This window comes from Schistocerca serialis, chromosome 2 (genome assembly GCF_023864345.2).
Source record: "Schistocerca serialis cubense isolate TAMUIC-IGC-003099 chromosome 2, iqSchSeri2.2, whole genome shotgun sequence".
Lineage (NCBI taxonomy): Eukaryota > Metazoa > Arthropoda > Insecta > Orthoptera > Acrididae > Schistocerca > Schistocerca serialis.
In genome coordinates, this window is record NC_064639.1 from 126,287,236 (window position 1) to 126,414,451 (window position 127,216).

A 127,216-nucleotide genomic window follows, 5' to 3' on the forward strand; every position below is an offset into this window, starting at 1 on the left:
GAGGGTAGAACTCAGTGCAGAGGTACTTGGCTCTGTGTGGTGTTAGTGTGTGCGTATGTGTCTTTACTGTAGAAAGGAAACAGACACCACTAATGACAGTGCGTATTGTGAACATAAACCACGATTGCAAGAAGGTCACACGGTAAACAGTTATGAGATGGAAAAGCAAAAATTTGTGAGTACAAGAAAATGGAACTCTCTAATTGTCAGATCGCCAAGAAGTTGAACCGTTGAAGTACAGCGATCGATAATATCGTTAGATCAGGGGCACGGTATGGACAGCACGTAAAATATCGGCAAAGTGGAAATTTATCTGAGGCATCGAAACGGTTCCTCTTGCGCAACTCGTTTCTGACTTAAAGTTTTCGCTAACGCGAACGACAAATTTTACCAAATGAAAACATCTCCCATTCAAGAGACTGCAGAAACCTGTTCTAACATCCAAACATAAACAGGCTGTACTTCAGAATGGGATAAAGTGATCTTCAGTGATGACAAGAAGTTTAATTTACATGGGCGGGATGGATTTCAGTATTACTGGCATGAACTGAGAACAGCTCAGCAGGTAAGAGTGATCAGAAATTTTTGGTGGCAGAAGTGTTACGATTTGAGCGGCCTTCTGAGCTAAAGATAAATCACTCACTGCTTGACTGAGCAGAACAGTGAACTCTTGAATGAACAGTTGGATTATAGAGACAGAATTGATTAGAATGTATGAGAACGTGGGGAATGAAATTGTAACGTTTCCGCAAGATAATGCATCTGTGCATGTTTCTGCTACATCTAAAAGTGCTTTGAAGATAAAGATTTTGATGTCTTGCCGTGGCTGCGTGTAGCCTGGATATGCATACTATATAAAACCGTTCCGGAATACATGAAAGGTGTATTTATCGCAATTGGAAGGCAATGTGAGGCCGTATGTGAACTGAAAAGTTCAATACGAGAAGAGTGAGCGACAAATTCACTACAAGAACTACAAGAATTTTCGAGTAATTAGGAAGAACAGAAGTTGGACAAAGTAGTAACAAAGGAATAACACAACAGGCAAGTGAGTGTCTTTTTACCAGTTTCCACCCAGGAAATGCAAAGGACTTATTTTGCTAGTCATGTATGAAAGAAACTATATAATTGCGTAATGCCTGTTTATGTCTTATTTTATCTACTACTTTCGTAATAAATTCAATACAGTATGCTACAAACATCGGCTATTACTTTCACAGGAACTCCCCCTTTATACTGATTTCCACTACCGCATGTCCCTAACTGTTCGTGGGAACATAGTGGCGAATCATTTTAATAACTCCACTCCTAATGCGATAGAATTACCGTCTCGGAGTACTCACATCCACTCTTCAAAACAATTGAACGAGCCTAATCCTTGCGAAAAGTCAGATTATTTTTAGCAACGGGGCTCAAGGAGTTAAAAAAATGGATGGTACAAATGGCTTTGAGAACTATTCGACTTAACAGCTGAGGACATCAGTCCCCTAGAACTTAGAACTACTTAAACCTAACTAACCTAAGGACATCACACACATCCATGCCGAGGCAGGTTTCGAACCTGCGACCGTAGTGGTCGCGCGGTCCCAGACTGAAGTGCCTAGAACCGCTCGGCCACACCGGCCGGCTCAAGGAGTCATAAATCAGACTGTGTCTGTAGTGTTGAAGAGGAAGGATGGGACATTTGAAAAAGTGTCCCCTTTTTACGAGTAACAGAACGAGACTAACAGGATGAAGCAGCTGGAACTTCTTAGGAAGTCACAAAAACTGAGTTACTATAGCAAGGGGAAGCATCTTTGACTGGTAATTTAAACGTTCCTGTTCTCGGGTTCGACCCTTGCTACTGCATACATTTTAAATAAAATCATCAGCAATGGCTACTGATAACTTCCGGCATAAGAGGCATAATGTGTGCCCACATGATACGTGGTCTGTAATTCGAAAAGTGTCGCAACGATCTCTCCGCTGGCAAAAGATCCCGTACTAGGCTTTCACTCAGATCTCTGAGTGGAAACAGCCAAGGGAGATGTGATCATGAGAAAAACATTGAATTACCAGCAAAACGGTAACGTTGTGCCAGTCGGAGTGTGGAATATCAGAAAATATGAAAGGCAAATGCTAAAGTTTAATGTAGATATAGGAGGGGTCAGTGAAGTGAAATGGAATAGACAAGGAGTTATGGTCAAAAAAGAATAGGGTAATATCGATAGCAGCAGAAAATGGTGTAAAGGGAGTAGGAAACATTGTGAGTAGGAAGGTAGGAGAGACAGAGAGTGCGTCACTGTGAATAGTTCAGTAATAGCGTTGTTTTCATCAGAGTCGACAGCGAACCAATCCGACAACAACAGTTTAGATATACACGCCGATGTCGCAGGCAGAAGATGAAGATATAGAGGAAGTGTGTCAGTATATTGAAAGGGTAATGCAATACGTAAAGGGGGATCATAATTTGATAGTCATTGGCGACTGTAATGCAGTTCTATGGGAAGAAGTAGAAGAAAGGGTTACGGTAAAATATGGTCGTTGTAACAGGAATGAGAGGAGAGAGAGAGACGAAGTGAGTTTTGCAATACATTTCAGCTAGTAATAGCGAATACTCTGTTCAAGAATTACAAGAGGAGGAGGTACACTTGAAAGGGCCGGGAGGTACGGCAAAATTTCAGTTATATTAATCACGATCAGACAGAGATTCCGGAATCAGTTATTGGATTGTAAGGCATACCAAGGCGCCGATACAGATTCAGGTCACAATTTGGTAATGATGATGAGTAGGCTGAAGTTCAAGAGACTAGTCAGGAAGAGTTAGTGTGCAAAGAAGTGAGATATGGAAGTACTAAGGAATGAAAAATACGCTTCAAGTTCTCTGAGCCAATAGATACTGCGATAATGAAAAACGTAGTAGGTAGTTCAGCTGAAGAGGGATGATATCTTTAAAAAGAGAAATCACAGAAGGTGGAAATAAAACCATAGGTAGGAGCAAGACAACTGCGAGGAAACCATTGGTAATAGAAGAAATACTTCAGCTGATAGACGAAAGCCGGCCGGGGTGGCCGAGCGGTTCTATACGCTGCAGTCTGGAACCGCGCGACTACTACGGTCACAAGTTCGAATCCTGCCTCGGGCATGGATGTGTGTGATGTCCTTAGGTTCGTTAGGTTTAAGTAGTTCTAAGTTCTAGGGGACTTATGACCTCAGAAGTTAAGTCCCATAGTGGTCAGAGCCATTTGAACCATTTGATAGACGAAAGAAGGAAATTCAGGAATACCGAAATATGAGAATACAGAAATACAACTCACTTAGGAATGAAATAAATAGGAAGCTCGTGGAAGCTATGGCGAAATGGGTGCATGAAAAATGTGAAGAAATCGAAAAATAAATGATGGTCAGAAGGACTGACTCAGTATGTAGAAAAGCGAAACCATCTTTCGATAAAATTAAAAGCAGGATGGTAACGTTAAGGATACAGGGTATTTTTCTGTCTCAATATTATGTAAAAATCACCTATACCATTGAGGCACTGTTTATAATGTATATGTTTTACAAATTTTTTGTTGATATAATTTAATTCAGCACATTTTCTAAACAAATTAGAATTTTTTTGAATATTTTTGAACCTGCTTAAGGTTATAAAAAAATTACAAAGAAATTGATGCCATTTTTTTCCAAAATGCTTCCTCAAATTGAGGTACCATTTAATCCATGTTATACACTTGAAGGAGACAAACTTTTTACGAGATATGCATGACATGATGGCAGAGGTACTAGATATATTTAAACCCACCTATGATGTATATTAGAAGGATAAAAGTATCACATCTTATATTTTAATTTTTATAATTTTTCCGAATAAAAATGTTATTTTTTTCTGTAATTTAGTAGATTTTGCAGTAAAGCTTTAGGTCTACTACTAAAATATTGACTATTTCAATTCATAGAAAACAAATTAGAGTAATGCTTTAGAACATGAGCTGTTTCAAATGGCAGTGATTTGGCCTCACAACACTGAGATGTGGAGGTGAAGCAGCTTGCAGAAAATGTGAAAAGGTACCCAGTTTCTGACACTGACTGATTATCTCCAGCAATTTGCATGAACTGCTGTGGGAGTCACCCTGTCTGGAGCCAAGAAAGGCAGATTTTCACTCAGAAACGAAAAATTCATGAAATGAAGGTGATCAGGCACATCTCTTATGCTGAAGCCAAAAAATAATATAAAGCAACGAAACCTCCACTCTTTTGCTCTCCTTCAGTTTACTTAGTGAAGAAACTTACCTGCAACGTAGACACTTTGACACAGATGGAGTCGAGTGAACCATAATTTGCTGCCAGCACCTATACTTGCACCTGTACATACCAAAGTAAATATTGCCAGTGTTACACAAAACTGCCTCACACAGTACATATTACAGCAAAAAATATAATAGATTGCCCCATACATTGCCATTTTATAGCAAAGTTGTAACAAATTGCTCCATGCATCACGATGTTACAGTGAAACTGTAAGAAATTGCCCCATAAGCCAGTAAGTTGTAGCAAAATGGTAACAAATTATATCATATATAACTGTGTTACAGCAAAATTATAACAAAATGGCCTGCTATACCGTTCTGTTACAACAAATTGTAACAAAGTGCCTGACACATCGCTATGTTACAGCAAAACTGTAACAAATTGCCCCTTACAGACCAGTGTTAATTAAGTCATAATATATTGCTACTTACATTGCGGATGTATGGTATATACAACTGTTCAATGGTGGTCAGTGTAATCCTGACAACAGTGACTACATTTCACTGAATGCTTAGTGGATGCAATTCTGGTGGCATGATGGTTAGTTGATATAGTGACTGCCATTAACCTAGATGCAACTGGAACAACTACGTTCAGTTGATACAGTGAGTCCCATTATCGCAGACACCATGGTCAGTTAAGATAATTACAACTGCTAAGCCACTGACTGTGACTACCATTATCAAAAATACATTATGATGTGTACCATAACCTGACAATGTATGTCAGCTACTGGATTTCAGTCAAACAAAATTATAACAAATTATGCTATACAGCACCTGAGACCTTGATGGTTATTCACGTATACACATCCTAGTGCAGAATCACCTCTTACAAAATCATGACGTCATTTCCAGATATACCTCCTAAATTCAGAACACATCTCGACTTGTGTGAGAGCAGGCTAGCTAATTATACTCCCATGTCAATTAGTAGTTTTTTCTGTATCATTGTTACAAATTTACTACAAAGTCCTTATGGAGAGGGTGTTTCTCCCACACAGTCATTTTTTTGTCTATATGATTGTGTTCGTATGCACTAGATTTTATACGGTAGGTGCACCACACACATACACACACACACACACACACACACACACACGCACACACACACACACACACACACACACACACATGACTTCTGTGTTTCTTATTATTTACAAAGTATTACATGTTGCAGTATATATGATTCATAGTGTAAGAAATTACACATCACTTAACAGTACTTAATGATTTCTTTTTTTATATGAAGTGTTACATGTTGCAAGATATATAAATAAGCTTAAGCATGATTGCAGTTCAAGACCCACATTTGGTGTGCCGAATTCATGCATATAGGCATGCATTGACACACAGCATTTTTCAAAATAACCTGTTGTGTGTTCAGATGTAGAGTGTATAGTTTGATGTGTAAGTGTCATCCACTTGGTTCATATAGTTTCATAAAAACTAGACCTGTATGGCTGCCAGCTTTAGCCTTTTGTCTGTAGGTCTTGTTATAGGGTAGCAAGTATACATTAAACTCTCATTTTTGCAGATATGTGGACTCTGTTTCACTTAAGTTTTTCACCATGTGTAAGAAATAGCTAGTGCAAATTGTATGTTGATATAATTCCCCCAAGGAGACTACTGTATTTCTGTTAAATAGTAGCACTGAATTATGATGTAGTCGCTTCCATTTACTGACAAATTGTGTCACCATATCAACTGACCTTCAGTGCCCCAATCAATAGTATCTAGTGTAATGGTTGTAACCGTTTCAACTAAGAATAATTGAACCAACTCTTAGAATCCTGATTTATGGCAAGCACATCTATTAACTGACCTTAACTGCCCCATCCACTAGTATGCCAGTCACCATATCAACTGATAAACATTGCCCCAAATCTGCATTTAGATTAATGTCAGTCACTGTACAATGACCATTACAGATCCCACAATTGTATTCACCATGCATTTGGGTTAATTCGTGTCACTTCTATTGTGATAATGGTGTCCATCATTGCACCAGTTGTGTCCAGTATGTGTTTGTAATGTGCATGACAAATCTTAAGAATTGGTGTAGCAATGGTGATGAATGAGGTACAGTATTCTATAGGGCGATTAAATAAAATTTTGCTGCAGCATGACTATGTATGTGACACTTTGTTTCAATTTATTTTTATGTTCATCTGTAGTCAAATATAAAATGGATCAATTTTTCTGTAACAGGGTGTTGTTTTGGTCAATTTGCTTCAGATTCTCTGTGACATAGTGATGAACATGCACAAACTGTCTTGCAGTTTATATTGTGCATTATCAGCAGAAGCTGAAGAATATCTCTTAGTATAAGATAAAGATAATACCATAACATGGAGATCAATACAATGCTTTACTGAATTTGATAAACTTTTTAACTAAACAAAAAGATACATTTTTGACTAACAACATACACAATTTACACATGGGAATAATATTGTTACTTTTTGTACAAATAGAACATTATTCTGGTCAATAAGTTCACTTTAAGCTGTGTGTTATTTAGCAGAAGTGTAATATTTTTTTGTATTGTCAATGAACAACTATATATGTATTTTGATAGTTAAGACAGATAAGTTAATTTCGGGGCAAGGACGAATTTTCAGTCATGATTATGAATCTGTAATTAGTCTTCCATATTACGATAACCAACCATCATTTTTTCTGCACTTGAAATCTTCAGGTATTATGATAGATTATTTTATTTTTATGCAAAGCTAATGCATTTTATACATCGAATTTCCTCTCAGTATGTGGAAGCTTGTTCGATATTTCCCTCTGGCCAGATTATATTTTGACTGCATTCTGTATTTTTTGCAATATGAGAGTTATACTTTTGTACTATGAGAATGCATAGTTTAAGTGATATAACAAATTAAGGGCTTTGTGAAAATACATCAGTTTTAATACAGTCTCTTGTGATAAAGTGTTGGGAAACGTGACGTCAGTGTACTGAACAGCAGATATGTCCAAGTGAAAACAATCATTAAAAATCTAAATTAGCCAATCTACAATATTGGTTATATTTTTCTAGTGTAAAACATGACGCATTTTTTTCTTACCTCTTAAATGTGCTTGATGAGGTGAAGCATTATTTAAAACTTTTAACAACGGAAGATGACCAAAATTCCTTCTGTTTATCTTCATTTACATAGCACCACGTGTACCTGAGATTGAATGCCAACACTCTTTACATATTTTGACACATACTTTAGGCATGAAAGTAAAAAAAATGGTTCAAATGGCTCTGAGCACTATGGGACTCAACTGCTTAGGTCATAAGTCCCCTAGAACTTAGAACTACTTAAATCTATCTAACCTAAGGACATAACACACATCCATGCTCGAGGCAGGATTCGAACCTGCGACTGTAGTGGTCGCGCGGTTCCAGACTGCAGCGCCCAGAACCGCTCCGCCACTCTGGCCGGCGCATGATAGTAACGTTGTGATACTCAACATAAAACAGTGTGTGGGTTGCTGACAATTTTTGATATACATATAAGTGTTGTGAGCTACTCCCTTGATGTATTTTGATCAACATTTTAAAACTGAAGATAACTATCTGTTACTTGACATAAACAATGAGTGCGTTTTTATCTTATTCCTCCTAAAAAGGTACTCGATCAGGTTCGTACTCACTAAGAGTCCGATTTTGGGCCACCATGAAGTGTCAGCTGCCTGAGTAGCATGGTACTTTAGCAAAGTACTTCCGTTTTGTGTAGTTACCACACAATTTACATTCCATACATACCTTGGCAGATAGTTTAGAAGCAAAATAACGTTGTGACACTCGACTTAAACATTGTGTTGCTAATATGTTTTCAGATACATTGCAGAAGTGCTATTATTGGAAGCGACACCATGTAGATATGTGGAAATAACATTATGGAAAATAAAAAAACTTTCTGTATGTGTATGCACCTAATGCATCTTTTACATAGATTAGATATAGATGTAACCAGTGTGTGTGTGTGTGTGTGTGTGTGTGTGTGTGTGTGTGTGTGTGTGTGTGTACACACATATGGCTACGAAATGTTGATAAATAGCGCAGACTGTCTGGCTGTAGATGTATTTAACTTGTGGGATCCATTGTGCTTTACACCAAATATGATACAAAGATCCAACAACCTCTTTGACAACTGCTACTTACTTTGCCAAGCTACACCTGTATTGGCTATATCCTTATACTTTTTTCATAATTAATCGATTAATTTTAAACATGATGCATTATTCATATTGGTTGGATATGCCTCAAGGTGGACGCTCAACAGCTCAACAGCTACATTGTGATTAGCTATTTCTTTTAAATTGGCAGTAAAGTACTGTGATGTCATTGGCTACTTCATGTAATTGACCACCATTGTTCCAAGAAAGAGGTGTGAGTTCTTCGATTGTGACAATATAGAAAGGGGGGATAGCTTGTGACATCATTGATATGGCAATGAGCTGTTCACATGGCTGTATGTAAATAGGCAAAGTGCTGCAGCATTCCAAATCAATCCTACTTAGAGTCACTGCTTGTTTGCTGGGTATGTTACAGTTTCACCAGAGCTCCCATTTGCTGCCACTCTTCAAGGTTCCTCTGAGCTTTCATAGCAGCAGTAGGTCATGGACGCCAACTGTCCACGACTAGAACGAGAAGTTGGACTTTGGAAGGCATATGTGATTAAAAGGTGCGGGGTTTGATCGTGAATAAAACATATACAACGTCTAAAAAGTATTGGCTTATGTACTGGCTCGTTAATCGACATCAGATTTTCTATTCTTGTTAATGAGACAAATCGCGAACCAATAGGAGAACAGTGTCCTCGTATGGATACATTAATTCATACCTGGATCCATAATTTAGATCAGTGTAATGTCACTGACAGCAACAATAGCAGACACAGACAATGTCGTATTGAGGAGGAGCATAGACAAATTGATTGAGGGAAATCAATGACATTCTTTGATTTAGTTTAGTGTTCACTAGATTGCATTACACATGTGAATGCTGTGGCGATATGTTAGAGGAAACTTGTACAAACACCAGAACGCAGTTCTAGAAGTCCAAGGACGTGAAAAGGGCAGTAACTGAGAGTTAGATAGCTTTGAAAAGGTAACTAGGAGAAATGAAGGCAGTTAAAATTCAAAGAGAAGTAATAGAAGTTTAATGGAAGTGTAATTCGGTTGGAGACGGTAAAGCACTTGGAGAATGAGTTAAACTGAATGGATAGTGTCTTCAAAAAAATTATATGGCAAAAAGAACCGAAAGTAAAACATAGTTAAGTGAGTGTACTCAAATTAAGTAAAACGATGCACAGGGATAAAACTAAAAGTAGTGGACAGATTTTGATCTCTGGCCTTCAAATACCTGGTGATGGCAGGGAAACTAAGTTCTCTTCAAAAAGAGAAATATTTTCCCATGAAGACAGAAATTTGGGCCATAGGAAGCTTTTTATAAAGGTATAAGTTTGGAGTGTAGCCTTGTATGTACGATAAACGTACAAATAAATGGTGATGATTGATGGTGTTAGTTATCAAGCGATACTGAATCGAATTTTGGAGAAAAGAGGTTATTGGCATCATTTGACTGAAAGAAAGAATAGATTTATAAGAAGTATCCTGAAGTATTAACGAATTAGTAATTTAGTATTTGGACAGAGTTTAGAACTGTCAAGTCTGCAGAGGAATCGGAGGCCTAAATAGTGTAAGCAGGTTCAAGAGGATGTCCAATTTAGGTTCAGCAAGTATCCTGCTATGAAGATACTTATACAAGGTAGATTAACGTGGAGAACTTCATCAATCAGTCTTCACGTTGATGAGTACAACAACATCTGATATGTAACAGTGAAATATCGAGCCGATGACTTTTCATTTGAGAAATGTTCTAGTTGCCGGTACAGACTGCTCAAGAGTAAAGTTTTGGAGTGCAGCTTTTCTCCTGATCAGGCCGTCGACTACGACGTCCGAGTCCTGCAACTATCTGTTCTATTTTCCAGCATCTCAGGACATGTACCGCCGCACATTGCTGGATCGGCGATGTATACTGCCAGCAAGCACGCAGTGAAAGTCTTGCTGGAAGGGCTGAGGAAAGATCTCATCGCCAGGAGTAGCCAGATACGAGTTGGGGTAAGTCATCTAATATGGTCTGGTCACAACAATACAGCAGATGCGTACAAACCCTGCTTCTGCACTGAGTGAACCTAAATAACGCTAGGGCAGTCTGAAGAAAGTGTCATTTTAATATTCGTTCATCTTGCTATGATGAAACGGCACTGCTCATACAGCTTAACTGACAGCACGCTAGCTTGTAAGACAGGGAGGTGAACTGCGGCTCTACGGATCTGGTGGGAACAGTTATTCATTCTTTTCGTAATTTTTTTTCCTAAACGATGCAGTGAATCCAGGAATGCTGCGCCTAATAAGAAATTTGAACGTAAACAATAATGTAGTTTCTTCAAGATAGATATTGCCAAAAATCTGATGAGCAACGCCACTGCAAGAGGAAACACCCTCAATATGAAACCCAGAAACTGAGGAAGAGGAAGGTCATGAACGAAAGAGCAAACGAAAGAGACAAGCAATTCAGCCACTGCTACCACTTTCCAAGAAATAAAAATGTGCTCTGCATGTTTCAAAAAGTGGCAACCGGGAAAAAGCAACAGATCATAGTGGAGAGGATGGTATTTTCAAACTTGGCAGTGTGAGATGTTTTGATTGTAAGAGACTCTTTTTGCCTTACTTCAGAAAATAATTCTTTGAAATGGTGTCATATTTACGAAATACAGTAATTTGTCTTAACTTGTAACGTAACTATTGCCACTTTCACATTTATCTATGTTTGTCAACAATTTCATCTCTGTAAAGAATAGTAAACAACAGTATCACAAATTTAACTATTTTGTACACTTTACAGCCTAAAAAAGGTTTATACAGCGTTAGTTAAGTAAACTGAAATATTATTCGTTAAATCCGCTAGCAAACACATATGATAGATGACCTACAAAAGTGTGTAGCGAAAACAAGCAAAATACTAGTATCATCACATGTAGTACCTGCCAAAACGTTAAAGACTTTTCAACTAAACACACTTTACAAATTTGGTTTCAGGTCTCAATCACAAAATGAAATAAACAATTAGCCAACTATTAAGTGAAATCACATATCTTGCCAGTTTCCGTGGGAGTCAATTAGGTTTTACAAAAATGTGCTCTCCAAAAATCAGCAAATTCTAAAATAAATTACAAAGACAAGAATATCTTTATATAACAACAGTGGCAGTTAAAAGTATTAGTCAAATAAAAGTAGCTTTAAGTAACAGTTTTACTATAATGTGAATAGATTCTGTATTTCGACGTAACTGGCATCGAGGAGTGTGACTGAATGATATTTAAAATGTTTGACACCACAAACGGTCGTCAAGCCACAGTCACTAAAACAATCAAATTCTTAAAAGGTTACATAATTAGTTTCGTTGCACTGAGTCATCATTTTCAAATGTAATCACGAACCTAGAAAACTGCCTTAATAATTGCAAGCACACTTCTCTGAAATATTATGAAGATTACATTAAAACTACTAAACCTATGCAAAAACAGCAGAAACGGGACACGAGACGTCATGACAATTTTTAACAGATCAGTCATTTCACACCTTAATGCAGTGTAGATGAAACAGCATCTGGACGAAAGATATTATATGAGTAGCCCCAATGCAAAAGCTGCTAATGCATTTTTTGTTGATTTTGAGTTGAGCACACTATAATAAAGATTTTTTCTGCGCCGAATCGATGGAACAGGTTTCACGGTATTAAACCTGCTATATACCTTCGGAATTGGAATCTTGTTAGATTGCAAAAGCCTCTAACTGCTCGTTGTCTTCGGGTGCAAAGTCCGCTAAAAGTTCAATAGGCATGGAAGTTGCGTGCCATGTCCGGACGCAAGGAACGCCAACTGACATCTGACATCAGACTTACCAATCTAGACATTCAAAGCTAGCTTTCAGTTTGTTACGATTTTGAGCGATATTTTTCTTACTCGGAGTTAGGTCGGCTACGCTGTAACGAACGCGTACTCAACAATGAAGCTATCGCAGCCCATGCATTGTTGAAATGTGCGCCGGTAAGCACAGTTCAGCTGGTCACTAGGATGTTTTTTGATGTATTTGCTTGGGTGCTTTGAAGAAAACAAGTTATTTTGCGTACAGTTTAAATGCAGAAGACGGTACAAACAAAGTGGGAGTAATTGAAACAATAAGAATTTTTCAAGGAGTCTAACCTACCGTAGCAGTTGCAGATGACCAGATAGAGGACGACAGCCCCTCATGGAAAAGGAAGAGGCATCCTGATCAGTGAGACAGAAACGTTTCCAGAACAGAAAGTTAAGAACATGAAAAGTATTATTAAAGCAGTGTGATGCAATAAACATAGTGTTTACACTAATTGTTATGACGTACGTGGAAGGATTAGGGAAAGTAGCTGGAATTTCCAGATTCAGAAAGTCAAAAAAATTGTGTTCACCAAAAGCATAAACAAGACGATTTGTCTAGTTCGTGGAGAGCCCTTCCACAGCTTTGAAGATGGGGCATCCTGAAAAGGGGAAAATTTTCAGCAAAGGAAACAGTGCAGCACCAATCACAGCTGTGTAAAACTTTAAGAAGCCACACTCGGAAACACCAAAAAGCTGTTATAGCTCCACTTTGGTGAAAACTGGGGGACCAACAACAAACTCGCTGCTGCCGCTGGCAGTCATCTGAAGATGCGGGAAGCGATTTTGAGCTGATGGGTAGTGTTGGGGTCGATGTCACTTGAAAGCAATTTCCAGCTAATTTCATTTTGTAGAACTTTTTGGTGCTATTTGAACTAAGATGCAACTTTCCGCCACTTTTATTATTTTCCAAAATTATTTCCGTGTTTTACTAAGATGCAGTTACAAGCTTATTTTATTTTCTAGTATATCTTTTGGTGTCAACAACTGGATGGTGTACTTTTTTTCTAAAAAAACACAATTTTGAGCATTCATATCTGTTCTCTTTTTTACGTTGAATAAGTCAGTTTTTCCCGGTAAAATAATGTCCCCTTCTTATTTTTATAAGCCAATTTTGTAGGATTTTCAGATTTCTCTTTGAAATAAAACGTATTCCTTTTATATTCGCAATAATTAAATTCCACCTTCAGGTTATTCCTAACATAGCAACGAATAGCGGATTTTTGCAACCGAATGTTTGTTTTGTAATTGGATCGATACATTTGCAAAATCCCCTAAATGTATAAATCTGGTGCAAAGAGAGCTAAGTCAGTATTTCACTTAAGATTTTAACGTATAAAACATAATCACAGATTTCAGCCTCTAATATGGTGTAATTAATTATTTTTTTACTTATTTTTTGAAAAGAAATGGAGTCTTTAACTTTAATAGTTTGGGCGGGATGAGTTTTCCTGTATTATCTCAGTTTCACTTATCATACAGTTAGCGGCTTTCGCATCTGGGTTACTCTTAGAATTTTGTATTATGTCCTGCAGTGATTCAACTATCATTTTTGTGCTAGCGCAAGTGGGAGTGCATCGTCATTGTAATAATTCACTATCAACACACAGTACGACTGCGTGCTGTGTTGTAGGTTTGGGCTTGCTGCATGTTATAGGAGTGGGACGTGTGATCCTACCTTTGCAAAATGATCGTTGTATCGCTGCAGGACGTAATGCAAGAGTATATAATATCTTTCATCGCGATGGAGCTTTCATGTACACTGCACTAAGGTGTGAAATGATTGATCAACCAGAAATTGTCATGACTTCATGCGACCCGTTTCTGCTACCTTTGCTTCTGTTTACAGGTTTTAGTGAATTTTCCGTAATATTCGAAAGATGTGTGGTTACAATTTTTAATGCGTATTTCTAAGTTTGTGATAACATTTGAAAATGACGACTGAGTGCATCGAAACTGGTTACGCAACCTTTTAAAAATTTCGTTGTTTTGGTGATTCTGGCTTGATGAACTTTGAGATGTCGAATAAACGTTTTAAATGTGAGTAGATGTGTTTAAGTGCCCGTAATGGTAGATCTGAAATTTATAGCTGACGCTCTTCTATCGATATACGTACACAAATAAAATTAACGTCTTCAAAAAAATTAACGTGCGACATGAATATTTTTTATACTCTGGACAAAAGATTGTTATAACCAATTGCACATTGTAATGAAGAGAGATGCCAACAGAAAATTAAAATGATAAATGTGGGTCAAGGTTTCACGTAGAGCGATTAGATGGACCCTTGGAAGGGTAACGTTGCACATGTGATATTTTTGTTACATAAAGAAATTATCCGTTGTATCTCCTCTAAAAACTCAAAAACTTTACATATTTAGTTTTTTTACACCTGTATGTTTGCACTCACTTTTATTGCGTAAAACTGCATCATTCTTCAGCTTCGTGTTATAACCGAAATCGTATTCCATCGATTTCCGTTGAAAGAACAAATATTACTACACAGCTATGCTAGTTGTAACTAAGTAATAAATATTTCATTTCAGCAAATTTCCCCTGGACTGGTGGATACCGAAGGAGTGCGGAAAGCGTTGCCACAGCTCGACTTGCCCGAAGAAGTAAAAGAGTCGCCTTTCTTACATCCAGAGGACATTGCTGACGCTGTTGTTTACATGCTGTCGCGGCATCCGCGTGTGCAGGTCAGTAGTGCTGTTTTCCGCGACCTGCAATCCTGGTATCACACTCCGAGTAACTATGTGGGAACACATGACATTGCGACAGTTGGACATCGCATTATGCGGCTACCCAACACTTGTATTGAATGGTGACTAACCCCCTGTTAATTTCTTCCCCTTCACAGTTAACGAACGTGACTCCATTTACCATTTATTGCTACGACACTGCTAATTTGGGATCGAACATGAGCAGGATTTTTTTGATTGAATCTGAAGCCAGTTTTACAGATGATACATTCTGAATTTAGCATGTATTTAAAAAATTTACTCCGTGTGCCAATAACCATCGTCATTCCGTTTCATACTCAGCCCTAGCGCTTCCGCGGACGGACTCGTGCTGTACTGACGCTACACCCCGCTCGCCTTCCGCGACCATCAGTGTCACCCTCGCTCCGTAATTGTTAGCCAAAAGTCTGCCAGATATTACGGAAGATGCTTTTTTCATTCTAAGCTTGCTGGGAAGCGACATCAAAATGACGTATACTCGTCCAGCACATTTGTCAACAACTGTCGAGTTTCCTCGTCACATCGAGTTTTCTGGAAGTCGTCATTTTGACGTCACTTCTCAATAAGCTTTGAGAGCTCCTAGTAGATATGGCACTTCACTCACCAGACCTAAAAATAAAATAAAAAAGATGTCAAAACCCTCATATCTCGAGGTGTAAAGACATCCCTATAATGCAGCTTGTTTAGGATCGCATCAGTGGCCGTTGGTTTAGCGACACTAGAGCAAACCGCAACCTGGAGTGCGGATTTAAAATTTCGAATGTTGTCGCCTAGGCGTCAAGCTATGGAATACTACAAAAAACTGAAACCGATCACCACACATCGAATGTACTGACAACGTCAGTAGGAAAGTTGCCTACTGTTTATCGACGAACGAATTTGTTATTGGCTTCAAGACTGTGCTGTGTTGAAATGACATTTGATGATGCAATATCACCAGACCAGGCGCTCCTATTTGAAACATGTCTCTACATGACGCCGGAGAGTATCGTATAATAAATTCACATACACTACACCAACACCTTGTTTGTTGCGATGGCCAACACACGAAATGAATAGTGCTTAAAAATTTATCAATTTTTTGGGTTTTCACCAAATTAATCTTTGACTTAAACCTGACGCTGTGCCCGAGATGTTCTAACGTTTTGACGACTTAAAGTGTGAGTGTGGTCTGGGTTATACTGATTTATTTCCCCAGACCACATTCCCCTACTTTACGAAATGACTTACTTGGGGTTTGCAGCCACTCTCCTTTACTGGATAGCTGGCTGCTGGAAACTCTCTCAACTTGTTCTCCGTCGAATAACGCTAGGTACAGGAACTTTCAAGCCTCTTTCTACTATTGAAATAAGTAGCCATACAATTTTACGTTTCGTCAATCAACGATGCATTTGACTTTCAAGCACAAAAAAAGTTATCACTTTCAACATAATATGTAACTTCAGTAAGTGTCTCGTATAGTCGTACGTTAGAAACAAATTGATTTACATTCGAAAGAAAGTCTGTTTAGACACCATGACTTTTAGAAAAGGAGATTGAAAAAACATCTTGCCTCTAACAATGCTGAGTCAAGAGTCTATATGAGTACCTTTTCAACTGTTCTTGTTTCGCATAACAATAGTCAGTGACACAATAAGCACAAAGCTGCATATAGATTCCATGGTTCTTCCATACACACACACTAACACATCCTTGGATTGCCCGACAGGTACCCGTCGGTGCCGTCTTCCCATGACTGATTTTAAACCTGCAAACACAAACATGTGAAGCGTAGTAGGTAGGATTTTACCATCCCACACATGTATCTAGAATATCGTGTGTTCGAGACGGTAGAAGGCCGAGTGGTTCTACAATTTACACAGAAATTCTGGAATCATTACATATACCCCCCCCCCCAGGCGGATATTTTATACATAATTATTATTTACATGCTGTTGTTGTTGTTGTGGTCTTCAGTCCTGAGACTGGTTTGATGCAGCTCTCCATGCTACTCTATCCTGTGCAAGCCTCTTCATCTCCCAGTACCTACTGCAACCTACATCCTTCTGAATCTGCGTACTGTATTCATCTCTTGGTCTCCCTCTACGACTTTTACCCTCCATGCTGCCCTCCAATACTAAATTGGTGATCCCTTCATGCCTCAAAACATGTGCTACCAACCGATCTCTTCTTGTGGTCAAGTCGCACCACAAAGTTCTCTTCTCCCCAATCCTATTCAATACGTCCGCATTAGTTGTGTGATCCATCCATCTAATCTTCAGCATTCCTCTGTAGCACCACATTTCGAAAGCATCTATTCTCTTCTTGTCCAAACTATTTATCGTCCATGTTTCACTTCCATACATGGCTACACTCCATACAAATACTTTCAGAAATGACTTCCTGATACTTAAAGCTGCACTCGATGTTAACAAATTTCTCTTCTTCAGAAACGCTTTCCTTGCCATTGCCAGTCTACATTTTATATCCTCTCTACTTCGACCATCATCAGTTATTTTGCTCCCCAAATAGCAAAACTCCTTTACTACTTTAAGTGTCTCATTTCCTAATCTAATTCCCTCAGCACCACCCGACTTAATTCAAAGGCCAGACTCAACGCAAAAAAAGACACAAACCCTCAGATCGAGCGATAAAATCCCACTTCACGAATAAAACTCAAAACTAAGCCTGCCATTGTAGCGTCATCTGTTAAAAGTGCAGGGAGCGTATCAGGCAGCGCAAACTGCTGCCTGAGCCCAGTTAAAAGCGGACAGTCCAACAAAGTGTGAACCACCGTCAACGCTGATCCACAGCGACACAGAGATGGGTCCTCACAGCACAATAAATGCCTGTGCGTCGCCAGGTATCTCCAGTGTATAGCTGCCAGAGAACAACTGAGTCCTTGCGAGAGGCTCGCATGGAGGAGTGCCACACACCTTTAGTTTCCTTGATAACCCGCAGTTTGTTGGCTGAAGGCATGGTGCGCCATTCATCACTCCAGGTACCAAGGACCTTCTGCCACAAAACTGGAGATCACACTCCGAAAGGCCAATCCCCAGGGCCGGTGCATCGACAGCCTGTTTGGCCAGCACGTCAAACCATTACCTGGCATGCCAACATGACCCGTGTGCACACAAAGACAACGGGGAGGCTGCAATGGGCAAGAGTATGGAGGGACTCCTGGATGGCGATCACCAGACGAGACCGAGGAAAACACGGGTTGGTAGCTCATAAGCTGCTGAGGGAGTCACTAAGGATAACAAAGGACTCACCCGAGCAGGAGCGGATATACTGTAGGGCGCGAGAGATGGCAACAAGCTCTACAGTGAAAGCACTCCAGGCATCCAGCAATGAGCGTTGTTCAGATTGTTGCCCAAGAGTAAAAGCATACCCAACTCGACCAGCAACCATCGAGCCATCTGTGTAGACTGTGGTAGAGCCAGAAAATGCGGCAAGGATGGAAAGAAAGCGTCAGCGGAGGGCCTCAGGAGGGGCTGAGTCTTTCAGGACTTGTGCCAAATCCAGGCGTGGGTGGGACACACACCACGGGGGTAGACGTAGATGGGCCCAGAAAAGAGGTAGGAGAGGGAAAAACTCAAGCCCAGAGAGAAGAGCCTGGACACGAACCGCGATTGTACACACTGACCGGGGCTGCCTTTCTAGAAGATGGACGACCGAGTTGAGGAATAGGTGATGGTAATTTTGAAGCCCAGGCAAGCTACAAACATGTGCAGCATAAGCGGCCACTGGTCGTTGGCGGCGGATCCGCAATGGAGGAACACCAGCCTCCATAAGTCTGAAGGTTACAGGGCTTGTGCGGAAAACTCCAGTTGCGAGTCTGATCCCGCAGTGAAGTATGGGGTCAAGCAACTGCAACGCCGAATTCGATGCCGAACCGTAAGCGAGGCTCCCATAATCAACAGAGGACTGAATCAACACGTGATACAGTTGTAGAAGGGTAGACCGATCGGCACCGATGCTGGTGTGACAACGAAGAGCGTTAAGATGGCGCCAGTAGGTTTGTATACGCTGCCGCACATGAGGGACCCAAGTCAACCAGGCATCAAAAAGCAAGCCCAAAACCCGATGCGTCTCCACCACGGCAAGAGGTTTTCCATCAAGATAAAGCCACGGCTCAGACTGAACAGTGCAACGCCAGCAGAAATCCATGACGCAACTCTTGATGGCCAAGAAACTGGAAGCAACGCGATACGGTCCAAGACTGCACCTTGCGGATAGCACCCTGCAGCTGCTGCTCAGCAACGACAATGCCAGTGGAGCTACAGTACAGGCAAAAGTCATCAGCATACAAAGAAGCTGAGACGGATGTTCCCATAGCTGCAGCGAGCCCATTGAGCAGCTAAAAAGAGGCAGACACTCAAGAAAGAGCCTTGCGGGACCCCATTCTCCTGGACTCGGTAGGATCTATGGGAGGGACCAACTTGCATGCAGAAGGAACGAACCAACAGAAAATTTTGAATAAAAATCAGGAGCGGGCCACGAAGACCCCACCCACGAAGTGTGGTGAGGATGTCATGTCCCCATTTTGTATCGTATGCCTTTCGCACTTCAAAAAAGGCGGCAACCAGATGCTGTTAGTGGGCAAATGCCGTACAGATGGCAGACTGGAGGCAGATCAGATAATTGGTGGCAGAGCAGCCCTTACAAAACCCACCCTGGGACAGAGCCAGAAGGATCCGAGACTCAAGTAGCCAACTCAGCCTCCAGCTCACCATGCGTTCGAGAAACTTACACAGAACATTGGTGCGGCTAATGGGCCGGTAGCTGCCCACCTCCAGTGGGTTCTTGCCAGGTTTCAACACGGGGATGACGATGCTTTCTCGCCATTGTGACGGAAACTCACCCTCAACCCAGATACAGTTGACAAGGTCTAGGAGGCGTCGCTGGAAGTTCGCCGAGAGGTACTTGAGCATCAGGTAGAGGATGCGATCTGGCCCAGGAGCCGTATCAGGGCAAGTGGCTAAGGCACTTTGGAATTCCCACTCACTAAATGTACGATTCAGAGTGGTGTGTATGGAATGAAAGTCTCCGATGTTCCAACCGCTCTTTCAGGGAGAGGAAGGCCAGCGGGTAATTCGTAGAAGCGCAACTCCGAACATAATGCACCGCTAAGAGTTCTGCAATCGTGTCGGAGTCAGTACAGACTGCTCCATTCAGGGAAAGCCCAGGTATGCCGACAGGGGTCTGATAGCCATAGATTGGCCTAATCTTGGCCCAAAGCTGCCTTGGAGCTTTAGAAAGAACACAGAAAATGTTGTGGCGAAGGCGAAACAGACTGCGTTTTATTGGCAGAAGATTCAGAACATGCAGCAGATCTACTAAAGAGACTGCCTACGCTACGCTTGTCCATTCTCTTTTGGAGTACTGCTGCCCGGTCTGGGATCCGTGCCAGATAGGATTAACGGAATACATCAGGGAAGTTCAGAGAAAAGCAGCACGTTTTGTGTAAGTATTATCGCGAAATGGGGAAGAGATAGTCGCTGACATGATATAGGATTTGGGTAGACATGATTAAAACAAAGGCTTTAATCGTTGCGGCGGAACATTCTCAGGAAATTTCAATCAGTAACATCCGTAGCGCAGGAGTAGCATTACTGCCTACCACGCAAGGGGGCCCGGGTTCGATTCCGGGTAAGGTTGGTTCAAATGGCTCTGAGCACTATGCGACTTAACTTCTGAGGTCATCAGTCGCCTAGAACTTAAAACTAATTAAACCTAACTAACCTAAGGACATCACAAACATCCATGCCCGAGGCAGGATTCGAACCTGCGACCGTAGCGGTTGCTCCATTCCAGACTGTAGCGCCTAGAAGCGCTCGGCCACTCCGGCCGGCTCCCGGTAAGGGACTTGGTGTTGTGGGTCCTTCATAATCATTTTCATCACCACTGACACGCAAGTCACCGAAGCGACGTCAACTACAACGACTTGCAATACGGTGGCCGAACTCTGAAGGGGATATCCCGGCCAGTAAATGCCATACGATCATTTCATTTCATCTTCGAATGCGATGCAGTGTAGGCTATAACAATGGCGTCGGGCGGGGGTGGGGGGGTGGGGGTGGGGGGGAGGGGTGGGGGGGAGTATGGCGAAGAGGGTAACATTTCAGTCGTTATCGTAATGCGGAAAGGGAACGATTTATCTGACTTCCAGAAGGGCGTGATCATTGGCTTTCGAGCAGGAGTAGAAGCATTTCCGAAATGGCTAAGATTGCAACATTTTCGCTCACCGCTTTGGTGAAAATACACCACGCATGGGAAAATGGTGCTATGAAAAACCGATGATGAGGCAACTGTGATACACCACCAGCCAGAGGTGGCAGGGGGGAACGAACGATACGGATAGAAGTGCAACTGTTGAGCAACTGACCGCCCTCGTGGGCCAAGGGAACACCTACAGTGTCTCCTTCACGACCGTTCAGCGAACGTTGCTGCGTATGGGTCTCCGCAGCAGGCGCCTGGTTCGTGCACCCACGCTGACAGCTGTTCATCGGCGAAGGAGGCTGTAATTTGGATATACATACAGGAACTGAATGGCGAAAGATGGGCTTTTCAGATAAATCACACGTTACGCTCCAGTGAATAACTGGCCGTCGGCGCGTACGCCCTGGAACAGGTATCGGAAGGGTCCAGGCCGGAGAAGCAAGCTTTAAGGTCTCGGAAATGTTTTCGTGGCATTGGTTGAGTGATTTCGTCGTTCTTGAAGGCACAATGCGTCTCTCCCTGGATACCCCTATAAGCAGTTTGTTTTTCCTCAGCTCGATGGCATCCACCACCACGACAATGCAGCATGTCACACAGCTCACAGTCTAGGTGCATGCGTCGAAGGGCACCAGCATGATTATACTGTACTTGCATGGCCACAAAATTCCCAGGATTTAAACCAAACTGAGAACTGTGGGACCACCTCGATCGGGCTGATCGCTCTATGGATCCTCATCGGGGAGGCTTAGCGCAGCTGCCCACGACGCTGGAGTGGACATGGCTCCACGCCCTTGTCAGTACCTTCCAGAACCTCACTGACTCTCTTCTTGCAGGACTCGCAGTGATCCGCGCTGCAAAATTTGGTTATTCAGGTCTTCGACAGGTTGGTCACATTAATGTGAATGCACACTGTAGTAGGGACGCCAGAGTTTGTGCGCAATTCAGCCATCGAGAACACATGTTTATATAGATGGCACAATTGTAGAGAAAAAAATATATAAATGCATATTTAGAGAACTGAAAGGTCGAGACGTCAAAAAAATGTTCTACCCCAATAAAGTTTTAACAAATAGCATGACAACTAAGCTAGACTTTTGATGTTGTTAATCCACATTACTTCTTAAAGTTAATGATAAGCAATACAGATAAAAGAAGGTATGAATACTATTAAAATCTACTAATTTTTTCCCTAACTCGCTTCTTAAAGGCGAATGTTCTTAGTAACAGATTCGGAATTAACTGGGGGAGGAGCTAAACAGTAATCATCCAAATCTTCAAAACTTCCGATCGTTCATTGCCAAATATTGAACATGAAAACAAGATGTAGTTCCCATTACCTTCTGACTGAGGATCGTAGTCAGTTGCAGGCGAATCAGAAACATTTATTCTGTACGGTTGTGCAGGAAAAAAGGCATGATCAAGGAGAAGTCTAATGCCGCTGGAAATCGTAGACCGGTCCAGATACACCCCCGCAAACCACGGCCTTGCTGTAATTTGACGTTGCATTGCCGTATGATACCCACCTTTCGTTTGTTGGGACACATTCCGCATCTGTTGCCATTGCTGTTTTCCGTGGCCCTTGATTTCAAGCAAGTAGTATGCATACGGTAGTTTTGAATCGAGAACAGTTCCTGTAGATGCAGCTTGCTTTGCTAAGACATCAACTTACTCATTATATGTTACCATAGCAGACTCATTGTCTGCCCTCTCCGTTTACGGCGAATATATTCCAACTCCACATCCAAAATATAGCGGTTAGTAGCTTTATTTCATCTTCGGTGTTGAATATTTTGAATAACACTCTGGGTGTCGGATATGATTAATATCTTTAAGAAGGTAGTTGAAGATGCAAAAAATCATTCCTTCCGAAATTGTCAGTCTCCGCCGTAAAAACTAAAGCATTTTGAAGAAGATGAAGCCTTTATTGGCCACGATATGAGGACGCAGAATTTCTTATCCAGTATAATCCCCTTGTGTTATTTTGGAGCCATCGGCGTATGTACAGATATAAACAGGCCATCGATTTCAACGAGACCATTAAATCTGCACTTACATAAACTCCCACAAAGCTTGGTGTATTATAATAATGAACTGGAATCTGGCAGCAGATTGTGTCAATATTATATTCAAGCAAAGGCAAATGGGAAGAAAATGACATAGAATATACGATAGGAGACCGGGAGTTAAATTTGGTACAGACGGCCGAAAATTGAGTTCTTTCCTTGGAGCCAATCCGTACTTCGTAAATGCGCTTTCTACTATTATTGACAGGACTATCCCTGAACGCCACATATGAATGAAAAATTTGTCTGACAGCATCTGACGTCTAATTCTTAATGGCATCTCTCCTGCCTCCAATAAAACGGGTTCTCTAGGCGTCGAACGCATGCCTGCTAAACAGTTGCGAATGGCTTTTTCCCAAAGAGTAATTTGATAAGTCTTAAGCGTACTGTGATACAGTGTGCACCCATAGTCTAATCTAGATGGAATAATCCCTCGGTACGTTATGAGCAGAATACATTGATGTGCTCTCACGACACACGAAGTGAGAGAGCAAATTACATTTAATCGTTTTTCGCACACATCAACAATAGATTTCATGCAAGGCGCCCAGCTGAGCCGAGAGTGTAATAGTATTTCGAGGAATCGTGCATTAGATTTTGCGTATCAGGAGAGTATACTTTCTGCATATCGCACGACCAACAACGCGAGTAGCGTTCCGTTTATAAAAAAGGTACGACAACCGATTTTTCAGCTGAAATGTCCACTACAGTGTTACACAACTAGTCATCAATATGATATATAGTTGTAATTCCGTTTGTGTGTGTGTGTGTGTGAGAGAGAGAGAGAGAGATATTACTAATAATTAATGAACAAAAATATTTTAATAGTAAGTAGCTATGAATATACTCAGTAATTAACGGGCCTAATCGCAAAACATTAATCTGCTACACTCAGATGATAGCGGTCACATGTCTTTCAGGTTTAGCTCCAGTAATCACGTATACAGAAATGCACGATAATATTTACTGGGAGAGTAAATGTGCGTCCTGCAATATTTGATGAAATGGAGGGGAAAAAATGCAAAGTTATGTCCTAGTCGTTATGAGGAAAGTGTCACATATGTTGTACTTTTCCGGAGAAAGGATACAGGTGACCCATAAAACTCAATCACTTCTATAATCGTGTTTGTATTGTATTGAACATATTACTTTAGAGATTACTTTGGTGTTAATCGTTAGCAACATTTTAACATATTTTATTTTATTGGCAGGTGTATGACATGGTGGTCATCCCAACTGCAAATGCACTATAAAACTGACTGGCCTGCTCAGCACCTTGTCCACAATACGTTTATCAACAAGAAGATATGGTAAAACTGATGTGATAATTATGTGGTATTTGCTTCGTGAAAAAAAATAAGAAAGTGGGAGCAAAATATTGCACGTGTTTTCCCTGTTACTAAATGTAACATGTCTAAGACAGTTTTCATCTTGCACTGTGCACGCAATGAAACATTTGTAATAAAAGTGTCTTATGAAGAGATGTTCAGCTGTTCTTTCCAGCTGTATCAAGTTCTCAAATAAAGACGACATGTCGAATTCTCCTGTCTACATTTTAAAAATTTAATAAACCATACTAAAGATGGGACAGCTATGAGATGTAAACACGTTCTTGTACTTATGTTGTCTTTGTAGACCTTCATTACTAACCACCGAATAACGGGTGTGAGTATATATTAATTATTGTTGAGAATATTATAGATCAAAAGATCCTCTATGTGTATGTCGAACCTTGTGTTTAATATCATCTGCTAAGTAGTAACATGATTCCCATGTAAAGAATACCCACAAAAGTTACTGTTACAGCAAAAGATTACGGAGGCGGTTTCTTAGATCAAAAATCATAAGAACTATACTCTTATGAATACAAATATTTGCCATATCTGTTATACATTTGCGTTGTAGCATCACCAACTGCAAACGATATCGCAGTCTCAAGTCTGCCAAACATCAACAGATTGATTAAATGATAATTTTTTATTGTAGTTGGAGCCACAGTCATGGTAAATTTTTTAACGGTCCTGCCGCCATTAGGTTGAAATAATTTTTATTTTTTGTTATGCGATTCAGATTTCGGTCTTAGGCCATTTTCAAGTACAAAAATCGATATTCACCTCGGGTATCAGTGGCAAGAGCAGTTCCGTTTTCGTTTCCGTGTTTCTGCGTAATGCTACACTTTTCAGCGCAGACGGCAGTTAATTCAGAGTCCATGGCTCTTCAGAAGTACTGTGCTCCTTGACCAAAGGCTGCAGCATTCCCTTCTTTGCTGTCTGGATAAATCACCAAATTTATCCCTGGCAGCAGTGTACGAAATATGAGTCTGCTCGTATAGCTTAATCCAAGTTTCGCCTCAGTGGTCTTAGAGGTCGTCCACACGGTTGTTTGTGTGCGCCGCATCTAGAACTTAGCAGTTACGCATTATTCGTAACGTCTCACGTAGCTTATTACACAACTGCGTTACGTGATACGTACTTACGATTACAGTTCCTTAAGTGTGTAAAAAGTATAAACAATGGCAACATACCCTCAGAAATAGGCAGTGAACTGGAATTCGACAAGGACAACGAGCGGCCAATAGTTCTCGAAAGTTATAGGTGAGTTACTACTTTCATGAGACTAGAAAACATTGGCAGTTTCAGATTTGTACGCTTGGGGTGCTGATGCAAACTCGTATACGATAAGTGTGTCGTGCAGTACCGGCTTAAGAAGAGGTCAGCTGGAAGTGTGCAAATTAATACTGACAAGTCAACCTAATATTTCAATCTCCGCACTACATTTATGTAAGAGATAGTAATCTGTAACGTAACTTTAGCAACAGACTCTGTCTCAAACTTTACATTTAGTCTAATAGAAGGCAACTTGACGAAGATGCGGGTTTTTAACATTCTCATGGAAGTTGTAAGTGAAGGAATAAAACTCAGGTTGCTCACCTATGGAAAAGCTCATGCAATTCGAAACTGATCTTTGGTAGACTGTTTACTCGTCCCCCTGTCCGAAATGCAATAAGAGCTATAAAAATGTAAGTTAAAGAAACAGATCCCACCACTAATGAGCATTGGGTGCTATCAACCCCACGTTACATAGTGCGGTAACTACCAAAATGCTTCACTTACTGTGGAAGCAGTCGAGATAAGGTCACGGCAGTGAGCAACGGGAGTCGGGGGAGTGTGACCCGGAAGACAACTACGACAGTGCGAGACAATTACAACAAGTAAAACCGAGCTATTCATCTCCCGCACTACGATTTTATAATCAAAATTGAGTAGCGTTACAAGTCGGATCTAATCCAAGAACAGACGTCCGGTCTATTTGGGAATTAAAACAACTATTTCGACCTTAGATGTTATCGTATCTCCTACCAGAGGCCAAAACCGAACATAAAATTCTATGGGAGGCCCATCCAAATACGGCGATTTGCAGGAAGCGGAGTGAACTACGGTGTCAGACACCTTAGCGCGGTTAAAAGCTGCCAAAATTCCTCGTGGAGAGGTGGTGTAACAACACCATCAAGGAGGGAAGTAAAAGCAGGTTGTGGTGATAACTCACGTCATTCAATAGAACGAATGGCACTGACACACGTCCTTTGAGATTGCGTTCGAAGCTGAATTAGATGATACAGAGACGCCAACTCACCGGGGAGAACCGAACGTGGCTGGGATCGCAAACGAAGACCCTTTAATTTTAATCTTTTAATGTCGTTGTAGGTGGCAGATAAGCTGAAAAGCTGGTTCCCTTCTTTTACACCAAAAGCTGTCTATCCCCGTTTTTTGTGCCATTGTGGGGCATTTTTTACTCTGTTTCCCATCTTTTACTCTACCATAATTTTGACATTAGATCGCGAACGATGTAGATTTGTATTTACTTGGGCGACGACTGACCTTGTATCTGTTTACTGTATTGTCCTTGGATCTATTTTGTTTATATCGTGGCAATGGATAAAACTTTCACAAGGGAACAAGGCGACCATTAATTACATGTATTTTCCTATCTTACTACAAATTTTTAACCGATTTGCACATATCTGAAAAATGTAAGTGGCGCGCACATAAAAACTCACAAAAAAGTGTTTATTGCAGGCAACATCCGAGCGAAGCTGAATTTTTGAGCAACTTTTCCATTTTACGGTAAGAATGCATTTTAAACTGTTTCCGCGTAATCAGTCCAAATTAGAATGGTTTCTTTACGTTACATTTAGCTCGACTTTTTAGCATAGTATCTCCGCAACCGATAAAGATTGCTGGATACGAAGAATATTGGATTAAAAAATTTTCGTTTTGGGCTTATCTATTTATCTACCTACAAAGTTTGACCCGATTCGTACAAGTTTAAAGTATAGAACTAGCGCGCTTCAAAAACCACCCAGAAGATGGTTCTTTCACGTAAAATCCAAACGGAGGAAGATTTTTTTTTCAAACTGTGAAACCTTATATTCGGCCGAGATCCGATGCGTTGGTGGACCAAATTTGAGCCATCAGTCTCGCTCTAGTCCGGACATATATAAGGCTGACTGTTTTCACACGTAAAATCCGAACGGCGCACATACAAGTAGTGCCATTAACTGAGCATTAATTTCAACCCAATTAACATCTTTTCCAAAAGCGCACAGTTTGCCTAGACCCCAGCTCCGCTTCCTCGTCCAACGGAACGGTCGCGGTGTAGTAGTGACGGAAACGCGGCGGCCCGCGGACAACAACATAACGGGAGAGGACGGACACGACCAATCAAGGACCTTACAACACAACAAGAACAGACAACAGAGTAACGAACCAAACAAGACAACCACGTCCATTGGAATAGCAACACGAAAGTAAATACGCTGAGGCGATATGTCATGAGACGCACGCGATGTTAGACTGCTGGCTGGGCTCGAGGCAGGCGCCTAAGTATGTTATCGGGGGCGCCGCTATTGGCCGCTGGGACCACGTGTTCCACTGTGCCGCCGTCACAAAGCGGGCCAGGAGACGCGCGCCGCCACAGCTTATGGCGCGATGGTGCAGAGACCTCTATGGGTCTTCGATGTCCATGACGCCTGGCGCGGATTCAAATTCCGCGGCGCGCAGTACCAGAGTTAGTACGCTGGACTCGCAAGCAGGGGGACGACGGTTCAAACCCGTCTCCTGCCATCATGATTTAGGTTTTCCATGATCTCCCTAAATCGCTTCAGGTACATGCCCAGATGATTCTTACTCCGATGGCACCGACGACCTCGCTGTTGGGTTCCCTCCTTCAAATCAACCAACGAACCAAGACAGCTGTTCGAATGGCGACACAACAGGGCGCTTGTCCGGGCCAAATCAAAAACATATTACCCCATGTTCGTAGTTCAAACAGGAATCGAGCACCAAGGTCCTCCCCTCCACCACCACCGCCCCTCACCCCTGCAAAACCACGATTCTGTGTGTGGTCTTCTCAAACGTACTTGTGACAGTCTTCAAGTCCCGCCAGTGACACAAACTGTGATTGCTATCTGTTTCGAAAATAATGCTGAGACTCACATGTCTCTAGCAAAATGTAATTCCATTAGATATCAAATGCGTTGTGCCAAAAAAATGTTTAAAATATAACATAGTAAATACACTAATGGCCATTAAAATTGCTATACCAAGAAGAAATGCGGATGATAAACGGGTACTCATTGGACAAATATATTATACTAGAACTGACATGTGATTTCATTTTCACGCAATTCGGGTGTGTAGATCCTAACAAAAATCAGTACCCAGAACAACCACCTCTGGCCGTAATAACGGCCTTGATACTCCTGGGCATTGTGTCAAACAGAGCTTGGGTGGCGTGTACAGATACAGCTGCCCATGCAGCTTCAACACGATACCACAGTTCATCAAGAATGGTAACTGGCTTATTGTGACGAGCCAGTTGCTCCGCCACCAATGACCAGACGTTTTCTATTGGTGAGAGATCTGGAGAATGTGCTGACCAGGGCAGCAGTCGAACATTTTCTGTATCCAGAAAGGCCCGTACAGGACCTGCAACATACGTTCGTGCATTATCCTGTTGAAATGTAGTGTTCCGCAGGGATCGAATGAAGGGTAGAGCCACGGGTCGTAACACATCTGAAATGTAACGTGCACTGTTCAAATTGCCGTCAATGCAAACAAGAGGTGACCGAGACGTGTAACCAATGGCACCCCATACCATTATGCGTGTGATACGCCAGTATGGCGATGACGAATACATGCTTCCAATGTGCGTTCACAGCGATGTCGTCAAACACGGATGCGACCATCATGATGCTGTAAACAGAACCTGCATTCATCCGAAAAAATGACGTTTTTCCATTCGTGCACCCAGGATCGTCGTCGGGTACACCATCGCAGGCGCTCTTGTCTGTGATGCAGCGTCGAGGGTAACCGCAGCCATGGTCTCCTAGCTGATAGTCCATGCTGCTGCAAACGTCATCGACCTGTTCGTGCAGGTAGTTGTTGTCTTGCAAACGTCCCCATCCGTTGACTCAGGGATCTTGACGTGGCTGCACGATCCGTTACAGCCATGCAGATAAGATGTCTGTCATCTCGACTGCTAGTGATACGAGGCCGTTGGGATCCAGCACGTCGTTCCGTATTGCCCTCGTGAACCCATCGATTTCATATTCTGCTAACAGTCGTTGGAACTCTACCAACGCAAGCAGCAATGTCGCGATACGATAAACTGCAATCGCGATAGGCTACCTTTATCAAAGCCGGAAACGTGATAGTGCGCATTTCTCCTCCTTACGCGAGGTATCGCAACAACGTTTCACCAGGCAACGCCGGTCAACTGCTGTTTGTGTATGAGAAATCGGTCGGAAACCTTCCTCACGTCAGCACGTTGTAGGTGTCGCAACCGGCGCCAACCTTGTGTGAATGCTCTGAAAAGCTAATCATTTGCATATCACAGCATCTTCTTTCTGTCGATTAAATTTCGCGTCTGTAGCACGTCATCTTCGTGGTGTATCAATTTTAATCACCAGTAGTGTAAAACATATTACCACTTGTACCTGTTTTACTCTAAAAACTTTTAAAAGGTGTATAAGTATTTTAATACGAGGTTTGTTCAAAAAATTTCTGAACTTTTTCCGCCAAATTTATCTACAGTTACTTTCTACTTCCTTTGCGTGATCTCCTTCGAATTCTCTCCTCCACAACTGACTCTTCGCTCCCATCACCTCTCCCAGTCTTGGCACGGCTCTTGCTGGATTGCGCGATGTGCCGTCTGCGAATTTTATCTCGTCTATCGTTCCAAATCTTCGTGCTTTCAACGGGGATTTCAACTTTGGAAAGCAATAAAATTCCGCAGGGCCAGGTCTGGAGAGTATGGAGGATGAGGCAGGTTGGTGATTTCGTTTCTTGTACAATAGAGCGGCACCAAAAGGGAAGAATGTAAGTATGTCTTGCCACGATCCAGGATCCATGAATTATCTCACCATATTTCGGGCCCTTTCCTTCTCACATTTTCTCGCAAGCATCGCAACACATCCTCATACTACCGTCGATTAACAGTTTGTCGCTGTGGCACGAATTCATGGTAATCTAATCATTCAAAGTCACAGAAAACTGTCAGCATGGCTCTGACATTTGACCTGATGAGCTTTTTTTGGTCTTGGAGAACCTTTCCCGCACCATTGCGAAGATTAAATCTTGGTCTCATCATCATAACTGTAGACCCACGTCAGTTCATCAGGTTTGATGCAGCTCTCCATGCTACTCTCTCCTGTGCAAGCTTCTTGATCTCCCAGTACCTACTGCAACCCACATCCTTCTGCATCAGTTTAGTGTACTCATCCCTTGGTCTCCCTCTACGGTTTTTACACTCCATGCTGCCCTCCAATACTAAATTGGTGATCCATTGACGCCTCAGAATATGCCCTACCAACCGATCCCTTCTTCTATTCAAGTTGTGCTATAAATTTCTCTTCTCTCCAATTCTATTTGAGGAACATAGCGTTCTCACTTGCGCGATCCAAAAGCTCTTCACTGACTGCGGGGCGGAGGTCTTTCTGATCTTGACTCTTGTGGGACGAACTTGGCAGCAACACGATGTATTCCAAGATGCTGTGTCAGGATTTCATGATATGATCCAACTGAATTGTTACATTCTTCTGAAATCTCTCGGACAGTCAGTCTTCGATTGGCACGCACAATTTCGTCGGAGTTCCTGACATGCGCGTCGCCAGCGGACGTCGAAGGGCGTCCTATACGTCATCTTTAGCTTCCGTCCGACCATTTTTAAACTGTGCGGACGATTCGTAACACCGAATATGTCTTAAGTACTCGTCACTCTAGGCTTCCTACATCATTTGGTGTGTCTCTGTCAAGATTTTCTTGAGTTTCACGCAAAATGTAATGCAAACGCGTTGCTTTCTATCTCGGGCGTCTCGAATTTCGTAAATTGTGCGACGCAGCTTTCTACGCAATTCAGCACTGACTAGCAGAAGTACGACAATTAAACTCCGGGAGTCACACGTTAAACACAGGCGGATGCAGGGGTGCGAATCAAATTTCGCTCCAACTCGCCATTGGCACGAAATTACGAATGTTCCGGAATTTCTTGAACACATCTCTTATATTATAAAAAATAATGCCGGCTCACTACAATCTCTAACTATATGTAGAACTATGGACAGATTAACTGACCATTAGAAAAAATATGTTTCTATAGTAAGTCATACATTTATAACTAGCCATTTAACTTTGACAGTCATTACTGAGTTTGCTTCGTCAAGCACTTGTATCATTTGCACTCTCAGCCCCTCAGTTATCTTTTACACCCTGTATTATAGCCTTTTAATATATTGCTACTCTATACTGATGCCCTCATGGTTCAAATGGGTCTGAGCACTATGAGACTTAATTCTGAGGTCATCAGTCCCCTAGAACTTAGAACTACTTAAACCTAACTAACGTAAGGACATCACACACATCCATGCCCGAGGCAGGATTCGAACCTGCGACCATAGCGGTCGCGCGGTTCCAGAATGTAGCGCCTAGGACCACTCGGCCACCCGGGCCGGCGATACACTCATGACTTAGTTATGCCACGCGGAGTGGCCGCACGGTTTGAGGCGCCATGTCACGGACTGCGCGGCTCTCCCTCCGGAGGTTCGAGTCCTCCATCGGGCATGGGTGTGTCTGTTGTACATAGCGTAAGTTAGTGTCTGCCCCTCGTATCTGAGTGCTTAGCGCGACGGAATGTCATGGCTAACGGCCCGGGTTCGATTCCCGGCTGGGTTGGAGATTTTCTCCGCTCAGACACCGGGTCTTGTGTTATCCTTATCATCGTCATTTCATCCCCATCGACACGCAAGTTGCCGGACTGGCGTCAACTGGAAAGACTTGCACCAGACGAACGGTCTACCCGACGGGAGGCCCTAGCCACACAGCGTTTCCATTTTAGCGTAAGTTAGTTTAAGTAGTGTGTAAGTCTAGGGACCGATGACCTCGGCAGTTTGGTCCCTTAGGAATTCACACACATTTGAACTTAGCTATGATACCTAGTATGTAATTCAACTGTACAGCAGGATAGTAAGTGTGGCTCACACATCATCTTGTGATCTAGATTGTATGTCAGTTAGCCGCAAAGCGGGAAAGAACTTGTGGTGGTAATTTTAGATTACGCAACTGTTTCGCCATGTGACGCACCGTGAATTACCACGGTGAGTCAGCAGTAATGCCCGGAACATAGCTGTAGAGACTGTAGATAGCGTATCAATGATCTGATGGGTCACCTCTCACGTCTAATCGGCCGCAGGAACACAGTGGAAGGAAGCCGTCACAAATGCGTTAACGGTACTCATTTTCTTCTTGTCACCGATATCCATATTTATGCTCTGTAAATGTCGTACGTCGCAGAGTGTGCGCTTCGTCATACCTACACCAAATTTCTTTCTGTACGTATTGATGGATGGAAGCTGAAGAGAATCATTCCGTATACTATATCACCACAAAAGAAATTCAGTTAACTCATTGGACTAGGAGACTACTTTGCAATATGTGGTGCGTGGCTTTATTTCCACTTCGATATGCGTCGTTATGCTGTAATACGTTTCATCAAAAACTGATCTATTAAGTGACAGCGGACGAACAGACTGCTACATGTTCCTATAATTTTCCGGAAAATGTGTGACATACACACAGACGACAAAAGCACTGAAAGGATTCATGCTGCAAATCTGATGTTAGTCGTGTTCCGTCGTAACGGCAAGCGCCCGGACGAAGGTTAAGAACGTAACCACAGAGAAGGCTGCGAGACGACGCCAGTCAATATCACGCTGGCTAGGACGTCACCACGACAGGAGCGGCCTCTACAAGAAGACAATATAAGCGCCGCTGCTGCTAACCTCGGCAGGACAGTAGTAGGCCGGGACTAGCAAAAAAATGTTCAAATGTGTGTGAAATCTTATGGGACTTAACTGCTAAGGTCATCAGTCCCTAAGCTTACACACTACTGAACCTAAATTATCCTAAGGACAAACACACACGTATGCCCGATGATGCACTCGAACCTCAACCGGGCCCAGCTGCACAGTCCATGACTGTAGCGCCTTAGACCGCTCGGCTAATCCCGCGCGGCCCGGGACTAGCAGATCCGGACTAGAAACCACACAGTAGAACAGTCGTCATCCTAACTGTTATACTGAGACAAGTGCCTTATATTAATTGCTTGCATGGACATTGTCTATAGCGAAGCACATTGATTATTTGCATGTCGCCCATAGCTTGCGACAACTCGTTGTAGCCGGCCGCTGTGACCGAGCGGCTTTAGGCGCTTCAGTCTGGAACCGCGCTGTTGCTACGGTCTCAGGTTCGAATCCTGCCTCGGGCATGGATGTATGTGACGTCCTTAGGTTAGTTAGGTTTAAGTAGTTCTAAGTCTAGGGGACTGAAGACCTCAGACGTCAAGTCCCATAGTGCTCAGAGCCATTTGAACCAACTCGTTGTAAACCAAAGTTAAGCATTGTCAATCTACTTTATTGTAATAAAAACCATTAGAGTGATTTGCTTGAATTGTTGTATAGCTATCCGAGAAAGCAGCATCCTTTAGGCATCCTTTAAAAGGCGAATGGGCATTCACTGTGGGCCCTATTTGATTCACAAACTGCAGTGTTCGTTCTTTCCGCTCCTCGGAATATTCCTGCGTTAATCCAGAGGTTGATCACGAGTTCTGGTGCGTTTGCCTTTCGTCGGCAGTAAACTAATCGTCAACTTGCAAGAACCGCCCACTCATAGTATACCTCCTGAAATGTCTCAGTTTAGCCGGTGAGTCTGTAGATGGTGATATAAGGGGCGCACAGTATGACCGGCCACGCTTTCCCACACTTTCCTGCGATAATTAAGCCAGTCTGTCCTTGAATTGACTTTGTGAGCAGCCGCGCAGGAATTCTTCTTTCCTGTTATGTGGAGGTGCTCTCGTAGTTTTATGACTCCTTGCAGAGGCGTAGCAGCACCGTCGGATTCAGAAAGGACAACGCTACTGTGTATGTTGTTACGGCGAAGTCAAGCGCCGGCACGCGAGTAGGGAACAAAGAGAAGAGAAGGCTGTGAGGTGAAGTCAGCCAATCGCACGCTGACCGACCTACCTTCCAGGACGACAACGCGACACCAGCGGCCCCTACGTGAAGAGGACATAAGCCCAGCGCCCGACTGGTGGCGGCCCACTTGGATAGCAGCGTCAGTGTTAGGACTTCGGTAGCAGTTCAGGACAGACATATGTGAGTTAGAGATCAGCAGTCACTGCAGTTCAGTTTCTTTTGTATGTCGCCCTTTGCTTGCGACTCATTTATCAAAGTTAAGTATTGTATTTGTTCTGATTGTAATACTATGACAAGGTAGAAACAATGAATTGATTGTTGGTTTTAATAACGATCATCCTCCTTTACCTCCTCTGCAATGCTGCAGATGACGTTTCACTGAGCACATTTGTTCTGTGCATGCAGTACACAAGAGGTGCCTAGTTGTTTCCACTGCACTGTGTGGAATACGAAGGTTCTGTTATGGTTCACTAACCTGCTGTCTTCAAGTTGATGTCCCCAGCGCAGAAAACAGCACGCAGGTCGTAGGTTCTGTATCGTGAGGCTGAAACTGACTTCTGGCGAGATTCTGTTCTGAAATAACGTATCACTTCTTTGGGATGCCACTCGCGTATTTTAATATAGCCACACGAGAAGACTACACGATCCTAATACAAGACCTTCCGATACAGTAAAGTACATGGTCAAACACAATGTTTACGAAAATGTATCTTTACACTATTTGTGGCACGTGTCTTTGCCTCATGACTACCGGAGTGAATCTTTTAATACTGAATACTGGCAAACACATCCTGCCACAGACAACATGACTGTACATCTCGACTGTCTAATCCAGAGTGACGAACAGGAACTTAAATAAAAATTGGAAACACATCCTACGACAGACAACATGTCTGTTCTTCTCGACCGCCTAATTCAGAGTGACGAACAGCCCGAAACACTTCGCGCGCCATGCCAGAAAAGGCGTGACCCGAATGCTTCCGAAGTTCTTCGTCTGTAATTTCGTCAGTGTTTTGTTTTTGATTTAAATTGTTTTTAATAATTCTAAAATGGCCGATTGATAGTCAGCTGTTGAGAGTTATTTATATTAAAAAGTGAAGTCTTTCCAGTGAGTAGTTGAACTAATAATAATAACTATACTTTAACGTTTTGGCGCCCTTGCTCCGAACACAGCAGCCAATCACAGAGCAGTAGCATTATGCAGGCGGCCTTGTCACGGGAATGGTACCGAATCTAACATCTGTCACAAGTACCTCACACCACATTTCGTCATCTATATACTTCTTGCGTCTCCACTGCTCTGGGAACAGCTTCTTGGAGCCGATTATGATGGCTGACTAAGCCAGAGATATTACAATACGAATTGTTTCATTGTTTGTCTAGCAAACGAATAGGCAGGATTCCTAGACACAATATATGTTTTACATAATGAAGCGAGAATGAGTCTGTTTGTCCAAAATATTTTTTTAGACGGGATGCTGTTACGGTGCGTTTATTTAAGAAACACCATAAAATGAACTTGTTCACTCTGATTATAAGCTAAATATTAACGGTACGAAAGAATGGTCTACTGCAGGACTAGACCGAAAGGTATCTTAACGGCGAACTCGGCGACTACCGACTATGGCGCACAGTCTGTAACTCGAGCATATAGTCGGTATAGTTCGTATAAGATCGTACAACTTCGGTTATGCCAAAGCTATTCGTTAAATATCGACGTTTCCTGGAATTGTAAAGTTTGTTTTTATCACTCTTCCTAATGCCTGAGTGACAAAAGGCAACATTTGTTAGCAAATATTTATTAATAACAATTACTTGATTCGCTCCAGAATAAATGTACTTTTCCTACGCATTTCTTAGCTGACATCACGAGCGATTTCTGCATCGGCTCCTCATCCCACTGGCTCTGAGAGCGCCAGATGGCCAACGGCTGCTAGCCTGTGCGGGAAACTACCGCTCGCTCCTCACTCCACACGTATTAGATTCACTTCACATACATCAAACAGCAAAATGGGAAATAAAGGAAAATGCTCTCCTATTTGCAAATAAGGAGTACCTTACATACCGTCACTGGTTTGAACGATTCTGAAGAAAAGTCTTGCAACGTACAGGTACAGTCTTGTAACTGTTATATTTGAAACGTCCCCTTTTGAAAAATTATACATGACTGTGCTTAAACTGACACACAATATTTTTAGCGAAACGCAATCTGACTTTCAATAATCCCCACAAAAGAATGGCCCTGACTAACATTAACCTATACCTTTCACAAATCACTTACCTGCTGTTAACATCCAGCTGCCCAACACTACAATGGCAGACAACAATGCTAACTAACCACAGACTGCACACAGCACAGCCATTGATTTTCATACAGAGCGCTACGTAACGTTGCCAATAAGAAAATATAAACAGCCTACTTACATATTTTACTTTGTCCGTCTTGTATGTTGATGTTGTACTCTGATCTCCTGTTCTTAGCTTTCATGTATGGCTGTGTTGAACGTCAACCTGAACAACTGAAATGGCGTGCCTACGCAAACGATATGTGTTAAAAGGGCAGCCAGAGCCATCTGAAACTGTACAACTGTATTACAATTAACCTTTAGAAAATGTAAAACTGAACCCTAAAGGAGTTGTCCTGTGCAGTTCTGTACTGCACAGTGCAATGAACAGTGGTACAACGTGTGACGTCACAGTACGCGACTTGCGGTTGTGACACACAAAATCAACAGAATATAAATTGTACAGAAAATAGGAATAGAATTCTAAAAGAATAAATGTCCAAAATGCTTTTATAATAATTTCACAAATAAAATTCCCGAAATTAAATAACGCTCCCACTAGCGTAACTCTGCACTGTAACAACAAGACTGTCTGACAGAGAGGACGAGATCTGGAGTGAACTTTACCTAAGCTGACCGCAGCCCCGGATCAACGATATTTGGGCACCGGAGCAAGAACTCGACAGTGGCGCCTCCCCTCCCTTCCCCTCGTACGTTTGAGATAGGACGTAAAAATTCATAAAATCGATTTTTCAAAAATGTTGATTTTGTAGCGCACATCTTTCTGAACAGTTTGATATGCGAAACATGTATGTTCGAGGAAATGTAAAGATGTTATACTGTCCTACGTGTGCTAAAGTGCAGTGCCATGTCTCTTCACATAGAATTCTTCTATCACACGTCACTGTATTTTGGTCTGTGGAATTCAAATGTGTACATTTTGTAATGGAAGCTATCAAACATATATTCAGGACAGTGGAAATTAAAATGTCTTGTGGTGCCTGTCCTGCGCCGATTTTATATCCTAATATCCTTAAAAAAAACATAATTAGTAGTGGGTCGGATTATCTTTGACCGAGGGAATAAGAACTCTTCAATAAATTTCCACTCTTCATTGCGTATTAGCTAATAACTTTCCCTTTTGTGAGTTATAAAATTAAACATAGTAAATATAAAACGAGTAAAGACAAGAGACAAGCAAGACAGTACACATTTATTCAACCTTTAGGTCAAAGAATTTTTTTTCTCTAATCTTGCCACAGCTTTGCACGGCGTGCTTTCCTTTCTGCGAAAGAATCTATTACCTCATCTAAGTTGGTCATACGTTTTGCTACATGAAAAATCAAAATGCCGTTGTCTAATACTGAAAAAGCTGTTAATACGAATAGTACCCAAGACTGGTGTGGTTTCTCGATTTCATTACGTCTATTTTGTCACTGTTAAATAAAACTAAATAGACCGTTCTAATATTGCACACCAAATAAGCAAGACTGTTTTGGCACAAGTCGTTATTTTTATGTACCTCATTTGAATAAATGACACGACAGAACGTAATTCACCAACTACCGACATCAAATGGCTCTACTAGGCTTACTACAAGGAAAAACGTTTTACTTTAGGAAATGGTTTCACATTTCATTCATATGCTCAAGCATGAGATCGAAAAATAGTAGTAAGAAATTTTTATATAAATTTGCAATCGTCATATTCTTCCATATAACTTGTGTGATGTCCTCGTTTCTTCCCCATCCTCGTTCTAACAAACAATCTTGTCATCACTAATTCTGTAACTATTCCTGCCATTGTCAAAACTTTTTCTCCGGTTAACTTCACTAACCCTGCCAGAATCAGTAGTTCAGTTATCCCGCATTCATTCTTCGGTTAGGCGTTATTACGTGCTCATACAACGCGTTTTCCGCGCTGTTCTGACACAAGTACTTAAGCACCTGCTAACCGAGGACTGTACAACTGGTAGGTGTAGGTGTATACGCCAGCTTTGTGGTATTTCTAAAGCCTGGAATTTCTGTACGAACATTCTATACCACGAAATAGCGTGGCAACACCATTATCGTCATCCACGCCATCATTCAAGCACAGTTGTTTTCAGGCTTGAATATTTAGTTGACACCGACTTTTTCCCAGTGTTAGATATTCTGAAAACCACTTTTAAGTGCATGGGAATATTTTCGGGTTAATTTTGTCATTATATTCGAATTTCTGACTATTTGTAGCCATTTGAAATAAATGTCTGCTATGCTGTGTACCGTTACTTTGCTATTCTACCAGTAACATGATGGTTAAATAGTGCGTGAATTTGCGTAGTAGCATCACACGTAACGTCTATAGGGCGGTTAAAACAAGCCACCAGTTTTGACAGTTGAGTATGGAATGAGTGGAAGGAAGCGTAGTTAGTGAAGTTAAAATCTTCTGGAGTGTTAGGCCACGTCGTATTTTCTCTAAAATAAACGACGTTTCGACCCCTCTGCCTGGATCTTCTTCAGGATCTTCCGATGTTGACTATTGCTAGAACACAGATCTTCCAATGTCCACTATTGCTATAACACCGATCTTCCAGTGTCCACGATTGCTAGAACACAGATCCTCCAGTGTCCACTATTGCTAGAACACAGTGTTCTAGCAATAGTGGACACCGGAAGATCCTGAAGAAGATTCCAGCAGAGGGGTCGCAACGTCGATTATTTTAGAGGAAATATGACACGGCCTAACACCGCAGAAGATTTTAACTTTAGTGATAACGGCCACGAAAGCCTGCAGCCTTACATGGAAGCGTAGTTGCCAGCGTGTGCTGGTCGCGCCAGCAAGTAAATGTAAATGTCGTGTGACGGGTACACCGTTCACTGGGTGCAAGTCTTTCGATTTGAAGCCACTTCGGCGACTTGCACGTCGATGGGGATGAAACGATGATGATTAGTGTTGTGACGTAACAAGACTGTTACGCCACACTGAAGTAGCCGAAAGAAAGGCACGCGTACACACACGCCGACTGGCGTCAAGTCTGGAACAAGATACGTTATGACCGCTATCAAGAAAATAAGTAGCTTTGGAATATACTTAACTTTATTTACTCCTTGTGATACATCTCTCTTGACTATACAAATGCGACTCGTAAGATACATGCACTGTTACAATTGGCGCCTTGCTAGGTCGTAGCCTTGGACTTAGCAGAAGGCTATTCTAACTGTCTCTCGGCAAATGAGAGGAAGGCTTTGTCCGTATTGTCGCTAGCAATGTCGTCCGTACAACTGGGCGAGTGCTCTATCGTATCTCGAGACCTGCCTTGTGGTGGCGCTAGGTCCGCGATCACACAGTGGCGACACGCGGGTCCGACATGTACTAAATGGACCGCGGCCGATTTAAGCTACCACCTAGCAAGTGTGGTGTCTGGCGGTGACACCACAATTAGCACAACACAACACCCAGTCCCTCAGCTGAGAAAATCTCCGACCCAGCCGGAAATCGAACCCGGGTCCTTAGGACTGACATTCTGTCGCGCTGACCACTCAGCTACCGGTGGCGGACGCGCCTACAAGTACAATGCGGAACCTGTCAGGCTCGCTCGACCGCCGACAAAGCCGGCCGATCTGCGAGATTTCTCAAAAGATTTAAAAGACACTATCCGGTACAAAACTCGCAATCTCACACATTTCATAGTTTAATTCGTCAGCTTCACGATGAACCGCCTATCATTTCGTTAATGGTCATAGTAGTTGCGATATTTCCGTACTAGGTAAAATGCTGCAAGACACTCTTAGTTTGAGGTGAAAAATAGGTATCGCTGTGCGTTTATGTTTGGTGCATGTTAGGTTACATGTTACTGCGTATTAAATGTAGTAATATATTGAATTATTCTTTAAACTTGGAAGGATATCGCTGTCTGTTTCCAGTATCGAGAAAATGTAAAGCCCGCCATCACGAACTCTTCCGTCAGTGAAAAAATTAGAATGAAATATTCATAAATTCCTCATATCTCATAAATGATTTGAGATATCCAAATAAGATTCTGGCAAATGATAGCGCACAAAGACAAGAGTGTTTTTTCGCACGATTAATGTGCGAAACTTCCATATCTACCGCGATATTCAAGTGACTATAAACTTTTTTCAATGAAATAATGTTATTATTAAGAACCATCGATAGCTGGTGACAAGAACAGCTGTGGGTTTCGTAACAATATAAATCAAGAAGTTACACGTTTATTTTTTTGCCTCGAAGGGGCTTTTTCAGAAACTATTGACCTGTCTTGCCCTCAGTTATTAGTTTAATAACACACTCTTTCAGGGTTCTGTAGCAGTTTCAACTGCATTAGAATGTCCTTGTGACGCATATTTGTAAACCCTGCTGTGTTTTGGTAGAAGCAGCAGATTTTAACAAACTTGTCAACAAGAGAAATAAAGTATTCCTCAGAACTCATCAGAATCCTTGGCAAATCAATGTCTCCTAAACTACCTTCTTGGTATGTCTGACAACTCAAGACCAGTGCTGTCGTGTAACATATGCACTGGCTTCTTTTGTCAGCATTTCAAGCTACTCTATTGCTATCAGGATCAACGGAACTCGCAATAAAATAAAATAAGTAAGCGTAAACTTTTTTTTGTCACATTACTTTTCACCTAGGCCCATATACTCTGTCGGATTCAAACGAACATGAAACGGAGGAAGCCTGATAAAAGTAATCCCTTTACCGTTAGCCAGTTCGCCGACCTGGTAGCATGATGTCTTGGCTTCTACAGCGGTACAAGTTCCATTAACTTCGCCTAATACATACTAGGTTGAACTTTATCTCACGGAAGATTTCTTTGTACCCAGAGCAAAATATCCGCTTTCTTTCACTGCGTTGTTGGAGTTACATGCATCACAACAGAGTGCTATGGCGTTTTGCCTTTAATATTGCCAAATTCTGGCGAATGTTTTGCAGCAGAACGTTATCTTCTCAACCGGTGTCTGTGTCTTGGACGACACTTTTATTGCAAATCTTCTATTCAGATGTATTGCACTGTTGATACGAATGCAATGCCAGCACAAAACACTTGTTCACAATACCTGCCGGCTAAAGAACACTTCAACCCCAGAAAATACGACTTCACAACGGAAGATGGCGATCACTGATGTATCTATTGCGTGACACCACGTGGTACTGTGTATCCACGTAGTGGCAACGGGGGCGCTTTACCAGACGAAACGCTGGTGGCGTGGTAGGGAAAGCCAGCTCGCCATTGGTGTTACCAGGGCCGCGGCGTCATGTCCCCATCCAACCAAACGCCAAAAGTCGCAACTAATTTTAAACGTACTATAATTGAAACATTTTGTGGTATATTTCAAGCAGAGTGCAGAAGTGAGGATGGGAGTATTACTTTCTCGAGAAATTTCACCTTTGTGAATCTGCGCTTACGTAAAAGTGAAGACTTCGTTTATCACTTCTACTGTCTCTCTCTGTATTTCATTTACAAGCATGCATGGTTCTCATTTTTTTATGTTAAGTAATACTGTAATTAACTGATTGAATTCAATACTCACCAGCAGCAGGAGTGTACAGATTACTTCATAAGTAATCTTGATTTGGACTTTACATCTCCACAGTCTTTTAAATCCTATGTGGATGTTCTTTGGCAATATATGTAACCCATCCAGATGCATTTTTTGCATCTTCTGATGCAAACGCTACCACTACTGCTACTACTTACTGTTATAAGCGTGCATTTATTGTCACATACTAATAGAACCGCCGGCCGCGGTGGTCTCGCGGTTCTAGGCGCTCAGTCCGGAACCGCGCGACTGCTACGGTCGCAGGTTCGAATCCTGCCTCGAGCATGGATGTGTGTGATGTCCTTAGGTTAGTTAGGTTTACGTAGTTCTAAGTTCTAGGCGACTGATGACCACACATGTTAAGTCCCGTAGTGCTCAGAGCCAATGGAACCATTTGAACTTATACAAACAAAACAAACGTCACAACACCGCAGACAGGTACAGGGGAATTTCCGATCGTCGGGTCGGTTTATTTAAGTCGGCCGGTCACGTTTAATTTTACGTCACTGTTGGCCCCGTGCAGAACTGTGAACTGCGCCAAACTAATAAGCAAGTGGGCATTCTAGCCAGTCATCATGCTTCGATTTTTTTCGAAATAAATTTGTTTTTTCAGTAATAAATGTCGGTTACCATTTGGGGATCTGGGAGGAACTGAGGAGGCGCCTGTCGATCTCGGGGTCCTGGACTCGTGCCCAGAATGTCCAATAGGGAAGAGGGACCTGAGACTCTCCCTACAATGCGCGACTGCTCTCGGTCTGATTATTTTCGGTCACATTGTGAGCGTGTGGGTGCTATTCTGTTATTCTGCGCAACAGATTAATCTGAGATGTACCCTTTACCCTGCGGCTCCTGCAAGATGTAATTTCCTCCTCCACATTACTACAGAAGTCAGACAGACGCTCCTAACGTTCTAAAGAGAAATGCCTGAAAAACTTTCAGCAATAAATATCTTCTGGAGTCGTCCGCTGTAAGGAAATGACACAAAAATTCACAAAATTTCTTACGTACCTAATGGGATACTTGGGTACTGGAGTAGTGTTAGTTAGTGTAAGAAAAACATGAAACTAACGAAAATTATTATTTATTCTGAGAAATCACAATGGCACTTTTAGTTATGAACAGAACAAGTTATTTCTGGGTGCTTTTCGGAATGTGAAGTTACCTCTTAAAGATAGGATTCGCTAATGAAATTTCTATACAAAGTTTAAGATTGTTATTGACTTGACAGAATGGCTGAGAGCCACGCCTATTCAACCTGAATAATTATCCGTTAGAATGTTGCTAGGTATGGTCGAGGCTGTCGTGTATGAAATGCAGTGAAGTGTATTGCAGTGGAGGAAATATGGGGCTTGCAAGAGCTGTAGTGCACAATACCGTAAGCTGCGATGACTGCTGTCTGCGCCGCTTCCTGCTGACAGATAAGATAACTCTCGTTCTATCTGGTTTGACCTTCGCCAATCAAACTCTCCCTACGCCTTGATGAAGTCAAGTACTCCTATTCGTCCCTAGTCTAACTATTGACGTGGTACAGTGGTCAGATAACCAGTCCACCGCAATGCCACTCAAAAATTCGCTCGCAGGCGTTTAACTACAACTACGTCCGTTCACACCGCACAATAAGTGTGGAGACCAACATAGTGAACAATGCTTAATCGCAAGGACTCGATATAGAGTCGCACTCTGATTCGCTCTCGACAGAGGTGCTCTCCCAGTGAAGTACTGAGGAGAGACTTGTTCCTCGCTCTTTGAGTATACGTACAAGCGCACACGCTCTCGTTACGTGTTCCCGCTCCAAGAGCGACAAAGGAACGGCCCCTCTCCACACCAGACGTGAAGGGGTATATCTTTCGGTCTCTTCCATTACTCCTACAGCTCAAGGCGTCAGGGATATCGTCTGCAAATCAGCATTGCCCTTCTAAAACGGGAGAATGACGTTTCGTTTAAGGCGACCAACCTGGAAATCTGTAGCATCGGCCATTGGCGTTTGCTGTCTCCCCGTGAAAACCTCTAAAACTGCGTGCTATGTTTGTAAAGAATGCGTAGGCTGGGCGCTCCCACACAGTGTAGCGGAATTTCTCTTTTAAGCCGAACACGGGGTCGTCCTCCCCTCTCACTCGGGCAAAAGCTGTCCACTCCACGGGCGGTGGCCGTCCGATGTAGATAGGCTGAATTGTCCTCTGAAGGGACTGGCCTCTAGGCGTGCAGTCCGCCTCTTACGAACTAAATGCTCTTGTAGCCATCGTGTCTTGAATGTGTGTGTGTACGCCAGCCTCGAGTAAGCAGACAGCTTAACCCAAGAACTTGAGCATTTGATGACTGTTTTTAAGGAAAGTGGATATACCGAGAAGCAGATTCGTCGGGCTGTGGAGTTTGGACCATCTCCGGAGGTGTACGAAGAGGAACATAGATCTGTAGCCTTTCTTCCTTATCCTGGAGGCTTATCGTCTAAGATTGGACGAATTTTAAGGAATTTTAACATTAAGAGTGTGTTCCATCCACCTTCTAAGATTAAGGTGCTGCTCAGCTCTGTGAAGGATGATTTGGGACTTAGGAAACCCGGTGTGTACAAAATTTCGTGTCAATGTGGGAAAGCTTACGTTGGCCGTTCTATTCACACAGTGCATGACAGGTGTGTGGAACACCGCCTTCATACGAGGCTACGACAGCCGGAAAAATCGGCGGTAGAAGAGACGCTGCCTAAATGAGGGACACAAAATGAAATTTGAGGAAACTGTTGTGGTTGCCAACATTTTCGGTTTTTGGAACAGTGTCTATAAAGAGGCGATTGAAATTCGGTTGGCTGATTATTTAATCAACAGAGACAATGGATTTCCTCTTAGCAAAACGTGGAATCCTGTATTATCTCACATCAAAACTGAACGGTCTTCGGTGCGGCCTTGATTGCGATATATCGTTGCCAGCAGTGTTTCACTAAGGGCGGCGCCACCTCCCTGTTTTGGAAGGCAGAAACCGTGATTGGCGACGCATGCGCCGTGTACTGAACGGTGGCCTATATAGAACGTCGATTTGCAACTCGGCGTCAGTTCTCAGCGGGACTCATCAGCAGAAGCAGCATTTTCCTGAAGATGGCGACCAGTTGGATCGCCGAAATATCGAGTCAAGTTGATTTTAAGAGTCGGCAGCAAACCCGAAGAGACTTTCATGACTTATTACGCCGGGAAAGCCTACGTAATCACAAGTTTGTCTCTTCTCCATATCTTATCCAGGATGAACACCGCTAAAAATACTGGGTTTTTCTGCTGCAGTTGTTTATGAAGACGATAACATATCAGCAATTATGTAAAGTGTTATGTCGCGACAGTGCAGCTAATTTTGCTGATAGCTTATCATGTGCATGTGCGCATATATAAGACAGTGTGGTCGTAGTCACTCTGTTAGTTGTGCCTGAGATACTGACTATCTAACCGCTGTGTCCACATAGCCATGGGTATCGAGAAGTACAAGGGACGTGTCGCATTGGTTACTGGCGCCAGTGCGGGCATCGGCGCCGCTATCGCGCAGGCCCTGCTGAAAGAAGGACTCACCGTCGTGGGAATGGCAAGGAGGGTTGAAAAGATCAAGGTACACATACACACACCATGTGTCCTAACTTATATTTCTAGATACAGTGTTACAAGGAGACCATATGCCAATCAGATGTTTTATTTTATGGAATTTGAGAACTGAAAGTCTTTCCACATCGGCAAGTCTTGTGTGTCTCGCCTTGTGATGCACATAAACTGGGCAGCACGTTCAAGTCTTGCCAGCATGTGTCCCGTGGACCTGCAACGATAGGGTGGGAGTGGTATTGTTGTGTATATGTTTGAGGCTGTTAGTTTTGTTATTGTCTAATTCTTGTGTTATGTGAGTGTGGTCTGAATGCTTACTGTTGCCGAGACAGTGTTTTAGTGGAAGCGGTTTTCCGTGCAGGAGAAAACTTTATGGAGCATGTGAGGCCGCAAATTAGATTGCGTTTTCCTCCTTCGAAGTGTCCACATCGTGACAATGTGAGTGATTTAATTCGCAAATTCCCGACAACAGGATCAGTTCATGATGCACCACGAACTAGTAGTCCCAAAATTTTAACAGAATGGAAGATTGACGACATTTCTGACATCATGTTGCGGAGTCTAACAAATCCGTGAAGTAATTGTCGCAATAGGCTGTAACCTCTCCTATGGCAGCACAAAACGCCGTAACCAAAGAGACGGGGATGTATCTGTATAAAATTACTGCTCTACAACAGTTATGTTATATGGACCATGGAGGAGGAATAGCATATTGTGAATCGTATCATTTATCTGTTAACCGTCATGAACCCCGTTTTAGTTCGAAACTTTTTGCCTGATGAGGCTTTGTCTCACATATCGGGGTGCATTTCTTTTTTTTTTTTTTTATCATATATCATCTGACTGGTTTTATGCGGTCCTCCATCAATTCCTTTCCTGTGCTAACCTCTTCATCTCACACTAGCATTTGCAACCTACGTCCTCAATTATTTGCTGGACGTATTCCAATCTCTGACTTCCTCTATAGTTTTTGCCTTCTACAGCTCCCTCCAGTACCATGGAACTCATTCCCTCATGTTTTGACATATGTCCTATCATCCTGTCCCATCTCCTTCTCAGCATTTTCCACATATTCCTTTCCTCTCCGATTCTGCACAGAACCTCCTAATTCCTTACCTTATCAGTCCATCTAATTTTCAACATTCGTCTGTAGCACCACATCTCAAACGCATCAATTCTCTTATGTTCCGGTTTTCCCACAATCCATCTTTCACTACCATACAATGCTGTACTCCAGATGTACATTCTCAGAAGTTTCTTCCTCAAATTAAGGCCGATATTTGATGTTAGTAGACTCAATTCTCTTATGTTCCGGTTTTCGCACAATCCATCTTTTACTACCATACAATGCTGTACTCCATATGTACATTCACAGAAATTTCTTCCTCAAATTAAGGCCGATATTTGATGTTAGTAGACTCAATTCTCTTATGTTCCGGTTTTCGCACAATCCATCTTTTACTACCATACAATGCTGTACTCCAGATGTACATTCTCAGAAATTTCTTCCTCAAATTAAGGCCGATATTTGATATTAGTAGACTTCTCTTTGCCAGGAATGCCTTTCTTGTTGTAGCTAGTCTGCTTTTAATGTCCTCCTTGCTCTGTCCGTCATTGGTTATTCTACTGCCTACGTAGCACAATTACTTAACTTCATCAACTTCGTGACCATCAATCCTCATCTTAATTTTTTCGCTGTTCTCATTTTTGCTACTTCTCATTACCTTCGTCTTTCTTCGGTTTACTCTCAGTCCATACTCTGTACTCATTACACTGTTCATTCCGTTCACCAGATCATGTAATTCTTCTTCACTTTCACGTAAGACAGTAATGTCATCAGCGAATCGCATCATTTTATATCCCTTAACCTTGAATTTCAATTCCACTCCTGAACCTTTCTTTTATTGCCATCATTGCTTCCTCGATGTACAGATTGAACAGCAGGGGTGAAAGGCTACATCTTTGTCTCACACCCTTTTCAATACTAGCACTTCGTTCTTGGTCGTCCACTCTTATTACTCCCTCTTGGACGTTGTACATATTCTATATGACCCGTCTCTCCCTATAGCTTACCCCTACTTTTCTCAGAATTTCGAACATCTTGCACCATTTTACTTGTCGAATGCTTTTTCCAAGTCGACAAATCCTATGAAAGTGGCTTGATTTTAAAATGGGATGAGAAGTTCCGCCTTATGCGAGACACCTTTTTTCTTTTGTTTCACCCATACATGTTTCAGCACTTTTGTGCTATCGTCAGTGGGTTCTATTTTTTTATTTTTAACTGTAAATTTGTTGTTAATATATTAACGTTTGTGTTGTTTGCATTTATAACTTAATTGGCGAAACGTGGGTGTAAGCATTAGTGAACATACCATAAATGATGTTATTGTCCATTTCTTTTGGTAGCTGTTCTTCAAAATAAATGGACAATAACATCATGTAAGGTATGTTAACTAATGCTTACACCCACGTTTCGCCAATTAAGTTATAAATGCAACTTCTACGTAATGTTGCAAACAACACAAATCTTAATATGTTAACAACAAATTTACAGTTAAAAATTTAAAAACAAAAACAAAAAAATATAACCCACTGACGATAGCACAAAAGTGCTGAAACATGTATGGGTGAAACAAAAGAAAAAAAGTGTCTTGCATAAGGCGAAATTCTCATCCCATTTTCTTAGCAAGCACGGAGACAACAAGAAGAACTGCACCACAAGATGATTAAGTCTTGATTATACTTTAGTCTTGCTTCCATTATTAACCGCAACGTCAGAATTGCCTCTCTCATGCCTTCACCTTTCGTAAGGTCAAACTGATCGTCATCTAGAACATCCACAATTTTCTTTTCCATTCTTCTGTATATTACTCTTCTAAACAACTTGGATGCATGAACTGTTGAGCTGATTGTGCGATAATTCTCGCACTTGTCAGCTCTTGCCCTCTTTGGAATTGTGTGGATGATGCTTTTCCGAAAGTCAAATGGCATGTCGCCAGACTCATACATTCTACACACCAACGTGAATAGTCGTTTTGTTGACATTTCTCCCAATGATTTTAGAAATTCTGATGGAATGCAATCTATCCCTTCTGCCTTATGTGACTTTAAGTCCTCAAAAGCTCTTTTAAATTCTGATTCTAATTCTGGGTTCCCTACCTCTTCTAAATCTATCACATCAGACAAATCTTCCCCGTCAAAAAGGCTTTCAGTGTATTCTTTCCACCCATCCGCTCTCTCCTCTGCATTTGACAGTGGAATTCCGGTTGCATTCTTAATGTTACTACCCTTGGTTCAAAACCGAATGTTGCTTTGACTTTCCTGTATGCTGAGTCTGTCCTTCCGACAATCATTTCTTTTTCGATGTCTTCACATTTTTCCTGGAGCCATTTCGTCTGCATTTCCTATTTATTTCATTCCTCAGCGACTTGAATTTCTGTATTTCTGAGTTTCCCGGAACATTTTTGTACTTCCTTTTTTCATGAATCAATTGAAGTATTTCGTCTGTTGTCCATCGTTTCTTCGCCACTACCTTCTTTGTACTTATGTTAGCCTTCCCAACTTCTGTGATGGCCCTTTTTAGAGATGTCCATTCCTCTACATCTGTACTGCCTATGGAGCTATTTCTTATTGCTGTATCTATAGCCTTGGAGAACTTCAAGCGTACCTCTTCATTCTTACTACTTCCGTACCCCTCTTCTTTGCGTATTGATTCTTCCTGACTAATGTCTTAAACTTTAGCCTGCTCTTTATCACTACTATACTGTAACCTGAGTCTATATCTGCTCCTGGGTAAGCCCTACAATCCAGTATCTGATTTCGGAATCTCTGTCTGAACATGGTGTAATGTAACTGAAATCTTCCCGTATCACCCGGCCTTTTCCAAGTATACCTCCTCCTTTTGTGATTCTTGAACAGGGCATTCGCTATTACTAGCTGAAACTTGTTACAGAACTCAATTAGTCTTTCCCTTCTCTCATTCCTTGTCCCAAGCCCATATTCTCCTGTAACCTTTTCTTCTACTCCTTCCCCTACAACTGCATTCCAGTCCCCCATGACTATTAGATTTTCATCCCCCTTTACGTACTGTATTACCCTTTCAATATCCTCGTACACTTTCTCTATCCCTTTATCTTCAGCTTGCGACGTCGGCAGGCATACATGAACTATCGTTGTCGGTTTGCTGTCGATTCTGATAAGAACAACCCTTTCACTGAACTGTTCACAGAAACACACTCTCCGCCTTACCTTCATATTCATAACGAATCCTACTCCTGTCACACCATTTTCTGCTGCTATTGATATTGCCCTGTACTCATCTGACTAGAAATCCTTGGTTTCTTTCCACTTCACTTCATTGACTCCTACATTATCTAGTTGAGCCTGCGCACTTCCATTTTCAGATTTTCTAGTTTCCCTACCACGTTCTAGGTTCTGACATTCCACGCCCCCACTCGTAGAACTTTATCCTTCCGTTGATTATCAGATCTTTTTCTCATGGTAACCTCCCCCTTGGCAGTCCCCTCCCGGAGATCAGAATGGGGGACTATTCCGGAATCTTTTGCCAATGGAGAGATTATCATAATACTTCTTCGATGACAGGCCATACGTCCAAAATTCACGAAATTTGTCATAAAAAAAATCCACGTACGTTAAGAGAAACGCGATTGTGCGCAAAGAATATCGAAGTGTGGGTTGCCATAATGCGATAGCGAATTAGAGGACCAATCTTTTCCGATACTACGGTCACTTCCGATATCTATTGTTCCCATAAAATTTATCCATTTATTGCTCTGCTGAATGAAAATCTCCTCATATAGCACACCATTCCCTACGACTGTTAGATGAAATCTTTGGAGACAGAGTAACTATGAAAGGTCTTTGACCCCCACACTCACCTGATCTGTCTCCGCTCGACTATTCGCTTCAGGGTGTGACTAAAAGACAATATAGGAACTGGAGACACCGATAACACTGGTCAACACTCATTTTCTTGCCAAGGATATTTGAGTGGCTTTAAGATGGGTTAGTGGCGCTGAGGACGAATATAGCAACCATTTATGCAGTTTGGCTCTAGTTTTTGAGATAATGCATGATTTATTCAAAAAATTAGAAAAAATTGCTAATACTGAACTCGAGCGCTACAAACTACAATGAAAAAAGAAAATAATCTTTATAAATAGCTTCTATGAAAACCTGATAGGCATTTGTCCACGTATAAAACATAATTGAAAAGTTTCTCTATAAGTATATCATTTTCCGTCCATGACGAACCGCTTCTTGCACGCTTTCCTTTTATAGGTCTCTTCAGAACAGTCACGTTGCAGATTCCAGCAATAATCTGCCATCATATGCCTGTCCCATCTTCCTTTATATCTTTCCTCTATTCCTTTCACATCTTGATGGAACCGCTCTCCTTGTTCCTCACTGAAATCACCTAGATTACGAGGAAATCGATCCAAGTGGCTGTGAAGGAAGTGCAATTTTATGCTCATGTTAGCTCCTAAGTTTTGAAAGTTAGTGAGCATGTTTTTGACCAGTTCCTCGTAATTGGGAGCTTTATGATTGCCCAAAAAACATTTTACAACAGCGACAAAACTGTTCCAGGCCGATGCTTCAGTGACAGTCATGACACTTGTAAAATTGGTATCGTTGATGAGCCTGCGAATTTGAGGACCATCAAATATTCCTGCCTTAAGTTTTTCACTACTGAGTGCAGGGAACGTATTGCAGATGTATGTGAAGCAATTACCATTTCTGTCTAAAGCTTTGGTGAATTGCTTCATTAGTCCTAACTTAATATGTAATGGTGGAAGAATAATCTTGTCCCTACTAACCAGAGGTTCATTAATGATGTTTGCTTCACCAACAGCTATATGTTCCCTTGGAGGCCATGTTTTCTGCTTCCAATGTTCGTGCTTTGCCCTACTATCCCACATGCAGATAAAACATGAGTGCTTTGTGTTTCCACTTTGTTGTCCAAGCAAGAAGTTCACCATTTTCAAATCAACACAAATCAACCACTGGTGCTGCATATACTGAATTTTCTACAGAACCATCTTGATGTTAGCATATGCTTCACAAAGTTTTGTTGAGTGGGCAATTGGAATAGATGCGTAACGATTGCCATTGTGTAGGAGAACACATTTTAAACTTCTAGTGGAACTGTCTATGAAGAGACGCCAGTCCTCTGGTCTATATTCCGGCAGCCCCAATTCAAGTAAAAGTCCAGGTATATTGCTGCAATACACTATAACCTCTTCTTGGTTGAAGTATGGAAGAAGGTTTTCTTCTCTCGTCCGGTAAGCTGTTATATTAACACTTGGATGAAGACAGTTCTTTTCCTTAAGCCTGGATGCTAAGAGTTCTGATGCTTGCTTTGAAAGATTGAGTTCTCGTATCAAGTCACTGAGCTCCTTCTGGTCGAACTGCTGGGGTTGTGTCTCACGTCCTTCGTATTCCGAACCACTACTTGTACATTCCTCGCCGTGCACATCGTCATCTGATGATGTTAGCGTGGGTAATGTTGTGAAGGTTGGTACAGGAACATCGTTGCTGTGCACCACCGGTCTTCTTGCTGACTCCAAATCGGGATATTCCCACTTTCGTTTTTTGAACCTATTAAAACCTTTCACATTAACAATGCAAAAATAGCAATCATCTGTATGGTTCTTCTGCTCTCGCCATACCATAGACACTCCGAAGTTTAAGCTTTTCCTTTTTCGTTTTGTCCACTGCCGTAAGCACTCCACACAGCATTCACAAACTTTATGGGGTGCCCACGCCTTGTCTTGATCTCCAAGTTTAATTCCGAAATATGCCAGATACGCTTCCTTCACAAAGGAGTGATATTCTTCCTGTTCTTTTGAAGAACGTATTCACCACAAATGTAGCAGAACTCATCTGGATGGTTCACGCAAAGACGGCGTGAAGAACTCATGTTTTCCTAAAACAAAATTGCACAAATACTACATATTATGCAGAACTTTCTTGTATTTGCATGTCAATCACATCCAACAAACATCATTAATTGTTTTGTGTGAAATGAATACTCACCTCTTATTTGCTATGTCATGATGAAAAGGTTCTATCTCCTTGAAGCTGCACTGCACATGTGTGTGACTTTCGACCATCGCCATTTTTCTTGTTTACACTGAACGCTACCTGTCGGCTGTTGCGGGGATTACCTCGGCCAACAAATGAATGTCGAGTACCGCCGAATTCAAATCTGCACAACCCTCAATATCTTCAACACATGCACCGCACAACAGGACTGAACACATGCTGACAGTGTGATGTTTGCATGATGTAATCCTCAACCACACAGATGCACTCCCTGAGCACAATTGTTCAATAAAGACAGTAAAATATCACTAATTAAAAAACAGGTAGCAAATACATTACACCATATATGGACCCTGCAGTCGATATTATCCACATGAAACTCTCATTTCCACAAATAACCTATATCTCAAAAACCAGAGCCAATTTGGAAAAAGTACAAATATACTCGGAATGAGTATCATAACAATATCCCATTTTCGTTCAATCTTCCCTGGCAACGAAAAAAAAATTTATTTTGTAGAGCTGTGTAATTGATTATCTGCATGCGATTACATGTGAAACATTGGTAAAGGTGTTCGCAAATAAATGTAAATGTGCTGAAATGTGCCTTCAAGAAAGAGGAAAACATTTTCAGCACTGATTGTGATATTTGTGAGAACAGTGTATTTAACTGTAATTAATTAATTAATTAATTTTATTGTAATCATGTTGAATCCCTTCTCTCAACATAGCTGCTGCCACTATCAGTGAATCCTGGATAGTAGCTTATACAGTGATATGAATGTGCTGAAAACCTTACGCGTCCTGTGGAGAGACTTTACGAATACACTGTATCAATTAACCAAAGCAGGACTAGGCGACTCTCAGATATTCCTGAAAGAATCGACTCTGAAGTTTTCCGACCGTCAATACTATCGTCAAGCAAGGTCGATTTTCCTCGAAAGGGAACTTGGCTCTGTAATAGAATGCCCATCTTTCTTGTGCAGATACTGGGTGCGATTCTTCGCCGACGCAAGCTTTTAAATACAGCTGCACGTTGTGTTAGCATTTTCGTGAAGCGTAAAATACGTAAACATGAAGAGAAGTCAGTAGTGCGTGTGACAGGTAATCGCGGTTTCTAATCTAGTTTCGGTCATTGCTTTTCTTCCCTGCGATTCGAATACCTACGTCATTTAAAAATGATATTCATCAGATATATGAAAATTAGCACGTATGTAATTATCATTTTTAAGAGAAATGCATGCCTTTCTTATTTATAACTTCATATCACAAACAAAATTTCAATTTACATTGCAAATAAAGATTTCTAGTTTCCACACTTTTAAAAGATCTTTCTTATAGACACTTCGAATTGAAAAAGACATTACTTTTTTTTTTCATCTCCACATGTTCGATGCTTAACGGAAATGGACATGGAACATGCACCTCTCTTTAAGATTTTACCTCAGTCGGAAATCGAACCTTGGCCACCTACATTTTACGCCGTTATTCCAACGAAGAGCCATAGGGCTCGCTGGAAACGTGAACCTACAGCCTGGAACGAAATTCCTATCACAGCCGCCCCGCCCCCCCCCCCCCCCCCCTCTTATTTGGGCATGATGTGTATTTATTTATTGTGAACATGTCGTAGCAGATGTGTACCAAACGTCGATTCTCTACGTTCCAGCCTGTTTAGAGATCCAGAACGTCAGTATTGGCACCACCATTGTCGCGCCACAAAATGAAGTGGCACTATGTCTTGTGTGAAATTTTCCAAAGTATAGGCATTGTGATTTCCTTCAATGCATCCTTGACAGCTTACTTCAATTCGTCAGTTGTCTGGTATCGTTGTTTCGCGACACGGTCTTCATTATTCCCCACATGGAATTGTCGCATGGCGTCAGGTCTGACCCCTAAGAGGTCACTCAATTTGCGCTGGCAGATGCACTGATCCTCTCCCCATCCACCTCTGGGCTAACACTTCATCCACGAATTTTCGAACGCGGAGAGCGTAGTGGGCAGGAGCTCCATGTGTTGAAGCCAACTGTCAGTCTGTGGATCTCTGGAATAAAACATTCATGCAACATTTGCAAGTAATAACGCTGATTCACAGACCGTGAAAGAAATACGGTCCTATGATTGCCTACTGGACATTGAAGGCCATATCACAACGTGTGTGGGTGGAGGGGGGATGGTTATTCTTTAACTCTTTATAACAACATTGGTTTTCCTTGCTCCAGAAAAAAAACTCCTATTTCGACAAGATCGATACATTTTAAATTCGTCTGAGAAGAAAACTTTACCCGCCGTGGGAGGGTTACAAACACATCTAGTACTCTTGGGCCAGCTTCATGTTCAAATGGTTCAAATGGCTCTGAGCACTATGCGACTTAACTTCTGAGGTCATTAGTCGCCTAGAACTTAGAACTAATTAAACCTAACTAACCTAAGGACATCACACACATCCATGCCCGAGGCAGGGTTCGAACCTGCGACCGTAGCGGTCACGCGGTTCCAGACTGAAGCGCCTAGAACTGCACGGCCACAACGGCCGGCCCAGCTTCATGTCTTCGCCGCAAGTCCTCATCATTCAACTCATTTACAAATGTAGGCCTAAACCATTCTAGTTCCAGATCGTTTTTCATATGTGTCAGCATAGTCGTTTTTGGTATTCCAAGTTCAGCACATCTTCCCTACATCGATTTTATGGGAGGTATAAAAAAAGTACTTTAGTCCGTTTACCATGTGGTCTCCTTCTTAGTTAAAACACTTGTTTCCTTGTCTGGCGGTTGCGACAAGACTCTTAAACGCAGGTTGTGCTTGGTTTAAAATACCAGACTCGCTGAACTACTACTACACTTCAAATATCATCTTCTATAGATTCCAGTCCCTGGCTGGGTCTATTTAGAACATAAATCTCACACACTTTTCCTTTTCTCTATCCACTCCGACCAATTATTCTCCCCTCTTCATCACATATTCCTTCACTCCAGGTATCCACCTGTCTCTCGGGCTCTCTCTAAAACTCTTGTCTGCTACTTTCATTTTGAAGGCCTGTCTTGGTGTCCTACCAACTTCCTAACCCAGGGATGCCCAACCTGGGGCGCGTGGGTCCCATGCAGCCCAAAGCAAGGACCAGTTCTCCCCAAGAATCTATCATACGACCGGTAAAAAAAGAAATTCTACAAAATTTCGTTATTGTAAAGTTATGATAAATACTTTCAATCTGCAACTCCTGCCATACGATGCTATTCTCTCATTGTTCTGTCCTGTATTTTTTTCCTCCGCCTTTTCTTCAGCAGTTATCACTAGTCGTGCTAAGCATATTCTCTCATTGTTCTGTCCTGTATTTTTTTCCTCTGCCATTTCTTCAGCAGTTATCACTAGTAGTGCAAAGTATATTATGTGCGTTCCAAATATACTCGTCTTCTTCCAATGTGGTCAGGGTCGTTTGTAAAGTAATCAGACGCTTAAAGCTGTTTTTTACATGAATTAGATTCCTTACAGAACCGTGCAATAACTTGGAATTCTAGTTGCGCAGCAATGAGGTCGCAGGTGTTGGTAGCTCTCGACGATACACAGCAGTGATGCGCACTCACACACACACACACACACACACACACACACACACATACATACAAACACGCATGCATGCAGACACCGCGGGCGGCAGTTAGCCTCATGGCGACCGGCCCTCAGGATCTTCCTCGCAATTATTTTTATTCAGCTTATCTTCTTCCCTAAAAGGAGAGGACTTTCTCTTGTGAAACATTCGCTTTGATAATACATTATTGGAGCTACATTTGTTTATTAAAGTGAATATTTGTCTAAGAAATAACTTTTTCTCTCTCCTCTTGCTGCTCTTTACGTAATCACAGTCAGGAGTTTGCGGCCTGTTGTACTACGGGCTCTGTGCACCCCTGCTACACGGTATACAGCCGCCATAGCTGGGCATGAGACCGTTAACCCGTTAACCATTAATTAATGAAGTTAACTTTTCGAATAACGGATTAACATTTAAGTTAAATTTAGAGAACACACACACCACTGGTGTAATATTATACAGCATTTATTACTTATACCGCAAACCGGTTTTCGGCTGTTACGCCATCATCAGGTACAAAGATAACTATGTAGTGCGGTGAAATTTTATTGGATGATAGATTTTAAACTAGTGCATCTACAGAGCAACTTCTTTTCCGGAGTTGAAAAATGTTCGTGTTAGATTCAGGAACAAAGCAAGATGGATTGTTTCAGTGTAAACGCGGTGTAAGATTAATGAACTAAAGTAAAATATCTGGCACATTGACTAATGAACTACATATGAATTACAAAAGCTGTTCATAGAAGAAAATAAACTGAACAATAAACTATGGTGACATGCTGCAAAGATGTGGTCGAACAAAATTATCTTGACTTTAATACGTCTTAAATTACAAACAGATAATAGATACTAGCGTTATTAAGCAGATATGTGAAGCAGCTGTGATTATACAAAGCAAAATTTTTTAACGCATCAGAAGAAGCCAGACTGAAATAATAGATTTTTCCGATGCATAATAATTTGTAATACATGAAGCGGGCAGTGGTCACGGGTGTGGTCCACGGGGCCAACGAACTGTGCGGGTCCTGCAACGAACTTGTGACGTCACACCAGTAGACTTGTTCGCCATACTTTGGGAACGCTCGGCTGCGTGCAGGGATATCAATACTTAATCGAAAAGGAAGCGACTGAAGGTCTTAATTTAGTCGTGTGCTGTCGAGAACTTGCATGCATTTAAATGCGCAGTCAAGACTTATTAAAGTCGTCTGAAATAGTTACTCGCTCGCCACCAGAGACAGCTGATGGCACTCCTGCAGTTTCACGTGCTGTGACTTACGTGTCACGGCCTGTCTTTCTCCTGGGCCTCGTGTGACGCGACCACTGACCGAAAGACAAAATCGGGACTTCTCACTGTCCGGTCATCTTCGCAGAAATCAACTGTGTCATCGGTGAGGGGGTGGGTGAGCGGGGAGGGGGCGAGCTACCCTAGGTGGCCGCAATACAGCGGAATGGGGAAAGGGTGGTAGGCAAGAGAAAAATCACACTGACTTGTTCCGTGGCTGTCTGTTCCAAGGGTCACTTGCCGCAATGCATCTTAATGATGTGGAACGAGTCATTTTACGGAATATTATGTGATAGCGTGCCGCTCATTTACAGACTGGTACCATAACAGGAAACAGTTTTCAGTCTTTGAGCACAAGTATCTTCTTTACACTAAACAGTCGTCTGTAGAACAGCAACAACTGCCCAGAAGAAATAATATCGGGCTGCTTTCAAATATACCATCTTAGGACGGGGGCAGACAGCCGCAATCCGTTCTTGGGAAACGTGCCATTGAGCTATGGAAGTCGATCTACAGTCTACATCTACATCTACATGAATACTCTGCAAATCACATTTAAGTGTCTGGCAGAGGGTTCATCGAACCACCTTCACAATTGTCTATTATTCCAATCTCGTATAGCGTGCGGGAAGAATGAACACCTATGTCTTTCCGTATGAGCTCCGATTTTCCTTATTTTATCTTTGTGATCGTTCCTTCCCATGTAAGTCGGTGTCAACTAAATATTTTCGCATTCGGAGGAGAAAGTTGGTGATTGAAATTTCGTGAGAAGATTCCGTCGCACCGAAAAACGCTTTTCTTTTAATGATGTCCATCCCAAATCCTGTATCATTTCTGTGACACTCTCTCCCATACTTCACGATAATATAAAACGTGGTGCCTTTCTTTGTACTTTTTCGATATACTCAGTCAGTCCTATTTGGTAAATGGCAGATGACTCATTTGGCAAATGACTCATTAGGCAACCCACTACACATTTTCCAAACAGTTTGTGCGCAGAATGTGGAAAAAAAAATATTCCTGCACCAACCAAAATCGAAGCACGTTTCTCATTACTAGTTGTTTCTGTTTGGCGGACATCGGTTCTGATAGTTTGCTTAGCAATTGTATGCTTCAAAATATGACGTTATAGTCAGAGATGAAACTGTATAAGAATGTCGATATTCAACTGGCAGTAAGACAGCCACGCTTATGTATTGAGGATAAATGCATGTTACCGCCCGAAGCACTTTTTCTTACTCCTTTAAAGTATGGTTACAAAATACCAGACAATATCGAAATAATTAGGCCCGGATATTAGGGGTTTGGGGGTGGGGGGGGGGGGGTGGTCCTATCATTCTGCGTGGTGTCTGTTTGTTCTAAGTCGTGTCTCCCTACCACTTTGGCGCAACGACGCTCTGAGCGTGTTTTTTAGGGAATTGACTAGTTTGAACCTGGGACCTGTTCCTGGTAAGGAGACGCCAGACCACACATGACATGTAGAGTTCAGAAGAGTTCAGTGAGACTAGCGATGGTATAACCAAATACTTAATGATTTCAGCGTCAGCTCCACTGCACTCCCTGTAAAAGAATCTTAATACTAACTAAATTTAGTGGAAGGGGTTCAAGGCTTTCCTATTTTTAGTTAGCTGGTAAAATAACGTCGAAAAAGCAGTTAAGTTTACCATTGGAAATTTTATTCTACTCACAAAACATTGTTTATAAATTGCACTATTGATAAAAGGAAATGTTTTAATACAGGATGATAAAAACCGACTGCGTTCAACAAAAATGTGAACGAATATTCCCTGAGTGGGTTTCCAAGTTCTACAATGGATCGAAGGATGACCTATGCCATATCACATCTATAACCTAGGTTTAAATTTAGTTTCACAAAAGAGAAAACTATTAAAATGGTCTACAGCGGCCCTCAATTATCTTTAATTACTTATCTAACTTGTCGTAAATTACAGTGGCTGATGTGGCTTCTCAATAACTAGATAACAGAAAAATCATCGCGTTTCAGATTTTAACTTACGTAGCAAATGTGAATACCATGAGCTTTAATTGACGATCGACACTAGTATTACGCAAAATGGGGGTGTAACAGATGAGACTTCTGCAGTTCTGAGTGAAGCTTTATGCGCTGTTATGCGGCATCGCGCGCGTTCATTACCTTGTCGTTGGTTAGGCAGCTTCAGGGGGGCAGCGGGCGGCGCAGCTCCACCTTCGCCGCCTCGTAAGCTACTCTCTCCTAACTTCTCCTTACTACAATTTACCGAAGTTGGTTTAAAAAAAACTATCTGGCTGTGTTTTCATCTGACCAATCAGGGTCTCAATGTTAACCTTAAGCTCCGCCTACAAAAATTCTGTCTATCCAATGAGAAACGTTATACTTTTCGTGGTGGGACAATGTTTTTAACGTTTGCAACGTAACAGAGACGCGAAAAAGTCTCACGCTAAAACTTGCGGCTGGTGTGGCCCTTTTAGTGTTATCGTAAGATCTATACTGTTCTTCTGGAGGGCTCTAGCTTTTAACATGGGCTGGGGGGTAGTCCTAGTGGTTAGCTGGCGACGTGGGTGTCCGTCCCTTATCGTAGGGCCTTCTAGCTTAACACGGTTCTGCTCTCGGCTTCTGTTCTCTTTTCTCCCCTCGGAACTGCGTCTGTCTCACGGTGGGATGGTATGACATGCATTTAGGCATTCTTGTGTTAGTCTGTGGCATTCCATTTGCTCACTCGTTACTCGTATTACTTTGGTTAATTTAATGTCACGATTTATTCGGAGCTATGTGACATACTACTGGATTTGCTTATCATGTCAGGGTTTTCATGGAAGGTGTTGGATTTGCCTGACACCTTACAGGGTAAACCGGCGTATCTGCTCCGGCGGCAATTTCAGGGGGCACCAAATTCATGGTGGTGTGGTGGTGTGTTGGGGCTTATGGGCGCTCAACATCGAGGTCATCAGCGCCCTGACACACATTAAAAGGAACGAATGTGGACAGACCTAAGAAAACTAAAGCACACACTCAAAGAAAGCAGGAAAAGAAAGAAAATGCTACATAAGAATGTAAAACCTAAGGAAAGGGGAAACATAGCAACAAGAATGTCACAGGAAATTGTTATTGGCTGGCCACTTACATAAAATATGGGCGAGCTTAAAACTAAACTCCGTGTGAACAGGCCTTGGAAGGCTCAACGGTACCGACCGGCTGCCGTGACATCCTCTGTCCACAGGCATCACTGGATGGGGATATGGAGGGGCATGTGGTCAGAACACCGCTCCCCCGTCCGTATGCCAGTTTACGACAACGGAGCCGCTACTTCTCAATCAAATAGCTCCATAGTTTGCCTCACGAGGACTGAGTGCACTCCGCTTGCCAACAGCGCTCGGCAGACCGACAGCGCTTAACCTGGGTGATTGTGGTGTGCGTACTGTAAGACCTTCAGTACACACACCATCAGATTATTTGACTTGTCGCTCTAACGAAGTAGGCGAGTGTCAGCAATATGTCTCGTGGTCTTATCGTGGCGTGTTTATCTTCTGCCGTTAGGTCAGACAATAGAAATGCCACTTGCACACTTAGAGTAGCAGATTGACGGTGGCCAACTTTAAACAGCACTTGATTAATTTTCACACACATTTATTAAAATAATAATATAAAATTACTTAACTTGAATCTGGATGTTATTTACAATTGGCAATCTGAAGTTCCTTTGGTCTTGGTACGTTAATCTTCTCGTCATGGCTATGTACAGGAATATGATAATCTTATTAGGCGCAGACTGAAACTCAACTATAGACTGGTACACACAAATGCAGACTAACTAATCGGAGGTCTGTACACTCGTTATAATACCTCGAGCGTTCAGGTATCACTGTGCGAGTGTGATCCGCGAGGAGAAAAGGTTCTACATTAGCAGCAATCTCATTGGCTGCGTTACATATTAATACGCGGATCGGCGGAAGCAGGATTTGGTCCGTCTCTAAGACAGCGCCATCTCGAAGTACGGAGACGGACGAGCGCTGCGCCTGCGCTGTTGTGCTTAGCGGGGCGCGCTCTAGTGGGAAAGTTGTGTACACGCTGACTACGCGTAACTATGTACACAACAGTGATCTTCAAGAAAAAAACTTGTTTCATAAAGCACCTAGCATCAAGTGCACATTGATGTGTCGATTGTTTATATGATTTTGAAATGCAGCCCTGTTGGCTTTGAATATTTTAATGAAGTCTAAGTTGAGTTCTGAACTAATCGTAAGTTGGTTCTCCAATACGTGCATAGTTTACGTGATTTGTCTGCCAGGGGAATCTCTGTCACACCAAGAAATAAAAAAAACTTTCTTGCACACAAAAGAGGACGGGGCTATACGAGCTGAGCCGAATAAACCCAAACGGATGTTTGTTTATGTGGTTGATTGGGTGAACGAATGAGAATCGTTGTTATAACTATTAGCGAAATCCATTGATTCGTACTGCCAGAGTGGAAATAAGTGACTGACAGGAATAACAGGTAAGAAAGATTACAAAATGTCTTATCGCTCTATCCAAGAAAATGAATTTTGACAGAAAATGCTTGCCAGAACGTACACTACTAAGGGCCAGTTGTACAGTACATGAAACAACTGCTGCTTAAATTCTATTCTCGGAACAGCGCGGAAAATGCTTTGTACGAACAAGTAATAACGCCTAACCAGAGAATGAATGCGGAGTAATGTTTGTTTGAACGAGGAAGGAAAAGACACGGGGATATGACACAAATTACGTGGAAGAATAAGAAGATTCCAGATTTAAATAAATATTTCGTACTAATAGTACTTTTGGATCTCATGCTTGAGAAACTAGTGTTTGTAGTGGACATGTGAAACTGTTTCCTAAAATAAAGCTTCTTGCTTGTAATAGGCCTAATAGGCATTTGATATTGGTACTTCGTGAATTATGTTCTGTCGTGTTATTTATGCAAATGGGGAACATACAGATGACGATTTGTGCCAAAACAGTCTGGCTTATTTGGCGTTTGTTACAACTGCTGCAATATTAGGAAGGCCTATTTCGTTTTATCTAGCACACAGTGACAAAACTGACGTAATCAAATCGAGAAACCACACCAGTCTTGGGTACTATTCGTATTAATAGCATTTTCAGTATTAGACGACAACATTTTGAATTGTCACATAGGAAAACGTTTGACGAACTTTGATGAGGTAACAGATTCTTTCCAAAACGGAAAGCACGCCGTGTAAAGCTTTCGCAAGGGACGTAAGGATTGAAGAAATGTGTACTGTCTTGCTTGTGTCTTGTCTTTACTGCTTTATGTTTCCTATATTTAATTTTGAGTCACACAAAAGAGAAAGTTATTAGCTAACAGACAATAAAGAGTGGAAATTTTCTAAAGAGTTCTTATTCTCCCGGTCACAAATAATCTCATCCAGTATTCACTGTGGGTTTTTTTAAGGGTGCTTGGACGTCAAACCAGCCGACTGGGCGTAAGAGAGGCACCACAGAACATTTCCATTTCCACTGTCCTGAATATGGGTTTGATAGCTTCCATTACAAAATATACACTTTGAATCCCACGCAGCGAAATACAGTGACGTGCGATAGAAGAATGCTGTGTGAACTATTCCAACTTAAGACCAAATAGTATGTCTTACTTTTCTCAAACACATATATTTTATACATTAATCACTTTAGAGAGAGACTAGCGCTACAAAATGAACATATTTTTCGAAAGTCGTTTCTTTTAATTTTTTTACGTTCTATCTCAATCGCTCGAGTGGGAGGGAGGGATATGGGGGATGGATCCAGTTTTTGCCCCTTTTCGGAAATGTGGATCCGGGGCCTGGAAATAACTGAACAACTCCTAAGCATATAGAAGCACGTGAGTAGGAAGAGGAATTTTGTTTGATCATTATTCTTTATATGCTTTCATTAATGTTGTGTTGGCAGAAGAGCCAACACCGTGTTACTAGTAGAGGCCGAAATGCAAGCGTCTTAGCTCACGCAGGCTGGCGTAAGGAGGGAAGGACTATACTGACGTGAGGTCTGGAACATGACAAGGCATGAGAATTCAGAAAGCGGACGTAATTAGTTTGATACTTAACTTTAATCCATTAATCATGAACGTCGCTCTTGACGGTACATGATTCACAATATTATCTGTTCAGAATACATTCATAGTAACTGAATATGGCGCCTTGCTAGGTCGTAGCAAATGACGTAGCTGAAGGCTATGCTAAACTGTCGTCTCTGTAAATGAGAGCGTATGCAGACAGTGAACCATCGCTAGCAAAGTCGGCTGTACGAGGGAGTGCTAGGGAGTCTCTCTAGACTAGACCTCCTGTGTGGCGGCGCTCGGTCTGCAATCACTGATAGTGGCGACACGCGGGTCCGACGTATACTAACGGACCGCGGCCGATTTAAAGGCTACCACCTAGCAAGTGTGGTGTCTGGTGGTGAAACCACAATTAACATTGTCGGTACTTCAGTTTGACGATATACCGAAGAAAACTGTTAAGATCCACTTAACGTCTCACAAGTTTCCCCCAGTCAACCATCTGTTGAGTACGAAGTGACTTTTCACTACGCCATCAATGTTGCAGATTCACCTCGAAGTCCAGTCTCAGAGGTCGCAGTCGCTCACCTGCCACGGGTCTGCACGTTAGTCCACCACCACTCTCCACGCTGCAGCTTCAGGAAGAATTCAGCAGAGTCGGCCTGCTCCATTTGACAATCGGAGCTCTATTGCATTTTTAATAAGCTTCCATATCGGATGGGCCACAGAGATCATTCACTGCTATTCGATCGATAGTGCTATAGTATTCGTCAGGAAAGTAGGCAGCTCATCTCTGCCACTTACAATATTGCCAGTTAGTGCTAACTTCAAATGTTAGCACAATTTTTTTTTAATTGTACATCTTTATTTTTAGTCCAGAATGTAGTGCAGTACTTTTCAAATGAAGCTTCTTACGAGACACTACGAGAAAAAGTAAAAACTGACTTTACAATATATATATATATATATATATATATATATATATATATATATATATATATATTTCAGTCAGTTTTTACTTTTTCTCGTAGTGTCTCGTAAAGTGTATATATATATATATATACATATATATATATATTTCAGTCAGTTTTTACTTTTCTAAAAAATATTCGTGTACGAAATCCAGCACCGGCAACACTTTCGCAATTATGGACGGCTGTAGAGGCAGAATGGCTCAGCGCTGAGGACTTCCAACGACTTGTTGAGTTCATGCCACGTCGAGCTCCTGCGCTATACTGGGCAAAAGGAGATCCGACCAGTTTTTGGGAGGTATTCCATGATTTTTGTCACCACAGGGTATGTTAAAAATGTTCTGTGGGTACCCCACACTCAGTTTTATGCATTCTAGATCTATGTTTTTCAGATCCGAAACCGGTACTATGAATGAATGCTCTACCAAAGCGATGGTGGCTTCGTTGATCTGTTACCTCTCTTTTCGTATCAGTCATGCCCCTCCCCCCCCCCCCCCCCCCGCCCCTCCCCCCTCCCCCAGAGCGAAATAATGTCGCTGACAATTTGCGTACAGTAGTAGAAGTAAAACGTTGAAACATATTTTGTAGGAGGACACCAAGCATTGGACTCAATGAGTGCCGCTCTGCATTAGCTGTATCACTGCATTCAAAATCAGTGACATGAGTGCGGAAACGGAAAATACTCAATCGAATCAAAACCACCTTTTGATGTAAACTCGATAATGCATTCATTCTCTTTCGGTATGTGATACACACTGCAACTCAGTGATGTTGGAAATAGCCACGTCAATCCGTTCTCTTCCGAGAGTATCTGGTGAAAATTTGTAATCGAGCATTTGCCTCACTCACCTTTGTCGAATATTTGCTGGCGGCCTGTCCTTCACGACCTAGTGTAGAGAGGCAGTTGACATACAGCTACTCCACAATCCACACTGAGACAGTGGAAAGAGACTGAGGGTTTGAACACAAAGTGGTGAGAATTAAACGTGTTAAACTCACTGCCAGTTTCAGGATATGAAATTTTGAATCTGTCAGTATTCGAGCTGGCTAATGTTGAGTGGATCGTTTCAATGTATGAGTAGTGGGCTAAAGAGGCAGATACGCTCGCCGTCAGCAAACACAGGTAAGAAGCGTCATGCGAGTTCCCCGTAATCTCTTTTATGACTCTGCTGTTTCTCTTTTGACAGGAACTTGAAGTGAAGGGCGCTCCCGGTAAACTTCACGCCATCGCCGGAGATGTGGGTGACGAAGGTAGCATCCTGTCTGTCTTCAAGTGGATCAAGGACAACCTAGGAGGCGTCGACGTCCTGATTAACAATGCTGCTTCTTTTCCACACAACCAACCGACCGGTAAGGAAAATTTATTATTAATACGAGGGTTGGAACTTAAATAGGGGCAACTATTTATTCACAACCGATACGAAAGAGTTTCATATTTGCACCTGTTACTGTCCTTCAAAGTAGTCACTAGCGATGTGGAAGGGGCAGTATACCGTTAGCACAGCCTGTTCTGTTGATGGTGGGATTGGAGCGATCTACTGCCTGTCGAATCTAAGGAACAGTTCTGAAGCGAATGCCACGAAGTGGTTCCATCTTCTTCGGAATCAAATCAAGTCACAAGGACTAAAGTCCGGGGAATATGGTGGATGGCACAGTACTCCCCAGTCCCATCGAATGAACAGAGCAGCCACAGCTTGCGCTGTATGCGGCCGCGCATTGTCGTGCAAAATGAGGGGTGGGTTGCGCAGAAAGTGTCGCCGCTTCTTTCGCAAAGCTGGTCGTAGGTGATGCTTCAAAACCGAACAGTAGTTCTCTGCATTGACGATCTGCCGTGGGGGAATGTAATGCGTTAGGATAACACCATCACAGTCGTACACGAGAATCACCTTAACTTTCACCATACTAGGGCTCTGATGCACTTTCGACTTTCGCGACGCCCCATAATGACACCATTCGTTGGAGTGGCGTTTCGGTTTTGGCTTGTACGATGTGGCCCATGTCTCATCCAGTATTACGATACGGCGTAAGAAAGCCTCTCCTTCGATCCACGTGCATCTGAGCAGTGTCGTAACACATTCATTTCTGCATTTCCGTCAAGTCATGCGGCATACCCAGGCGTTCCTTCAGGATGTGAAGCACAGTCGTATGCGCTAATCCGCTTTCGTGGGCGGGCTCACGAATCTTATGGCGTCGATCACTGTGGACTAACGCGGCAACAGCACGCACTTCTTCTGCAGAGACGCTAGGAGGTCCTGCCCGATGCAGGTCTGCCACAGTTTGCCGACCTTCGTTGAAGGCTTTTACCCAACGTGCCACTGTTCTGTACGGCAATGCCGATTCCCCGCACGCCTCTTGAAGACATTGATGACACTGTCGTGCTGTACGACAGTCAGTCTTGATCCATCTCCGTTGTTCCTGTTTCGGAAACATAGTGGCACGGTTACGTTAGACCGCTCGCTCACAAGTGACTGTATTTCCCTCGATTGTGAGCACGCCGGTGACGTGGGACGGGCGAGTTCATTTGGTCGGAGGTAAGGTAGGTATGTTAACAATGTGCATTGTCAGTGACAGTAGTAGATTCCATGGAGTAGTATCTCCACAGTTGTGTTGCCACTACTTAAGTTCCAACCAACGTATTATATATTTCTTGAAATATTGCTGTAAATAGCTGTATGCACTTATATTAGTGAATAAGAAACGGTACGGCGCATCGGAATTTCTGTACACACTGTCAAACATTTAAAAGGACTGATCTAGTCCCAAATTGTGCAATGAATATCTGTCAAACAACACAACAGGTACCGAGACATGTTGTGGACCTGTCAGTTAATGGTCGGGCGACTGATGTCAGTTAAAACAGTTACTCAGACATTACCCGCAAAGACAAAATTGCGAGAACCGAACGGTAGATTCGTTGGTTGATTCGCGGGAGGGGTCCGAACAGCGAGGTCATCGGTCCCATAGGATTAGGAGAGGGTGTGGAAGGATGTCGGCCGTTCCTTTTCAAACGAATCACCCAGGAATTTGCATGAAAAGTATGGAATGGAATTCAGTGCAGATCTACCAGAATAAATGAGCAGTCGTAAAATATGATCCAAGTTTTTGAGATGGTCGCCATTTTGTACTGTCTGTTTAACAGGAAGGAATTTTTCATCGTCGTTATCATGCTCATTTAAGATGAGGAAGTTAACTCAGTAAGACCTTCCCAGTCGCCGTGGGACCAATTCAAGCAGAAATGGCGTGCGTGGACGCCTGGCAGAGACGGGTCAGGGACTTGGCGCGGATAGAAAGTTAGCAGTTCGTACTGAAGTGGCGTTGTCAGACACGGAACGCTCCTGCTACGAATGTATCAGAATATGTCGTCTTCATCAGACGAAGCGTCCGCGGCTCGTGGTCTTGCGGTAGCGTTCGCGCTTCCCGCACACGGGGTCCCGGGTTCGATTCCCAGCGGGGTCAGGGATTTTCTCTGCCTCGAGATGACTGGGTGTTGTGTGTCTTTCATCATCATTTCATCCTCATTCACTCGCAAGTCGCCATAGTGGCGTTAAAGAACTTGTGGAGTGGCGGCCGAACCACCCCGCGAGGAGTCTCCCGGCCACCAATGCCATACGCTCATCATCATCATCATCAGACGAAGAGATTGATGCTCCGTAAGTTTTGAAAGTCGTGAATGCTGAGTACATCCATACTGTGTTCACCCATTCTGGATTAAAAAAGAAAAGGAAAGAAATATGGTACATCCGAAGTAATGACAGAATCGAACATGTGTGCCCGACCATTTGCAGAAATTTTACAGTACTTCTCAAAGGCGTTTCTATACTGTGCTACACACAATGATGGAAAGCATTCAGAGAAAGCAACGAAACTGGAATGTTTTTGTCATAATACCAGCTTTTCATTTGATTTTCATTTGAACGAAAGCCTAAATGTTGCTGATTTTCTGAGTGATGTTCGAAATATTAGGACACTTTTCCAAAATCTGGTCATCCGTAAATATTTCACTACTGTAGACCAGAAACTCCTAGCTACAGGTCATAGTTTTCTACCACATGATAGTGATTTTGCCCTTATAGAGAGGAACAAAATATTCTTTCACGCACAAAACTGAATTCCAGTCATTGTCAAGCCAAAGGACAACGGATTTCTTCCGTGTAAGATGTAATCAGAGGATATCAGGGGTCTTAGCGCACTGGACGACGGGTTGCATAGAGGTTCATTCAAAATAACACCGTATGTCTGGCTACACATTTCAACTGACAACTCTAGAAAAGTCATGTCATCCAGCGACCGCAAGTTTGTCAAAGCATTGTACAGAAGCCGAGAGCCACTAGGAAAATAAATCTGCAGATATATAACACGTCAGTTTTTTCTATCTCCTGCGATAAAATACTGCCAGTAAAAATTAGGTTCCCTAGAAGAAGCCTTACTTGACATGTGACAATATACCCCAGCTGAAAAACGGAATTTCTATCAGTAACTACCAAGTTAACAGTGGATTTTCACGTCTGTCTGCCAAAAGCAAATTGATCGAGGACAGAAAATGTAATGGTGTCAGTACATGTTTAGTGTAGTTGCAAGAAGAATAGTGTTAAATGTTTCCGTATCTTCTGCTGCTGCTCGTGTAGATTTGTATTGCAGTAAACAATATGTGTTTTGACCTGTGTTATTCTACTTTCCCAAAGTAAGGCATGTATTTCTGCAATAAGTAACAGAGAAAAAGTAGACTGTATCATCAGCACAATGTTGTAACTGCACAGGTTCAACGTCCTTAGTCCAGGAAAATAAAAAAGAGTGCTATTTTCAAACATAACGTAAGTAATTGTGTAATGAATGTCACATAAATATCCGAAATTGCGTTTTACCTCAAATACACTGCCTGCAGCAAGAAAGCCCACCTATGTCAGCATAAAATCTGTACACTAATTGGTAAGCATAAAACATCCAGAATACAGAATACTTTGGCTATAGCAATATCAAAATCCCATTTCTCATTCGTTGTTCGCTGGAACACACGCCAAACATGAACGAAAACAGTCATTGAATGTTTCATGAATGAAACTGTTACAGTAGACGAGAAAAAATTATGTATTTAGGACACAGAGTCTTCGGAAATTGCTGTTACAAACTTCTGCGCCTTGTAGAATTAGAACTGAATTAGAAACCATGTCAGGAAACATATATATACGTTCTTTAATAGTGGACAGGTGGGTCATTCTGGAGACGAAACTGTATAATGTTTTATATACAAATAACCTACGGCTGTGTCGTAGGTCAGCATTAAATGTATGTTCCAACGGATCAAGTGCCTCGAAACGACTATCATCATGTGGATGTCGGTGTACTGCAAGCATCTGCTGAGATTTCTCTTTTTTTCGTTAATTGAGAATGTGAAATATGAATACAGGATGTTCAGGCCTGGGTTCGACTCCCGGTCAGGTGGAAATTTTCTCCACCCTGGGACTGGGTATTGTGATATCCTTCTCTTCATTTGTACTTTTTTAAGCTTTTTGAGCTTTCTAAGCTACATTTGATAGCCAGTTGTTCCCGCAGTATGTTAAACTGCGTTTTATATTTATTTATTTTAACTATTATGTTACTTAGTATGCCTCAAAAAAGAACTTCATTATTGGGACACAGAATTTGAACTGGAAATTACACTGTACTTAGAGGTTCTCAGCAAGAATAGGCGAGATACATTACTATGATATGGCAATGGTGTAGATTTTACTACGTAAGTAAGAATACCTACAATACCGTCAAACAAGTCATCATGCAAATCAGATCGTCGTCTACTGGGCGTGTTGACATCACAGTCCAAATGATGAAGATTATTACTGGTCCACTAATTCCCTAAGGCCTGGAAAACGGATTAGTTAAACCACTACTAAAACAAGACATTGCCACTGCACCCTCTGATTACCGACATATTTGCTTACTTCCTGCCGCTTAGAGTATACAGTCCACGACCAGCTAACAAACTTACTGACTACAAACAATGTACTAGGTGAATACCAGTCGCCTTTCTGTGAACATGGTAGCACAAAAGCTGCCTTAATGAAGGCAACAGATCATCTGAAGCTTGATATGGATGCACCAGAGGTGGCTATCATGTGCCCCTTACAGCTTAGCAAAGCCTCTGACACTATCGACTTCGACATTTTACTTGCCAAACTTAGCAGCCTAAATTTCTCAGCAAGTGCAGTGCAATGGTTTCGCTCATACCTGACTTCTCACAGTACCATAAAGTCACAATGGAGGCAGCGTCTACCAAGTGTACCCTGGGGTTCAGTGTTAGATCCTGTACTCTTTTTATTGTATGTAAATGATGTGTTACCAGTTTTCTCCTGTAAAATTTGAAAATTTCCCGGCGAATCAACTGTTCAAAAAGCCTTGTTCGGCTCAACTGAAGAAGGCTGGCAGTCGTCCAGCCAAAATATCGTGCAATGAAGTTTTCGACGACTGGCTGCAGGCCTGAAATCATTTTGAACAGTTTTGTCTTATTGCATTTACCGCAAGGACCCTGATGATGTGGAATTGTATCTAAGTGCAAAACCAACATACCTTAAGACATCCATTGAGAATCACAGTACCGACCTATGTTCACTTTCAAAATGACAGCAGGATCAAAGGTCAAAACACAGCCCATCCAAAACCCAAGTGGTACTGGTTGGTCTTTCTAGGCTCATTAGCCTGAAATGTCGGGAATCTCTTCCATCTTGAGCCCCAAATGTGACAAATATCAGATTGTCCCATTAGGAAGTGTTGAGTAGTACTAGTAGGTGGGAATATACATTGGACTGAGCACATAACTGTGCAAGAGGGCATCAGCATCTCTCCATACCCTACAAAAATATATAAAGCTGTTTCCTCTTGACCTGAAAAAGAATCTTGTACAAACACTTATACTTCCGATGACAGATTACAGCAATGTTATCCTCCAAGGCCTTTCTCACGAAAGCTTACAGGGTCCGGAATCGGTTATGAATGCTAGCGTTCGTTATGTATGTGATGTTCGACTCTTTGATTATATTTATTTGGCTTATGTACAGATATCCTAGCTGTGGGCGGACAAACGCAGAGATTTCCATACCCTCTGTCTCTTCTAATGTCTTATCAACGGACACTGTCCTCTTATCCTTCCTTGACATTAACGCTCTTACTTGAACAATATGGCAGGAATACTCGTTCCCATCAGATAAAAATCTTTTCTGTCCCACTGCATCGTTCTGCCACTCTCTCGAAATCCTTCTCAGAAGCAGGAACCCGACTCTGAAACGACCTCTCAAAATGTTTCAAATAGCTCTGAGCATTATGGGACTAAACTTCTGAGGTCATCGGTCCCCTAGAACTTGGAACTACTTAAACCTAACTAACCTAAGGACATCACACACATCCATGCCCGAGGCAGGATTCGAACCTGCGAGCGTAGCGGTCACGCGGTTCCAAACTGAAGCGCCTAGAACCGCACGGCCACAAGTTTACCATTGTTCTTGTACAGCCGGCCGTTGTGGCTGAGTGGTTCTAGGCGCTTCAGTCCGGAACCGCGCTGCTGCTACGGTCGCAGGTTCGAATCCCGCCTCGGGCATGGATGTGTGTGATGTCCTTAGGTTAGTTAGGTTTAAGTAGCTTTAAGTCTATGGGACTGATGACCTCAGATGTTAAGTCCCATAGTGCTCAGAGCCATTTGAACCATTTTGTTCTTGTACACACCCGGTATTCCCTTACATTCTTCTTCCCAACCAGATCTTTCTCTTATCAGTGTCTTCCACATTTCGGCCGATCGGCGATGACAGTCTCAAGGCGCACGCCCTGAAATCTTTCTAAAACTATTTTACGGATACTATTGCCTTAGCTTTGTATGTCAGTTTCATGATGTGTAACCATTATTTCGTTAATGATTATAGTTATTGCGATATTTACATGAAAGTAGGATACTATGAGAAATTCGAAAAAATTTTCTATGAAAATTGGGGGTTGCTACAATTTTGCTTTCGGCGCATGTTACATAATATGTTGCTGCATATGAAATTTATTTAAGGTATAAATTTTTTCTTTAGACTTGGATGGAGGTTTGAATATGCAATCAATATCGATCTTATGTAGCATACTCATTTGCTGTCGCGCAGCGCTATCGATAAAACCAGCTTGAAATATCCATACATTCCTCATATTTCGTCAATCATTTGAGATATCGAATAGAGATTATGATAAATTACAGCATTTAAAGAGGAGAGTATTTTACCATAAGTTTATTATACAAAACTTAATTATCTATTGTGTTATTTCATGAACACGGACTTATTTAATGGTTATTTACTTTTAAGGGCCATTGGCAGCCGATGAAAGAAGTGCAACAGGTTTGGGAATGACATAACTGAAGACAGCGCACATTTATTTTGAACCGAGGATGTGCTTTTATGTAATATACTGGCCTCACTTTTCCTCAGTTCCTCACCTAATAAGCTGAATAAATCAGTGTATCAGAACTCTCTCGCAGTTGCACAACATGTTAGTGAGGTGACATTCTGTAAACTCGGCTGTGTTTTGAAAAAGAAGAAATTTTAACACGGCAACTAGAGAAAAGTGTAGGTTTTAATCCAGATTCGCCATTCATGGCGCTTGTCTCAAAGTTACAAATGGTTAGTGAGCCAAGCGAAAACAAATCTCTGTATTTTCAGCAGAATTTTATTTAGTTACTAGCCGAAGAGGAGGTGACAGAACTTTCTGAATGACCACCATGCAAGTGTGGATGTGCAGAAACCGCGCTTAATATTCACAAAAAATGTGAATTTCAGTTGAGAATGTCCCCACTTCTCCAGCGCTCAGCATTTCCCCTACCACTACTGCTCTCCCCACGCCTGTCTTGCCGACTGCGCATCTGTCAGCCACGTTATTCTGTGTAGTCTACACCTTTCCCTAGAACGCTGTATTTCAGCAAACATCTATCTCGAACATCTAAAAATTCTTTCTACGAGGGGCGTTTGAAAAGTCCATGCAAAAATTAAAACTACTTACGTGTTTGGGGTAAACCTTTTTTATTTTTCGACATAGTCTCCTTTTAGACTTATACACTTCGTCCAACACTGTTCTAATTTGTTGATCCCTTCTGAATAATAGGAATTGTCCAAGTTTGCAAAATAGCTATTAGTTGCAGCAATCACCTCCTCATTTGAATAAAATCTTTATCCTGCCAGCCATTTCTTCAAAGTGTGGAACAAGTAGTATTCTGAGGGAACCATGTCTGGAGAATAAGGGGGATGTGAAACGAGTTGGAATCCTATTTCCATTGCTTTTGCGACCACAACTGCTGAGGTGTGTGAGGAGTAATTGTCGTGATGGAAAAGGCCCGGCGTTTTTCTTGCAGCTCGGGTTTCAAACGGTCCAATAACTATGAATAATATGCACCTGTAATAGTTTTACCCTTTTGCAGATAGGCGTTGAGGATTATCCCTTGCGAATCCCAAAAGACAGTTGCCATAGCCTTTCCGGCATTTTTGTGCAGATTCTCCCTTGGTAACCCATTGTTTAGATTGTTGTTTGGTCTCAGGACTATAGTAATGTATCCATGTTTCACCCACAGTGACGAAACGACGCTTAAAGTCCTACGGCTTCTTCCTGAACAGCTGCAAACCATCCTTGCAGCACTTCACACGATTCCGTTTTTGGTCAAGCGTAAGCAATCGCAGAACCTATCTTGCAGATAGCTTTCTCATGTCCAAATGTTTATGCAAAATATTATGTTCTCGTTCATTCTAGATGTCCACAGCACTAGCAATCGCACGCACCTTAACTCTTCTGTCATCCATCATCATATCATGGATTTCATCAATGATTTCTGAAGTCGTAACCTCCAAAGAGCGTCCAGAACGTTCAGCATCACTTGTGCCCATACAGCCACTCCGAAAATTTTGAAGCCACTTATAAACTGTTCTAATCGAAGGTGCAGAATCACCGTAGTGTTTATCGAGCTTCTCTTTAGTCTCCTGAGGTGCTTTGCCTTTCATAACGTAATATTTAATCACCACACGAAATTCTTTTTCGTCCATTTCTTGACAACCACTCGACTTCCTTTATTCACAAAAGTGCCAAACACAAAGAAATAGACCAATATGGCTGAAACTTCATTACAAAGATGCTAGTAGCTAAACATGACCTCGATACGCGCCGGTTGTGCCATCTCTCGGACGTATATCTGAAACTATCATCATTGTTATTATTGTCATTATTATAATTATTATATTATTATTATCACTGTAGTGGCAGCAGCTGAAGCATTAATTTCATTAGTCGTAGCCTGTAATATTTGCTTAAATTGTCACTTCAGACACTCGAATCATTTTAATCCTGTCATATCAAATTTGTTATTTCTTAGGGAACTGTGATGCAAAAAATGTACTCTGTGTGTCAAACCCAGGTTCGAAGTAAGAATCGGCTTGATAGCCCGAATCAGAAAAGGTTAAGTAAACAAATACAAGGATTATGAAGGGTGGAGGGATGTGCAGTCAAGTGAACAGTCGATTGACCAACGACTTACTCTACTGCATTCCAAGACATAAGAATGGACTGAGAAGACAATCTTATGGAAATCCCGTTTACGAAACCAGGTCTTACAGAAGGCGCCTTTACGACGCCAGAAAACACTACTTAACAACATGCATGTACACAGATGAAGCCTGTAATGCATGAAGAAATCATGGCAGTTGTTTACTGCATTGTCATCACGACAGGTTTTGTAGTATATTTTAAAAAATAACCGCGCAACAGCAACAACTCAATATGAGGAAAATTTTAAATGGGTGGAGGATACATCTAAAACTCTCTAAATATTCGTATTTATAAAAATTATTCCATAAATATACCGTTTACCAACGTTTAATTTCTTTTCCTGACAATCAGATGGCAAGACAGAAGACTGGAAGAGTATCCTGGACGTGAACGTGCTGGGTCTGAGCATCTGCACCAGGGAGGCCGTGCAGGATATGCTGAGCAGGGGCGTCGATGACGGCTTCATCATCCACATCAACAGGTGGGTTACTCCAACCCTACTGGAAAAATGGAACCACCTGCATTCCCAATCACTTAGTATCACCTGTCCATAGTGATATAGCCTGTTAACAGCCATTAAACATCAAGTGTATCCAACAATCATATCTGCTGTTGTTGTTGTTGGGGATCTTCATTCCCTACACTGAATAGCATCTCTGCGTGCTAGTCTATTCTGTGCAAGTCCCATCATCTCTGAGTAACTATTACAACATGTATCTCTTTGTACCTGCTTACTGTAGTCTGGTGTTTGTCCCCCCTTTACATTTTTTTCCATTTACAATTCCTTCTGCTACCACACTCACAATTCCTTGGCGCATAAAGATGTGGCCTAGCAAACAATCCCTCCCTTTACTCAATTCGTGTTATGCGCTGATTAATTATCCCAGTGCCATCAACCGTCCTTGCGCAAGAACCAATAGAGACATCGTGGGGTGACACCTTGAGTCGCTTATGTACTGATATTATTAATTAGTGATAACTTACATAAAGTAGTATGTTATGAACCCCCAATTGACTAGCCATGGAATGGACATGACATGCTGGCCACCGGCCCTCTAGGACAGACCGTAAAAAGTATGCAGCATTCGGAATACTTCGTGTCGACTGTTCTCCTTTTCATATTGCTGCGAGCCTAAGAGACCTGAAAGCTGTCACTCTATAATTTCCTGTTGTGGTGTTTTTTTGTTGCGGTGTTGTCTGTGTTAATGAATGACTAATTGGTTATTGATAGTAATTTTGCTTGTATATAAAAGCATTATGCAGTTTGATACCAGATGATAAATGTTTACCGAATATTCTGAATGTCTTTTTTTTTCTACTCCTTGCGTTGTACTATAACAGCCTTAATTTAATTTCATATTCCTTGCTACAAACATGTACCACATTTAAAGATGATTGTCTCTACAATGCTCAATCACAAACCCATGTTACTTGCGTTTGAAATTCATACACCCACGTTCAGAAAAAACGGAACACCGTGAACGATGAGAGATAGGATGTTGATATTCACAGGACATGTACATTAGTACGCTCTGCAGAAATGATTAGCATCTCAAGGGCAGTTTCAAGGTCAATATCGACAATGCAGTGCAACACCACTCACCGGTAAAATATGCATGTGGCTCTTGTTGCCGCTATAAACTGAAGGTAATGGATCGGTGTGACTTGACCAGACGTGCAGGATGTCTCTCAGACGTATGCGCGAACTGTACCGCCAAATTAGTGAGTTTGTTGGAGCGCGCATTATTGGCATGAGAGATGTGATGCATCCATCCAGGAAATTGCTGTTCTTGTAGGACAAAGTCTTTCGGAAGTTAAACGGATGTGTGCACAGCTGTTCATGGAAGGCTGTAGAACACAACGAGATGCGTCAGGTCGTACCATGCAGACCATACCCCGAGAAGATCAATGCTTCATCTGAATGCCATTGCAGGACATACCTGTGTCCTACTCGGCTCTGACGCAACAGTGGAACAGTGTAACACATAGTACACTATCAGGGGTGACAGTCTGTCACCGTATGTTATGGCATGGGTTTACGAGCACGTCGTCCGCTTCTCCACCTAATATTGACGAATGTGCAGAAACATGCTAGGTGGCAACGGTGTATGGAATGACGTCACTGGGGACGGAAAGGGGATCAGATAGTGTTTTCGGACAAGTCCAGCTTCTGTTTGTGTGATAATGATGGCCGCATTTTGGTTCGCGGCAGACAGGGGGAGCTGCATTTGCACGAGACATACAGTGCCATTTTAAGGCTTTATGGTGTGGGGTACTATTGGTTACAACCACAAATCACAGTTGGTGCATATCCAAAGCACTGTGACCAATGTGACGTACGTGAACGACACCCAGTGACTTGTAGGTGTACCCTTTCTGCACAACACCCCAGACGCCATTTTTCAGCAAGGAAATGCACAGCCACTTGTTGCTCTATATGTGTCTCTTTGGTGTTGCAGGATGTTAGCCTATAGCTCTGGCCCAGCTGGTCACCCGACTTGTTGTCAATCGAAAATGTGTGGGATATGGTGAAACGACATGTGCAGGACTGTGACCCAGTGCCAACCATCACAGATGATCTCTGGAAGTGGGTGAACGCACCATGGATGGCTATACCATAGGGCGCCATTCGCCCATTATATGCATTGATGCCATCACATATGGTACAAGTTATCAGGGTGAATAGCCGACCATGTGCCTACTAGGCAACAGGACACATGCTGAACCTGAAATGCTAACTCTTTCTGCAGAACCTACTAATGTACATGTCCTGTGAATATGAACATCTTATCTCTAGACGCTCAAGGCGTTCTGTTTTTTTCTGAACATAGGTTTACCATAGCAGTTGATCGGTATGAGTTGCGAACACCCGTGACATGTCAGTACTGGAAGCTACCTACCCATCTGTCTCTGATGTGAGCAGTCAACTGTTCTTACTGTTAGCTCTCGGACAACTTGGTCAACGTCAACTACAATAAAGCACACCTTAAAAATTACTGTCTATTTAAGTATATTTGTTTGTTGCTGAGCAGGAAAACAATGCTCTGAAAAACCTCTTAACAGTAGTAGACACTTTTGAATTCGGCTGTTAATTGCTAGATGCATTTCATTATTAAGTATAGCTAACGACTGTGGACCACACTAACACTCGATTCGGATCACGTGCAGCCCATCGGCTACAATTTGATGACCACTAAATTATCTCATTTACCCATCCACAACTTACCCATTTATGTAGCACAACATTTTAAAAGCTTTTATTCTCTTCATGTCTACACTGTTTATCATCCATGTTTTACATTTGTACAATGCTCCGCTCAAGAAAAATACAGTAACGAAAGATTCCTATAAACATTTCTGTTTTTCAGGAACGCATGGTTTCCGGACCTATGCAGGGTGTAATGGGTATAAATGCAAATATTCTAACATGTGGTACCTTAACATGTACATACATCAGTGTGATGCTTGCTTTTTTCTATGTCTAACATTAATCCCACAAACATGTCACAAAATGACTTCGTGATGCTTTCTGCATTGACATACTGCATCACTAATGAACAACGCCTATCAGTATAGACTACCCGTTTTGCATCCACACTTCAAGACCTGACCTGCTGTCCAGGGGAAGAAAAGCATTAATGGTTTGATCTTGCTACATGTGCTTGGAGGTACTAACCAACCTAAAAACATATGAGTTGTAATGGCTATAATTATTGGTCTGAAAATAATGTAAATACTGATGTAATGATGATCAATACACTTTCCTCATCCGCCAATAAAAATATCAGCACTTACACACGTTACACCCTCCAATTATTAAGATTTTTTGTTTGGTGCATTGTCCTGTACTAGCTGCACTCTTCTCTACCTATAATAGTCAAACCCTCATACACGTGCACTACTGTAATGGGCCTGTCTTGGTTGTGATAACACGTACACTATCCAGTTCACATACAAGTGGTCTACTAGAGTAATATCTGTGGATGGCTTTTAGAGTATGGAACTCAAATCAGAAGTTAGTTGGAGGCTCTAGTGAAACGTAAAAAGCCTACATCAGTATTGTTTCTGAGCAGTCACAATAATGCCGAAGTCTCAGATCACTACAAAAGCTATAAAAATGAGCACTTGTTGATTTTGTTCGAATAGCAAGCCATCAGGCAGCAATAACACGCACGTTCATTGTCAGTCATCCCTTAGATATAAATTAGAATGAGCATTTACTTTACAATGGCGTCAGAAGTGTAAAGTAACATATTTAATTCTCAGGAATACGTAGTTCAATCGAGAGACTTTGTCTCACATACACGTTTTTTAAGACATATCTGATTCAACATCATCATCATATTGTACAGTTTCCTTCCACTCGCAGAGTATCTTGGATTACAACTCCTTCCATTTTCTGCAGTCTTCCGACCACCTCTTAGTTCTTACACTGAATTCGTTTTTTCATCTCTGCTGAATGCTGTCTTCCATGTGTTTTAATTACATTATCCCTAGGCCTTCCTCTTTCGCCAGGGGTAATATTTGCCATATGTGTCTTCCCACCACCCCTCAGTTCTTACCCTGGCCTCGATTTCTCCTCTCTCCAGAATGTTTTCTTCAACCACAAGTCATATTTTCGATAATGGCACCCCTCCCTCCCCATTCGTTCTAAACGGTGAACCTCTCAGGGAGAACAGCATTCGCTTGCTGGGTGTGGACTTGGCAGACCTGGGTTTCCTGAGCTGGGAACTGGTGAGCTTCGGCCGTCCTCTGGAACCGTAAGCTCTGGATATGATTCAGCTATCACCGTGCAGCGTTACGCTGGAACGTTGTATATCACAGAAAGTGAGGATCTCGGTTTTGCCGCACTTATCACGAGGATGTTACACACCTCGACAAGAGAAGCCTCAGTCGCAAGGTGTTCTGCACGCTGATGAGACGCATGGCTGTTGGGGTGGAACAGACATTAGCGGGCAACGTCTAGGAAACATGCCGCATCTCAGTTGTATAAGGCTTACACAAGCATGTAGAGCTCTGTCTGCGTGAGCCTATATGGTAGAGGAAATCAGTGTAAAGGCATGGGCGTTTATAGGAAAATTAACGTAGTCAAATCAAATGTTCAAATGTGCGTGAAATCTTATGGGACTTAACTGCTAAGGTCATCAGTCCCTACGCTTACACACTACTTAACCTAAATTACCCTAAGGACAAACACACACACCGAGGGAGGACTCGAACCTCTGCCGGGACCAGCCGCGCAGTTAACGTAGTCTGTTGGAATAGATGTTATTTATTATTTATCGAATGCCAATACAGACACATAATAAAGAAACAGACAAATCACTAATATAACAAACGTTAATAATTGCAAACCAACATTACTAATATAACAAAGTTTATGGATTACAAACAAACATCAAGTCTATTAATATAATCTATCGACTATGGAGTTGCGAGCAGGAAGTCGTCGTGGCTCCCATTATAGGCTCTTCTGGAACACTCTTCAACAATGTGGCTGACGGTCTGACTTTCTCCGCAGTCACAATGAGGGGATGGTATTTTACCCCATTTATACAAGGAGTAAGCACATCTGTCATGACGAGTTCTAATCCTGTATAGAGTGGACTACATTTTGCGTGGTAGGTCAAAACCAGGTGGCTTTTGTGTGATGCAAGGCATGTTATGATTTTGCCATGCGTTCCATTTTTCAGACCATGCGTTTGTGATACTGAAACCGTCTTGTACACAGTTCCTTGCTGTTCTTGTTGGCGGGTTCCTAGATCGAAGCCTGTTAGTGTTTGCAGCCTCAATGTCTTGGTGGATTGGCAGGCTTCGATTTCCCATGATGTTTTTGTATTCACGTACAGGGGCGTCAGTACGTCGCAGGTGTGGCGGCGGGATGTGGCTTAATACTGGGAGCCATTGCGCTGGAGTGGGTTTAATTACTCCATAAATCATCCTTAGAGTGTTATGCAACTGGACATCCACCTTTTTTACATGTGGGCTGTTTAGCCAGATCGGAGCACAGTATTCGGCAGCCGAGAATACAATTGCTAAAGCAGAGGTGCGGAGAGTGGAGGCCGTTGCTCCCCAGGTAGTACCACAGAGCTTTTGAATAATGTTGTTTCTTGTCTTTAATTTTTCGGCAGTCTTTGTTAGGAGGTGCTCTTTAAAAGATAGTGTTCTGTCCAGCGTCATGCCCAAGTACTTCAGCGTTTTATTATGCCTGAGATCGGTGTTTTCAAATCGAATGTTGAGTTCTTTTCCAGCGAGTTTGTTGTTGAGATGGAAGCAACTAACCTCTGTTTTGGAAGCATCAGGTTGAAGTGTCCACTTACGGAAATATTCACCCATTATCTTCAGGTCTTTCGTTAGGATATCCTCAGATGCTTCAATTGTGCTGCATCTTGTAGTGAGGACCCAATCGTCAGCACACCCGAACTTTATTGATTGTGTTTCCAGCAGCTCTGTAATATAGAGGCTAAACAGCAGTGGTGCAAGCAATGATCCTTGTGGTAAGCCATTCTTTAGTTTTTTGATGGAGCTGTAGTCAGGGTCCATACTTATTTGGAACACCCTATCATTGAGCATGCTGTCTATTAAGCGTGCTATAGATTTGCAAGGAATTACTCGAAGAATTTTGTACATGATGCCTTCTCTCCACACAGTGTCGTAAGCTGCTGAGAGGTCAATAAAGGCGACTGATGTTTTCAATTTTCTCTGGAATCCCGCCTCAATGTAAGTAGTGAGTGACAACACCTGCTCAGTACAACTTCTTCCTGGACGAAAGCCTGCCTGTTCAACTGGGATTGCCCTGAACAGTTCTGGGCTAATTCTGTCTCTAGTTATTTGTAAATTACAGACAGCAGGGCAATTGGTCTGTAGCTTTTTGGGTTGTCAGCTGGCTTCCCAGGCTTTAGAATAGCTATTACCTTAGATCGTTTGAGTTCTTGTGGGATACTGCCAGTTTGCATTATGTTTGTGAAAAATTGAGCCAGCCATACTTTTGTATACTTGCCACAGTTTATTATGAATTCAGGGTGAACGTTATCGAAACCTGGTGCCTTTGTTGGTTTGACATCTTTCAGTTATGCACAGTGTATACGCAGCAGTACGAGATCCAAAATACTGACAAATGCAGTCCAGTGGTAACGCATTTGATATCAGTATTACAGACAACAACGATTCAGATGGTAGAGGGTAGAACTCAGTACAAAGGCAGTCTACTCCGTCCGGTGTTAGTGTAGGAAACAGACACTATTAACGACAGCCCGTGTTGTGAACATAAATCACAATTGTGACAATGTCACGTGGAAAGCAGTTATCATGAGACGAAAGTGCAGAAATTGGTGCGTACAAGGAAATGGAACTCTCTCATTGCCAAACCGCAAAGAAGTAGAACTGCACATGTACAGTGATCGATAATTTCGTTAGATTGGCGGGCCACGGTATAAACAGAACGTAAAATACCGGCAAAGTGGAGATTTATCTGAGCCATCGAAAGGGTTCCTTTTGCGCATAGCGAGGGCCACAAACCGTTATTGTTCTCAACTTGTTTCTGGCTTAAACTTGTTTGACTTGTTTCCGACTTAAAATTTTCGGTAACTGCCAGACGCGAACAACAAATTTTATCAAATGAAAACATGTTCCGTTCAGGAGGCTGCAGAAACCTGTTCTAACATTCAAAGATAAGCAGGCTGGATTGAAGTTTCCTGAGAAACGTTTGTCAGGGACTTCAAAATAGGATAAAGTGATCTTCAGTGATGACAAGAAGTTTAATTTACATGGGCTGGATGGATTTCAGCATTATTGGAATGAACTGAGAACAGATCAGCAGGTAAGAGTGAGCAAAAATTTTGGTGGCAGAAGTGTTATGATTTGGGCGGCCTTCTGCGCTAAAGATAAATCACTCACTGCTTGACTGAACAGAACGGTGAACTCTTACATGAACAGTTGGATTCTAGAGGCAGAATCGATTAGAATGTATGAGTTCATGGGGAATGAAGGTGTAATGTTTCCACAAGATAGTGCATCTGTGCATGTTTGTGCTACATCTAAAAGCGGTTTGAAGATAAAGATACGGATGTCTTGCCGTGGCGTGCATGTAGCCTGGATATGCATACTATAGAAAACCGTTGCGGAATACTTGAAACGCGTATTTATCGCAATTCAAAGGCAATGTGAGGCTGTATGTGGGCTGAAAAGTTCGATACGAGAAGGGTGTGCGACAGATTCACTACAAGAACTACAAACCCTAACGAAATCGATGCCGAAAAGAATTTTAGAGGTAAATAGGAAGAGCGGAGGTTCCACAGAGTACTAACAACACAATAACACAACAAGCAAGTGAGAGTCTTTATACCAGTCTCCACCCAGGAAATGCATACACCTTATTTTGCTACTCGTTTTATGAAAGAAACTATGTAATTCCGTCGTGCCTGTTTATGTCTTATTTTATCTACTACTTTCATAATAAATACGATACAGGATGCTACAGACATTGGCTATTACTTTAGTAGGAACACCCCCCCCCCATAAACTGATTTTCACTACTGTATGTTCCTAACTGTTCGTGGGAACATCATGGCAAATCATTTTATTACCTTCACTCCTAATGAAATTCAAATTACTGTCTGGGAGTATTCACATCCACTAATCAAAACAAATGAGGGAGGCTTGTGAAAAATAAGATTGTATTTAGCAACGGGGCTGAAGGCGTCATAAATCAGAATGTATCTGTAGCGCTGAAGAGGAAGAACGTGACATTTGAAAATGTGTCCCCTTTCTACAAGTGCATTCATAAACGCTTAAAAGACGATTAAACGGTTACGAAATAGTACATTATTGTTTGAGACTAACTGGCTAAACCTGCTGGAACTTCTTAGGAAGTCACAAAAATTGGGTGACTATGATAAGGTTTAGCATCTTTTACTAGTAATCTAAACGTTCTCGTTCTCAGGTCGAATTCTGCCACTGTTTACATTATGAATAAAATCGCCAGAAATGGCGGCTGATGACTTCCAGCGCGAGATGTCACCCTCGTTCTGCTACCGGTTTTGCCAAAGAAGGCAGACAAGCGGACAGAGGTTCGGAGCACTCTCTTGCCCTTGGAGTGGGAAACAGTCCGTAAGAGGCGGAAGAATCAGCAGTGATCTATGGCATGAGAATATAGAAGGCAATGGAAACTATTGCACTAAGGACGTGTAATGTGCACCCACATAGTACGTGGACTGTAGTAGGAAAAGTGTCACGACGATGTCTCCATTGGCAAAAGATCCCGTACTATTCTTTCACTCAGACAGCCAATGGGGAAGTGATCATGAGAAAACTATTGAATTACCAGCAAAACGATAACGTTGTACAAGTCGGAGCTTGGAATGTCAGAAGTTTTAATGTGGTAGCGACCCAAAAAATCTGAACGCGAAATGTAAATATAGTGACGGTCAGAGAAATGAAGTGGAAACTAGACAAGGATTTCTTATCGGAAAAGTATGGGGTAATATTAACAGCAACAGAAAATGGTGTAAAGGGAGTAGGAAACACTGTGAATAGGAAGGTAACTTTGGTGCCTCTTCTGATGTTAAGCCTATTACTTCAAAATCATTCTTAACCGAATACAGGTACCTTCTCCTTGGTCTACCCCGACTCCTCCTACCCTCTACTGCTGAACCCATGAGCCTCTTGGGTAACCTTGCTTCTGCCATGCGTGTAACATGACCCCACCTTCTAAGCCTGTTCACCCTGATTGCTACATCTATAGAGTTCATTCCCAGATTTTCTTTGATTTCCCCATTGTGGACACCCTCCTGCCATTGTTCCCATCTACTAGCACCTGCATTCATCCAAGCTACTTTCATATCCGTAACTTCAACCTTATTGATAAGGTAACCTGAATCCAACCAGCTTTCGCTCCCATACAACAAAGTTGGTCGAAAGATTGAACGGTGTACAGATAACTTAGTCTTGGTACTGACTTCCTACTTGCAGAAGAGAGTAGATCGTAGCTGAGCGCTCACTGCATTAGCTTTGCTACACCTCGCTTCCAGTTCTTTCACTATGTTGCCATCCTGTGAGAATATGCATCCTAAGTACTTGAAACCGTCCACCTGTTCTAACTTTGTTCCTCCTATTTGGCACTCAATCCGTTTATATCTCTTTCCCACTGACATTACTTTCGATTTGGAGATGCTAATCTTCATACCATAGTCCTTACATTTCTGATCTAGCTTTGAACTATTACTTTGCAAACTTTCAATCGAATCTGCCATCACAACTAAGTCATCTGCATATGGGAGACTGCTTATTTTGTGTTCGCATATCTTAATCTCACCCAGACAGTCTATTGTTTTCAACATATGAACTACAAATAATATGAACAACAGTGGAGACAGGTTGCAACCTTGTCTTACCCCTGAAACTACTCTGAACCATGAACTCAATTTAACGTCAACTCTAACTGCTGCCTGACTATCTATGTAAAGACCTTTATTTGCTTGCAAAAGTTTGCCTCCTATTCCATAATCTCGTAGAACAGACAATAACTTCCTCCTAGGAACCCGGTCATATGCCCTTTTCTGGATTTATAAAGCATAGATACAATTCCCTGCTCCACTCGTAACACTTCTCCATTATTTGCCGTAAGCTAAAGATCTGGTCCTGACAACCTCTAAGAGGCCTAAGCTCACACTGACTTTCATCCAGTTTGTCCTCAACTAATACTCGAACTTTCCTTTCAACAGTACCCGAGAAGATTTTACCCACAACGCTGATTAAGGAGATACCTCTGTAGTTGTTACAATCTTTTCTGTTTCCTTGTTTAAAGATTGGTGTGATTACTGCTTTCGTCCAGTCTGATGGAACCTGTCCCGACTCCCACGCCCTTTCAATAATCGTGAGTAGCCATTTAAGACCTGACATTCCACTGATTTGATGAGTTCCGACTTAATTTCATCCACCTCAGCCCCTTTATTGCACTGCAATCTATTGACCATTTTCTCCACTTCCTCAAATGTGATCCTATTTCCATCATCATTCCTATCCCATTGCACATCGAAATCTGAAACATTACTGATCGTATTTTCACCTACATTGAGCAACTCTTCAAAATATTCCCTCCATCTGCCCAAGGCATCAACAGGATTCACCAGCAGTTTTCCTGACCTGTCCAAAATACTTGTCATTTCCTTCTTACCTCCCTTTGGAAGACTGCTAATTACACTCCAGAATGGTTTTCCAGAAGCTTGACACAAAGTCTCCAACCTGTTTCCAAAGTCTTCCCAAGATTTCTTCTTGGATGCTGCAATTATCTGTTTGACTTTGTTTCTTTCTTCAACATAACTTTCTCTGTCTACCTGAGTTCTAGTATGTAGCCATTTTTGATACGCCTTCTTTTTCCTTTTACAGGCTGCCTTGATTGTGTCATTGCACCAAGCTGTTTGCTTCATCCTACCTTTACACACTACTGTTCCAAGAAATTCTTTAGCCACTTCTAGTACTATGTCCCTGTACCTTGTCTATTCCTTTTCCAATGACTGTAATTGACTACATTCAACTAACTGGTACCTTTCTGAGATCACTGTTATGTACTTGTGCCTGATTTCCTTATCCTGAAGTTTCTCCACTCTTATCTTCCTACATATGGACATGACCTCGTGCACTTTCAGCCTCACAATGCCAATTTCAGTGCAGATTAAATAGTGATCAGTGTCATCAAAAAATCCCCTGAATACAAGTGTGTCCCTCACAGCCTTCCTGAATTCCTGATCTGTTATTATATAGTCAATGACAGATCTGGTTCCCCTGATCACTAAGCTCATACTCGCAAAGAGTTGTTTCCCGTTCCTGTTGGCCTCCATGTCCTCTACAAATTTACTCATAACCTTTTCAAACCCTTCTGTTCGATTTCCAATCCTGGCATTAAAATCACCCATGAGCAGCACACTGTACGTGTCCTTTACTTTAACAACTACATCACTGAGTGCGTCGTAAAAACTATCCATCTTATCTAGATCTGTCCCTTCACAATGCGAATATACTGACACAATCCTAATTTTCTTGCTAGACACTGTCAAATCTATCCACATCAGTCGTTCGTTTACATACCTTATTGCAACTACCCTGGGTTCCATTTCTTTCCTGATGTAAAGCCCTGCACCCCATTGTGCTATTCCTGCTTTGACTCCTGGCAGGTAGACCTTGTATTCTCCCACTTCCTCTTCTTTCTCACCCCTTACCCGAATGTAGCTGCTAAAACGTCCAACCCCATCTTACTTGCAGCCTCTGCCAGCTTTACCTTCTTCTCAGAGTAGCCCCCATTGATATTAATAGCTCCCCATCTCGTTACCTTTCGTTTGCCGAGTCGTATCTTAGGGGTCCCTGGTTTGTCAGAGGTGGGACTCCGTCAGCTCCAAAGGTTCAAGGCATTTTGCTCTGATTGTTGCCAGCATCATATTTAAAGTACCAGGGAAGCAGGTTGCTAGCCTTACTTGCCCTGGGTCCCATTGTGTTTTACCCCTAACAGTTGATGGACTAACAGGTGAATTTGGTAGTCTTTGCCGTCTGAGCACAAAGGTGACCACGACTTAGAATATGTCCGAGATGCCAGACTTATTCCAAAGTAACTGATATCCCGACTGTCAGGACCACTTACTTGGTCACTCATACGTTGCCCGTGGGTCATGAACTACAACATGACAACAGGAACCCACATCCTGAACCAAGATGCCGATACAAATTCAGATCACAATTTACTAGCGATGAAGAATAGGCTGAAGTTCAAGAGACAAGTAAGGAATAGTCACTGTGTACAGAAGTAGGATGTGGTAGCACTAAGAAATGAAGACTATGCTTCACATTCTCTGAGGCTATAGACACTGTGATAATGAAGAGCCCAGGAGGTAGTTCAGTTGAAGAGCAATGCCATTTTTAAAAAGAGAAATCACAGATGTTGGAAAGATAACCATTTGTAAAAACTGCGAGGAAACCATTGGTAATAGAAGAAATACTTCAGCTGATAGATGAAAGAAGGAAGTACAAAAATGTTCAGGGTAATTCAGGAATACAGATGTACAAGTCACTTAGGAATGAAATAAATAAGAAGTACAGGGAAGCTAAGGCAAAATGGATGAATGAAAAATGTAAAGAAATAGAAAAATAAATAATTATCAGAAGGACTGACTCAGTATGTAGAAAAGTGAAAAAATTATTCGATAAAATTATAAGCAAGGGCGGTAACGTTAAGAGTGCAATGGGAATTCTACGGTTAAATGCCGAGGAAGGAGCGTATAGGTGAAAACAGTACACTGAAATTCTCTTTGAGGGGAGGACTTATCTCATGACATGATAGAAGAAGAAACAGGAGTCGACATAGAAGGCATAGGTGATAAGTATTAGCATCAGAATTTGAAAGACTTTCGGTCAACTTAAGGTCAAATAAGGCATAAGTAATAAATAATATTCCACTGGAATTTGAGAAATCATCGGGACAATTGGCAACAAAACAACTATTCACATTGGTGTGTAGAATGTTTGAGACTGGCGATATACCATAAGAATTTCAGAAAGACATCACCCAGAAAGTTCTGATGATAGCAAGAGCCGACAAGTGCGAGAATTATCGCAGAATCAGCTTAAAAGAGCTGTTGACAAGAATAATATACGTCAGGGTATAAAAGAAAATTTAGCGTCTGTTAGATGACCATCAGTTTGGCCTGGTGAAGACACGATACAGTAGTTCTGATACTGCAGTTGATAATGGAAGCAAGAATGAAGAAAAATCAAGACACATTCATAGGATTTGACGACCTGGAAAAGGCGTTTGACGACATAGAATTGTGCATGATGTTCGTAATTCTGAGAAAAATAGGCATAAGCTACTGTGATAGACGGGTAATATACAGTATGTACAAGAACTACCAAGGAATAATAAGTCTGGAAGACGAAGAACGAAGAGTTCATATTAAAAAGGGTGTAAGACAGGGGTGTAGCCTTTCGCCCCTACTTTTTAATCTGTATGTCATAGAAACATTTAAAGAAATAAAAGAAATAAAAATTTGGGGTTAAAGGATATCAGTGACGAGTTTCGCTGATGAACTTAGTATCTTTTGTCGAATGAGTATGGAATATGGATTGAGAGTAAATCGAAGAAACGAAAGTAATGAGAAGTAGTAGAAATGAGAACAGTGACAAGGTTAACATCAGAATTGGGGATCATAGAGTGGACAGAGTTCAGGAACTCAGGTACCTGGGCAGAGGGCTGGACGAAGAAAGAGGGACAAAAAGTCGGACTAGCAGTGGCGTAGGGAAGTATGCTAGGATGAAACAGACCTACATCTGAGGAAGAAATTTCTGAGAAAGTACGTTTGGAGTGTAGCAGTATATGGGAGTGAAACGTGGACTGCTGGAATGCTGTAACAAAAGACAAAAGTAGCATCTGAGATGTGCTGGTAGAGTAGAAAGTTGAAAATTAGGTGGACTGATAAGGTAAGGAACCAGGAGATTCTCGACAGAATCGGCGTGGACAGAAATGTGTGGAAAATACTGACAAGAAGAAGGCACCGGATGATAGGATATCTGTTAAGGCATCAGGGACTAACTTCCATGGTACTCGAGGGAGCTACAGAGATTAAAAGCTATATAGGAAGACAGAGAATGGAAGAAATCCAACAAATAGTTGATGACGACTAAAAAAGAAATGACGTAATTTTTTAGATGCGTAACTTCCTCATTTCAAGCAAGGCTGTGATCGCATACCATGATATTACAGACATCTCAGAACTCAATCACGAATAGTCATTACAGAGTATAGTAGAAGTGAAACAATGGAACCAATGGAATAATAGAGAGATAAGAAAAATAGAAAGATGAGAAGACTGCCACTTTCGTTGTGACCTCAGTTCTCTGAGACGACCTGAATACACAATGGCAGGGCTCCTCTGGCTTATAGATAGCCCTGATATATGTACCCAGCCCCATGAGGTGTTTCAAATGCCAGTGATCTGGCGACACAATGCTGAGTTGGGGAGGGGAAGCAGCTTGCGGAAAATGTGAAAAGGTAGCCAATGACTGACACTGACTGATCATCTCCAGCAATATGCATTAACTGTGGTGGGAATCACCCTGTCTGAAGCTGAGATGGGCAGATTATCGCTCAGAAACGAAAAATTCCCGAAATGAAGGATGGAGTACATCCCTTCGCTGAAGCCAAAAAAGAATATAAAGCAAAGAAACCTCCGCTCTTGCTGTTCTTCAATTATTTTATGAAGAAACCTGTGTGCAAGGTAGATACTATGACACAGATGGTGTCGAATGAACTATAAACCACTGCCAGCACTTGTAGTTGCACCTGTACATGCCAAAGTAAACATCACCACTATTACACATAAATGTTATGAACTGCCTCACATATTGAATGTTACACCAAAATTATAACAGAGAGCCCCATACATTGCCATTTTACAGCAAAATTGTAGCAAATTGCTCTATACATAATGATGTTACAGCAAAACTGTAAGAAATTGCCCCATATGTCACTATGTTAGAGCAAAATTGTAACAAATTATATGCTATATAACTATGTTACAGAATAATTGTAACAAAATGTCCTCCTACACCACTGTTTTACAGCAATATTGTAACAAAGTGCCAGACATTTCGCTATGTTCCAGCAAAATTGTAACAAATTACCTTGTACAGACCAATGTTAACAAAGTTGTAATAGATTGCTCCTTACAATGAAGATGGTAGTATGTACTACTGGGTCAATGATTGTCATTATAACCTTGGCAATAGGACTACATTTCACTGGATGCTTGGTGGATACAGTTCTGGTGGCAATGATGGTCAGTTGATGTAGTGACTGTCATTAGCCCAGATGCAATTGGGACAATTATTGTCAGCTGATATGGGGAGTCACAGCACTTCACATACTATTGGCTGCAACAGTGAAGGTCAGTTAACATAGTTACAACAGTTACCCCACTGAATGTGACTACCATTATCACAAATGCATTGTGATGTGTGCCATAACCAGACAGTGGGTATCTGCTATTGGAGCTCAGTCAAACAAAATCTATACATCACTTGAGAGCTTGGTGACTAAGCATATATACACATCTTAGCACACAATCTCTCTTACAAAATCATGTCATTTCCAGATACACCTCCTACATTTAGAACACATCTCAACTTGTGTTGAAAGTGTGCTGGCTAATTATACTCCCATTTGAATTAGTAGTTTTTTCTGTATCATCGTTACGAATTTGATACGAAGTCATTGAGGAGAGGGTGTTTCTCACATTCACTTATTTTTTAACTATATGATTATGTTAGTATGTACTAGATTTTATAGGGTAGGAGCCTATAAAAACACACACACATAGCTTCTGAACTCCTTTTTTTTTACAAAGTATTTCATGTCCAATATATATGATTCATAGTGTAAGAAGATGCACATTACTTAGCGATTTCGTTTTGTTTATGAACTATCACATATTGCAGGACACATGAATAATCTTAAGTATGATTGCAGTTCCAGACCCACATTTGGTATGGTGAGTTCACACGTATAAGCATGAATTAATGCACTGCATTTTTCATTATAATCCCTTGTGTGTTCAGATGTAGGTTGTACAGTTTGATGTGTAAGTTTCGTCCATTTGGTCCATAAAGTTCCAAGAAAACTAGACATTTATGGCTACCTGCTTAGTCTTTCGTCTGTAAATCTTTTTATGGGATAGCAAGTACACATTACATTCTTAAATATTCATTGTTGCAGATGTTTGGGCTCTGTGTCATTGAAGTTTTCACCATACAAAAAAAATTGCAAGTGCAAATTGTATATTGTTATAATTCCTCTGAGGAGGGTTGTGTATTTCTGCTAAGCATTAGGACTGAATTATCATGTAATGGCTGCCATTTAGAGACAAACATTGTCACCATACCAAGTGACCATCCTTGCCCCAATCAATAGCATCTAGTGTAATAGTTGCAACGATTTCAATTGACAATAATTGAACCACCTTACATAATTGAGGTTTATGGTGAATACCATTATCAACTGACCATAACTGCCCCATCCACTAGTTTGCTAGTCACCATATCAGCTGACCAGCATTGCCCCAAAAATGAATTAAGGTTAGTGTCAGTCACCATATCAACTGACCGTTGCTGATCCCAAAATGGTATCCACCATACTATTGGAGTAATGCCTCTCACTATTATTTTGGCAATGGTGTCCATCATTTCACCAGTTTTATCCAGTATATGTCTGTGATGAATGGTGTAAATGTTAAAAATTAGTGTACGCAATGTTGATGTGTGGGATATAACATTTTGTAGGGCTATTCGTTACAACTTTGCTGTAACATGACAATGTATGCAGCAATTTGTTACAATTTATTTTGATGTTTATCTGTAACCAAATACAAAATAGGAAAATTCTTACAAATTTGCTGTAACATGGTGATGCATAGGGCAATTTCTAACACAGTGATGTACAAGGACAAATTGTCTTGGAGTTTACATTGTGCAATAGCACTAATTGTCACTATCAGCAGAAGCTGACAAACGTTTCTTAGTTAAGATATAGAATAATATCATAGCATGGGGATCATTACAATGTTTATTGAATTTGATAAACATTTTCACTAAACAAAGACGCATTTTTTACTAACAACATACACGATTTAGACATGGGAATGACATTATTATCGTTTATACAAACAGAAAATCATTCTAACTGTAAGTTCGCATTAAGCCATATGTTAGATTATTAGAAGTTTAATATGTGTTTTGTAATGTTACAAAACAATTCTGTATGTATTTTGACAAGTAAGAGAGTTAAGTTTTTTTTGGAGCAAGAATGAATTTTCGTTCATGATTATAAATCTGTAAATACCCTTGCATATTAAGATAAGCAACCTGCATTTGTTTTCTACTTGAAATCTTAATATATTATAATAAATTATTTTTTTGTGCAAAGTTAATGCTTTTTAGATCTCGTCTTTTCCTCTCTGTATGTAGAAGCTTGCTCCATAATTCTCTTTGGCCATGTTATGTTATGACTACAACCTATATTTTGTGTATCGTACTACGAGAATATAAAGTTTAAGTGATATAACGAATTAAACACTTTGTCAAAATGCATCATTTTTACTACAGTTTCTTGTGATAAAGTGTTGGGAAACGTGACGTCATTGCACTGAACACCAGTAGAACAAAACTTCAGATATGTCCAAGTGAAAAAGTCATCAGAAATATGAATTAACTAGTCAACAATGTTGGTTATATTTTCTAGTGTAGAACATGATGCAGTCTTTTCTTTCCCCCTAAAAGAGTGCTTGGTGGAGTGAAGCATTATTGAAAAACACCTACAAATGTTTATCCCCAGTAACATAGCATCACATGTACCTCAGATTAAATGTTAACACTATTTACGTTTTTCACGGATATTTTGGCACTCAGTTTAAACATTCTGTTGCTAGTTTATTTTCACATACATTGTAGAAGTGGTATTACTGGATGTTACATCATTTACATACTGTAAATGTGGTAATAACAGTATGAAAAATAAAAGGTGTGTACATACCTGATGTGTCTTTTACATACCTTCCTTTTAGATGTAGAATTAATGTTGATCACCAGGTGTAATGTGTCTGTGTGCATGAGTGTGTGTGTGTGCATGTGTGTGTGTGTGTGTCTGTATATATCTGTGGCTACATACTTTTAATAAATCATACAGACAGTCTGGATATAGATATATTTAACTTATGGGCTCCATTATACCTTACACCAAGTGTCGTACAAAGATCCAATAAGCTCTTTGACAAGTGCTGCTTAATTTGCCAAGTTACACTGGTTTTAACTATATCTTTATATTTTTTCATAATTAATCGATTGATTTTAAACATGATGCTGTATTCATTTTGGGTGAGTACGTTTCAACAAGGCGAAGGTGGAGGTTCAACAGCTATGTTGTGATTAGCTGCTTCCTTTTAATGGTCAGTAGGATACTGTAATGTCATTGTCTGTTTCGTTTGATTTGCCACAGTTGTTCCAAGATAAAAGGTGTGATTTCTTCGGTTGTAACATCATAGAAATGGATTATAGCTTGTGACATAATGGATACGGTAAATGACCTGTACATATGGCTGCAGGTTTGTAAAAAAAGTGCTGCAGAAATCCCATATACATCCTACTTAGATCTATTGTTGGTTTTGTGGGTGTATCACAGTTTCACCAGATCTCTGATTTGCTGGCACTCTTCAAGGATCCTTTGAGCTACCATAGCAGTTATAAGTAACTGCACATGACTGGAATGAGAAGTTGGACTTTGGAAGACATATGTGATAAAAAGTGCAGAAATCCATCATGAATAAAACGTATACAACGTCTAACAACAAGTATTGGCTTATATATTCGCTTGTTAATCGATATCTCGAAATACCGATAGGAGGAACTAAATCTTCTGTTGTCATTAACGAGACAAATTGCGAACCAGTGGGAGAATAATACTTCTCATAAGGGTACATTACTGCATAGTTGGAGCGATAATTTATAGACCACTGCAATATTATTTACAGCAACGATAACACAAACAAAGTCGTATCGAGTAGGACCTTCGATTTTGCATTTAATTTTGTATTCAATAGTATGTGTTATGCATGTGACTCCTGTGAGCGATACGTTAGAGACAAATTGTACAAACACCAGAATGCAGTTCCAAGAGTCCAAGTTCATGAAAAGCACAGTAATTGAGAAAAGACTAAAATAGGTTTGAAACTCATCTCTTATGTCACTCAGTCTGAACGTTGCGGACACACGAAAGGAAACTAGGGAGAAATGAAGGGAATTAAAGTTCAGACAGAAGTAATCCACGTTTACCGGAACTGTAATTCGGTTGGAGACGATAATGGGAGATGAGTTAAAGTGAATGGTTTAGTGTCCTCAAAAAGATTATAAGGTAAAAAGAAATGAAAGTAAAACATGGGTAATTGAGGGTATTCGAATTAAGTAAAACGATACAGAGGGAGTTAGGTGATAAAACAAGACACTAAAAGTAGTGGACAAGTTTTGGTCTCTGTGCATTCAAATAGCTGATGACGGCAAGGAAAAAAAAATTCTTTTTAAAAAGAGAAATATGTTGACATAAAGACATAAATTTGGGCGACAGGAAGCTTTTTATGAAAGTATTAGTTTGGAATGTAGCCTCGTGTGTACGAGAAATGTGGGGAACAAACGGATAAACGATGATGGTTAGTCGAATTTTGGAGAAAAGAGGTTATTGGAATTGCTTGACCGAAAGAAGGGATAGATTTATAGGAAGCATCGTGAATTAGTAATTTAGTATTTCAGCACAGAGTAGGGGAATCAACATTGTAGAGCAATCAAAGGACTGAATATAGTAAGCGGGTTCAAGTGGATATCCACTTTAGATTTAGCAGTTACCCTGCTATGAAACTACTTATATAATGTAGAGTAACATGGAGAACTGTATTAAGCATTCTTCAAAGTGATGACTACAACAACACTTGATATACAAAACTGGAATATGAGGCCTATGACTTTATTTGAGAAATGTTTTAGTTGTCTGTACAGGTCGCTCTAGAGTAAAGTATCAGAGTGCAGCTTTTCTCCTCATAAGGCAGTCAGCTACTATGTCAGAGTCCTGCAACTATCTGTTCAATTTTCCAGCATCGCAGGACACATGCCGCCGTTCTTAGCCGCAGGAGCGATGTACAGTGCCAGCAAGCATGCAGTCAAAGTCTTGCTGGAAGGGTTGAGGAAGGACCTCACGGCCAGGGGTAGCAAGATACGAGTAGGGGTAAGTCACCTAATATAGTCACAACAATGCAGCAGATGGGTACAGACCCCGCTATTGCCCTGAGTGAACCTGCATAACGCCAGGGCAGTCTGAATTGTCATAGTAATATTCGTTCCACTTGCTGGGACGGATCTGAACTGGTTGTACACACTAGTTTGTAAGACAGAGAGGTGAACTGGCTCCCCAAGGATATGGTGGGAACAGTTATTCATTCTTTCCCTTAATTTTTTTCCTGAATAATACAGTGAATCCAGAAATGATGCCTCTAATATAAAAATAGAAAATAAATCAATAATGTAATTTCTTTAAGACAGATATTGCCAAAAATCTGATGAGCAACGCCACTGCAAGAGGAAGCACTCTCAATATGAATCCCAGACATTGAGGACGAAGAACGTGGTGAAGGAAAGAGCAAAAGGAAGAGACAAGCAATTCAGCCACTGCTACCATATTTTAAGAATTTAAAATCTGCTCTTCATATTTCAAAAAGTGGCAACCAGGAAAAAGCAATATATCAGAGTTGAGAGGACGGTATTTTCAAATGTGGTAGTCTGAGATGTTCTGATTGAAACACATTCTCTTGCCTTACTTCAGAAAATAATTCTTTGACATGGTGTCATATTTACGAAATATTACTATTCTGGAATTTGTCTTACTTGTAATGTAACTATTGATAGTTTTCTCATTTTTCTATGTTTGTCAACATTTTCATCTCTATAAATATTAGTAAACAACTGTGAGACAAAATTTAACTATTTTACACATTACAGCCTACAATGATTTACATTCCATTAGTAAAGTAAACTGAAATATTATTTATTATTTACCCAAATCTTTAACAAACACATTTTGATAGATAATCTACAAACATGTGTAACAAAAACAAGCACAAAATTAATGTGTATATTATCACGAGTGGTGCCCACCACATTATAGACTTTTCGACTAAATGAGTAAACTCACTTCATAAATTTGGTTTCAGGTCTCTATCAAAAAATGAAATAAACAATTGGCCAACTATTAGGAAAAACAAAATCTGATGACAGTTTCAGTAGGAGTCAGCTAAACTGTACACAAATGTGCTCACCAAAAATCACAAATTATAATATTAAATTACAAAGACTCGAATAACTTTATATAACAATAGTGACGAATCATAACACTGCATCATTTAAAAGAATTTGTCAAGTGAAAGTAGCTTTAAGCAACAGCTATAGTATTATGTGAATAGATTCTGTATTTTGAGATAACTGTCATCAAGGAGTGTGACTGAATTAAATTTAAAATGTTTGTTTTACACCACAAACAGTCGTGGGGGCCACAATCACTCAAACAACGAAATTTTTAAAAGATTACGTAACTAGTTTCGTCACACTGAGTTCTCATTTTAAAATGTAATCACAAACCTGGAAAACTGACTTAATAATTGCAACCACACTTCTTTGAAACATTACGAAGAATACATTAAAACCTTAAACCGAAGCAAAGCCTTCTTTGAAATATGATGAAGAATACATCAAAACCAGTAAACTTACGCAAAGTCAGCAGAAACGGGTCACGAGACGTCACGATAATTTTTGGTCGATAAGTCATTTCACACTTTAATGCAGTGTAGATGAAAACTGCATCTGGACGAAAGGTATTATATGAGTAGCCCCGATGCAAAAATAGGTTTCAGTGCGCGAAACCCGCTATAAACCTTTGAAATTGGCTGTAGAAGATGTTGTTTGGTTTGCAAAAGCCGCTAACTGCACAATGTCTTCTGGTGCAAAGTCTGATAAATGTCCAAAATTTGTAAAACCTGCGAAGTTCAATAGGCATCGCAGTTGCTGTACCAGATCCTGATGCAAGGAACGCGAACTGACACCAGTGTTACCAATTTAGACATTCAAAGCTACCTTTCAGTTTGTTACGATTCGAAGGGACATTTTTCTCATTCAGAGTTAGGGTGGCTACGCTGTAACGAACGTGTACGCAACAATGAAGCTCTCGCTGCCGATTACTTGTTGAAATATGCACTAGTGAGCACAGTTCAGCTGGTCAGTAGGATGTTGTTGATGTATTTGCGTGAGTCTTTTGAAGAAAACAAGTTATTTTGTGGGCGGCTTAAATGCAGCAGATGGTACAAACAAAGTTTGCATAATTGAAACAGTAGGAATTCCACAAGAGGTCGAACCTGTCGTAGCAGTTGCAAATGACCAGAAGGAGGGCGAAAGCCCCTCGTGGAAAAGCAAGAGGCAGCCTGATCAGTGAGAGAGAAATGTTACCAGAAGAAAAATGTAAGAACATGAAAAGTATTACTAAAGCAATATTATGCAAAGAGTACTCTGTTTACACTAATTGTTATGACATACGTGGAAGGATTAGAGAAAGGTATTGATAAGTGACATTTACAGATTCAGAAAGCCAAAAAAATGGTGTTCACGAAAAGCATAAACAAGATGATTTCTCTAGTTCGTGGAGAGCCCTTCTACAACTTTGAGACTGGAGACGGGAAGAGTATCCTGAAAAGGAAAAGACCAACACCAATCACAGCTGGAATAAAACTTTCAGAAGTCAAACTCGGAAACTTCAAAAAGCTTTTATAGCTTTTATAGCTAGTCTTCACGACTAGGCGACCAACAGCAAACTCAAATTCTAATCGAGGTTTTACACGAGCAGGCAGGGACACCGCTGCACCTGAAGATGCGGCAAGCGATTTTGAATTAATGGGTAGTGTTGAGGTCGATGTCACTTAAAAGCAATTTTCAGCTGATTTCATTTTGTAGAACTTTTTGCTGCTATTTTAACTAAGATGCAAATTCCCGCCAATTTTATTATTTTCCAAATCAATTTCGGTGGTTTACTAAGATGCAATTACAAGCTTGTTTTATTTTCTGCTATATCTTTTGATGTGAAAAACGGAATGGTATATTTTTTTGTAAAAAACTACAATGTTGAGCATTCATGTCTGTTCTCTTTCTGACATTAAATAAGTCAGTTTTTCCCGGTAAAATAATGTTCCCTTCGTATTTTTATAAGCCAGTTTCGTAGAATTTTCAGATTTTTCTTTGATATAAAACGTGTTGCTTTTATATTCGCAATAAGTAAATTCCACCTTACGTCATTCGTAACTAACACCGAGTAGCGGATTTTGCAGCCGAATATTTTTTAATACGTAACTAGATCGATACATTTGCAAAATCCACTAACTGGATAAATCTGGTGAAAAAAACAGCAAAGTCAATATTACGATTTTAACGTATAAAACACAGTTATAGATTTCAACCACTAATACCGTGTATCTAATTATTTTTCACCTATTTTTAGAAAAGAATTGAAGTCTTTCACTTCAATAGTTTGGGTGAGATGAGTTTTTCGGGATATTTCAGTTTCGCTTATCATGCCGTTAGCGGCTTACGCATCTGGGTTACACATATACAGTACTATTGTATTACGTCCTGCAGTGATACAACGATCATTTTTGTGTTAGCCCAAATGGGAGTGCATCGTCTTTGTAAGATTTCACTAGGAGAACACAGTACGATTGCGTGCTGTGTTCTAGTTTTGGACTTGCTGCACGTTATAGGAGTGGGACGTGTGATCCTACGTTTGCAAAATGATTGTTGTATCGCTGCAGGATCGTATCGCAATGCAAGAGTATATAATGTCTTTCTTCCTGATGCAGTTTTCATCTACAATGCATTAAGGTGTGAAATGACTGATCAACCAAAAATTGTCATTGCGTAACCCGTTTCTGCTGCCTTCGGTTCAGTTTACTGGTTTTATTGTATTTTCCGTAATATTCTAAAGAAGTGTGGTTGCAATTACTAATGCCGTCTTCCAGGTTTGTGATTACAATTTGAAAATGACGACTGACTACGCCAGAAGTAGTTACGCAGCCTTTTAAAAATTTCATTGCTTTAGTAACTCTGGCTTGACGACCGTTTATGATGTCAAATGAACATTTTAAATTTGAATAGATTTGTTTAGGTCCCTCTAATTGTAAACCTGAAAATTATAGTTGACGCTCTTCTATTGCCGTACATACACGAGTAAAATTAATGTCTTCTCATTATAAACCTGTGACATGAATATCTTTTATACACTGGGCAAAAATATGTTATAACCAATATCACATCGTAAAATGCCAAAAGCAAATTAAAACGATAATCGTGGGTCAAGGTTTCACGTAGAGCGGGCGCTGTATGTAAATGTCAATGGACGCCTGGGGGGAAGGGGGAAAGTGATATTTTTGTCACATAAGAGAATCATCCATCCTATCTCCTGTAAAAACTCAAAAATTTTGCATACGTAGTTTTGTTACACCTGTATTTTGCACTCATTTTTATTGTAAAATTGCATCATTCTTCAGCTTCATGTTATAATTAGAATCGTATTCCACCGATTTTCGTTCAAAGACCAAATTTTAGTACATGGCTATGCTAGTTGTAACTAAGTAATGAACATTTCATTGCAGCAAATTTCCCCTGGTATGGTGGATACCGAAGGACTGAGGAGATCGTTGCCGAAGTTCGACTTTCCCAAAGAGGTAAAAGAGTCGCCTGCCTTGCATCCAGAGGACATCGCTGACGCTGTTGTTTACATGCTGTCGCGACATCCGCGCGTACAGGTCAGTAGTGGTGTTTCCTACAACCTGCAATCCTGGTATCACATTCCGAGCGCCCGCATCTCGTGGTCGTGCGGTAGCGTTCTCGCTTCCCACGCCCGGGTTCCCGGGTTCGATTCCCAGCGGGGTCAGGGATTTTCTCTGCCTCGTGATGGCTGGGTGTTGTGTGATGTCCTTAGGTTAGTTAGGTTTAAGTAGTTCTAAGTTCTAGGGGACTGATGACCATAGATGTTAAGTCCCATAGTGCTCAGAGCCATTTGAACCATTTGAACCATTTCGAGCAAGTAAATGAAGCTATCAGGCAACAGCTCTGGTATCAAGACGAGTCGCATAAGAGGGAACACACAACATTGCGGCAGGCGGACATCGCACTATTCCGCTACCAGACACTTGTATTGCATGGTGAATAATCCCCTGTTAATTTCTTCCCCTTCACTGTTAACGAACGTGACTCTATTTACCATTTACTGCTGTGACATTGCTAATTTCGGATCGAACATGAGCAGGACTTTTTTGACTGATTAAAGCCAGTTTTGCAGATGATACACTCTGAATATTTTCACAAAGATCGTACGAATTTAGCATGTATTTAAAAGATTTACTCCATGTACCAATAACTATCGTCATTCCGTTTCATACTCAGCCCTAGCAGTTCCACGAACAGACTCGTACTGCACTGTACTGCCAGCAGTTACATCCAGCTCGCCTTTCGTCACCATCAGTGTCACCCTATCCCCGTTATTATTAGACAAAGGTCTGCCAGATATGACGGAAGACGCTATTTTCATTCTAAGCTTACTGGAAAGTGACGTCAAAATGGCGTATACTCGTCCAGCCAATTTGTCGACAGCTGTCAGGTTTCTTTGTCACATCGAGTTTTCTGGAAGTCGTCATTTTGACGTCACCTTTCAATAAGCTGTATAAGCTTTGAGAGCTGCTAATAGACATGGCACTTCACTCAGTAGAGCTAAAAATAAAATAAAAAAGATGTCATAGCCCGACGTGTAAGGATACGGGATCCACATAATGCATCTTGTTTAGGATCGCGTCAGTGGCCGGCACTAGAGCAAACCGCAATCTGGAGTGCTGTTTTAATATTTCGAAGGTTGTCGCTTAGACGTCAAGCTATGGAATACTACGAAAAACTGAAAGCGGTCACGACACATCGAATGCACTGACAACGTCAATAGGAAAGTTGCCTACCGTTTATCGATAAACGAATTCGTTATTATTTAAATGGCTTCAATACTGTGCTGAGTTGCGAATGACATTTGATAATACAACATCGCCAGATCAGGCACTCCTATTTGAAAGTTATCTCTACATGACGCCAGAGAGTATCGTATATTAAATTCATGTACAGAAAGATAATATTTTGTTTGTATGCTATGACCAACAAGTGTTGCCGGCCGGTGTGGTAGTGCGGGTCTAGGCGCTTCAGTCTGGAACCGCATGGCCGCTACGGTCTCAGGTTCGAATCCTGCGTCGGGCATGGATGTGTGTGATGTCCTTAGGTTAGTTAGGTTTAAGTAGCTCTAAGTTCTAGGGGACTGATGACAACAGATGTTGAGTCCCATAGTCCTCAGAGCCATTTGAACCATTTTTTTTTTGTTGTGTTTTCATCAAATTAATGTTTGACATAAACCTGATGCTGTGCCAGGTATGTAAAATGTAATAAGGCACTTGATTAATTTTTTTACCGATTAAAATGAAATTCGTCAATCCAGAACTATGTCTAGATATCTTCACATTATCACGATATCAAAACGTGATTCTTAGATTATAGTTAGTTTCCTGATCGGTACCTAACAGATAACACTCACGAACCTCCATACTACCAATTTTAAATGCAAAATTCAAGAAAACTGTGTTCTTTGAAATACAAAAAAGTAAATGGATCCTTTTTTATACTTCCTACACAGCATCCTATACTGCAGACAGTATTACTTGCAATAGGGGTGTTAGGTTCAACACCACATCCAATAGATGTAGTGGTCTTATAGATGTAGTGATTCCAGTTATTAGCAACATAAAAAATTGCATTCCATCATTCTCTTTTTTGTTTATTTCATCAAAACAAAGTTGTGACGTCACTGGTTGTAACATAAGTGACTGGTCACATACCTTCTCCTTCTATATTAAAAAAAAAAAAATGAGAGAGCATTATTAAATCCATATCTTACAATATTAAAGATAGACGTTATCTAGTTCATATTTATGGCATTCCATCGCACATTAGTAATGCATATTATACAATTCATCGGATAGTCTTTGAATATTTAGCCCGGAATTTATTCTTATTTTCTTTGGTTTACAGCTTGAAAAGTGTTACCATCTGTTGCACTACAGCAGTACTCAATCCTCTCAGCTTCCATAATGAGTTCCATTTCTTGTGCGTGTCAGTACTTTTCTCTAGAATTCGCTTGGCCAGACGGATATTACGTAGCATTTATGAAAATAAATTATACGCGGTTACATTCTGCACTGCGTAGACAAAAGACACGAAACATAAATTTACAACTTTGTATATGTACGCATTCGTGTGCACGGCTGTAGGTTGTTACCACATGTGTGTTTCCCGCAACATTCAGGACGCCTTAGACGAACAAAAGAAAAAATCTGGTCCCTCAGAAACGATGTTATCACGTACACTTAATGTTTAACATCTTTTAGTATTAACTTACGGATTCGAATTTCAACATACCTACTGCTTGGATTTTTAATAAAAATCAGTCTTTCGATACCTGCAAGTAGTGAACACATGTTGCGAACGTCTCAGGCCTGACTCCATACTTAGGACGTACACTGGATGAAAGCTAAACTGCTTTGAAAATTTGATCGTCTTTCGTCTTGTTATTCAAGCATTCCTCGAGCGACTTCTGGCGTCAGCCTTGTACTCAGTCTTCCAAGGTCTTCTTTGATAGAGGGTCGCAATCTCGACGTTTTCAGAGTCAGCCAGCTTTCGAAATACATGTAATATGATCACTCCATTGTCTCCTGTATTCTATTAATTCGTTCAGCACGTTGTAAACGTTCAATTCCTTGCGGATATCCTTGCTTCTGATCATGTCTTTTCTAGAGAACCTCTCACACAGCTCGCAAGTGCCTCAGTCTAGTGGTCTAGGGCTGCAATCGCTATTCTTTTGTAAAATTTTGTTGTTGTAGCCTTCCTCGAATTGTTTCTCAGGAATTTTTGTGTTGGGCCACACATGTGACTGAACTTTCTGTTTTGATGATGGCGTCAGTACCTAAAAGTCAAAATACGTTGTAGATATCTGAAACCTGAAAAGTGTGGCACTTATGATTTATTAGCACTGTTTTGGCTGGTACAAAATTTTTATCCACGAAGTCTATAATACGTACTTGTTTTGCTTTTCAATATTGATAGTTCATTACCTTGAAACGCCATTTTGAATTCGTCGTATAATTACGAAATCGTCGGCATTCAAAGGAGAATTTCAGATTGTGTCAATATTAGAACAGAATATGGTTGTTTGGTTGTTTCACTCTCGTACGTATAAATATTAAAAACAGTGGGAGTTACACAGCTACCTTGTCTCATCTCTGTTAGTCACAATTACTTTTGTTATATGACCGTTTAGGTGTACGTTCGGTAACGTATTTTGGTAGACATAACTGCAGTGCTCCTACTGGTGTATGCGATACCCTCTCCATCACATTACTGTCCCCAGTTTAGCTTTAGATATATTGTCGACATATTTTCGGAAGTATCACGGAACTTCAGAAAGTAAGTGAGTTTACAATATCACTGCTAAAAACATTTGTGGACTATTACGACAGTTATTTCGGAAGATCTCCATTTTAAAGTACGGCTGCGTTGTCCTGACGAATGTATAACATCCGGTGTGACTATATCTGGTGACTGTCCTAGTTATAGTTCAAGTGAAATTCTAAAATGTCGATGTTACGTACATTTTGAACTGTTTTATACAGCGTGGCGTAATATTTTGATATAATATTATAGACATTTCCTATAATTTTTGACAGTTCACGCCATACATGTGAACTAGATGACTACATATGACACACTGCGCTCTCGCCTAAAATCTAGATCTGTAGTAAGAGAGACAGATGGTATTATGCTCGGTGCTGACCTTCTTCCTCTCATTCATTTATTACTGTTTTCATAAAAGAGATAAAATCGAAAGAGAAAGGAAAATTTGCGACTGAAATTTAAGTCCTGAGTGCAGGAGAACAAATTTCTCCTGTTAACTATCTCATGGAAGGGGAGGGGGGAGGGGGGGCTCACAGATCCACTATTGTTCGGCGAGAGTTTTCAATATGAAGAAAGATTGCCATCGTGTGGCATTAAAGTAATTACCCCAAGTACACTCCGCTACTGCAACCTGTAACATTGCCCTCCCACACATCACTATTAAAATTCTCCGTCTTTGTATAAATTTTGAAAGCTTTGCGAGGCGTAACATATACAAAAGAATAACTTTTTACGTATCTTCATTGTCTCTTTGTATAGTCTTGTATAGTCTTGTATAGGGGTACATTCTTGCAACTGAAATTTCGAATTTGTAGATTCTTGATGATTAAATAACAGAATATGATTTGCCTGTATTATTCTTGAAATTTATTCTTCATCACACCTTTCAACATCTCACCGGTTTTACATTATCCACATTAAGATAAAACCAATAATTACATTGTTGATGGCAAACTTAGAAAACGTCCGCTTCCATCAGAGGCATTTCCACCACCACTTACATTCGGCAGTACTCACATTATTCCAAAGAGTTTACAAAGCAAAAGAGTTTACAAACTTTCTTTGAAAAAGAAGAATCTTCACAAAATTATATCTTTAGTTTATAAGTAAATCCAGAAATAAATTTCGTAATTAGAGATAGATTGTACAATTAATAACATGAATATTAAGTATGCCAGAAATTTCGTAATTTCAAATATTTTTAAAAGAAGAGTAATTTTATCTGTTAGTACATATCGACTGTAACACATTAATTTCTTTTTTATAGATTTTAGCCGGAAATATAATACATCGTATATAAAATCATAACAAATCTTTTAATGAAACAGCTGAGATAATCTCAACCTACGCAAGAATCGATTGTATAGATAGTACCCGTTATCTCCATAAAAAAAAGATAATGTTAGAGGAGAGTGATTCATTATAAACCCTAAGATCTCTATTTTTGCCTTTAATTTTCATATCTTTTATGAAAATATTAATAAATATCGTTTACTAAGCATTTTTACGGTTTACTTGCAATACAAGTAAACTAGAGCCTGAAGATTAAAAAGGAAGGTTCCACGCACGCTCTCAACCCCACGATCCTCGGATTACCAGAAATTTTCCACTACGAAAACAGCTTCATAGGACGTGGCGCTAACATAAATGGCTCATGGCTCGCCATACCCACGCCAGTGATACCGGTTTCAAGGTTCTGTACCTCAGTCGGTACAAACCTGTCTCTTACAGGCTTACCTTGTCGTCGGTCTCTCTATCTTTCTGTCTGTCCGACTGTTAAAAACCATTTTTCTTAGGAACGGGTAGACGCATCAAGTTGAAAGTCATGACACATATTAGGAGCTGCAGGGCCTTGGCGGTGTAAGAAAATTGGATCTACCACATGAATGCAGTCAAACGTTACGGCCATTTATGTCACATATTATGATGGTTGCCAATTCACTCATCAAAACCTAAACCCGTTGACCTAGAATCATGAAATTTGAAAAAAAAAGAAATCTCAGTAGACGTAAAGGAAAATATCAGAAAACTTTTAATCTATAATTACATTACGTGAAGAAAATATATTTTAATAATTTGTTATCCACCTGTCTGCCTGACTGTTAACAATCCTTTTTCTCAGGAATGCGTGGACGTATATAGCTGAAATTGACATCACTTGCTAAGGTCTCTGGTCCCTTGGCGTTCTAAGAAATTTATCCTTGTAAGTCAACATAATCAGAGGATAAGGCTATTTATGTCACTTATTTATATATTCGCAAACTCAACTGAACCGTACAGGGTACTTCTCGTTGACCTACATTCAAGAAATTTGGCGTCTAGCAATATTTCATAGCAGAAGTGAGGAAATAAATCCGACAATTTTTAATTTGTAATTGTATCACATGTAAACAAAACTTTTGTCATCTGTTTTCCGACTGCCTGTCCTGTTGAGGAAGAGGTAAACGTATATCGAGCCTGTATCGATATCGGTAACGGGCAAAAATCGCCGAAATTCTCGATTCCCGGAATGGATGAACTGTCTACAGGATGTTCCCGTAAGAGCGTGCAAAAATGTAACAGGACATAGAGAATGCACCACTGAATAATTTGAGGTAGGGAACCTGGGATGGGAGAAACCATTTTACGGAGATACTGAAGTAAACTTGTCTGCCGTTTTGTCCAGATTTACTGTTTTCTAGCTTATTTGCAACTAACGTGCGTACAAGTTTACGCGGTACTATGCTATTTGTTTAGATGTACATTCTTTATTTCCGAAAGGAAACAAAGAGGACGAGCCTGAATACTAGGAAGTCGTGATACAGGTTTTGTTTACCTTACTCGTCCATAAGGTGGCTCTGTTGTATCGTATTTACATTGTATCATGACGGAACGTTCTATGACTCATCGACATACACATTCATTACCCAGTGCTATTCAGGGACGTACGTTACAACGTGATGGAGCAGTACTGGTACAGTTTCGCAGAACTCACTGACATGCACTTTCTGTGTATGGGGAAGTATTTTGCAATACTTTAGCTGCTGAAAGGCTGTGCAGGGAAAGATTCCTTAACAGGCATTTCTCGATCGACAAATGCGGGAGACTGGTTCATTGAACAGAAGAAACGAGGGACCTGGCAACATGAGGAACACTCGCACACCCGATTTTGAAGCGGAGGTGCTGAAACGTGTTACAGCGGACTCCGCCACAAGTACTCGTCCTATTGCACGCCAAATGGGCGACGCACCTACTAGCGTGTGCCGAACACTCCACGAACAACAATTACACCCACATAACCCACAACGGATCCATGCACTAAGGGTCGCGTTGTGTCAGTGGATGCACCAACAGTGGATTGATCGACCAGATTTCCTCCAAATCGTGCTGTTTACTGACGAGACCTCATGCGACCGTGATGGTGTTTCGAACAGCAGGAACAACCATGTGTAGGATGAGGGAAACGTCCACACTGTAGTAGGGTCACATAATCATGAAGGTTTGGTGTGAACATCCGGACCGGCATTTCAGGTGACAATCTCGTTGGGCCATATCTTCTACCTGGCCGTGTGAATGGCCACCTGTATTGGAGGTTTGTGCAAAGAGTTCTACCTGAGTTGTTGGAGAACGTACCCTTGGCTGTTCGTGAGAGGATGTTGATACAACATGATGGTGCATCGCCTTGCTTCAATGTGGGTGTCCGCAACCATATCAGTGCTGCATTTTCTGGTCGCTGGATTGGAAGGGGAGGTCCTGTCCGATGGCCTGAGACGGCACCTAACCTGAATCCCCTTGCTTATTTCTTATGGGGATATCTAATGTCATTTGTCTGTGAGACCCCAGTCGGTACGGGGAAGGAATTAACTGCCATAATTGTAGCTACCTGTGATGTGATTCTAAACAGACCAGGGATGTTTGTTAGGCTACGCCAGAATCTTGTTCGCCGATGTCATAGTTGCATTGAGGTTGATGGCTGTCAGTTTCAGCTCATTTAGTGAGACAGAGTACAAATGGTACACCCATCAAAAACAGTCTTGCATCACCCGGTTCCCAGAATTCCCGAAGATAGGCGATGACTGTGCACATTGTATCAGAGACAGTTCCTTTGACTGTTCAGAGATGCCAGTAAATCCGCCCAAAGATGTAAACAACCATGCATGAGCAGCGCCTATTAGAAGGAGGGGATCCGAAAGCCAATCAATCCCTGTCATTCCACCAGAAAGGAGGTACACGGCACATGTTGTCTGTCGTTCAACCCTGCCTAGATGATCAATACCGCAGTTCGATCGCGTCCGCATTGTTACTTTGTGCCAAGAAGGGCTCTCCTGGCGTTTCGGACATGAAGGACATTCAGAGAGACAGGAACTGTAGATGATATACCTCGCTCAGGCCGACCAAGGGCTACTACTGCAGTGGATGACCGCTACCTACGGATTTTGGCTCGGAGGAACTCTGACAGCGACGCCACCATGCTGAATAATGCTCTTCGTGCAGCCACAGGACGTCGTGTTACGACTCAAACTGTGCGCGATAGGCTTCACGATGCGCAACTTCACTCCCGACGTCCATTGCGAGGTCCACCTTTGCAAACACGACACCATGCAGCGCGGTACAGATGGGCCCAACAACATGCCGAATAGACCGTTCAGGATTGGCATCACCTTCTCTTCACCGATGAGTCTCCCATATGACTTCAGACAGACAGTCGCCATAGACGTGTTTGGAGGCAACCCGGTCAGGCTGAACGCCTTAGACACACGAGTGAAGCAGGGTGGAGGTTCCCCACTGTTTTAGGGTGGCATTATGTGGGGCCGGCGTACGCCGCTGGTGGTCATGGAAGGTGCCGTAACGGCTGTACGATACGTGAAAGCCATCCTCCGACCGTTAGTGCAACCATATCGGCAGCATATTGGTGAGGCATTCGTCGCTCCCCCATCGTGCACATCTTGTGATTGACTTCTTTCAGGGTAACGCCATGGCTCGACTAGAGTGGCCAGCATGTTCTCCGGACATGAACCCTATCGAACATGCCTAGGATAAATTGAAAATGGCTGTTTATGGGCGACGTTACCCACCAACCACTCTGAGGGATCTACGCCGAATCGCCGTTGCGGAGTGGGACAATCTGGACCAATAGTGCCTTGATGAACTTGTGAATAGTATGCCACGAGGAATGTAAGTAAGGGGACGTGCTATGGGTATTTAAGGTACTGGTGTGTACAGCAAACTGGACCACCACCTCTGAAGGCCTCGCTGTATGATGGTACAACATGTAATGTGTGGTTTTCATGAGCAATAAAAAGGGCGGGAACGATGTTTATGTTGATCTCTATTCCAATTTTCTGTACAGTTTCCGGAACTCTCGGAACCGAAGTGATGCAAAACTTGTTTTGATGTGTGTAGATTCATTGTGTTAATGATGGTATCTGCAGTTAACTATAACTAACGTACATAAAAAATAGACATATTATTTTATTCCCATTATCTCCTTAAGCTGATCCTAAGTCCCCAGGTTCGCTACGTCAAATTGTTCAGTAGAGCATCCTGACAAATTTTTGCACGCTCTTCCTGAAACCCCCTGTAGGTAGGCCTACATAATTAAATTTGTACGGAACCCTCGGCTCGTGAGTCCTGCTTGCCCTTACTTGGATTTTTTTTTTCTAGACTCTTGTCCGTCTGGAGCTCCCACTTGTCACTTTCATCTCTGGCCAAACATTATATATACTATAAATGCGGACGAAACCGGTTATAACGACCAGACACGTTTCCCTTGTAAGTAGGATTTCAAGGGTTATTTCGCGTCTACGTTCAGGCGTTTGCCAGTTCTGGTCTTGCAGCATCTCCCGAACGCTCTACAATGGGTCAAGCAAACCTGTCACTTAATATGGAAAGGCTTTTTTTTTAATTACCGCTACCAGACAAAAATTTTGTCAACTATTGTGTTACTTATTTACTTAGCGACATGTTTCGAGGGTTAAACCTCACCTTGAGGCTAAATGGCGCTACAAAAACAACTTTACAATAAGGTCATACTGACACTACATAGTCTTTTCGTAAATGCTCTGGACATCTTTGTTCTTCTGGCGTGGCGGTCTCGTTGTGATGCGTTGCGGTGTATCCATTTCCGTGGTTCTCGTGGTCACTGTTCACAAACTATCACTAACATGGTTCAAATGGCTCTGAGCACTATGGGACTTAACATCTATGGTCATCAGTCCCCTAGAACTTAGAACTACTTAAACCTAACTAACCTAAGGACAGCACACAACACCCAGCCATCACGAGGCAGAGAAAATCCCTGACCCCGCCGGGAATCGAACCCGGGAACCCGGGCGTGGGAAGCGAGAACGCTACCGCACGACCACGAGATGCGGGCTCACTAACATGGCAGTAACTTAGGAACACGATCACAAACAGTTCTGTAGTGCAGTGATGTTTCACTGCAGCTAGAAACCTAGCGTCGATTTTAGTAAGAGATGCCTTTAATAGCTGCCACAATGAAACTCTGCCTCTAAAACTGAGAGAAAATTGATAGAGTCGTAAGTAAAGTACAACCACGGCAAGGGACGAACAACACCTTCACTGCGCAACAGCAATGTCAATATTACCGATGACAGAGCCACTAAGGTGACTTTATTTCACAGTTTTCCGAGATTCCATCACCAAAGAAGACGAAGTAAATGTTCTAGAATTCAAATGAAGAATAACTTAGAAGTACACTACTGGCCATTAAAATTGCTACACCACGACGATGACGTGCTACAGACGCGAAATTTAACCGACAGGAAGAAGATGCGGTGATATGCAAATAATTAGCTTTTCAGAGCATTCACACAAGGTTGGCGCCGGTGGCGACACCTACAACGTGCTGACATGAGGAAAGTTTCTCATACACAAACAGCAGGTGACCGGCGTTGCCTGGTGAAACGTTGTTGTGATGCCTCGTGTAACGACGAGAAATGCATACCATCACGTTTCCGACTTTGATAAATTTCGGATTGTAGCCTATTGCGATTGCGGTTTATCGTATCGGGACATTGCTGCTCGCGTTGGTCGAGATCCAATGACTGTTAGCAGAATATCGAATCGGTGGGTTCAGGAGGGTATTACGGAACGCCGTGCTGGATCCCAACGGCCTCGTATCACGAGTAGTCTAGATGACAGGCATCTTATCCGCATGGCTGTAACGGATCGTGCAGCCACGTCTCGATCCCTGAGTCAGCAGATGGGGACGTCTGCAAGACAACAACCATCTGCACAAACTGTTCGACGATGTTTGCAGTAGCATGGACTATCAGCTCGGAGACCATGGTTGAGGTTACCCTTGACTCTGCATCACAGACAGGAGCGCCCGCGATGGTGTACTCAACGACGAACCTGGGTGCACGAATGGCAAAACGCCATTTTTTTGATGAATCCAGGTTCTGTTTACAGCATCATGATGGTCGCATCCGTGTTTGGTGACATCGCGGGACACGCACATTGGAAACGTGTATTCGTCATCGCCATACCGGCGTATCACCTGGCGTGATGGTATGGGGTGCCATTGGTTACACGTCTCGGTCACCTCTTGTTCGCATTGACGGCACTTTGAACAGTGGACGTTACATTTTCGATTTGTTACGACCCGTGGCTCTACCCTTTATTCGATCTCTGCGAAACCCTACATTTCAGCAGGATAATGCACGACCGCATATTGCAGGTCCTGTACGGGCCTTTCTGGATACAGAAAATGTTCGACTGCTGCCCTGGCCAACACATTCACCAGATCTCTCACCAATTGAAAACGTTGGTCAATGGTGGCCGAGCAACTGGCTCGTCACAATACGCCAGTCACTACTCTTGATTAACTGTGGTATCGTGTTGAAGCTGCATGGGCAGCTGTACCTGTACACTCCATCCAAGCTCTGTTTGACTCAATGCCCAGGCGTATCAAGGCCGTTATTACGGCCAGAGGTGGTTGTTCTGGGTACTGATTTTTCAGGATGTATGCACCCAAATTGCGTGAAAATGTAATCACATGTCAGTTCTAGTATAATATATTTGTCCAATGAATACCCGTTTATCATCTTCATTTCTTCTTGGTGTAGCAATTTTTGTGGCCAGTAGTGTAGATACCTTCCGCATGGTGTATCACCTTAAATCAATCAAGGAAAGACGTTCGGTCTGAATTTTGTATCAGGCAGGTTGCTGTCAGAATATACTGATACAATAGCTCCATATTTAGCAATCAAAGACAACCGCTCGCTCGACCAAAGATCCCTACTTGAAGTCTGAAAACCTGTACAGATCACACCAATACTCAAGAAAGAAAATAGGAGTAACCTGCTGAATTACAGATACATATCACTAACGTCGATTTGTAGTAGGTGTTTGGAACACATACTGTTTTCGATCATTGTGAATTACCTCCAAGAAAACGATTTATTGACTAAACAGATGTAGAAGTTAATTCCTGCATACCCTCGAGTAATGTGGTAGTACCCTTGTTGTGCATTAGTGACCTAACAGGCCATATTAATTGTAAGCTCAAACTTTTAGCAGATACTGCAGTTACCTATATTGCAGTACTTCTACAATAAAAGGATTTATTGACAATAACTCGTTTTCTTGGAGGAATGCTTCATTATAGATAACTGCATCGTCTGCGAAAAGGGTGAGGCTACAATTTGTATTGTCTGCTATGACACTGATACACAACGTAACAGCACGTAACGCAACACATTATTCGCGGGCTCGCAGGGAGTAAATTAAACATCTGTTGATGACCCTCCATACAATATAAAATAAGGCGTACTCCCTACCAAGAAATATCCCAGATAATATCGTTCTTGTGAAACAAGACTAGTTCTCATTCACACGAAGCAGTGAGTGCTATCGCCAGTGTACGGAAGTTAATTCCATATTTCTATATGTCCAGAAAGCTTTTGACACCGTCCCTCACAAGCAGCTTAAAATCAAAGTGAGTACCTGTGGAGTATCGTCTCAGTTATGAGACTGGATTCGTGATTCCTGTCAGAAAGGTCACACGGTTCGCAGTAATTGCTGGGAAGTCACCAAGAAAAACAGAAGTGAAATCTGGCTTTCTCCAAGGCAGTGTTATAGGTCCTCTGCTGTTTCTAATCTGTATGAACCATTTAGGAGGAAATCTGAGAAGCCCTCTTAGATTGTTTTCAGATAATGCTGCCATTTTCTATCTTGTAAAGTGATCAGAACCAATTGCAGAATGATTTAGGTATCTGTATGACGCGAAAAATGGCAGTTAAATCTAGATAACGAGAAAATGGAAGTCATCCATATGAGCACTAAAAGGAATCTGCTAAATTTCGGTTATGCGATAATTAACACAGATCTAAAGTTTGTGAATTCTATTAAATACTTATGGATTACAGTTACGAATAATTTCAATTGGAGCTATCACACACACTATGGGATGAATAGTAGCCGATTGAAAATGACTTACAAGTTCGTGGCGCCCTCCATCGGAAATGCTGGAATTCAGTATGGTGTTGGCCCACCCTTAGCCTTGATGACAGCTTCCAATCTCACAGGCATACGTTCAATCAGGCGCTGGAAGGTTTCTTGCGGAAAGGTAGCCCATTCTTCACGGACTGCTGCACCAAGGAGAGGTATCGATGTCGGTCGGTGAGGCCTGGCACAACGTCAGCGTTCCAAAACATCCCAAAGATGTGCTACAGGATTCAGGTCAGGATTCGTGCAGGCCAGTCCATTACAGGGATGTTATTCTCGTGTAACTACTCTGTCACAGGCCGTGCATTATGAACTGGTGCTTGATCGTGCTGAAAGATGGAGTCGCCAGCCCCGAATTGCTCTTCAACAGTGAGAGGCAAGAAGATGCTCAAAACATCAGTGTAGGCTTGTACTGTGATAGTGCAAAGCAAAGCAACAAGGTGTGCAAGCCCCCTCCATGAAAAATACGACCACACCATAACACCACGGCCTCTGAATTTTGCTGTTGGCACTACACACGCTGGCAGATGACGTTTACCGGACATTCGCCATACTCACACTCTGCCATCGGATCGCCACACTGTGCACCGTGATTCGTCACTCCACACAACGTGTTTCCACTGTTCAGTCGTCCAATGTTTACGCTCCATACACCAAGCGAGGTGTCCTTAGGCATTTACCCGCGTGATGTGTGGCTTTTGAGCATCCGCTCGACCATGAAATTCAAGTTTTCTCAACTCCCGCCAAACTGTCACAATACTTGCAGTGGATCCTGAGGCAGTTTGGAATTCTCGTGTGATGGTCTGGATAGATGTCTGCCTACCACACATTACGACCCTCTTCAAATGTCGGCGGCCTCTGTCAGACAACAGACGAGGTCGACCTGTACGCTTTTGTGCTGTACGTGTCCCTTCACGTTTCCTCTTCACTATCACATCGGAAACAGTGGACCTAGGGATGTTTAGGAATGTGGAGAACTCGCGTACAGACGTATGATACAAGTGTCACTGAAGCATCTGACCACGTTCGAAGTCTGAGTTCCGCGGACCATTCTGCTCTCTCACGATGACTACTGAGGTCGCTGATATAGAGTACCTGGCAGTAGATGGCAGCACTATGCACCTAATATGAAAAAAGCATGTTTTTGGGACTTTCCGGATACTTTTGATCCCATAGTGTAGATAATGTTCCAAGGAAAGCTAACCAAAGACTCCGATTTATTGACAGGACACTTAGAAGATGCAATAGGTCTACTGAAGAGATTGCCTACCCTATTCTTGTCCTTCCTCTTTTGGAGCACAGCCGCGCGGTGTGCGATCCGTATCAGATAAGATTGACGGGCAACATCGAAAAAGTTCAAAGAATGGCAACTCGTTTTGTATTATCGCGAAGGAGAGAGTGTCACGGATATGAGAAGCAAACTGTGGTGGCATTCATTAAAACAAGGACGTTTTTGTTGGGATAGGATCTTTTTACAAAATCTCAATCACCAACTTCCTCTTCAGAGTGTGAAAATATTTTGTGGCGTCCACCTGCATACGGAGAAATGGTCCTTGTAATAAGATAAGGCAAGTCAGAGCTTGCCCGGAAAGATTTAAGTGTTCGTTTTTCTCGCACGCATTCGAGAGTGGAACGATAGAGAGATATCTTGAAGATAATTCGATGAACCCTCTCATAATTTATGGTGTATTGCAGATTTATCATTTATATGTAAATTACGCCTCCCTAGTATTCAACCAATCAAACGAAGTATCCCATTTTGTTTACCATCGACTGAGTCTACAAGGTCGTTACATTTCATATCTTCGCAAATTGTTACGCCCAGATATGAGTTGACCGGTTCCATCAGTAACTCACTAATATTGTAGTCACCCATTACGTTTTTTCGTTTTGTGAAGCCCCAAATTTTACATTTGTGAACATTTAAATCAAGTTACCAATCTTTGTACGACTTTGAAATCTTATCAATATCCGACTGAATATTTGTGCAGCTGTTTTCAGACAGAACTTCATTACAGATAACAGCATTATCTGCGGGATGTGTGAGGTTACAATTAATACTGTCTGTTACGTCACTGGTATAAAACTTGAACAGTAAGGGTCCCAGTATATCACTCTGGCGCGTGCCGGAAGTAACTACTACATCCAAGATAAAATGAGGCCTCCTCCCTACCAATAAATCCCTAATCCACTCATTAATTTCTTCCGATAACACAAACGATCGCATTTTGGATAAAAAGAGTATATGTGGTACTGAGTCAAATGATTTTCGAAATCAGAGAAAACTGAATCTACCTCACTGCCTCGATCCACGGCTTTCAGTGTCTCGTACGTGATAAGGGCGAGTTCGGTTCCACTTCGTACGTTGTAAGAGTCACCCTGAGACACAAGGATCTCACAAGTGCTGAACACTTCATCCACTTCCTGATCGATTTTTCTTATAGTGGAGAATACACTTTTGCCTTGGATATTTGTCGTTGCCTCTACACCAGAACTATGACGTATTCCTTCAAAGCGTTAGGGGATATATTATAGTTGACACCCTGGCGTCAAATTTCTCGTAATATCAATCTATACTACAAAGACAAGTCATCGTTTTACTTTATAAACAAAAGTCTCGAAATGTGCTTGACAGTTAACTTAAAATTTTTACGCAATACCCTAATGAACATTCGACCGGTCTATAGGCTATATATTTTTCAACATTTAAATATAAGTGTAATATATATTTGGGAAAAGTTTTTACCAAAAATGAGAAACGTTTTTGATCGATTTACTTCAAATTTCACACGATACTCTAAAGAAGATTCAGACGGAGATATGTTACATATTTTTAATGTACGTAATATATAAATATATATTTAATATAGAAAGGGGAAATGTTGGATGCAAAAATCCTGAAAAGTTGTTGACAGGCTTACTACAAATTTCACGACAGTGATATAAATTCAGATGGGCATGTGCTATATGTCTTGTTGTAAACGACAATAACGACAATTTACAGGTTTTCTATTTCAACTGATTGCATGAAGAAAAATGCTGTGCTATGTGCTACATTGATCGTGACCAGGCCAAATATCTCACGAAATAAGTGTCAAACGAGAAAACTGCAAAGAACGAAACTTGTCTACCTTGAAGGGGGAAACAAGATGGCGCTATGGTTGGCCTGCTAGATGGCGCTGCCATAGGTCAAACGGATATAAACTGCGTTTTTTTTAAATAGGAACCCCCATTTTTTATTGCATATTCGTGTAGTACGTAAAGAAATATGAATGTTTTAGTTGGACTACTTTTTTCGCTTTGTGATAGATGGCGCTGTAATAGTCATAAACATATGGCTCACAATTTTATACGAACAGTTGGTAACAGGTAGGTTGTTTAAATTAAAATACAGAACGTAGGTACGTTTGACATTTTATTTCGGTTGTTCCAATGTGATACATGTACCTTTGTGAACTTATAATTTCTGAGAACGAATGCTGTTACAGCGTGATTATCTGTAAATACCACATTAATGCAATAAATACTCAAAATCATGTCCGTCAACCTCAATGCATTTGGCAATACGTGTAACGACATTCCTCTCAACAGCGAGTAGTTCGCCTTCCGTAATGTTCGCACATGCACTGACAACGCGCTGACGCACGTTGTCAGGCGTTGTCGGTGGATCACTATAGCAAATATCCTTCAACTTTCCCCACAGAAAGAAATCCGGGGACGTCAGATCCGGTGAACGTGCGGGCCATGGTACGGTGCCTCGACGACCAATCCACCTGTCATGAAATATGCTATTCAATACCGCTTCAACCGCACGCGAGCTATGTGCCGGACATCCCTTATGCTGGAACTACATCGCCATTCTGTCATTCAGGGAAACATCTTGTAGTAACATCAGTAGAACATCACGTAGGAAATCAGCATACACTGCACCTTTTAGATTGCCATCGATAAAATGGGGGCCAATTATCCTTCCTCCCATAATGCCGCACCATGCATACCATACATTAATCCGCCAAGGTCGCTGATGTTCCACTTGTCGCAGCCATCGTGGATTTTCCGTTGCCCAATAGTGCATATTATGCCGGTTTACGTTACCGCTGTTGGTAAATGACGCTTCGTCGCTAAATAGAACGCGTGCAAAAAATCTGTCATCGTCCCGTAATTTCTCTTGTTCCCAGTGGCAGAACTGTACACAACGTTCAAAGTCGTCGCCATACAATTCCTGGTGCATAGAAATATGGTACGGGTGCAATCGATGTTGATGTAGCAATCTCAACACCGACGTTTTTGAGATTCCCGATTCTCGCGCAATTTGTCTGCTACTGATGTACGGATTAGCCACGACAGCAGCTAAAACACCTGCTTGGGCATCATCATTTGTTGCAGGTCGTGGTTGACGTTTCAACTGCGGTTGAACACTTCCGGTTTCCTTAAATAACGTAACTATCTGGCGAACGGTCCGGACACTTGGATGATGTCGTCCAGGATACCGAGCAGCATACATAGCACACACCAGTTGGGCATTTTGATCACAATAGCCATACATCAACACGATATCGACCTTTCCCGCAAGTGGTAAACAGTTCATTTTAACACGGGTAATATATCACGAAGCAAATACCGTTCACACTGGCGGAATGTTACGTGGTACCCCGTACTTATACGTTTGTGACTATTACAGCTCCATCTATCACAAAGCGATAAAAGTGGGCCAACTAAAACATTCATATTTCTTTACGTACTACACAAATATGTAATAAAAATGGGGTTTTCTATTTAAAAAACGCAGTTGATATGCGTTTGACCTATGACTGCGCCATCTAGCGGGCCAACCATGGCGCCATCTGGTTTCCCCCTTCAAGCTAGACGAGTTTCGCTCTTTGTAGTTTTTTCGTTTGATGCTTATTTCGTGAGATATTTGGCCCGCTCACTATCAATGGACCACCCAGTATATATGTGTATGTATGTGTGTGTGTGTGTGTGTGTGTGTTTCAGAAGTGATGGTCAGTAATTCATACATAGAAAGTACAGACCAATTTTTTGTGGAAATTACTTTGTTGATGATTGTTAGTAATATTTCAATTTATTTTGTTTTATTTGCAGGTCTATGAAATGCTGGTCATCCCGACTGCAAGTCCACTATAAAACGAACTCGCCTTCTCATCACCTCCTGCATAATACGTACATCAACCAGAAGATATGGTAAAACTGACGTGATAATTGTGTGGAATTTGCTTCGCGAAACAAAATGAGAAAGTGGGAGCAAAATATTGCTAGTAAATAAAACATGCCTAAGACAGTTCTCGCCTTGCACTTTGCACGTAATGAGACATTTGTAATAGAAGGGTCTCATGAAGAGATATCGATTAGTTGTTCTTTCGAGTTGTATCAAGCTCTCAAATAAAGACGGCATGTTGAAACCTCCTGTCTGCGTGTTATAAATTTAATAAACCACACTAAAAGTGTTCACGTGTGTGCACGTTCTTGTGCGTGATTGGTAGTTTACTGACGAGTGAACCAGTAACCGACTACTTATCAAAAAGTGATTCTAAATGCTAACTTAAATATTCTTTGTAGAACGTCATTACTAACCCCTAAATAGCAGGCGCAAGTATGTATTGATTATTGTTGAGAATATTTTAGATCAAAAGATCGTCTACACGTGCGTATAACATTCTATTTAATTTCGTTTGCTACGTAATAAATGTGATTCCGATGTATGGATAACCATAAAAGTTATCGTTATAGCAAACGGTTACGATGGCGTTTTTTTAGATAAAAAAAATATAAAAATACTCTTATGAATGTAAACATTTGCTATATGTTTATATGTCTGCGTTGAAGCTTCACCAACTGCAAACGACATCACGGTCTCAAGTCCGCAAAACATCAACAGATTGGCCAAATGATAATTTTTATTTGGACTGTAGCCACACTCACGGTAAATTTTTTGAATGATGCTGCCGTCATTTAGTTGCAATAATTTTTGTTTTGTTGTTATACAATTTAAATTTCTGTGTTAGGACATTTTCAAGTACAAAAATGTATTTATACGTCAAAAGACATCAGACTTGCATGAAATAGCAAGTCCTTGTCGGAAATGCATGTCTGGTAATGTAGGCCAGTTTTGTCATTAGTAAAAGTGAGACTATATCTAAAACTTCTAAATACAGCGCAAACTTTCATTTCTATACCCTGTAGGACAGCTGTTATATGAAACTGCTAAACAATAAACAGGTAAATGTGACACTGCTGTGTCACCCCCACTTCTATTCTGATCGAAGAGCTGCTCCACAGTGCCTTAACAGTGGGACCTTGCGTGTCGCTGCAATCGATGCTCACCTCGGATGTCAGTGGCAACAGCAGTTCCGTATTCATTTCCGCGTTCCCACGCAATTATCCACTTTTCAGATCAGACGACAGTTAATTCGCAGTCCTTGGATCTTCAGAAGTACGTCGGCCGGTGTGGTCGAGCGGTTCTAGGCACTTCAGTCTGGAACCGTGCGACCGCTACTCGCAGATTCGAATCCTGCCTCGGGCATGGATGTGTGTGATGTCCTTAGGTTAGTTAGGTTGAAGTAGTTCTAACTTCTAGGGGACCGATGACCTCAGATGTTAGGTCCCATAGTGCTCAGAGCCATTTCTTCAGAAGTCCTGTCCTCCTTGGCAAAAGACTGTGGGGACTGACGATGCTGTAGTTTGTCCCTTCATATCCCAAAGCAAGCAACCAACCAAACAAAGACTGTGGCATTTCCTTCTTTGCTATCTAGACAAATCACCAAATTTGTCCTTGGAAGCAGTATAAGAAATACGGACCTGCTCGTATAGCGTAAGCCACAAGTTTCGTCTCAGTGCTCTTAGCGTTCGCCCACAGGGTTGTTTATTTGTGTGCGCCGCATCCAGTATTTAGAAGTCGCGCATTATTTGTGACGTTTCGCGTAACATATTACACAGCTGCGTTACGTGAAAAGTCCTATGATTTACACTTCCTCAAGTGTGTAAAAAAAGTGTAAACAATGGAAACGCATCCTCAGAAAAATACTGTTAAACTAGAATTCGACAAGGACCTCGCTCGAGCGGTTAATACCTCTCAAAATTTACAAGTTTAACTACTTTCATGATATTAGAAAACGTTCGCAGTTCCAGACTTGCACGCTTGGAGCGCCATTGCAGACTTGTATACGGTACGTGTGTGATGTAATACCTCCTTAAGAAGAGATAAGCAGATAGTGTCTAAATTAGTACTAACGGAACAGCCTACTATTTCAATCTTAGCTCTACGTTAATGTAAGAGCTAGTAATCTGTGAGTGCACTGGTATCTTTGAGTTAACTTTAACATCAGACTCTGTCTTAAAATCACAGTTAGTCTAGTCGAAGGCAACCTGATAGATTTGCGAGTTTTTAACATTCCTGTGGAAGTTCTGAAGAAAGGCATAAAACTCCAATTGCTCAATTATAGAAAAGTTCTTGCAATTCGGAGTTAATTTTTGATAGATTTTTATCCACTCCCTGTCCAAAATAGAATAAGATCTATACAAATGGAAGTTAGAAAAACGAATACCACCAGTAATGAGTATTGGGGGCTATCAACCACACTTCGCAAACGTGCGGTAACTACCAGCATGCTTCACATGTAATGAAAAAGATCGTATTGAACAACACGGTCCCAAAAGAAAGTTTCGTCTTCAACTCGACCTAACTAAACGCACACACTTGTTTGCCCACCTCGTGGTGGGAATGACCTATCAAAATTATGAAATTTGTTCTATAAATCTGCAACATGGGTATACAACAATGATACAATACGATATACCAGCATGCTTCATATGTAATGAAAAAGATCATATTGAACAACACTGTCCCAGAAGAAAGTTTCGTCTTCAACTCGACCTAACTAAACGCACACCCTTGTTTGCCCACTTCGTGGTGGGAATGACCTATCAAAATTATGAAATTCGTTCTATAAATCTGCAACATGGGTATACAACAATGATACAATACGATATAATTGCTACAACAGAGCAGAATTATTTTTAACAAGAAGCAAGAATTTCAGTTTCTACAGTAGGTAAGTGATTGGAGTTACGCAGAATAACAGAATGCTTTGTTTTTTATAGAACAGAGCGTGACATAGACATAAAGAATTTCAGAAGAAGGCGAGATTACTTTAAATTGTAAGAGTAAACGCGTCCACAGTCTCTTTTTTCTTCCATTTTCACGAAATGAACAACTTCCCTTACGATTTAATTTTCTATTAAGATGACCTTTAATTTAAACAAAATATAAAAAATAGCATTTGATAAAAAATAAATTATCACATCAGACAATTTGTTAATCAATTATTTTCTGCCTTACTTCAGAAAAACTATGATTTTTAAGAAAGAAGATGAAATAAAGCAGTCTTGTCACTTAACAAGAAGTACCCGTAATAAAATGGCACAGATGCTAGAACGAGACGGCAACTAGAGGTGAGCGAAAGGAAGCGGAGGTAAAAGCCTCCTACCCGCTAAAAAAATAAAGAAATAAAAAGCACACCACAGTGGATGAATGACCGTTGTTCTGATACTCCGGCCAGCCTGCGTGTGGTTTTTGGCGTTTTTTTAACGCTCTGTTTGGGAAATGCTGGGGTGGTTCCCAATCTCCGCCACAGAAAACACGACAACGAAACAGCTACAGTACGATAAGACAAGGAAAAAAAACTTTTTGCACGATTTTCAGACGGTTGGCGTACGTTACTTTCGTCCTGGAAATTTCACTGAACTATGCAGCTACTCCGTATCCTAGGTATAAAAGAGTGTGTCTAATTGAAACTTACATCCATACTGGTAAAATGTCGAAGATGAAAGTGGTCCCACTCCGAAAGGAATACGTTGTAAAACTACTGTTTAGAAAGACAAACAGTAGGGTACGGAGTGCGTACAGTGACTAAGTGTCTATTGTTATAAACATTGATCGCCAGTACACAGCTACACCTGCAGGTACATGATTACTCTGTACATTGCACTTAAGTGTTGGCAGAAGATGCATAGTACCACTTTCACAATATTTATCACGTTGTGAAGGTGAATACCTAAATGTTTCCGTGCGAGATCTGGTTTCTCTTATTTTATCATGGTTGTCACTTTTATCTGTATAGGTGGTAGTGAACAAAATATTTTGCCGTTCAGGATGGAAATTTAGCAATCAAAAATTTGTGACTGGATCTCATTGCAACGGAAAGGTGATTTCAAACCAGACTCGCATATCCTATCCGTGACACTCTCTTCCCCATTAGGTGATAATACAAAACGAGCCGCCCTTCTGTTAACTTTGTCGGTATCCCCCATCAGTGCTATATGGTAAGGATCTCATACGGCGCAGCAGTACACTAGAAAAGGACGGACAAGTATGGTTCGAGTGTTAACCGTGGAATTGCCCCAACCTGCGGGGTGCACGTTCCTGACACTCTTGGTTGTTCTCTGGTATCTAGAATAGGAATTGGTTCTTGAGGAGTTACTGTAGTTGTCTGCAAAAAACCGTACTCCAGTGATTTCAGTGATTTCTGCCTCTTCCTTGGTGTAGCCTCCCGTAATCCAAAAAGCCGTACCACGTTAATAATCGTATCTGCAATTACCCTTTCAAATTATTTGCAGAAGTGTTCATGACTGGAACTGTCCATGAGAAGTTTGATTACGGAGCACTGACACTTACGAAGGTGATGTATTTCCTGAGCCTCATTAATTCTTTTCGGAGATAGAGAATTCTCAGTATTGTAGAACACTCAGTATAATGTCGTCTATTGAAACTGAACTACACTTTTCGAACAATCACTATATACACACAAAACAAATAACTTGTAGACGACCATTCATCAAGAACGTCGGTGAGGTCTGTCGGAGCTGGTCCTACCTTGGCGAGAAACTGGCTGTACTGCTGCTGCGCTGGCCTTTTAAGCCGGTGGAGGCCGGCGGAGTACTCCAACTTTCCCTATATCTGTGAGGCGACATCTGCAGAAAAAGGTTCGCATTAGTCTCTAGAAAGTTCTGTTTGTTTTGAAGAATTGTTTTCCTCTTGGTTGCACCTGCAAGTGCTTGAATATGTTATATGGTACACAGGGATGTCTTGAGTGTAGTCTGTCTGGCAGGGGCCGTCTGTGGCAGACGCAACAGGAGATGTATGTACCAATGATTCGTCTTTCTCAAGTAATAAATCTATTGTTGATTTTTGAATCTTTCGGTATTCTAATGCACTGTTAACCCACATTAATCAGCACCCCTCCACCTCACACTGTATTCTATCACCCTGATACACGCAATACCCAGAAAATTTGAGAGAGGTCAAAATAATTAAAAACGGGTTAGTATATTCCCCACTCACATTTCGTTTACGTGTCATCTTTCTGATTCCAGACATGCCGGTTGAGAAGTCAATCTTTATCATCCGAGGTACCTGCTGCTCATAATAAATGTTGAAATTCCTTTGATGTATGGGCTGTTTTTGGTACATGGAGCGATATTAATGGCTGACAGGCAGGCACATCGTTGCTGTTGACGGATACAGCCATGTAAGTCTGGATATTATCTCCTAATAACCGCATCCGAAGTGGGGTTATTATTATCGAAGTATTGGTAACTTCGATTGCACCAGTCTTTCAGCATTTGATGTGATGGTGATTTTGTTTTGGTCACCCACCAGCTGTTAACCGATAGTAATCAACTAATTGTGAAGATGGAAATCTGAATGAAGTGGTTTAATGTAGGTAGCATAAGATGTTAGGTACCTTCGTTGATTCAAAAGTTAATTTGGTTTGTGTCGTTTAATTCATTGGGAGATGATTAGTATTCAGTGCAGTGTTGTCTAATTTTTTGGTTCGTAGCATTAAGCCTGTACGAAATCAAGTAAGTTCTTGCAGCAATCAATTTTTTGATTACAAAACAGTGAGAATTAACTTGCTTTGCTGACACTTGTCCACGACACAGTTCATGTTATCTTTTTTATATTTCTGAGCATTATTTGAGTAGCTTCTTGATTTCATTTTGACTGGAAAAACTTTTTCTCAGTGTCGTACAGTTATAATAGCAGGGCTTTCCCGTCTTGGATGTCAGAAGTGTTGCTAACGAGTAAATTTTGTGCTCAGCATGCATTGCTTGCAGATATTACTAGCTGTTTGCCTGTGTGTGGCCATTGGACGTTCTATTCTTTGATTGTGTCAAATCTGGACTGCGGAGAAGGTGGGTGTTGATCCGATTATCCTAGGTATTCAGACACATGTAAATAATAGGTGACTAACTGAGTGAATTTTTGTTTCCAGCTACAGTCATGTCAACGGTGGCGGGAGTGTTTGAAAACAGCGCCAACAATCTGAGCTGCGTCATTGTAACAAAGCTGAGTGACGCCTATGAAGAAAGCAAATGGGTTGTGATCGTTGTATTTCTGTTTCAATGAAAAGTGCAACGAAAAAAGTGCGCCCCAAGGTATTGGTGAAATCTCGGACATAATGGACTTCTGCAAGTGAGCAACGGCGGTAACTTCGAGCAATTATAAAACACAGCTCTTGTGACTTACTGAATGAGTAAATCCCATGATATGTCTTTTTACCAAAGGCGCCGAAAAGAGAGTGTTGGACTTGAAACTAAGGAAAAACATAGACGACTTAATAGACGTAATTCCAAAGGAATACAAGGAAACGTAAGCGGTGCTCATAGCAAATATGCTGCTGGGAAAAATTAGTACATTTCTAAAGACGCTGTCGATCTTGATCCGATGACTGTATGTGCCACCTGGGGAATAGAAAATGTACTGATAATGATTTCAACGTACCCCGCCAACACGTAGCGTAGTGCCATAGATAGCAGGGCGCCACCTTCGTCTACCCTTTAACAGGGAACGTTCACAGCCAGATGGCTTGATATGATGCAGACGTGTGAAGCCAGCAAGGAACCAATCCACGGAGACACATTTCTGCTTCCTACAGCTAACTAAACTAGTTTTAGAGGGGCCAAATTATAGCCTGCCGATTGGCGGGATATTCTTTCCGGAGAATTGCCACACAAGCTTGACGTGCTGTACCAATTTTGCAATGACGCTGTTATTAGTGGTCACGTGAACATTCTCACATCTATAGACAATGTCAAGGACAGTCACACAGCACAGACGCCCACCATGATCATCGTATTGAAAGGACAGCAGTGGCAGATCGTACAGTCACCACAGTAAGAACTCTTGTGGACCAGTTATTAGCACTGGGATTAAGGGCATGCACATCTACGGCCCGTCTTCCACTCATGCGACAGCATTGAAGTGTACGACTCGACTGGTATTTTCAGAGGATCACATGGAAGATGGAATGGCGCGCCTTGGTCTTCGGTGCTGAAAGCAGATTCTGCCTGCATGCGAGTGACGGTCGTTTGAGCATACAACACACACCTCGTGAACGCTGTCTCACTGACTGGATTCGGCCAAGACACACTGGCCGCACCCCAGGGCTTATGGTCTAGTCTGTGATAAGCTACAACTTTCGTTCACCTTTGGTCTTTCTAGATGGGACACTCACTACCACTCAGCACGTGCAGAATGTTGTTAGATCCGTTCTTTTACCGTTCTTGCGAAAAGAGCGTGGTGTGTTGTTCCAACAGGATAATGCTCACCCATATACTGCCCATGAACCACTATACGCTCCGCAAGGCGTGCGTGAACTCCCCTGGCCAGCATGAACTCTGGACTTGTCTCCAACCAAGCATGTATGGGGCACGATGGGACGAGCATTGAGTCGTGCACTCATCAACCAACAACTATTGTAGAACTACTCGAACAGGTCGAGCAGGCATGAAATAATGTATCCCAGGACAGTGTTCGCCATCTGTATGATCGAATGGATGCCAGAGACAGCGCCTGCATTGTCGCCCATGGAAGGTACACTACTTACCAATTTCAGCATGTGTCAATACCTGGTACCT

The 127,216-nt window shown here is 41.5% G+C and overlaps 1 protein-coding gene across 1 annotated transcript; it reads left to right on the top strand.

Moving 5' to 3' along the window:
- The first annotated feature begins 46,023 nt into the window (after positions 1–46,023).
- LOC126456815 (dehydrogenase/reductase SDR family member 11-like) lies at positions 46,024–119,703 on the top strand. The gene is made up of 6 exons (XM_050092608.1): positions 46,024–46,214; positions 66,325–66,487; positions 76,034–76,163; positions 96,356–96,485; positions 100,945–101,097; positions 119,384–119,703. Exons 1-6 carry the CDS (start codon positions 46,077–46,079, stop codon positions 119,423–119,425), a joined length of 756 nt encoding a protein of 251 aa, XP_049948565.1. The 5' UTR covers positions 46,024–46,076; the 3' UTR covers positions 119,426–119,703.
- Positions 119,704–127,216: the final 7,513 nt, after the last annotated feature.

Excerpts from the sequence above, each read along its gene's own strand:
- LOC126456815 (XM_050092608.1), top strand. The coding sequence starts at position 46,077 with ATGGGTATCGAGAAGTACAAGGGACGTGTCGCATTGGTTACTGGCGCC. Across the intron at positions 76,164-96,355 it reads TTCATCATCCACATCAACAG|CATCGCAGGACACATGCCGC; the intron begins GTGGGTTACTCC and ends TCAATTTTCCAG. Across the intron at positions 96,486-100,944 it reads GTAGCAAGATACGAGTAGGG|CAAATTTCCCCTGGTATGGT; the intron begins GTAAGTCACCTA and ends ATTTCATTGCAG.